Source organism: Notamacropus eugenii, chromosome 1, assembly GCF_028372415.1.
Source record: "Notamacropus eugenii isolate mMacEug1 chromosome 1, mMacEug1.pri_v2, whole genome shotgun sequence".
In the NCBI taxonomy this organism is placed as follows: Eukaryota; Metazoa; Chordata; class Mammalia; order Diprotodontia; family Macropodidae; genus Notamacropus; species Notamacropus eugenii.
The window spans coordinates 372,908,477-373,052,655 of NC_092872.1; the positions used below are offsets into that span (position 1 = coordinate 372,908,477).

Here is a 144,179-nt window from a genome sequence, read left to right on the forward strand (position 1 = left end):
ACTCTTTTTTTATTCTGTGTTTTCTTACAAAACATGACTATTACGGAAATGTCTAACCTATATCTGATTGCTTGCCTTCTCAATGGGGGCAAGGAGGAAGGAAGATGGGAGAAAATTTGGAATTTAAAGTTTTATAAACAAATATTAAAAATTCTTTTACATGTAACTGGGGAAAAATAAAATTCTAAATAATAAAAATTTATTAACATAAAAAAGAATGCCAGGAGTTATGGTTTTTTTAGGAGAAACCTAGATTTTTTTTTGAATACCAGAAGACAGGAGAAACTTGAGTAAAAGAAATGTAGTGTGGAGAGTTTATTAACAATGAAGGAGGATTTGAGATGGCATCGTGGAAAAAAAGGCAGAGAATTATAAGAAGTAAAGAAGGCTAAACAAATTCTATCACAGCATGGAGACATATGTAGGGATAAGGAATTTTGAAGGCAGGTATGTAAGAGAGCACAGAAAACACAATCCAGCCTTAAGTACAGTCATGGAGGAGAGGATGATCCTTCCCTTTCCCATCCTCCCTGACCTCTACTCTCACTGATTCTGTTCTTTTGCTTTCTCCTGGGCCTTTCTTCCCTCTGACCACCCTCCGGGATCTATATTAACAGATAACAGGAAGAGTTGGGATCTCAGGAGAATGTAATGTTTCACCTGGAAGATTTGGGGCCTTGGATGCCCAGATCTATTAATCTTTGCCTAGGAATAATATGTTTCCACAAATAAGTAATATGGCAATAATTACAATAAGTTAAATATACTGTCATGAAATTATAGATGCTCTTTTGATATTGGGAAGTTCTCTGCTTTAATGCAATAAAACAACTGTTTTTATTTGTTTATTCTTTATGCAGGACACATTTTTAGATATTTTTAATATCTCTTTCTATTCCTTAAGATCTCTTACAATCTGTTAATCCTTCCTTATTCAACCTTATTTTCCAATATCCCTAAGAACATCTTTGAATATCTTTATTGTCCCATTAACAAAGCCTACACCTTTCCACTTTCCATTTCTGTGTCTTTGTTAACATGGTTCTTAAAACCTGGAATATTCTTTTCATCTGCTGCTGTTTCTCCAACAACTATTCATCATTTAAGGCCCTAATTCAAGTCTTAACTCCTCTGAGAAGACTTAACTTGTTATTCTTTGCATTCTCTTATCTCCTCCTCTAAACTCCGTGTTGAAGCTCATAGTCTGTCCCATATAATTTAGAGGTTAATTCTCCTATCTTGTATTGTTAATAATTATTTCACAATTTGTTGCTGTTGCTCCTACCAACCAAATATTAAGTACTGTGATGGACCTAGCATAAATATTAGTATATAAGAAGGGCTTAATCTATTCTTGCTAAATTCCTACAAAGTTGTAGTCAAGAAGACCTGAGTTCAAATCTTCTCTCAGATATTTAATAGATGTGTGACTCTGAACAAGTGACTTAATATCTTGCTGTCCCAGTTTTCTTATATGTAAAATAAGAAGCTTGGATTCAATGTGCTCTAATGTTCATTATGACCCTAAGCTCTACATTCTTTGATTGATCTCATTGTTTTTGAGGGCCTGGTTCCTAAAGATTTTATTCATGACCCTTTATAGCATTTCACATCTCATAAATGTACTTTCTTTTATGTTCTCTGCCATTCCTATTTCTTGCAAACTTTGTCAACTTCTTTGTTTACTCTAAACCCCATGAACACATCCTAGAAAAGCTATACATGAGAACTCTTGATTATATATGGGACAGCACTTGTGGTATGATATCCGCATTATTAGTTCAAAAGTCATAGATGGATGAACCAATCAACTTTGAGAGTGACTGTTGTTTCTCTCAGCCATCACCTCCAGACTCCTATTAGTGAGGAAAGTTCCTAGGTGCCCTTATGATGGGAACGCTCACAAGCAATAAACAATTGAACACTGAGATTTACATTGGCCAGGCAGTTCCCTGTGCCAGGCTCTAATAATAACTCCATTTTTCCTCACCCCATGGCAAAGAACGCAGTCAGTTGTGCCCAATTATGCTGAGCACAGCAGCCTCAAACTTATTAAGGGTAGGAAAAGGGCTGTTTCAGAATGTGAAAAGCTCAACATAATGTGAAAATAATTTCTCAAGTGTATGGTTTAGCTGCTATTTTTTTCCAAACCAGAATTAAGTTTTGTTTCCCAATGTAGGGCACTGAGCGTGGTCTCTTAGTTAAAATGTAGAAAGTAGGAGTCCAAATTTAAAAGCTCTGTTCCTGGATCAGCTCCTGTACTGAATGACCTAGGGCAAATTACTTGCTCTGTTTGACATTCATGAAGTACATTTAATAGCAGCCAGGCCCCTAGTGTTGCAGGAATTTTGAGGAGTGAAGTCTAGAGTGGACCTAGAGACCAGCAACTTAAGGGTTAGTTAGAAGGAAAGCAAAATATTTTATAAGCCAATGAACACAAGCGTCTTTCCAGCTGTTGGAGCAAAGTGACAATTGGAAATAAACCATTAGAAAGACCTTCATGAATGACTTGAAGTCATCATTTCAGTGGGACAGATGGCACTGGAGCAATTCCCCCCAGTGCTTTGCCTCCAGGATCCCTGGAGAAGAATGGCTATTCTATCCCCAACATGTTCTGCCACTTAATGATTCTGATGATGTTTTTCAAATGTTTAAGTAGAAATTTTCCATACTGCAACATAGACCTGGTGTGACCTCTTCTCTCTCCTCCTACTAACAAGAATAATTGATCCCTTTGCTGGCCTTCTCCCAGGGAAGGCCAACAAGGGAGTATTCTCTCTCCTCACTGCTCTTTTAATTGAATAACTGAGCCTGTGCAACTAGATATTTCAGGCCATCTTCATAAAAATGCTGAGTTGGAGGATTATAATGCAACAACAACAACAAAAAAAGCCACAAAACTTTCTTCCCTAAGTCAATACAGCTATAGGCTGAATCTACCCAACTCTTTCCCCCGCCCAAGTCCTTTAGCTTTTCAAAGCTTGTTTATTTAGAGGATTATATAGATTCTGAAAGTGTATGTGGTCTAAGTTGTGTTTATTTTTAACTCTTTTTTAATAGATTAAGGGGTTTTTGTTTCAGAATGTACAATGCACTGGCTACATTTATATTAGTTGCTATGGTTTCCAGTACTCCAGAAATTGCCCAAGAAAGGAGCAGAATTGTTCTAACCATGCAAAGATGTTTTCCCCCCTACTAACTTGTTTGTGCCCACGTAATGTACCAGTTCTGAACGTCTGCTGCTCTCATCCCCATCTGTGCTGCTTCCAAGGAGTGGGAAATACCAGGTGGGACAGAACTAAGTACACAGTTTTTATCCTAGCAACTGACAGCCCAAGAATGTGTGTCTCCTCTGACCGTCCTGCACTTCAAGTGACTTCTCTCTAATTTACCAAGTTCAGTATAAGTGTGAGGATGGCTATTTCCCTCCACATCTGTAAAAGCATCTCTTCTCACAGTGTCTTGTTTAGTCAAAACACTTCTGCAGGAAAATGTATCAGCTACTGAGGAGGGAAAAACAGCACAGATGACTGATTCTTATGTGACAAAAACTTTGGGAATTAGGGGAAAAAAAGATTTTTGCAATAAGTTTCCTTATTTTTCAGTACCTCTACACTCAGTTTCACCCTGACCTGAAGCAATGAGCAGACTTTGACTTTGAGATAATTGCTGGTTTAAAAGGCTTTCCTCTAATTATCCATTGAACTTCTTAGGGTCATTTGCCTGAAAAATAGAGCAAATGCTTGGAAGCAATAAAAGGTAATAATGGTAATAGCTCCCATTTCTATAGCCCTTAAAAGTTTCCAAAGCCCTTTCCTCCTAACAAACTTGTGAGGTAGGTGCTGCAACTGTTATTATCATTATTATCTCTGCTGTGTAGGTGAAGTATAATCTATGTTGGATATCAATTCATAATACAGGATGTTAAATCCCAAGTCTTCTACTTACTACTTGAATGAACTTTCCAACTCACCTGACCTCTCTAGGCCCCAACTTCCTTCTCTATAAAAGGAGCGGTTTGGACCAGGTGGCCACTAAAGTCCCTTGGAATCTTTCATTTATAATATACGCAATTTCCCTAGTATACAAGTTAGAAAGCAAACTGCTTTATCTAATCCTTTGAAGGAAGTCTTCCCTTAGTTGTAAATGAAAGTGGGGATATGTATGTGTGTTTGTATGGGGAGAGAGAGACAGAGAGACAGAGACATAGAGAGAACATAAATATATTTTTTTCTTCTTGCTCAGTATTCTGCTTCTATAAATAAATTGATCACAGAAAAAGTGATCCTCCATTAATGACCCTAGTTTTTTTTTTTGCCACATTATGTAAAACTATGCATAGTATTTTCCCCCTAAGATACAGTACAAGTGTACTGTATCTTATTTATTTCTCCCTACAGTACAAGACAAACAACACAACCCCCTGTCCTGACCTCATGAAAATTAAAATCTAGCAAAGAAAAAGACATAAATGCATGTAATAATACAATAATGAATTAAAATGATATGATAAACATCAAAATGTTGTAGGACAAAGGTCCAAGAAAGTTCATCACCAATAGATTTTCAGTTGTTTTTCATTCATACCCTGTGAGGTAGGTGCCTTATTCTGTGACCCCATTTGGGGTTTTGTTGTTGAAGATACTGGAGTGGTTAGTCATTTCCTTCTCCAGCTCATTTTACAGATGAGGAAACTGAGGTAAACAGTGTTAAGGGACTTGCCCAGGGTCCCACAGCTCCCAAGTGGTCTAAGTACAGATTTGAACTAATAAAGAAGAGTCTTCTTGACTCCAAGCCCCATGTTCTACCTATTTGCACCATCTAACTGTCCCTTACAAGTAGAGGAATCAGGAATGATTTCATGGAAGAGAAAGAATCAGAGCTGGATTTTCAAAGAAGGCTAAGAATTTAGCAAAGGGGAGGAGGACCTCCTCTGTAGAGGGATTAGCATGAGCTAAGTAAGATAGGTGGGGGCAGGTAGGACATATTCAAGAGAAAGAGTGATCCAGCTTGGTTGGAGCATAGTATATGTAGAAGAGAATAATACAGGAAGATACTCAGAATATAGGATGGTACCAGTTTGTGGAAGGACATAATTGTGAAGGTCAAAGGGATTTTAGTTGTATTTGGTAGACAATTTGTAGCCAACGCAGGTTTTGGATCAAAGTGGAAACCTGGCAAAATTTATGAGAGAGAGAGAGAGACAGAGAGAGAGAGAAAGAGAGAGAGAGAGAGAGAGAGAGAGAGAGAGAGAGAGAGAGAGAGAGAGAGAGAGAGAGAGAATTAGAAAGAGAATTTTGAAAGTATTTAGAAGGTTGGTTTGAAGAGAGAGAGAGAAGGGAAGAAAGAAAATATTTTCATTTATTTTAGTAGTAGTCCATACCTTCAGCAACTAAAATTTCTGTGCAGTATGTTATTTTAAGCTTATTAAGGGACAAGAGCTTAGAAGGAGAGATATGTCTCTCAACCAGGTCTCATTTTTAGGCCATCAAGTTGTACTATATGACTGTTTTGGCTGCTGAGTTCCCAGTTAATACAGTCCGTGGCTAATATAGTGCCAAAGCAAATACCTTCTTGTATTTGTGAAAGTCAAGGCTCTGATGATATCACCTTGGAAGTCTGGCAAAGACAGAGAACAGGCAATCAGTTTTCAGTGCTTAGCAAAGTATGTAACAACGTGGGTGTTTCACAAATGCTGATTGATTTGTGCTGTGATCAGGTTGGTTGCCTAGACATACTGACCCTTTTAAATTTCAGCCCTAAACAGGATCCTTTGTAAAGCTGTCCAGATCAGAAGTGTTAAGCACAGGACCTGTAGACCATCTTGCAAACTCCCACGTGAAGCCTGGACCAGATTAAAATATAATTGGGAAATATTTAATGAAATAAATAAAAATATGACATAGTACTATCATCTCTATAGAGAAATACCAAAGGGTTTCATTGGTTAGGGAACGGTTAAACAAGTGGTGATACATGAATATATTGGAGTTTTACTGAGTTGTAAGAAGCAATGACTAAGATGAAGAAAGAGACATAAAGACTTATATGATCTAAAGAAAAGCAAAATAAGTAGAAATAAGAAAACTATTCATGATAATTATATTAAGGTAAATAAAAAAAGTACAACTGAAACTGAATGCAGGAAAAATCCAATGACTAAACTTGACCCCAAAGAAGAGATATGAGAAGGCACTTCCCACTTCTTTGTAGAGGTGGGGTACTATGTGTATGAAACATTGCATTTGTAATGCCAGACTTTTATATATTTGGTTACTGTTTCTGGACTATTTTTTTGTTTTCCTATTTTTCAAAAAGAATTGCTCTCTGGGAGAATAATAGATTGGAAGCCATAGATGATATAAAATAATAGCAATAAAATTTTACTTAGAAATTTAAAAATGGCTTAGGTCTGTGAGTGGCAAGGGGGTGTGTTGGATAGAGAGCTAGATTTGGAGTCAGGATGACTTTAGTTCAAATCCTGCTTACCCTGCGAAGTCATTTAAGTTTCCTAATCTGTAAAATGTGGATAATAAGAGCAACAGCTACGTCACAGGGCTGATGTAAGAATCAAATGAGATAATATATTAAAAGCTTTTTGCAAGCCTTAAGGTACTATATAGTATATAGTTCTATATAGATGTTAGCTATTATCATTGTCTTTTGACATTTACAGCTAACGGATCACCTTATCCAACTTATTTGCTTTAGAAATAATGAAACTGAGGGTCAGAGGGGTGAAAGAGTTAACAAATATAATTCAGATGTTCTGATTTCAAGTCTAGTCCTCTTTGCCCTATACCCAACTGTCTAGTTATGTCATGTCAGATGATGAAGTAAGAATTGTTAGGTCTAAAATTACCAAGGTGATTATTTCAGTTTTCCATGACATTCTCCTTGTGTGGACAACATAAACATCTGTTACCTAGATTATTTTCTTTGTTTTTCCCAGCTTTCTTTCCTGGAGCTTGCCACTTCTTTATATGAATTCAACATTTCTCTTAACTCTGGAGAGAAATAAAAACATCTTTATTTTTTTCCACTCAGAAAGGGTTGAAGAAATTTGAATCTTGGAGTATCCCTCCTAATTTCTAGGTTTGCTTCTGCCCTGAGCCCTGCATAAGCACTGCCCTTACCAAAGAGAACTTAGAATTTTCTGCAGTACCACCTGAAGTGCAGTGTGAATTGGCCATTTTATTTCTAATGTTTGGCCCAAGAATCTCACTGCTCTCTCCCTGGGAGAGCATTCAGGAAGACTTGCACATAAATGAAAAATCTTCACAGGAGGATGAATACCATAAGATTGTAAGACTGACCACGAGTAAGAACATTTTTGTACGAAAATGCAGAGAAATCATTGATTATTTGGCTATTTGCACCCCTGGTACCTGTTTTACAAAGCTATTCATCTGTGGCAACATTTTTGCGTGTTCATAGACGTAAGACGTTTTTTCTCTAAGAACTGGCTTTGAGGAAGACAGAACAGAAATCCTACAGTTCAACTTCATCTCTCTCTTCCATACTCCATAGTGTCCCTTTAACTCCCAAGTGACAACTATCTACTTTCTTTTTTTTTATAATTTTATTTATTTTTAGACTTTGACATCCATTTCCACAAAATTTTGAGTTTCAATTATTTTCTCCATCTCTCCCCTCCTCCTATCCATTAACACCCTGCATTCTGTTTACCCCTTACCTCAATATGCCCTCCCCTGTATCACACCCCACCCTTCCCTTATCCTCATCTTCTCTCTTTTCTTGAAGGGCAAGATAGATTACTATACCCCATTACCTGTATTTCTTATTTCCCAGTTATATGCAATAAAAGTTCTCAACATTCCTTTTTAATGCTTTGAATTCCAAATTCTCTCCCTCCTTCCTTCCCTCTCCAACCCCACTGAGAATGCAAGCAATTCAGTACAGGCTATATATGTGTCATTTGACAAAAGACTTCCATAATAGTCATGTTGTGTAAGACTACCTATATTTCCCTCCATCCTACTCTGTCCCCCATTTATTCTATTCTCTCATTTGACCTTGTCCCTTTCCCAAAGCATTTACTTCTAAAACTCCCTTCTCTCATTTGCTCTCCCTTCTATCATCCCCCTTACCTGACTTGTCTCCTTCTTCCCTACTTTCCTGTAGTGTAAGCTAGGTTTTCATACCAAATTGAGTGAGCATGTTATACCCTCTTTAAGCCATATGTGATGAGAGTAAGCTTCACTTTTCCTCTCTACCTCCTCCCTCTTCTCCTCCCTTGAAAGAGATTTTTCTTATCTCTTTTATGAGTGATAGTTTGCCCAATTCCATTTCTCCCTTTCCTCTTCCAATATATTCCTCTCTCATCCTTTAATTTTATCTTTTATAGATATCATTCCTTCTGATTCAACTCAACCTGTGTTCTCTCTCTCTCTGTGTGTGTGTGTGTGTGTGTGTATGTGTATGTGTAATCCCTCTACCTACCCAAATACTGAGAAAAGTCTCAAGAGTTACACATATTATGTTTCCATGTAGGAATATAAACAGTTCACCTTTAGAAAGTCCTTTATGATTTCTCTTTTCTGTTTACCTTTTCATGCTTCTCTTGATTCTTGTGTTTGAAAGTCAAATTTTCTATTCAGTTCTTGTCTTTTCATCATGAATGCTTGAAAGTCCTCTATATCACTGAGTGACCATTTGTTCCCTTGAAGTATCATACTCAGTTTTGCTGGGTAGGTGATTCTTGGTTTTAATCCCAGTTCCTTTGACTTCTGGATTATCCTATTCCAAACCCTATAATCCTTTAATGTAGAAGGTGCCAAATCCTGTGTTATCCTGATTGTATTTCCACAATACTTGAATTGTTTCTTTCTAGCTGTCTGCAATATTTTCTCCCTGACCTGGGAACTCTGGAATTTGGCCACAATATTCCTAGGAGTTTCTCTTTTTGGGTCTCTTTCAGGAGGTGATCAGTGATCAGTGTATACTTACAACATTTATTTTACCCTCTGGTTCTAGAATATCAGGGCACTTTTCCTTGATAATTTCATGAAAGATAACGTCTAGGATCTTATTTTGATCATGGCTTTCAGGTAGTCCCATAATTTTTAAATTGTCTCTCCTGGATCTATTTTCCAGGTCAGTTGTTTTTCCAATGAGATATTTCACATTATCTTCTATTTTTTCATTCCTTTGGTTTTCTTTTGCAACTTCTCTGTTCATCATACACTAATTAGCTTCCCTGAACTCCACTCTCATTTTTAAAAAACTATTTTCTTCAGTGAGCTTTTGAACCTCCTTTTCCATTAGGCTAATTCTGCTTTCTAAAGCCTCCTTCTCATTGGTTTTTTGACCTCTTTTTCCAGTTGAGATAGCCTATTTTTAAAGGTGTTATTTTCCTCAGCATTTTTTGGGGTCTCCTTTAGCAAGCTACTGACTTGCTTTTCAAGCTCTTCCATGGCCTGGGCCAATTGTATATTCATTTTGGAGGTACTGGATGCAGAAGCCTTGACTTCCTCTGACAGTATGCTTTGTTCTTCCTCATCTGAAAGGATGGAAGAATATACCTATGTACCAAGAAAGTAGCTTTCTATGGTCTTATTCCCCCCCCCCCCATTTTTGGGCATTTTCCCAGCCAGTTACTTGACTTTTGAATTCTTTGTTAAGTGGAGAGTCCTAGTGCTTCTGTTCACCCCAGAACTGTACTCAGGGCTGAGATTCAGATCAGAGGCTTTATGCTCAGTGCTCCAACAATGGAACAATGGACTCCGGCTGCTGCCTGCCTGCCTCCACAAGTCTCAGTTGTTCAACCTCTGCTGCTGCCTTGGGCCAGGGACAGGGGAGGACTCTGTGCCCTTCTTACTCAGGTTGAAAAAGTCTTCTCACTAACCTTTGGTGCCTGTGGGTTGAGGGATCTGCAAACCACTGCTGCTTCTGGGGATTTTGTCCCTGAAGCCTGTTCTGGTCCTGCTCCTCCCAGAGTCATGTGGCTGAGGCTGGGCTTGTTTATGCTTTGCATCCAGTGAGACAGACCTTTTCTGTCAGCCTTCCAGGTAACCTTGGGTTGGTAATCTTCATTCCATCTTTCTGTGGCTTCTGCTGCCCTAGAATTTGTTGAGAGTCTTTCTTTACAGGTATTTTATGGGCTGTGGGGGAGGAGCTAAAGTATGTATGTCTGCCACTTTGGCTCTGCCCCCTACTGTTTCCTTTTGCTGTTCAGAGAAATGCCAAGCCAACTGTGAGAGGTTTTTCCCCTCTACAGGCACAGAACTGATGACTGTTATGTTACCTTCATTTTAGGATAAACGGGGAATATAAGGAGAAAGATTTGCAAACCATTGAACATCACAGGAATAAAAGTTTATGCTCCAATCTCTGATGCTGAAAGGGCCAAAGTTGATCAGTCCTATGAAGACCTACACAATCTTCTAGAAGCAACACCAAAAAATTAAGAAATCAAAAGATAGTTAGAATAACAAGCAAGGTTGGCCTTGAAGAGCAAAATGAAGCAGGGTACAAACTAACAGAGTTTTGTCAAGATAACTCTTTGGTCATAACAAACACTCTTTTTCAATAGCCCAAATGGCACCTCTATACATGTATATCAACAGATGGTTAATATAGAAATCTGATTATATACTTTTCAGTCAAAGGTAGAGAAGCCCTATATAATCAGAAAGCAGCAACAAAAATATTCTAAAGTAAAAGAAGAGCAAGAAAGCAAAATAGCTGTCTGTTGAGGCTTTACAAGTAGCTGAGGAAAGAAGAAAAGGCAAAGGAAAAGGAGAAAAGGAAATATGTCCAAATGAATATAGAATTCTAGAGAACAGCAAGGAGAAATAAGAAAGTTTTCTTAAATGAGTAATGCAAATAAATAGATGAAAACAATAGAATGAGAAAGATAAGAGAACTCTTCAAGAAAATCAGAAATATCAGTGGGACATTTCATGTAAAAACAGGCATGAAAAAAAGATAAAAATGGTAGAGATTTAACAGAAGCAGAAGAGATTAAGAAGAGGTTGCAAAAATACACAAAAGAACTACACAAGTAATATTTTAACATCACGGATTACTAGATGACTGATAACCACCAAATGGTATGGTTACTAATCAAGTGAAGTGGGCCTTTGGAAGCATTGCTAACAATAAGGCTAGTGGATGTGATAGGATTTTAGTTGAGTATTTAAAACCCTAAAGGACAATGTTATTAAGGTGTTGCACTCAATATGCCAGCAAATTTGGAAAACAACAATGACCACCGAATTGGAAAAGATCAGTTTATGTTCCAGTCCCAAAGAAGGGAAATTATAAAGCATGTTCAAATTACTGAACACATGTTCATTTCTCACACCAGAAAAATCATGTTTGAAATTCTGCAAACTAGACTTCAGCTATAAGTGAACTAAGAATTACCAGAAAAGTAGGCTGATTTTCAAAGAGGCAGAGGAAGAGGAGACTAAATTGCCAACATTCATTGGATTACAGAGAGAGCAAGGGAGTTCCAGAAAAACAAGACAAAAAATGCTTCTGCTTCATTGAGTATACCAATGCCTTTAACTGTAGCCAGTCCTCAAAGAGATAGGAGTACTAGATCATCTTACTTGTCTCCTGTATGTGGACCAAGAAACAGTTAGAACTGAATATTGGAACAACTGACTGGTTTAAGATTGGAAAAGGAAATGACAATGTTGTATGTTGTCACCTTATTTAACTTATGTGAAGAGTATTTCATGTGAAATGCCAGCCTGGAGGAATCAAATGCCAGAATTAAGGTTGCCAGGAGAAATATCAGCAATCTCAGATATGCAGGTGATACCACCCTAATGGCAAAAAGCAATGAAGAAGTCTCTTGATGAGGATGAATGAGCAGACTGTAAAATCTGACTTGAGGCTTAGCATTATAAAAACTAAGATCTTGGCAACTTGTCTCATCACTTCCTGGCAAAGAGAAGGAACAGAATGAGAAGTGTAAGATTTTATATTCTTGAGCTCAAAGATCACTATAGATGGTGACTGCAGCCATAAAATTAAAAGACTCTTCTACCTTGGATGGAAAGCCTGTTGCTTCCTTGTTGCTTGTGTTTGTCGTTTGTTCTCAAAGAGGACCATGACACCAAGATGATGACATGACTTGCAGTTGACTTTGATTTGAGTGAGGGAGGGCTGTGCAAGGTCACCAACCTCACTTTCTTCTTCTGAGCCATCTGAGTCCAGTGGCCTGATATTCATCAGGACAAGTGGAGATGGCCCAGGATTCAATGTGAGACCCTGGCCCTTGAAGGCTAAGATCTTATCACATTATCACTTTGAATGACATACACCCATGCAATGAACAGACTTCTTTAAGTGTTGCTCAAGGGATGACCCCTTTAATTAAACAAAAAATCAAACTTGGATGGAAAGACCCTCAGTGTTCCTAGGTAAAAGAGACACAATTACAATTTAGTAATTACAGGCACACTGTGCTAGGTGGGTGGGAGCTTGTTGTCCAGTCCACTCCAGAGTAGAAGGAAAGCCATGGCAAATCTGGGCAGTATACTAGAAAGCAGAGACAACAACTTGCTGATAAAGTTCTATAAAGTTAGAACTATGCTTTTTTCCAGTAAATATGTATGACTGTGAGATTTGGACTATAAGAAAAACTGAGTGCCACAGAATGGATGTTTTCAAATTATGGTTCTAGAGAGGATTTTTGAGAGTGTCTTGGACAGCAAGGATGTCAAATCAGTCAATACTTAAAGAAATTAAGTTAGTCTATATCTATTCACTGGAAGGTCAAATACTGAAGTTACAATTTAAATACATTAGTAACATAAGGAAAAGACAGTACTGACTGAAAAAAGACCTTGATGCTGAAAAAGATTGAAGGCAAAAGAAAAAGGAGTTGGCAGAGGATGAGATGGATAGATAGTATTGTAAAAACAATAAATGTAATTTGGACATACTTTGTGAGATGATAAACGATAGAAGATTTGGTGTGCTATGGTTTAAAGATTCACAAAGGGTAGGGTTGCAACTGAATGACCAAGAACAACGCCTTTTAAAAATTATTCCCGAAACCTGACCTTTGTCACTGATTTTCTCCATTTTACACATGATGAACTGTAGTAGAAAGAAACTGGGGGCTTACATAAGGGGAAGCAACAAAAATAGTAATTTTGTACTCATTTTTAGGGTCAGAAATACCACAAGTACTATTTTGCAGAGTAGAAAAGTAATACAGCTTAGGGCCTGGAAGGAATTATAGAAATGTGTGGATCATCAGTCAGCATCACCGAGCACAGTCAGAGGCACAGAGCAGAACCTCAACCTTTAGTTGAGGATAGATTCTTAAGAGAAATTAGGGTTATTTGGAAAAATCATACTCGTAACATTTAATAACTACTTATTATGTGCCAGGTACTGTGCTAAGTGTTGGATAATGTCACAGAGGATAATTATGTCCTCCCAAAGTGTCCTGTGATGTTGCCACTGGAGGAAGAGTTTGGGGCTGTATAAGCTATGGGATTGATCAGGAATGGCACATCCTATGTTCTATTGTTTTTCCCAGAGTAAAACCATATTGCCTTTGTCAAGAGATAAGAGAGATTTCTCACATGCATAGACTTTGTTTTGTTTGGGGGAAAGTGAAGTGTTAAGGCTTATTAGGTTTAAACACACACACACACACACACACACACACACACACACACACACACACGATTCTGACTCTTATTCTTTCAAATTTCAGTTTTGAAATGACCTCCACACAGTCACAATTAGCCATGTGTGACTTGTCTGTTCTGTAAGTGCTGAGTCCCAGGTTGGCTTGATAATGCCTCTCTGCATGTAAGGCTGGCAGCTCCACCTACCCCCCACCATCAAGCACTGTGGTTGTTTGGAGAATGTAAACTCAGTTTTAAGATTGGACCAAGCAAAATGTATTTGTGAATTCAATATATATTTTCAGTTCATGCTGAAAAATACGACAGCCCGATGCATTCCAAAGCAAAATAGAAATTACTTTTATATGACTGTGGATTATTCACACCATTTTCAAACTGTTAGCACAGGTGATTAAGAGCTGACAATACAGGCAGTTCCCCAACTTATAAATGGGTTATGTTCCAAAAGTTTTCTTAAGTCAGAATGAATTTTTCCCATAGAAACAATGTTTTAAGTGTTGATTAATTTCCCGAGTTAGACCATAAAAGTCTAACACATAACACATATGAATTAATAGTAATAAAATAAGAAAATGTTAAAAAAAATGGTTTTTCCAGGCAAGGCTTGATTCAGGCTAACCTGGTGGTTTAGGTTCAGTACTGAAAAAAAATCAAACATGCATATAACAGAAGAAAAAATAGTTAACTTAGTCACTGCAAGGAAAGGATATTCAGTAAGAATACAGATCTGGTTCAAGTAGATACATCTTCCCATTAACTGTGTGATGTTCATATGAAAGCATGTCTGGTGAGCAGGATGTATTAGGTTAGATTGTGTAGTAAGTTACACTGGAGGCCTCACACTCTTACAGAGTTTCAGGCTGTTCATAAAAAGTCACCTGAACAACCTAGATGAACATGATTTTCAGTGCACCACTTGTATTTAACAGTAGGAGCCTCTTGAATGAATGGGGTTGGGGAAGCATGGTGAAGTTACTGTTTTGTGCCAGGCATTGTGATAAACTCTGACACTGAAAACAGAAAAATTGAGGCAGTCCTAGCTTTCATGTTCCTCACACTAACTGCGGAAGAGAATACATTAAAAAAAAATCTATCTGGGGGTAGAGTCACGATGGCAGAGTGGAAAGACTCACCTACTCTAGCTCTTTCCCCACAGCCCATAAAGTACCTGTAAAAAAGTCTCTAAACAAATTCTAGAGCAGCAGAAGCCACACAACAACAGAGTGAAAGAGATTTCCAGCCCAAGGCAGCCTGGAAGACTGACAGTAAAGATCTATTGCTCAGGGCATGAAATGGAGCACAGCCCAAGGAACCCAGCCCACTCTTGGCCTGGGTACCAGCAGGAACAGGACCAGAACAGAACTCAGGGGTGGAATCCCCCACAGCTGTGGTTTCCATATCCCTCAGCCCACAAATGCCAAAGAAAGCTTCAAAGGTCAGTTAGAAAGCTCTTTCAGCTGGGTGAGAAGGGAACAGGGTCCTTCCCTACCCCTGGCCTCAGGAGGTGGTGGCAGCAGCAGTGTCCATTTTTTGGAGCCCTAGGCCTAACGACTCTGGGGGAACTAAGCCACTGAATTAGGTCTCAGCCCTGAGTGGTGGCCCAGGGGTGAGAAAGAGTACTGGTATGGTAGAGTTGGTGGAGGCTCTGGAAAGGCAATTCTATTTGCAGATCCTGGGCAGAAAAACTTTGGTAACTCCTAGAGTAGAGCACAGGCCAGGAAAGGAGTAAACTCCTTTCCCTTGATTATGCCACCTTGGAGGAACTGAGAAATTATAGGTCCCTAGAGTATATGCTCCTCTTGACAAAGGACTCAAAAGGCTGGGAAAATGCCGAAAAAAAGGAAAAGAAATAAAACTATAGAAGGTTACATTGTTGGTGAACAGGTATTTTCTTCCATCCTTTCAGATAAAGAAGAACAATGCTCATCACCAGAGGAAGACATAAAAGTCAAGGCTTCTGCATCCAAAACTCCAAAATAAATGTGCATTGATCTCAGGCTATGGAAGAGCTCAAAAAGGATTTTGAAAATCATGTAAGAGAGGTGTAGAAAAAATTGGGAAGAGAAGCGAGAGTGATGCAAGAAAATCATGAAACAGCTTGCAGTTTCTACATTAAAGGATTGAAGGGCTTGGAATATGATATTCCAGAAATCAAAGGACCTAGGATTACAACCAAGAAAAACCTACCCACCAAAACTGAAATAGAGGACTTTCAAACATTCTTGATGAAAAGACCAGAGCTGAATAGAAAATTTGACTTAAAACACAAGAATCAAGAGGTGCATGAAAAGGTAAACAAGAAAGAGAAATCATAGGAGACTTATTAAAGTTGAACTGTTTATATTCCTACATGGAAAGATAATATTTGTAACTCTTGAAACTTTTCTCAGCATTTAGGTAGTTGGAGGGATTACACATACATACATACATGCATGCATACATACAGATAGATAGATAGATAGATAGATAGATAGATAGATAGATAGATAGATAGATGATATTTAAAAAAATAAAATTAAGATGTGAGAGGAATATGTTGGGAGGAGAAAGGGAGAAATAGAATGGGGCAAATTATCTCTCACAAAAGAGGCAATAAAAAGCTTTTTCAATGGAGGGAAAAGGGGGGAGGTGAGAGGGGAAAAATGAAGCTTACTCTCATCACATTTGGCTAAAGGAGAGAATAACATGCGCACTCAATTTGTTATGAAAATCTATCTTACACTTCAGGAAAGCAGGGGAGAAGGGAATAAGTAGGGTTGGGAGACAATAGAAGGAAGGGCCAATGGGAGGGAGGAGGGAATTATAAGAAGTAATCATTTTAGGAGAGGGACAAGGTCTAAAGAGAGAATAGACTAAATAAGGGTCAGGATAGGATGGAGGGAAATATAATTAGTCTTTCACAACATGACTATCATGGAAGTCTTTAGAAAAACTATACATATATAGCCTGTATTGAATTGCTTGCCTTCTCGGTGGGGATGGGTGGGGAGGGAGAATGGGAAAGAAGTTGGAACTCAAAGTTTAAGGTATGAATGTTGAGAATTGTTATTGCACACAACTGAGAAATAAGAAACACAGGTAATGGGGTAGAGAAATCTATCTTGCCCTACAAGAAAAGAGAGAAGATGCGGATAAGGGAAGGGGAGGGGTGTGATAGAAGGGAGGGCAGATTGAGGGAAGGGGTAATCAGAATGCATGATGTCTTTGGGTGGGGGTGAGAAGAGATGGGGAGAAAATTTGGAACTCAATATCTTGTGGAAATGATGTTGAAAACTAAAAATAAATAAATAAATTTTAAAAGGGTAGGAGCAAGGAGATTGTGGGATGGTTGAAAACTTTAAATTGTTAGTTCTTTCTGATATTCCTAAAATAAAATGCTTTGGGGGGGGGCAGAATCTGGGTACGGTGCCTTGCATGCGAATGGGGCATATACCAACTCTGAGGAGCACTCCCTCCTCATGCTATGGCCTGTTTATTAACTAGGAGACTTGAAAAATATGTTAGCAGCTTAAGCCTCAACCCCTTGGATGAATCAAGTCTGGGAGGTAGTTTCTCTTTCTTTCAGGGGGAAAAATATACCTTTGGATTCTTATTGCTCCTACAGCTGTGATCAAAGAAGTGTATGAATAAAAAAAAAATGGGGAATGACTGGTCACCTGGTTTGAGCTCCATTGGTATCTTGAGGTTGGAAAGGAAATCCAGCATATTGAATGATTCTCTCCAGTTAATTTAAAGTGTGTGTGTGTGTATGTGTGTGTATGCATATGTGAGTAAGGTACAATTGTGAAGATTCACACAGGGCATGGATGAGTTGTAATGTAGTTTATTGAAGGGATACATCCTCTGAAGAGATCACAGGTACATGTGGGTGTTTTAGAATAAGAGAATCATAGAAGATTAGAGATGGAAGGGTCTTAAAGGTGAATTTGTTCTATCTTCCTGTTTTTTGAATAAGAAAATTGAGACTCAGAGAAAATAAATAAATAAATTTTTCTAGGTCACTCAGCTATGACATAACCACCAATTAAAATGTTTTCTATAAGAAAATTCATTTAAGGTGCCAGTAATAAATATATATGTATGTATATATATATGTATGTATGCATACACACACATATATACATGTACATATATATATATACATATATACATACACACACACACACACACGAAACTTTGCTTTGATAGAAAGAAATGAGGACTCCCTTGCCTAGCACAGCAAAAGTACAAGGCAGTATCTCTGGTGGTAATGTCTCTTCCCATGACAGTTATTCTTAAGAAGTGTGGGTAGAAGTTGATGACTACTGATACTTTAACCACAGAAGGGCTGCTTTTCAGTATGATGAAAATTGTCTTGACTGGCTTTTCTAGTTCCCAGTCTTGGACCTTGCATTCCAACCAATGAGTTCTTGCATATATTATGATCTGGCCATTTGTGTTGGGGTGTGTGTGTGTGTGTGTGTGTGTGTGTGTGTGTGTGATGCTGCCATTCATGCATTCTTTCTCTTCCTATTCTTCTAACCTTTTCAACACAAGGCTGGGGAACAGTAAACAAATAAACACTACTATTCCAGGACAAGTCATTTAAGGGACAGTGCCAAGATGCCAGATTAGTGGCAGAAACCTAGCTGAACTCTCTCAACATCCCTCTTCAAACAACTTAACAACTGTCTCAAATGAAATTTTAAAATAGTAGGGTCAACAGGAGGTTAGAGTGAGATGTTTTTGAAGTCTAAGACAACTTAGCAGATCAGCACAAGAGATCCATGACACCAGATCGTGGACTTGCCCATAGTGTGGCAGAAGTACCAGCAGCAGTCTTTGGGGTAGGTAGAAGTAGCAACAACAGCAGCTTTGGGAGCTCTCAGCCCAGAGATAGTAAGGGGGTTGTACAACTGGTCAGAAAGAGATAATAAGTGACTCTTTGATGACAATGGGTGTTGCTAGTACTGAGTAGCAATTCTATTACCTGTGGAGATGTGTGCTTCTTGTTGGTCACAAGGAAGCAGGGGCCCTGGTCACAGTTCCAGGGCAGAGAGAAGTGCTATCATTTGCAGTTCGTGGGGTAGGGGAGCCAGTCATGGATCCAAGGCCAAGAGGAACACTAGTATTTTTGTCTTCAAAGGAACAAAGGTCATTCCTAGGTAAAGATCAGAGCATAGGCCAGGAAGGCAGTGACCAAACCTGGCTCAGGATTAACCACCTTGCAGATCCCCAGAACTGGCTGTGAAAATAGCAGTATGAAAAAGTCTAAAGTTTGGGACAATGCCTCTTCACTATCAGGTGAATAGTCCAACTTTAACATAAAGTTCAAAGTCAAGAAATAGTCTGGAAAAATGATAAAATGATAACAATAGGCTTGACCGTAAAAATCTACTATGATGGCAAGGAAGACTAAGATACAAACTCAGAATTGGTCTAATGGTAAAAAAGGCACAAAATTCACTGAAGAAAAGAATTCCCTAAAAAGGAGAATTAGCACATACAAAAATATTTATAGCACTTCTTTTCCATGTGGCAATGCCGTAGAAATTGAAGGGATATCCATCACTTTGGGAATAGCCCAACAACTTGTGACTTGGAATGAAATACTATTGTGATATAAGGAATGACTGGCAGGGGTTAGGGCGTAGGGTTTCAGAAAAAGAAAAATATGGGAAGACCTAAATGAACTGATACAAAGAGAAGTGAGAAGAACTGGGAGGTCATTTGGGCACAGTAATAGCAAAGTTGTAATGATGATGAACTGTGAAGTACTTGGCTACTCTGATCAATACAATGATCCAAGACAATCTGTAAGGACTCATGATGAAAAATACTATTGACCTCCAAAGAAAAAACTGAAATCTGAGTGAATATTGAAGTACAACTTTCTCACTTTATCTTTTTGGGTTTTTTTGTGATATGGCAAATATGGAAATATGTTTGGTATGATTTCAAAGTATAATTAATTGATATAATTTTACTTGTCTTCTCAGTAGGTAGGCGAGGTATGGGAGGAAGAGAACTCAAAATTTAAAAAGAAAAGAATGTTAAATATTTTTTTTTTAAAATGAATAATAGTTTTTTTTTTTTAAAGAAAGATCATTTAAATAAATTTTCTTATGTATCCACTCACCATCCCTAAGACTTCCCAGTCTAAAATACAACTTCCTGAACGACATTCCCTTATATGTGTTAACTTCCCTTATTGGAATATAAACTTCTTAAGGTCAAGAACTTTTTACAAGATTTGTACCTCCATGAACTGTGCTCAGAGACTCTCACATAGAAAGTACTTAATAAATGCTTTTTCATTCATTCATTCATTCGTATTCTGAAACAACAGATTCCATATGATGTACCTAAGAGTTTCCCTCTTTTCATTCAGGCATTCATTATAGCTGTATCAACATGCAACAGGGATGCAGGGTGTCCTAAATCTAGATAGCATCTAATTTCAGCCTTTACTAATTTATTAATCATCCGTACTGGAGCAGTATACATAACAAAAAATTCTAATACTCAAATGCAGTTTACTAATACATTTTCTCAAAGTTGTTATTTTTCTCCACTTGCCTATGTACCCTTTAAGTGATGTGAGACTCAAACCTCTCTTTCACTCATTAGTAGGAGGGTAATTTAGTATTTCCTCAATCAAAGGAAGCTGGGTATGGTAATGAAAAGAAATATTAAGAGAAGGGGGATTTTAAAAATGGCTAAACTGAGGTTTTTTTTTTTGAAGTTGATTTACTAATTCATCAATTATGTATCAAGCGCCTATTTATGTCAAAGGAAATAAAGGAAGGCCTCCAATGCATGGGATAAATTCTCTGTGGTGTGAAGGAGGAAAATGACAAGAGTTGCATAGAATTAGAGGGCACAGAGGGCACCAGTCTGAATCTTTGCAGAGAGTACCAACATTGATGAGATCATAGACTAATAAAAGTTGAAACCTGTGTGCAATACTGTACTAGGCAGAGCAAAACAAACACAGACAAAAAAAAAAAAAATACCGGTCCTCATGCAGATTATGTGATCTTAAGCAGCCTTATCCTAAGACAAGGGCTCTTAACATCAAGTCCACAGTTACTGCTGGTGGGATTGTGGTTAGGTTTCAGGACTGCTATGAAGTTTGATGCAAAAAAAATTTCCCTATTTTCATTAAGCTCTGACTGTAACCCAGACTTTCCTTCAGTTATGAATATAGGCAACAATTTTATATATACATATATATGTACACACATGTTTATAAATATATATAATGTTATGTGTATGTGCATGCACATGTGCATGTGTGTGTGTGTGTGTGTGTGTGTGTGTGTGTGTGTGTGTATGGAGAGAGAGAGAGAGAGAGAGAGAGAGAGAGAGAGAGAGAGAGAGAGAGAGAGAGAGAGAGAGTTTATAGGTTTTTTCAGACCACCAAAGGGTTCCACAACGCAGAAAAAAAAGTTGAGAACTCCTGACCTAAGCTGATCTAGAATTTTATTACTGTTACCACATGTTGTTCTGGACATTTTAGACAGATACTGACAAACCTTAGTGTGTTCTTAGGAGAAAGTGACAGGCCAGTAAAAGACTTGGAAACCATATCCTAAGAGAAATAGTTGAAGAAACTGGGCATATTTAGCCTGAAGAGAGAAGGCTAGAGGGTGACAAGAATGCTGTCTTGACAAATTTGAAGGGTTGTCATGTGGAAGAATTGCTGTGTTATGTGCCAGAGGGAAGGACAAGGACCCATGGGTGGAAGTTACAGGAAATCAGATTTTTGGCTTGGCAGGAGAAACAAATTTCTAACAACTAGAGCTCTCTAACAGTGAAATAGACATTATGAAGCTATGGCTGCCCTACATTGGCAGTGGAAACAAAGAGAGTAGATGATTGTCATCTGTCGGTGTGATTAGAAGGCAACTATACATTATTAGTATGAAGTTAGACTAGATGACCTCAAAGGTCACTTCTAATTCTAAGATTCTATAATTATCCTAACAGAGGAAAACTGGTGAAACAAACAAATACAACACATTATCTTGTAATACTAGTCATAAGACTCACAGTACAGCTGAATGAGAAGGGACTTTGTACTGAAATTATATCTCCTTATGGTTCCCTAGACCATTCCACCAGTTAGTATAGTAAGTAGGTATTTAAGTAGTCAGTATAAGGTAACAATAAATAGGAAATAGTATTTAAGATTTTAAAGGAGAACCTAAAAGCTACTTGCAAAATGTGCTTCCTAAATTAAGTAAGATCACATCAGTCCATATGCTAAAGACAGATAGTACCCATTATTGACCCCTTCGTCTGACAGTTATAAATATACCCCAGACTTGTGTGGTAAAATTAGAGAAATGTTATGTAAATTAAATAATCTTAAATTGGCACTGATAACTTTGAGATAATACTGATATGTTAATGAGTAAACCCCAAGGTAATACTGACAAGAGTTAGACCATTCTGTTCCTCCAGAACATTTAAAGAATGGGACTACAAAATGCCTAGAGCACACCTCTACCTCGCAGGGGGTCCCTCCTTCCTGGGATTCTCCACCTAAGATCCATAGTTATATAAATGATACTATGTGCCCCTTTTCCATATCTCTCTCTTCCCCATACTGTCTGTGTCACTCTCCCACCACAATTGCTACAGACACTGGGCTGTGTGCCCTATTATTGAAGTGTGATTGATTTATTATCATCCCCTTTCTGCCAGTATGATCTTTTCCAGTAAGTATCCAAAAATTGGACTTGTTTGGCCTGATCTAATCAGGGACTTTCTTTGTGTCTCCCTTTTTTAGGTATACATGAGAGCACTTCAGCTGGTACTACTTGATTGTAGTCACAACCTTGTAGTTCTAAGGACACTGGGTCCCCTAGGGACAATCACTTTTTTGTTTTTTTTTTAATTTTATTTATTTTGTCATTTTTTTTAATTTTGAGGTCCAAATTCTCTCTCAGTCTTGTACCTCCTCCATCCACTGACAATGCAAGCAAAATTTCAATTATACATATGAAATCATGCAAAATATATGTTTATGTTAGCCATATCTCACAAAAAAACCCAAGAAAAATTTTAAAGAGTTATACTTCAATTTATACGCAGGGTTTATCAGTTCTTTCTCTGGAGTTGGATAAAATTTTTCATCATGTGTTCTTTGGAGTTTTCTTAGAACATTTTATTGATCAAAGAAGTTAGGTGTTTCCAGGTATTTGTCATTACAATATTGCTATTACTGTGTACAGTAATCTCCTGGTTATGCTCACTTCACTTTATATCTGTTCATATAGGTATTCCTGTTTTCTGAAACCATCCCCCTCATTGGTTCTTATAGTTGAGTAGCATTCCATCACAATCATATGCCACAACTTGTTCAGCCATTCTCCAATTAATGGACATCCCTTCAAATTATAATTCTTTGCCACCTTAAAAAGACTTGTTATAAAAATTTGTGTGAATATACGTCCTTTTTCTTTTTGTTTGATCTCTTTAATGTAGAGATCTAATGGCATTGCAGGGTAAAGATTATAAACAGTTTTATAGCCCTTTAGGTATAGTTCCAAATTTTTCTCTACAATGGTTGTAGAGAACCCTCGACTCCTTATGGGCAATAGAGTTGCCAATCAGTATCAGCTGTACTCAGTGCCAGCAAAAGCTTCCCTGTCATTTCTTTCTGGCCAGCTGCCCAACTGCTTTCACAACTCCACCAATCGTTCATTAGTGCACCTCTTTTCTCTCATCTCTTCCAGCATCTGTCATTTCTGATAGGTGTGAGATGGTACCTCAGAATTGCTTCAGTTTGCATTTCTCCAATAAATAATGATTTAGAACATTTTTCATGTGGCTATAGAAAGCCTTGATTTCTTCTTTTGTAAATTGCCTGTTCGCATTCTTTAATCTTTTTATGAATTGCGGAAGGGCTCTTATTTTTATAAATTTGACCTCATTCTCTATACATTTGAGAAAAAAGGCCTTTATCATAGAAATTTACTGAAAATTTTTTTCAATTATTTCATTGCTCATTGTATGTTTCGTCAAAATGTCGTTTTCCCTGATTATCTCTTATAATTAGGTCTTTTTTTCTTTTGCTTTGTCTGAGATCAGGGTTGCTACCCTAGACTTTTTTCTTTTTTTTTATTTCTGCTGAAGCACTATAGATTCTGTTCCATCTCCTTATTTTTAACTGTGCGTGTCTTTCTGTTTCAAATGTGTCCCTTATAAACAAGATATTGAAATTTTGGTTTTAATCTATTCTGCTATTTACTTCTGCTTTATGGGTGAATTCATGACATTTACATTCACAGTCATGATTACTAACTTTGTATTTTCCTCCAGGGGTGGGGAGCCTGTAGCCTCAAGGTCACATGCGACTATCTAGGTCCTCAGGTGGGGCCCCTTGACTAAATTCAAACTTCACAGAACAAATCTCCCTAAAAGGATTTGTTCTATAAAACTTGGATTCAATCAAAAGACTGAAGCCTAAATATGCCTACTAGGTGTCAGGCTCCCTTAACATCAATGGGGGCCATGAGGGAGAGTAGATTATCTTGGATCAGGACAGAAATGTTACTGCCCTAAAGGGTCAATATATGCCCTAGGAATTTTATACACTGAGGGGTCTTGGATTTTGTAGGGAATGACTATCCAACTATAACTGGTCAGATGTCTGACTGTGAACATGAGGTGGGCCTGGACTGGGTCAGATGCAGTGTGTCTGATTATGATATCATCCATGTACTGCTATCTGCAGATTCCCTCAAGTACTGGGAGGTCATTCAAATCCTGGTGGTACAGTCTGTGGGCAATCACACAGAAATTCAAATAAAGCGAAAGTATATTGTGCCCCCTCAAAGGGGAAAGTAAAATGAGGTATTGGGAATACAAGGATATGGACATGGATTAGAATGAATTAGCCAGATCTAGCACTACAAACCAAAAGCAACCAGAGGATTGGATATCCTCTATCACTTCTATAATGCTGGTTTGTAAATTTGGTCTTTACTCAGGAAGTGCCTCTGCAACTGCAAGTTGCTCCTCTCCACCTTAAAATTATAACCCTGAACTCCTTATGGGCAATAGAGTTGCCAGTCAGTATCATCTGTACTCAGTGCCAGCAAAAGGTCCCCTGTCATTTGTTTATGACCAGTTGCCCAACTGCTTTACAATCTCTGAGATGAGCTTCTGAGGTTGCCGCTGCCGCTTTGCCACTGGTACTGTCTTTGGTGTGCTCTGGGCCAGCCCCTGCCCTGGAGTCACAAATCTCTTCTGCCAGCCTCCTATGTTGTCAACCTGGGAGAATGTCTCAACCTGACCTTTTGTTGGTTCTTCTGTTCCAAGAAATTGATTTGAGGAATTACTTTAAAGTTGAGGAATGATGAGAGAGTTTGACTGGCTTGTTGCCTCTAATCTACCATCTTGGCTTCCCCTCACTGACAATCATTTTTTGTGACACTGACAGTGCTATGGGGCCCTGGGAACTAGTATTGATGGAATGCCCTTCTCAGTACTGGATCTCAAATCCCAGGAACCTCAATGTAGACCAGGGGCCCCCTAAACCTCATACAAAGAATAGGTGGTGTTACTATCTGAGGCACATAGACCAATATGGATTTCATTGTAGGGACAATCAGGGTACTAAAGGCCCCAATAGTTACAGTTCCTAAGTACCCCATTCCCTTTCACCTAACTGGCATGGACATCTTAAGACATCAACTGCCCATTTGTATCAAATCAAAAGAGTGGGCACTGACCTTGGTAAGACTAAGTGAGGTCCAGTTTCATTTCTCCTTCCCATGTAAATTGTCAACACCCTGCAATATAAGCTTAGGCAAGGGACACATCCAATCATAGAAGATTTATTTGCTGAAGGTCTAATTATCCTCACAGTCTACCCATTCAATTCTCCATTCTGATCAGTCTAGAAAATAGACAAGAACGAAGGGAGAAAATTGTATCATAAGAAGTTGAATAAAGTTGTTTCCTCAATCAGAGCCCCACTTTGAACATTGTAGAAGTGATAGAGGATATCCAATCCTCTGGTTGCTCTTGGCTTGTAGTGCCATTAGATCTGGCTAATATGGTCTAATTCATGTCCATATCCTTGTCTTCCCAATACCTCATTTTACTTTCCCCTTTGAGGGGGCACAATATACTTTCACTTTATTTGAATTTCTGTGTGATTGCCCACAGACTGTACCACCAGGATTTGGATGACCTCCCAGTACTTGAGGGAATCTGCAGATGGCAGTACATGGATGATATCATAATCAGACACACTGCCTCTGACCCAGTCCAAGCCCACCTCATGTTCACAGTCAGACATCTGACCAGTTATAGTCAAACAGTCATTCCCTACAAAATCCAAGCCCCCTCAGTGTATAAAGTTCCTGGGATATTGACCCTTTAGGGCAGTAACATTTCTGTCCTGATCCAAGAAAATCTACTCTCCCTCATGGTCCCCCATTGATGGTAAGGGAGCCTAACACCTAGTAGGCATGTTTGTGTTTTGGAGACAACATATTTCCTATGTCATAGCCCTGCTTGGCCTCATCTCCATAGTCATGTGAAAGTCTTCTCCCCTTCAGCAGAGTCCAAAGCAACAGAAGAATCTGAGTGTAGTCAAGCTAGCAGTGGTCAGTCAACTGTCACCCTTAGTCCATTCAGGTGATGGCTTCCAGGTAGAGACCTTGGTCATATCCACCAAAGCTTCCTTTAACCTAAGGACCCACCATAATGGCAAAAGACTGCCAATGAGGTAGTAGAACAAGAAGCTCTCAAATATTTCTACCAGGTATTTATCCCTAGAGAGATAGGTACTATCTAACTTTGGACTCTGATGGTCATAGAACCCTGACAGACCTCATCACTTAAGGGACTAAATTACTTATCCTCCCCCAAATTAAGGAAAGCACCGTAAAAAGCTAAGGTAAGTCACCGATGCTCTGTGTTGAAATGGAAGTAGTATTTTCAGGTCAGGGACAGGCTGCAGTATTCCCAACCCTCCAGGGAATCAGAAATTGTTATGAGCAAGTAGCAAAATCTCCATTAATCTCTCTTGACCCAGGGGATATACCCAACCCCAATTGCTGGACACCCTAAGTGCGTCCAATACTGGGAACATCTTGCAAGCACTGATAGGGGTGAGGTTCATTTCACAGATATCAGTTCTTCTAGGACCAGAGGGAATTTCTGCTAGGTAGCTGCAACCTTTCACTCTGTACCTACCATTCTAATGAAGAATGAAGTGATTAAAACATAGTATTCAGTGGGCATAACTCAAAACCACTTATCTAGTCATGGGGGACTCTCTGAAACAAGGGAGGCACTTCCACTGGTTCTATATTTACTTCTGGACAGTAGCCAATGAACTTATTGTCTGGTCTGGCAGGTGGTATAACAATGACTGGCAAATCCAGGGACAAAATCTACAGGATTCTGAGCTTTGGAAAGCCTGCAGGGTATGCCAAATATACTCCATCTGTGTTACTTATCTTTCAGCCTACATGGGAAGGGCTATAAAGGAAATATAATCAAGTGGTTGACAACTTCACATGACCAGTGGCCCATGTCACTCTCCATTACTGCATAGAATATATGCTATATGAAATAAGATTGGTGACATAGGTAGATGAGTGCTCTAGACATTGAGGAACTGGAAACTTTACAAGCTGGTTATGGAGGCAAGGAGTGATAGTCTCTAAGCTCTCACTGACCAAGTCACCGGGGAATGTGAAATATGTGCTATCTAGACAGGGAAAATTTGGCTATTTTGTAAACTACTCCTGCTATATATGGACTGATCTTTCAGGAAAAAATTCTCTCATCATGTACTCTATGAGAGGCAGAGTGAAAACTTTTGTGTCCTCCCTAAATTTTCCCTTCACCAGGTTAAATATCACCAATTCTTCCAAATGTCATTCATATAACATTATCTTTTGGGGATACTGTAGCATTTGTCCACATCTGCCTTTAATTTTGGTACCTAGAGGTCAAAATTATACTCTGACCAGAACAAAATTCCCTTATTCTGGACACTATCCGTCTCTGAATGGAATCTAAAATCCCAATAGTTTTTATTCCTGACACTTCTTGCTCTTGACTTATTTCTCCTTGTTAGAACAGAAGTGACAAACTCATGGCCCATGGACCTCCTGGACCTCGCAACAATCCTAAGTGTGGCCCAAACCAGATTAAAATGTAGTTTCTATCTGACTTTAATGTGGTGATGTATTAATAACAGAATAAACATGTGTGGTTTTTCTAAGTCAAAATGAGTCCTGCAGGGATCCTAATGTATGATTTAGTGGACCCCATTTCAATTTGCGTCTCATACCACTGACATGCTGTTTGGCTAATGGTAGCTTTTATTTTAATTGAAGAAGTTTCTTCGTAAGTAAAACCATTTAAAAAGCAAACAAACAAACAAAAAACAGTGACTACTTGAAACCAGTTTCAAAAATGAAATGAGAACAGAACTAAGCTCCAAGTCACTTTAATATGATCTCCTTGGTCAGTCCCAGTAGGGACTCAGTCCCAGTAGAGAACTCAGGGTCTCTAAGCAGACCTAAGAGACAAGGACATTTCCCTTGGCTCTTTTTGCAGTGGAATAGGGGTAAGTAGTCCAATGCAATTAATTGGAAATTACACTATCAAACTGTGAGAGAGATGAGAGAAAAAAGTGGGATATTGGAGAAGAGGCTCATGGGAAAAATTTTGTGTGTGGAATTTTGTACCATTAGATCAAATGCTATTTTTTGGAGGAATGATAAATATTAATATAGCACCTGCTTCAATTATTTTCAACTAGCAGAAGCTGACAGAACACAGGGTTCACTGCAAGATCCTGAGAAAGCAGTTCCTGACAGACTTGCATGTTTTCTTCTACAGTCTTCAGTGAGTGGCTTCCTTAATTGGCTCTCTGAGGTGGTCACAGGACAAGTGAGGTTGTCTCTTTGAAACAGGGTCAGGTCTCCCACATTTTTCTTTCTTTCCCTGATGCTACCCACAGTGGTGACTAATTTGCTGAAAGAGCACAGAATACCCAGATTTTCCATTTAGTTTACTGAAAAATTGCTAGTAGAAGTAGTATTTTGATGTGAACTAGTCTCATTTACATTTATTATTTTCCCTGAGGTGATAATTTAGTTCCATTTGACTCCAGTTTCAAAAACTATGAAGATTCACCAATCCTTAGTAAGTGACCAAGAAATCACTGAGTAGATGGTATCTCAGCATAACTCTAAGTTAGTTCTGGGGGCACCAATGTCTGAAAACATTCAATAAGAACAGTCATAATTCAGACACATTGCATTATATGCATATGGCTCTGCCTATGAAGGCTTCTAGTCTTCTAAATTATTGAATAATTGATCAGTGTAACTAGATTTCTATTGGAAGTTTCAGCTAAATAGTTGGTAGGGAAAAAATGTCTCCCTCACATGGATAAGTACCAAAATTTAGTGTCTCAACAATTGAGTACCAGGTATACATACTTCAGAATATTTTCTCCTCAATTCCATAGTCACAAACTAACTTATGGCCCCGAAAAACAAATGTGGCATGGCAAAAACGCATCGTAGTTCTTTATGGCCTTTCTACATTATTTGATTATCTATAGCAAATCTATTTAAATTCCATGTGAAATTATGCTCTACAACTGTCTGGTTATTAGATTGTATGGACAAATGACTTAAAAGTATCTAGTTAATGTTGAATCTAAGCCAAAAATTCCATTGTACCCATATTATTTCATATGGTTCACTCTCCTGATCAAATTATCTGGCAACTGAAAAATTTTGTTTTACACAATGTGCTTCAAGAAATGTAGTACTTTCTAGTCTTTTAGACCTGGGTACTTTTTTTATGATGGGGAAGGAAATGGCAAACCATTGCAGGATCTTTGCCAAAAATGAAAACCCAAATTATGTCATGAATAATTAGACATGACTGAAACAACAGAACAACAACAACAAACCTTTCTTGTGTACCTGTCTTGTACAATATTTGTCTGGTACAATATTTGTGATTTTGTCATCTTTCTCTTAGACCTGAAGTCAGGGATCCTGGGTCTTTTATGACATATGAATTAATGAAAAAAATTATTAAAATTATTAAATACTTGCTTAGTGTAGAGCACCATGTTAAGAGCCGGGAATGCAAACAGAAAAGCAAGCACAGTCCCTCCTTATAAGGAGGTCACATTCTAATGATGGAGGCAACATAGGAAATATCAGCAGATAGAAAGGCCTCATGAACCTTAGGATGCAGGACAAACCAAATACTAATTCATCTTCTTTAACGTCATTTCCATGGATAATTTATATTTCTAACGAAACAAAGGACTTTGGTGGCAAAAACCTTTATTTCTGGGCTTGCAGCAAAAATGTCTGGTGAGGAAGAGAGGGGTTTGATACCTTCAGAGGCAGTTGGTAGGTTTCATTTCCATAAAGACTTCTACAATGGTCCTAAAGGTTGGTTTGGAAGCAAGGTATATATGGCCTGAGGGACTGGGAAAGAGGGGATGACCATTCTTAGGCCTTTGATCTCTTGATCCTCTCTTGTTTCCATCATGGTCTGAGGTCATAGCAGTGGTGTGGCTTGCCTGAAGCATGCTATTTCTTGTCTCTTCCTCAAGATGTCTCATTGCTTCTGCTAGTGAACTGAGTGTTAAATTTGGAGTGAGGAAGAAGTAGGCTTGAATCCCATTTCATATACTTGTTTTGTAAAATTAAGTTTTATTGATATCTTTTGTTTTTACACCACCCCAAATTTCCCTTACATCCTTCTTCCTCCCTTATCCCACAAAGCCATCTCATGTAATAAAGAAATTTTTTAAAAAAGAAAAATATAAAGGAAAGGAAAAATAAAACCAGCAAAACTGACCAATATACTCCCCAGTATCTAAAAACACATATTGCATTCCATACTTCTGGACTTGCCATCCCTGGCAAAAAGAGTGGTGGTGGTGGTGGAGTGTGTGTGTGTGTGTGTGTGTGTGTGAGTGTGAGTGCAAATTCTCATATTTCTTCTTCAGGGTTGTGTTTGTTCTTTGTAACTTTACGACATTCATTTTTGATTATTTTATGGCTGATATTCTTTCCATCTATAATGTGGTAGTCATTGCATGGATTGCTTTCTTGACTGCTTACTACATATTGTGTCATTTCACAAAATGTGATTTTTGTGATTCTGTGATTCTTTCTGTAATTCTCTATACTTGTCACATGCATAACTTTTTATAGGATAGTATTATTCCATTACATTCATGAACCACAATTTGTCTACTGATTTTCTCAATAGGAGAATAGTTATCACTTTCCAGTTCTTTGCTTCTACTACTAGTACTACTACCACTACTACTACTACTGCTACTATTGCTACCACCGGTACCACATCCACATACACCCATCCTTTCTTTTTTTTTATTTTTTATTTTTTTTAAATTATTTTTTAATGTTTAGCAATCACTGCCATACAATTGAGATTTTATCCCTCCCACACCTACCCCCCACTATCCCCCTCCCTCCCCATGACTGCATACAGTTCTGTATAGGTTCTACATATACTTTCCTATTGAGTACATTTTCACTATAGTCATGCTATGTAGTTGGACTAAAATAAATGGAAGAAATCATATAACAAATCAAAACATGATACACAAAAATATACACATACACAAACATGATCTGCTACATTCTGCGATTGATTCCATATTTCTTTCTCTGAGTGTGGAAGGCATTTTGCCTTAGAGAACCACCATTGGGATTTTATTATTTTTTTTTTAAAGAAGTTCTTGCGTTATTACAAAATTCCAAGTCTACCAGAAAAAACTCTTGCACACTGTGGTCGTTGCTGTGCACAAAGTTCTCCTGGTTCTGCTCCTTTCGCTCAGCATCAGATCATATAAGTCCTTCCAGGCCTCTCTGAAGTCTTCTTGTTCATCATTTCTTATGGCACAATAGTACTCCATTACATTCATACACCATAATTTATTCAGCCATTCCCCAATTGATGGACATCCCCTTGACTTCCAGTTTTTGGCAACTACAAAGAGTGCTGCTATAAATATTTTTGTACATGTGGGACCCTTTCCCATTTTTATGATCTCTTGGGGATACAGTCCTAGTAGCGATATTGCTGGGTCAAAGGGTATGCACATTTTTGTAGCCCTTTGGGCATAGTTCCAAATTGCTCTCCAGAATGGTTGGATGCGCTCGCAGCTCCACCAACAATGAATTAGTGTTCCAACTCTCCCACATCCTCTCCAGCATTTATCATTTTCTTGTTCTGTCATGTTTGCCAATCTTATAGGTGTGATGTGGTACCTCAGAGTTGTTTTGATTTGCATCTCTCTAATCAATAGTGATTTAGAGCATTTTTTCATATGATTATAGATATCTTTAATTTCTTCTTCGGAAAATTGCCTGTTCATATCCTTTGACCATTTATCAATTGGGGAATGACTTGTATTATTATACATTTGAGTGAGTTCTCTATATATTCTACAAATGAGGCCTTTCTCCCCGAGCTTAGCTGTAAAAATTCTTTCCCAATTTACCACATCCCTCCGGATTTTGGTTGCATTGGGTTTGGTTGTGCAAAAACTTCTCAGTTTAATGTAATCAAAATTATCCATTTTGCATTTCATAATGCTTTCTATCTCTTCTTTAGTAAAAAATTCTTCCCTTCTCCATAAATCTGATAAATACACTATTCCTTGCTTCTCCAGTTTATTCATGGTATCAATCTTTATACCTAAATCATGTACCCATTTGGACTTTATTCTTGTGTGCGGTGTCAGGTATCAATCCTTTCTTAAATATTTTAGTATACGTGCAGTCTTTTTTTATCAATGACTTCCTGCTAGAAATATAATTTCTGGGTCAAAGCATATAGACATTTAAGTCATTTTATTTTCCGAATTACAAATTGCCTTTCAAAATGGTTTCATTGATTCACAGTTCTACCTACAATATATTAGTGTGATTATCTTCTCACAAACCCTCCAACTTCTGTCATCTTTGTCAATTTTCTAGGTGTGATATGAAGCTGCAGCATTGTTTTGATTCATGTTTTTTCTTAATATTAGTAATTTGGAGCATTCTTTCTTATGATTGTGAAGAGTTTGTAATTCTTCTGTTATCTATTCCTTCATATCCTTTGACCACTTATCTATTGGAAAATGACTTTTGGTCTTCTATAACTCTGTTAGTTTCTTATGTATTTTTGTTCCAAATACATATCAGAAAAATATGATATGAAGATTCCCCTCCCCCCCATTCAGTCACTTCCTTTCTTATCTTATATGTGTAAATGAACTCAAAAATATTCGCATACTTTCTAGGTCACATACCCTCTCTCAAGTTCAGGTTTCTCTTCTACAAAATAAAGATAAAACATAACCTTTCCCATGAGATTGTTGCAAAAATGATTCTAGCATCATTCACTATACTACTGATGCTCTTTTATATTTAACATTCAAAAAAGATTATACAATTGGTTCTTTTTGCAATTAAATGAAAGTGTTAGGATTTAAGTTCACCTATTGACTCATAGAAAAAAAATCAGGAAAAAATTACAATAGTACACAGTAGGATAGGGATGAAATAGACTTCTCATTCCCATATAGTTTTAATTTAAATTTGTTTTGTTTCCTGATAAGACAGTTACTACTTTTGAGAGGATTTTCCTCCAAATAATTTGGCAGTTATGAATGCTTGATATGATTACATCTATTAAAATATTTTTTAAAGTTTTTTGGGTCAGTGTTATATCAGGATGATTGTGGAAAATTGTTTCATCTATAATAATGTTCTAATTCCTGTACAGTTGAATAAAAGAATCCTCAAAGATATTTGGAGATTTATATTAGTCATGTGGAGAGTTGTCATCTGTTATTTTAAAAAAGTTTCTAGTATATAATTCTAGTGATTAATTATGCCTTCTTAAGGATTTATTAGGTGCTAAATTATTAGAACTTGAAATGATCTTGTCAGTCTTTTCTGGGGTCATACAGGGCTGATGGTTATTAATTCATCTCAAACTTTCATCGTGATTATTATTTGTATATGCCTGGATATATGTATATGCACAGTGCCATATATAGGAAAAACCTAATAAATGTTCATTTTTGGAGTCACATAAGTGAGAAGTAGAAATCTAACTAGCCTCTGCCCTGTTTCAGTTCCCATGACTCAGCACCCATGCCCAATCACTATTAGAAATAATTCCCAGTCAGTTTGAAAAACCAAGCATTAAAATTTATTCCTCTGATGATTTAATAGCCATCAGCCTTGTATAACTCCAAGAAGGACTGACAAGACCAAGAATGAGGCATACTATATCCATGTCTCTGTTCTGTCTGGCCTAGAAAATTCAAGTTGTGTATATTGCCTTTAGTTACAGTCATTTCCCGCAGTCTTAAGCCTGAAGTTTGCAGTCAGAATAATATAGACCAAGGGATGGCAAATGTACACATGGTTTCATGCCTCAGTCACAGGGATAGATGAGGATTGTCTCAAGATCCACATAACTACAGGGACCCATCTCTATGGATTATAGAGAGGAACACACTGGCAAATTTTACTTTGCTATATTCTTTGCCAAGTCCAATTCATCCACAATCAATATTTTGTACAAAAGTTAATACTACCATTGGGAAAAAAGATTTGCTCATTTTTTTCCCCTTCACCTTGTTCCATGGGGTGGAAGTGCTTGTAGAGGGAACTTATTCAGGAGATAATAGCAAAACCCCAAGGGCCACATGAAAGAAGATTCTAAACTTTTACAGTCTATATTAGAAAAGTCAGAATATCTTTTGTCATTTCACTGAGCTACAGTTACCTTAAAATCAAAAGTCTTGTGGAAATTGGCCAATTTTTGAGCATGTTACAGTAAATAGGAATTGATTTACCCAACTGAAGTGTGTTCCATGTGGTCTTTTGTGTCTTATGCGATTGTTGTCACTCCTTTAACTCAGAACAAAGTGACACTTCCTCAGTAGAAAGTCCTCCATAGCATCTATGGTCTTTACCACCTAGTTGAATGCTTAATTGTATATCACCTTATTTTGTTATTTGGCCAGTTTATGTGTGTGTATCTTGAGTCTTCTAAATTAAATCAAAATCCATATTGTTTGAAAATCTGCTATGTGCAAGGGCCTTTGCTATGCACTGTAGAGGTTACCAGAAAGTATAAGTCATGATCTCTGGCCTCAAAGAAATAAAGTTGCATTGTGCCACAAGAGAAGGACTGTGTTTTATATGCATGACCATCTCTCCTGATCCTGAGTATCTAACATAGTTCCTACAAAATACTTGAATCAAAGTGAAGAATAAGAAAACATACATCTTTACACTATAAGGCAAGAACACTAATGAGTGTTCTGCCAAGAGAGCCCTGTAATCAAAAAGGACATTATTCATTGCCATATGATCCCATGGGAATGGTGGTCAGGGAATTACCACAGAGGATCTGTACATGGCAAAGTATTGGGCAATTCTTTTCCATCTGTCTACATACATAGAGAAGTTGGCTGTTTGCCTGTGTCATAAATCAAGCTGATCAGAATGGAAGTACAGGAATTAAGATGCATGTAGATAATACCTCCTGTGGTTATTAAAAGATTAAGATCTCCTTGGAGATTTTGGGTTGTGGCAGATGGACCTCCACGTAAAAGCATTGAAAAGATTAGAAAAGAAATTTGAGAAACTCACCTTAAGGAGCATAATCTGTTTGGTTTTTTTTTTTTTTTCTATAGAGAAGTCTGAAACCTGACCAATTAATAAAACAGGAATGGGAAAATTCTGGGGAGATGAGGTCTGAATTGGACAATCAGCTGTGGTATATTGGAAAGAGTCCTGTCCTAGAAAAGATTAAGGAGACCTATTCACTCCACTATTTACTACGTGTGACCCTGTGGAAGTCACTTTCTTTACTTAGATCTCATCTTTTTTTCATCTGAAAAATAGAGTTCTTGGACTAGATAGTCTCAAGATACATTCTAACGCTGATGCTATTATTTAGAAATGCTACTCCCTTATTTTGTAAACACATTGTGACCTTTGTTTTGACATTTATCCAAGACTTCCCCTTTTTATTTGTAGAATCACTAACTACACATAGGAATTTAAAAGGGTTCTGTTGAAAACTTAAGCACAAGTGGTGGGGGACAGGTCTATAGTCTTTGACTATAAAATAAGGGGTTAAATTGAGTGCCTTGAGATTCCTTAAACTTTAGATCTAGACACCTAAGACTTACAGAGAATTATTTTATGATGCTATTGACACACTCACTAACGTTGAGGAAGTCCTTAAAATAGTTTGAAAGCCCCCTGCCCAATAAGGCTATGGAAGTGTATCCAACTTCACTGAAGTGGGTCACAGAATGCAGACATGTTTTCTAGGATTTCAGTATTAACAAATTTTGACCAAGATAAAATGTCACCCCTTCTGCCAAGGAGAGACTTCTTCATGGGAAAGAAATAGCAACTTTCCAATCTGGGACAAATTGTGAATTTTCACAGGTTTTCACCAAGTTCAAAGGCAGGCCAGCTTTCCTTAAGAAATCTTTCTTTTTCCTTCCTTCCTTCCTTCCTTCCTTCCTTCCTTCCTTCCTTCCTTCCTTCCTTCCTTCCTTCCTTCCTTCTTTCCTTCCTTCCATCCATCTTTTTTCTTTTTTCACTTCTAACTCAAATACCTTTGATTTTGATTTTGGAGCAAGGAGAAGCAAAAGAGGTGGTGAGGTGAAATTACAAAATGTTGCAAGTTTCAACAAATATGTTTCCAAAACCAAAACTGAATAAAAGTATGTTATGGAAGGGTTTATTTTTCCTTTTTTTAAAAAAAGTTACTCATAAAGGCTCCTAGGAAACAAGGCTCCCACAATCTGCATCCTATTCAAAATGTAAGCTCTTTAAAAGCAGGATCTGTGCCTAGGGATGTCACAATCAGCAGCCAGCTGCTAAGATGTTGTGAGTAACTAATAAACATTAAATAAAGAATCTACTTCTATCCAGGACAAGTTTTCTAAACCACCAAACACACTTGTTCCAGAGGAGTAGCTTATACACTCTGAAAGTTTCTTTCAATTAAAACTCCCTCTATGCTTAGGACACTGCCACTAGCTATAGGTATACACAAGAAGCTCTGCAGGAAATAATAATTTATTTGGCTAAGATTTATGTCCCTATAATGAGCCATAGATTTAGTCAGTGGCCTGGGTACACATCTTAGGCCTCTCCATTGGTCCATTTATTCTATATCAGTGGGTGGGTCTCAGTGACCTCCTCTGTAAAAAAAAAATGAGAGAGTTGTACTACATCTAAATCTGAAGATCCTTCCTGTGTCTAAATTTGTGAGCCCTTGAATGAATTAGCAAGCAATACAATGACATGAGAGGCTGGCCTTTCTATTCATATCTTTCATCTGTCTGTCTTACTTTGGGTTGCCTTTGACTTTTCTATCATACCCCAAGAAGCTCATTATTGGAATAATCTCATCATCCTGGAAAATTTCATCAGCCTCATTACTCCACCTCATCACCACTTTCTGCCTTTCTGATTAGAGGATGGGAACATGAATTCCAGACCTACAGATAAGAAGAGAAGAAATCTCAACTCAGAAATCTCATTTCTCACCTAGCTGCACTACCTTGGGACTTCTCATCCCTGAGTTAGGGATCTCCTAGGTCCCACCTCTACCTCCATCCTTTTCCACTTCTTTTTTCTTCCTTCATTCTATTGTAAGCTCCTGAAATGCAGAGACTTTTTTCCTCATTTGTATTTCCAGTATTTCAGTACAATGCCTTGGCACATAGTTAGAACTTAATAAATGTTTATCAGTGGTTAACTAACAATCCAACCCAGCTCATGCAAAATACAAAATGGTCCCTGTGATCATAGGTAGAAACTCAAAGATCTCTACAGGAAAGAAGAAAGGGGAGAAGAAATGAAAAGCAAGAAAGGTACAGGTGAGATGATCCAAGAGGTAGACTGATAGGCAGGTGTAGTTCTCTCTGTCCTTGCATTTGGTACAATGGAAAGAGCAGTGGCTCCCAAGTTAGAGGACCCAGGTACAAGCACCATCTCTGACATGATATTTTTACAATTTGGCAAAATCCTTTACTATGTTGGGCTATAATTCTGTTCTAAAAATGAAGGTTTGGATTGCAGACTTTCAACATCCTTTCAGCTCTGAATCTATGAATTTATGATATTCCCTAAAATAACCTGAACATTTTCACTTTGGTTTGTTATTTTGCTTATAATTCCACCATTAGAGAGTTCCTCAGGTTGATAAGCATTCTTTTTTAAGCAAGTACTTCCAGAAGAATTGAATAAGTCAGCCTTCTACACATTAGCATGAATTAATTCAATAAGGTTGTTTTCCTCTAAAAACCATCTGAGATCAGTTCCAAGTAATGGGGTTCTGGTTGGAACTGGCAGAAGGAAATCCTTATTAGCACTTCATAGAATCCCTAGTTTCTTTCAAAACTTAATTTATTACAGCTTTCTACATGAAACTTGCCCTTGTCTTGCCCTTTAGAAACTACTTTTTACTATTTCATAGTGTATGTTATAGCCCTTCAATTGAATTGAAACTCTTTGAGGACTAGTCACCACATGAGCAGCTAGGTGGCATGATGGAGAAAACTGGGGGCCTAGAGTCAGAAAGAGCTGAGTTCAAATTCAGCTTCATAAATTTACTAACTGTGTGACCTGGAGCAAGTCAATTAATCTCTCTGTCTACCTCAGCTTCCTCAACTGTAAAATGAAGATAATAATAGTACCTGCCTCCCTGAGTTGTTGTAAGGATAACATTTACAAAGTACTTAGCACAGTACCAGCTACATAGTAGGTACTTAATAAATAAATGTTTATTTCCATTTGCTTTGTCTTTTTAACCCCCCAAACTTAGTATAATGCACACAGTACATGCCTAATAAATAATTGTTGATTCAAATAAAATGGAGAAGTTTAGGAAGTAGAGCAGGTATGGGTGGAGTACCACAGTAAGTATTAAGGCAGAAGGACATAAATGGGCAAAAAGGCATTAGAAGGTCGGAGAGTTACCAAGGGATGTCAGATGGCAAGCTTCACCTTTTTCAAAGTTCTGGAAGGAACTAGCCTCATGCCCAGGAAAAGGAGAGGACATTTTCTTCCTTCTCAGTATTGTGCCATGTGGTACCCTAACTCAAGGAGTCAGAGGTCAAGTTCTTACTTTAGGATTATAGCTCAGCTGGATTATGAGTTAAATTCTGTCAATTTCCTTGGGAAACAAGTCACCATGCAATAAAAGTAGCTGTATTTCTATAGCACCTCATGATCTACTTAGTGCCTTTTACATCAATTCAGTGAAGTTAGCCATATAAATATTATTATCCCCATTTTATGAAATAGAAGCCTGAGGCCCAAAAAGGTCATAGAGAAATAATATGTCAGAGCAGAGGTCTGAACCCAGGTATCCCTTGAGAGACTAGCACTCTTTCCACCGAATCCTAGTGTTTCTCTTACTTGTAGTTTTGTTTCTAAGGGGAAATGTGTTCTGTGCTATATCTGTCTTAAAAGTTTACTTCTTTAATATATTCCATTTATAAATTAGGACTGCTTAAGGTAGTATAGCCAAATGCCAAAATATATGTCACAAGTGCTCTGGGCCGTTGGCAGTACAGACTGATTTGTCCTAAGGAACTTTCCTTGATCATTTAGTCTAGCATTATCCAAATTTCAGCAGAGAGGAGAAAATGATTTTGACTCAGTGGTGAAAACATCAGCATTATTATTAACAGATAAGATAAAAGTAGAATTAAAGAGGTGGGAGAATGGATAACTAGGCATCTTCTGTGGCTACATCCCCTGTCTGTGATTCTGTGGCCCCATTTTTTTAATTTAATATTTAATTTTTCACAATTACATGTAAAAACAATTGAGGCTCAGTTCTTAATGATTAATTACTTATGAATAAATTGAGAGGAAGAAAAGTTTCTTGCGTTGCTTTCATTTTGGCCTATAGATTATACAGCTTCTCTTATAATAAAAGCTTCCCTCAAGAAGTCCCATAGGCTGTGTTGTACTCACCCTGTTAATTTCTGAAGTTACACTTAGATTTTTTGGGGGGTAAAAAGTCCATGCACTTATACACATGTCCAGTCCTTGGACTTGGAAAGCAATGAGGCATAGTAGAAAACATGCTGAGCTGAACATCAAGAAGACATGCGTTCAAAACCCACCTCTTCTACTTAGTTGCTAAATGACCATGGGCAACTCACTAAATGTTTGAATCTCAGTTTTCTCATCTGTAAAATGAGAAATAAGAAATTTTGAAATAGGAAAACATATATAAAATGATTTGCAGGCCATAAAACACTAAATAAATATGAGCTTTTATTAATGGTGTGTCTAATTGAAGTGACTGATGAAGAGGCATCTTCAGTGTAGTATAGCACGTCGAGCCAAGATTCAGGAAATCTAGATTGGAATTCCAATTCTTATGCTATTTACGTGAATCACTGAAATCCTTGGATCTTCAGTTTCCTCATCAATACTGGGATAAGGACTAGAACTGTGCTTTCATTGGAATAGAAAACTTTTAGTTCAGAGATCTTCCCTTGTCTTGCAAGCCTGAAATTTCCTTTCAATTTATTTTCACAGAGAGTTGCCTACAGATTAAGTTACACATAGAGGATCACAACTTCAGAGGAAGGATTTCAATATAAATGCTCATGCTTTCAAGGCCAGTTCTACCTAAAACTCCAATCTATCTCTCCTTTCCTCTTCAGTAAGATGGAACTAGTAATACTTGTGTTAGTGAGTGGAAAGTGCTGGGAAAATGTAAACAGTTAATGATAACAAAAATGGGAAAACAATAGTGAATGAGCTAATGGGCTTAGATATGTAGGAAGGGGAATAAAAACATTCAAGTTTTAAAATACTAGAATCATTGCCCTAGGGGAAAATGATCTGATTCATCATTTTAAATGCATATGCCACCCAGCACTTTGAAGGAGTGGCATAGGCTTTTGCCAGACCAAAGTCACAACAATAGACCTGAAACTTAAGAGAGATTAGGCAACACTGTCCCATGTGGTTATTTTTTCCTGAGGTAAAAGGAAGGATGTCTTCTATTATATGGAGGTTTGGCCTCACAGGGTGATGCAGTATGTTGAAATATAGATAGGTCTGTATCCCAAAGAGATGAAAAAAGAAAAAAAGGAAAAGGACCTATCTATCTATACAAACGTATTTATAGCATTTTTTTCTGGTGGCAAAGAATTGAAAATGGAGGGGATGACCATCAACTGGGGAATGACTGAACAAGTGGTGGTATGTAATTGTAACTGAATAATATTGTACTATAAGGAATAATGGGCAGGATGCTTTCAAAAAAACCAGGAAAGACTTACATAAACTGATGCAAAGTGAAGTGAGAGGAACTAGAACAACTGTGTACACAGTAACAACAATATTATACAATGGTCAACTGTGAGTGACTTAGCTATTCACAGTAATACAAAGATATAAACAGTTCCAAAAAAGTTATGATGAAAAATACTATCCACCTTCCAAGAAAGAACTGATAGAATCTGAGTACAGATTGAAGTATACTATTTTGTATTTTTTTCTTGGTCTTTTTTTTTTCTTTCTTTGTCTGTGTGTTCTTTCACAGCATGATTAATATTGAAACATATTTTGTATGACTATACATGTATAACCTATATCAGGTTGCTTTCCTTCTCAATCAGGAAGGCAGAGAATTTGAAACTAAAAATTAAAAAAAACCAAATGATAGAAGTTCTTTTTACATGTAATTGAAAACAAAATACAATGAAAATAAATAAAAAAGACAAACTAAAAAATAAATAGATTGAGAGCTGGTACTGATGTCACGAAGACCTGGATTCAATTCCAGTTTTTGATACATGTTGGTTTTGTCACCCTGAGCAATTCAGTTCAGTGTTAGTCATTTTTTAGTCATGTCTGACACCCCATGACTCTGTTTGGGGTTTTATTGGCAAAGATTATGAAATGATTTGCTATTTCCTTCTTTAGCTCATTTGACAAGTGAGGTAACTGAGACAAACAGTGTTAAGTAAATTACCCAGGGTCATACAGCTCTGTTGTTTGCAAGACAGAGTGACCTTGGCCAAGGCATGCAAACTCTATCCTGCATAGGATCAATGAAATAATTTGTGTGAAGCCCTTGAAGTATAGTATATTAAAAATTATTTGAGCCATTAGTGGCATAACTGAGATCAGTGAATGAGGGAAGAAGAGACCTCCAGCATAGTAAACATCCTTGAAAGTAGCTGGGAATGAGCACTGCTTGATAACAGGAAAATATCCTAGGATAACAGATGGGAGTTCAGTTTCCTGGGACATTCATACTGTTGTATGTAGAACACTGGAGGGTGCATGGCAGACAGTCACACTTGATTCCACTGGGAAAAGACCGAATTAACTATTCCACTCAACCTAGCTTCCAGTTCTATTTATCTCAATATCAAATATTCCAGCCCAGCTTCTGTTCAGCTCCCTAAGCTATGGATAGTTTATGATAGAAACAGGTTATAAACAAAAATAGCCATGATGCACCAAGCAGGTGGGGAGGGGATGCATTGCAAAGGGAGGTTGAGAGCAAGCGACTGCAATTAATTTACATGAATGCAGATTTACTTGTTAATACTTTTGCTTGGCACACACATACTCAGCAGTCTTGACAACAGGTGCATTTTAGAAATCAAAAACTAAACAGAAGGTGGAAGCTGTGCCTACATGATACAAACAGATCTATACAGACAGTTCTTTAGCCAAATCCAGCCCTTCCACATTCCATTCTGGCTGTCTGCATATCCTATAATGAGAGGAGTGAGAAAGTAGCTCACAAGTGTATAGTGCTTTAAGGTTTACAATGTTCTCTGTATATAAGAAGCCAGCTCTTATTAATGATGCACAATTTAGAAGGCATATGATAGTAGTTGTTAAAATTTTTATTGTTTAGAAAGCTTACAAAGTATGGTACAATAGGTTATTTCATCTGTTAAAAATGGTCTGGAGGCTTTAGTTCACTCTAAGTTCTATGTGAGTCAATATTGGGAAATTTTGCTTCTCCTCCCCAAAAAATATCTAGTATGAGCTTAAGCTTTATTGAGATAGGCTTAGTACCCAGGATGGGAATGTAATAGAGTCTTGCTATAGACAGACCTTGTCAGATGTCATCTTAAGGAATGTGTCCATTTCTGAGAGTCACCTTTTAGAAAGGACATAGATAAGAAGAACCTTGAAATGCAAAGGACAAAGATAGCAAAAGACCTTAAAATATGTGAATAACAACATGCTTAAGGAATTGAGATGCTGAACACTGGGAAGAGAAAACTCAGTGAGGACATAGTAGCTATCTACAAGTACATGATGCGTAGCCATATTGAAGAAAAAATTTTGCTGTACTTGACAAAAGTAAAAAGTTGGACCAATCTGGGGGGGAGGGGGGCATAGAGTAGAGGATTTTGACTTCATGTAAATTTTTAAAAAACTAGCTAAAAGTTCTGAAAATAGAATAAGCTGCCTCAGAAGTGATTGGATCATGCTTCATTAAAGTCTTTGGGTGTTCAGTGAATGCTGTAAAGGAGTTTCCTATGCAAATATAGGTTGGATTACATGATCTTTCAGGCATCTTCAAATCTGACTTGCTATATTTCTGTAATCTACAAAATACCATAATACACTTGAACTCAAAATTTCCTTGCTCTTTTAAAATCAAAAAATCTATGGTCCTACTGTTCATGTTGTCACGGATGTTCCATTGGATGGAACATTTGGAGAGGGATCACTTAGTGACTGTCACAGTCAATCTCCTTTAGCTTTTAAGACATACAAAATAACTGGATAATGAAGTAATTATCCCTAGTTACTTTCAGCTTTTCTTGTGAGAAAATAAGATCTGATGTACAGCAGTTCAATTAATTTCAGGGTACTTGATCATTATGTTACCAAAAGCAAAAAAAAAAAAAAATAATAGTCACATCTTGGTTGTGCCATGTTCACAAAGCCTTAGTCTGCCCACAGTAATGAAAATAGCTGTCATTTCCTTAGCTCTTAAAATTTTACAAAGGATTTTATATCTATCTATCTATCTATCTATCTATCTATCTATCTATATACATATATGTAAATAAACATATATACATTTATATATAATATCATTAAAGTCTTCTTCAGAAAGACACATTGTCTAGACTCTATCTTCTACACCTCACTGTATAGTGAATAAAATTTAGTGCCTCTCTCTGTTACCTTTAGAATGAAATAGAAATTCCTCTGTTTTGCATTTAAATCTCTCTACAAATTGGTCCTTCCCTACCTTTCCAGTCTCCTTATATGTTACTCTACTCAGACTCTCCAAATCTTGCTTATTGACTTTTGTACTTTTTCACATACTTGACAATCCCTCCGAGTTCTCCTAAGCCAGGAGCACTTTTCCCTCCTATCACCTGCATCTTGAATGGTCATCTTCTGTGTTCTGATATTTCTAGCTGTTCCTGCCTTCCTACATCTGCTTACCTTGTGTTTAATGTTTGTGTGTTTTGTATATAGCAATATGTATGTATGTATGTATTTATGTGTGTATATGTGTGTGTGTATATATATACACATACATATATATATATATTGTATACACATATATATGTATATATACATATACATATATATGCATCTACATCATATACTCTTTTCCCTGTTAGAATGTAAGTTTCTTGAGGGCAAGAACTGTTTCACTTTTGTTTTTCAGGGCATAGCACAATTCTTGGCACATAAAAGACACTTAATTAATGCTTATTAATTGATAAATTTGAACTAGCAGCATGAGTGAATAGGACAAAATAGGGACCTCTTGATAGCTGATCACTAAGCAGTCAGAAATATAGGCTTTATGGTTGGTAAAACTTGGTCATTAAATTGGTAAGCATAAGTAGGCCATCCATTTCACAGTCTAGTAAATGACCAAATTAGATGGGTGGAATGTTAGGACCCTATGGGTTGATGATTTTTAATGCATAAAATCAGTTAACTGGTCAGAGGCTAGAGCAATAAAGTAAGATTTAGAGCTGGAAGAAGGTGAGACTTAAAAAGACCTGGGAGATAGGCACTAGATATACTATTGTCCCATTTCGTGTACAGAAAAAATCTCAGATTTCTACCTCTAAGGAGGATGTTAGAAATAATATGGCCCAAATCTCTCATTTTGCAGGTGGGGAAACTGATACCCATAGTGAAAGGAATTAGTATAGCAAAGCTAAGATAAGAACCCAGGTTCTCTTTCTCCAGAGTTAGTGTATGTTCTACAATAATATATAGTTTCCCACTTAAGGGAATTATTTTTTCGTTGACCAGTTCTCAGAAAGGGGGTTATATAATGAGATATTAAACTGTAAAATGTTACACATACACATGCATATATGTATATAAAATGTGTGTGTTTATTATTTTTTACAATTTCAAATATCTCTTGGGGGACTATATGATGAAGATTGATAGCGCATGCCTCAGGGTCACTAATAAAAGCTCATTCACTCCTAAAAGTTTCTTCACTGAGTTGAGGAGACAGAAATGAATATGAATCTAGTTCCTGACTGGACAAGCAGAAGAAACATGGAGCTGGAGAAAAGGAAGTCTTAGGAAATCATGTGGATCTGAAAGAGCAAAATGTACTCAGAGGCAACCACAATCATGAAAGGGGTCAGGAGTTTGGGAGCAAGGCTGCTTAAGCCAAACACATGTCACTGTGTTAATGTTGGGACAGAAACTGTGTTGCTCAAACTCCTCTGATTGTTAACCTGCATGCCCTTTCCACATATTGAGCTCCTTCATGAGAGTCTAAAGTTTTTGTTCCCCCCCTGGGTACAGGAGGTGAGAAGTTTGCTTATCTTTTTGTGTTTTAAATATTCACTTAAAAAATGAACAGTGATAAACAATGACAATTACTAGTAGAGTTTGTACTTAGTGGGAAAATTGTTGGGAGGAAACAGCTATGCAGGAGAAACATTCCTAGAGAAGACACAGAGATAGATCTAACAGAGATATTTTGCCTGGAGAACTATTTCTGGCTGGGCACTCAAAGCTTACAAAAAGGTAAAGAGAGTGACAGATCCTTTGACACATTTCCAAGTATGCAGAGGTATCAGATAGACCAAAAGCCATCTTGGCAGGGAGACAGCAATGCCATAAAGGAAAAATAAGAGTAGTTGAACAGCTTTGATCACCAAACCATCCTCCTCAACACTGCTACATTAGCAAGGTGTCCTTACCATCCTTCATAAATGCAGAAAGGTTTCCATTATCCTAGGCAGAACTTGAGTGATTGCAAGCCATTTATGCTCAGCTCTGGAAGCAGCTACTTGGCAGTATTCCTGAGGGCTTTGAACATAGATCTTCACCAGATTGCTTTTGCCTTGATCTCAAGGTTCATATTGTTATGTGCTTAGCAGATGGTGATTAGATGGAAGTTTGGTTCTTGTTATTCTTTCTGCCCATCTTTTAAGTCAATCAACTTTTAGAAATAAAAACCAGGATGTGTTTTCCTTAATTCAAATGCATGAGGAGGTGGGATTTATCCTTTGTGGAGAACCATATGCAATCATACAGGATCAGGTGGTAAAGAAGAGAAATCTCAGAGTTCATTTAACATACTTGTGTTGGAAGCCATTACTAGCTTTCCAGCTGGTTTGTCATTTTCAGTATTATCAGCAGTGAGGAGAAGAGCTGAATATCTTAACATTTTTCATAAGAACCTTTTTAGGGGGCTTACCTTTAGAGAGAAAAAGCTCCTAAGCATATTAGCAAGGGGGAAATGGAAGCAAATTATGAAGATTTGTATATTACTTGCCATCAGATCTCTGTGTTCTTTATTGTTGTTGGTGCTTGTTTTAAGTGCATGTGCATATGTGTTTTTCCTTGGTAATAGATTTAATTTCATTATTTATAATCCTTAAGAACAACAACAACTGGGCTTCTCTGAGATGGAAATGTATTCTCTCTGTCCATATAGAAAAATTGGTTGTGGGTAACATAACAGTGGAAGCTTCCATTCACTAAGCCCTATGAGTTATTCTTTTAAATATGTATATGGATATATTTATATATATGCATATATGTGTGAATGTATGTGTGTATATATATGTGCATATGTGTGTATATATACATATATACACATACATATACATATACATATATATATGTGTATATATATATATTCTCCAGTTTGTCTTTTATCTTCTATTTCATTCCTACCACTACTATCCCAATTCAGGTTATTACAATCTCCTAACTGGTTGATTGTAACAACTTGCTAACTGCTTGAGTTCAAATATGACCTCAGACATTAAAAGCTGTGTGACGATGCACAAGTCACTTAAATTTGTTTGCCTCACTTTCCTTATCTGTAAAATGAACTGGAATAGGAAATGACAAACTGCTCTAGTGTTTTTGACAATAAAACCTCAAATGTGGTCATGAAGAGTCAGACATGACTGAAATTGTTTGAACAACAGACTTCATACTATCCATGACTAAATCTTCAACCACAGGATTATCAGGTACTCAATGCCAGATATCATCTCCCATATAGGATCATGGCATTCAGAGCTGAAAGGGAACTTAGATATCATGCTTCATTTTACAGTTTCATTAACTAAGACCCAGAGAAGCTCATTCAAGCTCACACAGTAAGCATGTGGCAGAGTGAAAATCAGAACTCAGGTATTCAGGCTCCAAATCTATTGAGGAGCACTGTGGTATAGAGAGAAGAGAATCATTGGACTTTAAAATCAAAGAGCCTAAGTTCAGACTCTGTCTCAGAGACTGATAACCTGTGTAAACTAGAGCATATCACTTAACTCTCATGAGCCTCAGTTGGGCTAGATGGCCTCTAAATATATGACCATATGTTCTTTCTATTACACTGTGCTCCTTGTAATACAGGTCTGAAATTTTAACAATACTTAATTAACTGAAAACACAATAGGTATTAAAACAAAAACAAAACAACCTGTTGAACTGGTTCCATTTTAGCCAAAATATCTTTCCCGTTGTCACAATAGAGGGAATGATGGAGCTTCCTCTATTGCCCAATCACTCCTTTTGGAGATACCAAGGGAAGAGGAGGTACTCTTACTTAAGAGGGACAATATGTATTCTACTATAGTGAGGCAAAACTTCCTAACCATTGGACCTGTGGACAAGTAGAAGAGACAACCTCCTAAGGTAGTGATTTCCCCATCATCAGAGCTCTTTAAATAGATGCTGGATGATAACTCTTTACAGATATTGTACAGGAAGGTTGTATTGGAGCCTGTCTAAGGCTCCTTCTAATTTTATGGTTCTTTATTCTGTGTTGTCTCAGAAATGTGACATCCAGAAGGATTACGTTTGCTTTGCTGAACACTGACCACTAGGGGGAGGTAGGCAGTCGGTGGTTCTTTTTATGTTTTCTCTTGTCTTCAGTATAGTAAAAGCACCCTCTCTCTCTACTGAAGGAGAGAAAAAGACACCTCTAAAAGATCTGGAAAATAGGAACCTAAAAATATTTGACATGTGTTAAGTATAGGAAAGAACTCAGAGGTCAATTCAAATATACTTTGCAAAAAACAAAAATGATAAAACCTTGACTATGGACAAAGCATCATGGCATAGAAGACGGAGACTTGGACCCAGAGTTAGAAGACTTGGTTCAAGTGTTTTCGAAATATACTGGTTTGTGACCTTCCCCTCCCAAAGTTCCCAGTTAACCCTCTAAGACTAATTGTTACTGATTTGAACTACTAGAGGGAGCTTCTTCACAACTTCACAAACCTATATCATAGGTTTGGAGAGAGAGAGAGAGAGAGAGAGAGAGAGAGAGAGAGAGAGAGAGAGAGAGAGAGAGAGCAGAAGAAAAAGAAGCAGAAGAATGAGGAGAAGGAAGAAGGCATAATGCACTGGGTGTTATAGTTTTCAGACATTGGAATATGACTTAGAGATACTTACTTTGAACTTGCTCATTTTACAGATGAGGAAAATGAGGCATAGAGAAATTAAATGTTCAAGTCACATAAATTATAATTAACAGCCTTAAGATGTGAAAGCAATCAAATGTTTCTTAATCCAGTGCTCTTTTCATGGCAGCAAATTATGTAATTATGGAAGACATGAATATTAACAACATGCTGTCCCTTCCTCTAATGAGTTTATATCTAATAGAAAAGTAAATGTTCATATGGAGGTATTATGGCAGGGGTGAGGAACCTGCAGCCTCAAAGCCACATGTGTCCCTCTAGGTCCTCAAGTGCAGCCTTTTGACTGAATCCATACTTCACAGAATAAATACCCTTAATAAACAGATTTGTTCTGTAAAACTTGGACTCAGTCAAAAGACTGCACCAGAAGACCTAGAAGGCCATGTGTGGGCTGGAGGCCACAGGTTCCCCACCCCTGGTAATGGATAGGGTGTAGACTTGGAATCAGGATGACTTGGGTTCAAATTCTACTTCAGACACTTGCTACCTTTGTGACCCTGAGCAAATCACTTAACTTATCTGTGCCTCAGTTTCCTCATCTGTAAAATGAGAGAGTTAACCTGGTTGTCCTTTAAGGTCCCTACTAGCTATGAATCTATAATTCTCATTGTCCTGTGAAGTAATATAAAATGGAAGACAGCATGTGATAAATACTATGAAAGTAATGGTTCAGAGTTCAGAGGAAAAATGAACACCTTCTGTCTGGGATGAAGTATCCATCTATCTTTCTATTTAATAGACATTTAAGTGTTGGCTGTGTCCAAGGAATTACACAACACTGGGGGAAGAGAGAGAGAGAGGTGGAGAAACAGAGAGAGAGAGAGAGATCCTGTCCTCAAACATGAATGGGAATTAGGGAAAATTTCAAGGCAGAGGTGACATTTCAGCTGGACTATTATACCTCAGAATGCAGCTGCTTAAAATACTTGCTTGATATGAGTGCCTCATTACTCTTGTAACATCTATGAGGAGTCAGATTGTCTTGCCCCTAGGTGGTAATGATTGTTAGAGAAAGCCTCAAGGCAATCTATTCACAAATCCTCTAAACCACAATATTAAGCCCACTTGCTGGGAACTAAACAAAGCACTGTCGTTAAAATATTAAAGCATTTTTTACACATGTACAATTAACTAATTAAACTACAAAATAAGCAATTATCCCATTGTAAGGAGGGGGGAGAATTAAGATCAGATGTAGTTTTCCTTACAAAGAGTAATTAAATTGTTACAGCTAGAGGAAATTGAATGATATGAAACTGAACAAAAAAGGGGGAGGGAAATTCATTTACACTAATACAGGAATGAAAAAGTGAAAGAACTAAGTTATCTCTGCTGGAAGGACTGAAAGAGAGACCAACACAGAGAAAGAAAAAGACTTGACAGTCTTGATTTGACAATACCTAGTCATATAATTGCACCCTCAAAGCAGGTGTATTCTGCTTCTTTGAGCTATAAAACAATTGAATAGGCTTTCTGTCACTGAGAGAAAAGCTCTGATTTGTACATTTAAAATGATAGGAGAAGATGCTGTGGGGGAATGTATCCATAGGCAAGCAATAGAGTATAATGTTAACTAGTTCTAGAGGACTTCCATCTGTTTACTTTCTGATTCTGTGCCAGAAAATGAGAGCACTGCTATAAGGTTCAGAGAATCAAAGAATCTCAGAGCTGGGAAGGAGTGGAGAGGGTTTCAGGTCTAATCTATGCTTGACCAAGAATCCTATTTATACCAGTCTCAAAGAATGGTCTGCTAGCCTCTTCTGGTAGACTTCTGATGAAGTGTAGTGAGTTTCTTCCAAAAGGTAGTAGTTCCTTTCATGACTAAGCGCTTAGGAATGAGTGCTGGGAGAATCCATCATTACTCTTGGTATCAAGAGTGAGCCTATAGGGTGAACTTGTAACAGAATTTATCTTCTACATCCTCAATCATCTCATTTTATAATTTGTTATTCTTTCCCCCCTCCCTTCAAATTCCCTTCTGTTCTCTCCAGTTCTGTTTGCCCTTTACTGCATTTATCTTCTCTAGGAATGTTACCTCAAACAGAATTGAATTGTATAACCTCTGACTTCCTGTCCAACTTTAATATTGCATTATTCTAAGTAGTAAATTTGCTTTATGTACTACACTCTAATTTAGTCCAAACTCATGTTACATTATATTCATGTTATAAGGTGATAGAATTAGAATATCAAATTTGGAAGGGACTTTGGAGGGTATTTGGTCCAACTATGATATAATAGTCAAGAATGCTGAATTTAGAGTTAGAATTGACTGTTTCCCAGGTCTAACATTTAATTGTGTACCTGTGGGCAAGTCACTTAACTTTTCCTCTTCAATTTTCCCCTTCAATGAAGGTAATCATGCTTCAAGTATGGATCTCACAGGTTTTTTATGATGATCAAATATGATAATATATGCAAAGCACTATGTACATGGAATCTATGATATCCTGAACATGAATTCCCTTTTACAACATCTCTGTCAGCTGGGAATCAGGGATCCACTTAAAGGACTCTGTGATGGGAAATCCGTTACCTCCTATTCCACTTCTGGACAACCCTTATTTTTAGAAATGTTTTTAATTTAAAAAAAATTACATTGAGCTAGTATTTGGCTCTCTGCAATGTTTTCCTCTGTTCCAGTGCCAAGCAAAGTAACCCCATTTCCTCTTCTTCAAATCAGCCCTTCAAATATTTGAAGATAACAATCTCATCCTCTCCTTGTCCCCTCAACAAGCCTTCTCTAGGTGAAACCTCTCCATTTGCTTCAGGTGATCTTCAAACTATGTGATGTGGACAAATCACATCTATGACAATTGAGCAAAAGTCTGTCTTGTCCAAAGCTTATATTCATTTCTAAGGCAGAAGGGACTAGTATTGGGACACACAGCAGTAATTTATAAAATTTATTTCCTTCCCACTAAGAAGCCATCAGTTTTTATCTATATACACCTGAAGTTAGTCAAGGTTATTTGATAGACTGTAAACATGTAATTTCAAGTCTTGTCTTTCAATTACTAGCCTTTCTATCAACCACAAAATGCTCACTAATTCAATTCAAACTAATGAGTATATATTAAATACCTACAATGTGCACAGAATTGCTTGAATGTCAGTTTGGTTCTTTTAGGAAAGACTGAGAAAGAATTTTCAAAATGTAGCAGAAAACTTAGCAGATGTCACTTTTCTTTGATCTCAGCTAATATTATAAAAACTGAATACAATTTACAGAGTTGGAAATGAAGAGTTGGAAAAAAAATCCCCCTCATGAAAATAGTATTTGATATCAAGGAAGAGGTGGTTAATGCAAATCCCAAAGCAACAAAGAAGAAACATAAGATGGGATATATGACTAGATAACACAATTTCCAAATCTAAATGTGGGTGAATAGCAGCAAATAACCTTCTCTGGGAAGGATTCTCCAAGTCCCTGAGTCCCTCATAGCATATAAGCTACTTAGTGTCTCCCCAAAATTAAATTAAAATCATGCCCAGCTGGCCTGCAAGAGTTCCAATTCCTTCCCAGGTGGGAGGACCATTAGTAGTTTCTTTATTCCTCTGATGATGTGCTAAGTAAATAGGGTGAATGGAGTATTCCTTTACTGAACCTTACTAATTATTGGTAGTTATCTCTTAAGCATTCTGTTACACTCAGACTTGTAATTTCTTCATTGTAGCAAAGTCATGGTTTAGTAACTACCTCTATCAATGCAGATTGACAACTCAACCAGAATTTATAATTGTAGATAATTCCCAGGGATCCCCAAGAGATTATATGATTTACTCTTGTTCACACAAGTAGTCTGTGGTAAAGAGAGACTGAAATTAGCTTATAGGTCCATATAACAAGAGCAGGAAGGAATATTAGAGGCCATTTAGTTCAACTTCCTTCTCTTGCAGATGGAAAAAAAATAGAGACTCCAAGAAGCCAAGTCATTTGCTCAAGGTCCCATAGGTTACAGTAAATATCAGGGGCAAGATTCAAGCTAAAATTCTTAGACTCCAAATCCAAAATCTTTTTTTTTTTTTGTTTCAAATTTCAGTAAGATGTTACCATTGACTCCAGGGTCAGCCCACTATGACACATTGCCTTTCCTTAGAAATGTATAATCTCCTCCTAATCCTTCGAATCTGTAATGGGAGTTAAAAATCTTCCTGCCTCAAGTGGAGCTATTAAAAGAAGTTTCATTATGGAAGGCTTGTTTTGTATGAAGACCCACACCTTTTGTTAATTGCTAATGAGGTATTGGCTAATGAGGGTTGTGGTTTCCAGTTCTGAAAATCATATGTATACTCTGAGGTGAGGTTTTACTTCGGAGGTCAAATCATTGGAACAGTGTTTGTGTGATTAAGCCAGAGGAGATTCTGGGTAGCCATTAAGGAGCCCCTGGCTTTGAAAACCCAGATATTGGTGCTTCTCTCTCTGGTAAAGATGTATGTATTGCCTAGGGTCAGGCAGTTGGAAGCCCTGTCTGTTGGTTTTTCAGTTTGTAATTTCTGCTTGTATTTTCTCTGAAGTTCAGGGTGCTGACTTTTTCCCCTGAACTAAGTGAATGATATGTGTGTTTGATTAAAGTAACATTGTTTACCTCTTTTAAGGTTGCTTTCCTTAGAAAAGCAGATCTAAGAACCCCTGTAGCAAGCCCTCCTGGGTATACCGGAGTCCTTGCTGTTACAACATCTCAGTGATGCAGATGTACCCTCCAAGGAAGCAGATTTTAACTCATCCATACCTGCCTTTCCTTTGTGACCCTTGTCCATAGCCTTGTCAAACAGTGAGCACTTATCCCAGAAGCTGGGGTCCTTGGGTTTATTGAATTGTAGATTGCTATAGTCATTGACTACTGTGTCTTGAGTACCTAGCCTATTCCACTTGTCTACCCTTTTGTTTCTTAGCCAATAACAAGCGGCTTTCATAATTACTGCTTTATAATACAATTTGAGATTTGGTAGAGTTAGGCCACCTTCCCGGCATTTCTTTTCATGAGTTTCCTTGCTATTCTGGACCTTTTGTTCTTCCAGGTGGATGTTGATATTATTTTTTTCCAGTTCTAGAAAACAATTACCAGATAGTTTGATTGGTATGGCACTAAATAAGTAAATTTATTTAGGTAGAATTGTCATTTTTATTATATTGGTTTGGCCTACCCATGAGCAGCAGATGTTTTTCCATTTAAATAGATCTGACTTTATTTGTGTGAAAAGTGTCTTTTAATTGTGTTCATATAGTCTCTGGATTTATTTTGGCAGGTAGACTCCCAAATATTTTGTACTGTCAACCCTAATTTAAATGAGATTTTTCTTTCTATCTCTTGCTGTTGGGCTTTGTTAGTAATATATAGAAACGCAGAAGATTTGTTTGGGTTTATTTTGTAACCTGCAACTTTGCCAAAGTTGTTTATTATTTCAAGGAGTTTTTTACTTGAATCTCTGGGATTCTCTAAGTATATCATCATATCATCTGCAAAGAGTGATAACTTAGTTTCTTCTTTGTTAATCCTAATTCCTTCAATTTCTTTATCTTCTCTAACTGCTACAGCTAACATTTCTAATACCATATTGAATAATAGTAGTGATAATGGACATCCTTGTTTCACCCCTGAACTCACTGGAAATGCATCTAGCTTATCTCCATTGCATATAAAGCTTGCTGAAGGTTTTAGGTAGATGCTGCTTATTATTCTATAGAAAGTTCCCTTTATTCTTATGCTCTCCAGTGTTTTTAGGAGGAAAGGCTATTGTATTTGTCAAAAGCTTTTTCTGCATCTATTGAGATAATCATGTGGTTTCTGTTAGGTTTGTTGCTGATAGGATCAATAATGCTAATAGTTTTCCTAATATTGAACCTGCCCTGCACTCCTGGTGTCAATCCTATCTGATCATAATGTATTATTGTCATGATAAGTTGCTGTATTCTTTTTGCTAAAATCTTATTTAAAATTTTTGCATCTATATTCTTTAGAGAAGTTGGTGTATAATTTTCTTTCTCTGTTTTGTCTCTCCCTGGTTTAGGTATCAAAATGATATTTGTATCATAAAAAGAATTTGAGAGGACTCCTTCCCCAATTTTGCCAAATAGTTTATATAGTATTAAATTAACTGTTCTTTAAATGTTTGATAGAATTCACTTGTAAATCCACCTGGTCCTGGAGATTTTTTCCTAGGGAATTCATTGATGACTTATTCAATTTCTTTTTCTGAGATGGGGTTGCTTAAGCATTCAACTTCCTGTTCTGTCAGTCTGGGCAATTTATATTTTTTAAAATAATCATCCATCTCATTTAGATTGTAGAATTAATTATTGTTTAAATTTCCTCCTCATTTGAAGTGAGTTCACCCCTTTCATTCTTGATATTGGTAATTTGGTTTCTTTCTTTTTCTCAATCAAATTGACCAAAGGTTTATCAATTTTATTTGTTTTCTCATAAAACAAATTCTTAGTTTTATTTATTAGTTCAATAGTTTTCTTAATTTTAATTTTATCAATCTCTCCTTTGGTTTTCAATATTTGTAATTTGTTGTTTACTTGGGGATTTTCAATTTGTTCTTTTTCAAGCTTTTTCATCTGCATGCCCAATTTACTGATCTCCTTTTTCTCTGCTTTATTCATGTAGGCATTCAATGGTATAAAACTTCCCCAAGAATTGCTTTTGCAGTATCCCAGAAGATTTGGTAGGTTGTCTCATTATTACTATTTTCTCGAATGAAGCTGTTGATTGTTGCCATGATTCTTTAGGATTAGATCATTAAGTTTCCAATTAATTTTTGGTTTATCTTTCAATGGCCTTTTATTACATACAATATTTATTGCATTATGATCAGAGAAGGACGCATTGATAATCGCCGTCTTTCTGCACTGGACTGTGAGGTTTTTTTGCCCTAGCACATGATCAAGTTTTGTATATGTGCCATGTACTGCTGAGAAAAAGGTATATTCCTTTTTATCTCCATTCATTTTTCTCCAGATATCTATTATATCTACCTTGCCCAGAGTTTTATTCACCTCCTTAACTTCTTTCTTGTTTATTTTTGAGGTTAGATTTATTAAGTTCAGAGAGGAGGAAGTTGAGGTCTCCCACTAGTATGGTTTTTCTTTCTATTCCTTCCTGTAACTCCATTAACTTTTCCTCTAAGAATTTGGATGCTATACCACTTGGAGCATATATGTTTAGTAATGATATTGTTTCATTTTCTATGGTGCCTTTTAGTACTATATAGTTTCCTTCCTTACCTCTTTTGATTAGATCTATTTCTGCTTTTGCTTTGGCTAAGATAAGATTGCTACTCCCTGGTTTTCTTACATCAGCTGAAGCACAATATATTCTGCTCCAACCTTTTACCTTTACCCTGTGTGTACCGCCCCCCTCCACTGCAAATGTGTTTCTTGTAAACAACATATTGTTGGATTATAGCTTTTAATCTATTCTTCTATCCATCTCCAATTCATGGGAGAATTCATCTCATTTACATTCACAGTCATGATTACAGTCTTTGTCTTTCCCTCCATCCTCTTTCTCACTGTTTGTGCTTTTAGTTCTCCCTTCTCCCTTCCCCTCTATAACAGTTTTAATTTTTGACCACCACCTCCTGCAGTCTTTCCTTCCTTCTTTCAGCCTCTCTCCCTTTTACTACCTTTTACTCTTACTACTTCTTCTCTCCCTTTTAGCCTCCTCTCCACTTTCTCTCCCCTTCCTCTCCCACTGCCTCTAGAGCTAGTGAGATTTATATATTTAAGTTCCCTCCACGAACCAAATTAAATGAGAGTACCTCTCAGACAATGCTCATCTCCCTCCCCTCTTTCCCTCTACTGTAATATAATTTTGTACTTCTTTCTACGATGTAATTTACCATTTTCTGCTTCCTTCTTTTCACATCTCCTGTTACAATCCCTTTGCAGGTTTAAATCACATTTTTATCATCACGTAATTTACTTTATATCTGTCCCCTCTATCTCTGCTTATCATCTTTTTATATATTTTATAATAGATATACAATTCTCAAGATTAATAAGTATTATCTTCCCTTATAGGAAGATAAACAATTTGCCCAAATTAAGTAACAAATTTTCTTTTCCCCTGTTTACCTTTTTATGTCTCTCTTGAGATCTGCATTTGAAGATCGAATTTTCTAGTGAGTTCTGTCTTTTTTATCAGGAAGGTCCGGAAATTCCTTATTTCATTGAATGTCCATCTCCTTGCCTGAAATGTTATGTTGAACTTTGTTGGGTAATTGATCCTTGGTTGTAGTCACAGCTACTTTGCCTTGAAGAATATCATATTGCAATTTCTTCTATCTTTTAATGTAGGAACTGCAAGGTCCTGTGTGATCCTGATGGTAGCTCCTCGATATTTGAATGGTTGTTTTCTAGCTGCCTGTAATATTTTTTCCTTCACTTGATAGTTCTGGGATTTGGCAATAATATTTCTTGACGTTTTTAGTTTGGGGTCCCTTTCAGTGACAATTTTGCTCTCTCTGGATCTAGCACTTCTGGGCAGTTTTCATGGATGATTTCCTGGAAGATATTGTCCAGACTATTTTTTTTCATCATAGCTTTCTGGTAGGACAATAATTCTTAAATTTTCTCTCCTGGATCTATTTTCCAGATCAGTTGTTTTTCCAATTATATATTTTACATTTTCTTTTATCTTTTCATTCTTTAGATTTAGTTTGACTGATTCTTGAAGTCTCATAGAGTCATTAGCTTCTACTTGTCTAATTCTAATTTTCATCAAATTGTTTTCTTCATTTAACTTTTGCATCTCCTTTTCCATCTGTCCAATTATTCCTTTTAAGGAATTGTTTTTTTCAGTTAGTTTTTGTACTTCCTTTTCCATTTGTCCAATTTTCCCAGTTAGGTTTTGTGCTCCCTTTTCCATTTGTTCAATTTTCCTTTTTAAAGAGCTCTTCTCTTCAGTGAAGTCTTTTTTCATACTTTTAAAATTATTGGCTGTTTTTTCTTCTATTTCCTTTCTCAGCTGTTCCAGAACTGCTCTTTGTGCATGTGAGTAGATCATAGTCCCTTCTGAAGTTTCAGGTGGAAGTACAGTCTCAATACTTACCTCTTTGGCATTCGTGTTTTGGTCCTTGTCCCCATAGAAAGATTCTGTGGTCTTTTCCTTCCTCCTTTGCTTCTTGCTCCTTATGGTGAGGCTTTTTTTTTTTTTTTTTTTTTTGCTGTCAAGTGTGGTTCTTTCAGCTACAAGCTAAAGAAACTGGTACTGAACTGGCTGGTGTGAGAAAGAAAAGGTAAATTCTGTTTGTGTTTCTGGATTAGCCCTGGAGCTAGCTTGTTAATTGTAGGGGAGGGGTGGTCTGGTCACAGGAGGTCTCCTCAGCTCAGCTGCAGCAAAGGCAAACTCAGGGCTTGGCAATCCCAGGCTACTCTAATGTTTTCTCCTTTCCCCTGGAGTGCTAGGGCACCTGGATCCTGGTGTTGGTGGTTGCAGGCTCCACCCCCCTGGGGCCCTGGTCCTCCCCCACAGCAAGAGGAATTTTCCTTAGTGATTTTCTTAGCCTCAGGTGCTATGAGACTATTAGTCCCTTCTACTGATTTTTCTGGGGAAACATTTTATGGTTCTTTCAAGGTCAACAAAGGGAGGAAGAGAGAGCATTTGCTAATCATTCAGCCATTTTGGCTCCCAGAAGTTCAAGTAGGTAACTTACAGACATTTAATCTGTGGACTGAAAGTCTTAGGTGCTGCTGCTGCAGATACCTGGCACTCCTTCCATGGCTCTCACTGGCTGGGCTCTGCTTGACTCTAGCCCTGAGCTGCCATCCAGCTGTGCTGCCGCTTCCTCACACTGCTCTGGGGCTTTTCTACTTGGCCCTGCCATGGCAGGGACACTGTGCTGTGCACTGTATGCTCCTCCACCTCCATGGAACAGATCCTTCCCTTTGACCTTCCAGTCTGTCCTGGCCTGTGAATCTGCCACAGTCTGTCTCCTTTTGGATTCTGTAAGGAAGTAAGAGAACAAGCATTATTAAGTGCCTACTCTCCTATGGGCTGCCTATATTGGGCTAATTTCTCCTTTTATCTGCAATGACACTTCCCAGAGTTATTCATTCATGTAATCACAGCTAATCACAGAACTCTTCCTGATGAGATTTTGCTAGTCACGGACACTCATCCTTGTTTTTAACTTGAACCCTAACCTGGCCTTGCCCACTAAAATAACAGGAGAATATTTCTTATCAGTGGTTTGGGTCAGAGGGCAAACAAGTCACATCGTGTCTGGAAAGTGGCAGGGTTGGGACATCAGTGAGGAAATAGTGGATGCCACCAAGTCAGGCCATAGCAGCTCACTTCCCACGACCAATGGTAACTAGCATTAATTTGCCCTCCAGAAGAACACAACAAAGCAAAGTGACTCAGGCAAGGGAAAACACTGGGATGACAGGCTCTCTGCAGCTGTCAGAAAGCAGAGTTAGCTCCAGAGAGGGGAGAGCGTGGAGGGCCAGATGAAGATGGAAGTGCCCAAGAAATTTAAAAGGCATGGAGTGGGGGAGGGTGGAGGTGAGATGATTCCTTGGGGCAGTGCCCATCTCTTCTTTCTGCTCCTTTCACTCTAGTGCCTACACTAAGCCAACCCTACACATTGGTTGGCTACATAGGACCATTTAGGAAAGGCTTGGGTAGACAAAGTGTGGGTATGACTTAAAGTTTCATTTCAAGTTTCATTTATTTCAATACATTTCAAGTATTGTTGTGTTTCCAGGTTCTATATTCCTCCTCCAGTGCTCCTTCTGTACCCACTTACCTTCATTGCTAAGTGTGGTGAGGCACACTCTGGGTCTGTATGCTCAAGTTTTTGGCCATGTAAAAAACAGGCAGATGTCCTGTGAGCTCCAGCTTTTTGGCCTCACAGGATTGTGGGCATGGCATATGATCTACATGATGAATTTATCCATGTCCATATCCATTTTATCCTCTCTGCCCTTTATCCCCTGCATCCTTTCCTTTTTTGCCCTCTGGTATCCCCAATGTCCCATTGTCTCTACCTCCAGGGACTTGGAGATCATGCAACAGAAGCAGAAAAAAGTCAAGGAGAAAAAAGAAGAGCCCAAGTAACTCTATGGCTCATGCTCATTGCTCTTGCCCATCAACCGTGTGCCTGGAGCCAGTCCTGTCATGCTCTCACCTCCTGCTGTGGCTCTCCCAAGTCCCAGAACTGATAGGATTCCCCTAATCCTCTGTCTGCAATGGGTTGCCTCGGTGCATTCTTGCCCCCAGGCAGGCTTTTTGAACTGCAGGGCATTCCTCACCCAGTGTTTTTTATTCCTATGAGGCTTACCACAAAAGTATGAAAAGTAGCTTTGTAATTAAATATGTATATGTGTGTATATATATATATATATATATATATATATATATATATATATATATATATATATATATATATATATATACATATATATATATCTATATTTGCTTCATGTCTTCTGAGTGGGATTACCCTGGCCTAGTCATTACATTATACATCTAGAAAGAGAAGGTAACTTAGAGGGCATCTACTCCTACTCCTTCATTCATTTTACAGATGAGGAAATTGAGATCCAGAGGTCAAGTGCCAAGGTTTGATAACTTCCCACCCAGTTATTCCTTCCACATTGCTGTGGATTAGGGGAACAGTGCCCTTGTGACTTGGAAAATCCATTGCCCCTCCCTTTGTGCAAGAGAAGTCTGACTTTTTTCTTTTGTGGGATGTGAACAGTACCTTTTTTTTGTAAAATTTGGGTTAAGAATTTAATCATAAGTTATATGTCATCTCCTACACTTCACATAGCATCTGTGGCTTCAACAAAACTCCCCCCAAATTTCCATTTAATTTGTTCTTCTGAACCTCAATATATTGAAACCACAATGGGGAGAGTTGCAATGTGGAAGGGATAACAATACTTTTCCCATGGTATTATACTGCAACAGTAGAATAAATGGTGTTGTGATATAGTTGAGAAGGTGCAGGTCATTTAATTTTTCTGTTCTTTAATTTCTTCACCTGTAAAATTAAGGGGTTGGACTTGATGGTCTCCTATAATTCTGCTACACATAGCTTACATACATCTGATCTGCATGGACCAGAAGAAGGTAAGCCTAGTCACTCTCCCTTTACCCTGATTTGTATAGTCATTATAAGGGCAGAGTGTTCTATCTATGCTTCATTAAGTTGTTTCTTCAAAATACTTTCACTTTATAATTAGCATATTTATACATATCTGTAAACCCTACACTGTAATATGTGTGTATGTGTGTGTGTGTATATATATATCTATCTCTATATATCTATATCTATATATCTATATCTCTCTATATAAATTTCTATTGTCCTCTTCACCTTTGAAAGTCTTTTCTTTTGGTAAAAACTACTCTTCACTAGAGGAAAAGTTTTTTAGATTGAACTCCTTGTGGAAAGCCTAATTCATTAGATTCTTAGAAACCAATGATCTTCCTAAACAATTCTGTCTCATCTACAAAAGTTCCTTCTCCACTCCTATGTCCTTCTGAATATTCCTGGGGAGAAACGCACAAACATGTTATTTGATTTAACTACAGATTTATATCATCTATTCCAATTGGGCCCTTACTGCTATAAGGTGATCCTCTTATTATTCCCTGATAGAAAATCAATCAAATTCTCCATGGTGATTTTTTCAAACCTCCCCTCCCTTCATAATTCATATACCACCTCATCTCTCCTCCCTCTCAGTAAAACACTTCACCTTCTTTATTGAGAAATTTGAGGCCATTCATTGTGTCTCTTTTTATTTCCTACTCTACATATTAAAATCTGTCTTCATTATTCTCATTCTCACTCTCAATCCCCATACCCCATTCTCAAACAAACAAACAAACAAACAAAAAAACCTGAATACTTTCATTGCCAAACTCAACTTGCCTCTTTTTGCTCTTAGTTCTGACATCTCCCATCTTTTCAAGGAGCTTCTTCTCTTGATTACATTTTAGAGAAAATAAAGAAAGATAAAGAAATCTCATCTTTAAAGTCCTCTTGAATAAGTAGATACAAATTCCTTGACAGACTCCAATAAACACTCATTAATTTTATCTATCAAAAAACAAAACTCTTGACTTGATCCTGTCATTCCATCAAGCATTTGCCCAGTATCTCTTCTGTCTTTCTCAGTCAAACTGCTTCAAAGGATTGTATGTATTTGCTGCTTTCATTTTCACATTTCCACTTCAATTCTCAACATCATGTGATCCAACTTCTGACCCTACCACTTGACTAAAATTGCCTTTTTTCCAAGGTGGTTAATAAACTTTAACCTTGTAAATCCTAAGAAGTACTCTTTTCTATTTTTTTTTCAATTACATATAAAGATAGTTCTCAGCACTCATTTTTGTAAGATTTTTAATTCCAAATTTTTCTCCCTCCCTTCCCTCCCCTTTTCCCAAAATAGCAAGCAATCTGATATAGCTTATAAATGTATAACCATGTTAAACATATTTCCACATTACTCATATTGTGAAAAAAGAATCAGAACAAAAGGGAAAAATCATGAGAAAAAAAATTGAAAATAGTTTGCTCTGATCTGCATTCAAATTTCATAGTTCTTTCTCTGGATGTGGTTAGCATTTTCCATCATGAGTATTTTGGAATTGCCTTGGATCATTGTGTTGCTGAAAAGAGCTGAGTAGATCATAGTTAATCATCACACAATGTTGCTGTGTTTCATATCTATCTATAGATAGATGATAGATAGATAGATAGATAGATAGATAGATAGATAGATAGATAGATAGATAGATAGATAGATAGATATAGATAATATAATATCCTGGCTTTACTCATTTCACTCTGTATTAATTAATGTAAATCTTTCCAGGTTTTTCTGAAATCTGCCTGCTTATCATTTCTTATAGCAGAGTAGTATTACATTTTATTCATATACCACAGCTTGTTTAGCCACTCCCCAACTGATGGATACCCCCTCAATTTCCAATTCTTGGTAGTTTCATCCATGTGAGTTTTTTCCCTCTTTTTATGACCTCTTTGGGATATAGACATAGTAATGAGTGATATTATTGAATCAAAGGGTATGCAGTTTTATAGCCCTTTGAACGTAGTTCCACATTGCTCTCCAGAATGGTTGGATCAGTTCACAATTCTACCAACAATGCATTAATGTTCCAATTTCCTCACATATTCTCCAACATTTATGATTTTCCTTTTCTGTCATATTAGTGAATCTGATAGGTGGGAGGTAGCATGTCAGAAATGTTTAAATTTTCATTTCTCTAATCAATAGTGATTTAGAGCATTTTTTTTCTAAATGATTGTAGATAGCTTTAATTTCTTCATCTGAAAAGTGCCTGTCCATTTTCTTTGACCATTTATTAATTAGGGAATGACTTATAGTCTTATACTGTGACTCAGTTCTCTATATATTTTAGAAATGAGACCTTTATCAGACACATTGGCTGTAAAAATTGTTTCCTAGCTTTCTGTTTCCCGTTGAATATTGGTGACATTAGCTTTGTTTGTGCAAAACCCTTTTTAATTTAATGTAATCAGCATTATCAATTTTGCATTTTATAATGTTCACAGTCTCTTGTTTGGTCATAAATTCTTCCCTTCTTCATAGATCTGAGAGGTAAAAATATTTCTTTCTCTCCTAATTTGTTTGTGCTATCACCCTCTATATCTAAATCATGTACCTATTTTGACCTTATGTTGGTGAGAGGTGTAAGATGTTGGTCTATGCTTAGCTTTTGCCATATTTTTTTCCAGTTTTCCCAGTAGATTTTGTCAAATAGTGAGTTCTTATCCCAGAAGCTGGAGTTTTGGGGTTTATCAAATAGTAGATTACTATAAACATTTACTACCATGTCTTGTGTACCTAACCTATTCCACTTAACTACCACTCTACTTCTTAGCCAGTACCAAATAGTTTTGATGATTGCTGTTTTATAACATAGTTTTAGACCTGGTATAGCTAGGCTATTTTCCTTTGCATTTTTTCCCATTACTTCCCTTGATAATCTGGATCTTTTGTTCATCCAGATGAATTTTGTTATTATTTTTCTAGGCCTATAAATAACTGTTGTTAGTTTGATTGGTATGGCACTGAATAAGTAAATTAATTTATGTAGAATTGCTCAGCCTACCCATGAGTAATTGATGCTTTCTAATTGTTTCAATCTTTATTTGTGTGAAAAGCATTTTGTAATTGTGTTCAAATTCAATGAATTTTTTCTCAGTTCTCTGTGTAACTTTTCTCCATGTGAACCATTCATTGCTTCCAAACACTCTCCTATCTTGTCTTCCAGGTGACTGCTCTTTCTTGGTTCTTCTTCTACTTATCTACCATTCTTCCTAAAAATCTTTTATTGAATCATTTCTCTTCTTTCACTCACTGTATGGGCACTCCCTAAGTTTCTGTTTTGATCCCTCTTTTTCCTCTCTTTACACTGTCTATCTTGACATCTCATCAGGCCCCACTTATTAAATTATCTCTATACAAATGATTCCCAAATCAACATATCAATCCCTCTTTCTTTCCCTTGAGCTCTAATCCCACATTACCAACTGACTATTAGATATCTCCATGAGTATCTTCCAAAGAGGTCTAAAATTCAATGTTTAAACACGATTCATTAAATTTTCTTCTCTAAGTTCCTCCCTCCTTCATACTTCTCAATGTCTATTCCCCCCAAACTCATCCCTTCTTCATACTTTCCCTGTTTAGTTGTCTAGTCAGCTCATCACCATCCTTCCAATAACATAGGTTCGCAAAATTTTGACTCTTCCTTCTTCCTAAAGGTTCCCTCCTTCCATTCAGTTGTCATGTTTTCTTGATTCTGCCTCTATAATATGTCTTCTATTTTTTCTTTCCATTTCCCTAGTCATAATTCTAGCTCAGGCACTAATCAGTTCCCTCCTGTACTATTTCAGTAGATCCCAAATTGGTTTTCCTATTTTTAGTTCCTTCTTCAATTAATTTCCCATATAGTTACCAAATTAATAATCCTAAAGCACAGATCTAATCTTGTCACCAAGCACCCTACTCACAAACTCAAAAATCTTCAATGACTTCCTATTGTTTTAAAAACAAAAGTCAAACTCCTCAGTCTGGCATTTCAAGTCCCCTGTGATGGGGCTCACACTCACCTTTTCAGTTTCACTTCATATCACTCCTTTTTATACACAGCATTGCATCATTCTGGTTTACTAACTTGTTCCTCACCTAAAATATTCCATTTCCCAGTCCCTTGCCTTTCCCAGTAGTCTGAACTCCATCCTTATCTCTACTTCATACTTATTTTCATTCAGAACACAGCTTAGGTGATGCCTCTAATAGGAGGTCTTTCTCAGTTCTTACATCCAATAGCATTCTTTTGTTCCTGAAATTGCTTTGTACTATTTGTCACGTATTTTATATGTCCTTAATCATTCACAAGCTACACTTTCCTAGTTGATTTTCAGCTGCTCCAGGGTAGGGCGTGTTTCATTTTTGTCTATTTCTTCCCTGCATTGAATATAGTTGGCATGCAGAAGGTGCATAGGAAATATTGTTGTTATTCAATCATTTCAGTCATATTCAACTCTTCATAATTCTATTTGGAGTTTTCTTGGCAGAGATACTGTAATAGTTTGCCATTTTCCTCTCCAGCTAATCTTACAGATGAGGAAACTGAGGCAAATAAGGTTGTGACTTATCCAGAGTCACACAGCTTGTAAATATCTGAAGTTGGATTTGAACTCAGATATTTCTGACACAGTACTGACAATCTATTCACTGCAACACCTAGCTGAAGAAATATTAATGCAATTGAATTTATTTTCAAAGTAGTTAAGCAGTCTTTGAATTAACACCTTCAATGAAGACGATCCCATCACCTAAATCATTCTAAACTAGTTCTTCTGAATCAAAGTTCAGTGTTCTTTCTACTATACTGTACTTCCTTTTGTGCTTTATTTCTCTCTCTCCTCAACCCACTGGGAATTTTATAGTATCAGAGTGGAATTTTTTTACTGTGATGATGCTATGGCAACATGATGAAAATTCAGTAAAGAAATGAGTGCTGAGATGAATTAATGTGGTTACTGTCCAGAGACTTCCATGAGATAGCATCATGCTGAATAAGAAATGTTACTAATCAGCAGAATGGTTTTCTATTGATTTTAGCTCAATATGATTGCTTCTGTTCTTGTCACATTATGTTAGCAATTAATTTTCACTGGGCATGTCCTATGATGGTCTTCGCTTGAAGAGTGGAGCAAATGTTGCTTCATGTTCTATGTATCTCATAAATCAAATGCACTGCCTAGAATTTTCAAGTAAGGATGACAATTATGTATAAGAAGATTGCATTTTGTGTGAAGTGATTCCAAGTACTTTACCCATTATTCTTTGCCCCTTGTTGTGAGAAGTCTGGACTGTAGTTTATAGATTCAGAGATCAAAACCTACAAGGGACTTCAATGATGTTGTAGTCCAACCCTGTCATTTTACAGATGAGGAAACTGAGACTCAGAAATGTTAGTTACTTGGCTGAGATCCCATAATGAGTAAAACAGCATTTGAATCCAGGTTTACCTGATTCCAAATCTAGCACATTACTATACCATCATCCATCCTTTTGTATTAGTAGAAGTTTTTCAGTAAACCAGAATCTTGTAGTTTGGAATAAGTTAAGGACAATCTATTATAAAATTTGAAAAAAAGAAATATTCTCTAATTTCTTGCCATATGCACATATTTAGGATAAGTAGAGTATCTTGGGGTCCTAGGAGGTACCCATACTCATACTTTCAAGCTAATGTTTATGGACCTTTAAAGGCAAAAAGAGGGTGCAACCAAAACAGTGGAGAAAAGGCAGGGACTTGCCTGAACTCTCAGATTTCCCTCCAACTTCTAATTAATTCTTGAGCAACAGAATCTGAAAAAAGACAGGGTGAAACAATTTTCCAGCTCAGGTCAACTTAGGACTACAGTAAAGATCTGTCTCATTCGTTTGGGTAAAAGGCAATCATAGAGCAGTGGAGGTAGTATCCAGACAAGGGAACTGGAGGTTTCAAGCCAGATCCTACAGCCTTGGTGCAGCAGATGAGCAGCACAAGAGACCAGCTGTAAGGCCTTTAGGCCTCAGTACTATAGACAAGCTTCCAGGCCCAGAGGCCCTGAGGCAGCAGGTAAACCGCAATGCAGTAGGCCCCTGATCCACTTCATGCAAGAAACTTGAGACTGTGCTCCCTGTATCCCAGGAGAAGATCTCATCCTCAAAAGTCATTAAATAAGCTGAAAAATGAGCAAAAACAGTTCAAAAACAACAAAAATAAAAACAAAAAACAAAAAGACCCTGAGCATAGAAAGCTATGATGGCAAAAGGGAAGATGAAAACATAAACTCAGAAGAGGACAACAATGTCAAAATACACTACATGAAAAATCTTAAGGAGAAATATGAATAATTCTCACCTTCAAAAAGAACTCTTGGAAGAGCTCAAACAGCATTTTTAAAAAAATCAAGTAAGAGGGGTAGAAGAAAAATTGGGAAAATGAATGAAAGCTATGCAAGAAAATTATGGAAAAATGGGCCAATCACTTGGTAAAAGAAGTATAAAAAATGGAAAAAAGATGTACAAAAATTCATTAAAGAAAACAATTACTTAAAGAGTAGAATTGGCCCAATGGAAAAGAAGGAACAAGAGCTCACTAAGTAAAATCATTCCTTAAAAATTTGAATTGGGTAAATGGAGGCTAATAACTCCATGAGGTATCAAGAATCAATAAAACAAAATCAAAAGAATAAAAAAAAGAAGAAAATATGAAATATTTCATTGAAGACCAACTGATCTGGAAAATAGATCCAGAAGAGATAATTTAAGAATTATTGGCCTACCTGAAAACCATGATAAAAAAAAAAATGCTTAGATATCATCTTTCAAGAAACTATTAAAGAAAACTGCCATGATATCCTAGAACCAAACTGAAAGAATCCATTTATCACTTCTTGAAAAAATCTCCACATGAAAACTCCCAGGAACTTTGTAGCCAAATTTCAAAACTCTCTGGTCATGGAGAAAATACTGTAAGCAGCCAGAAAGAAACAATTCAAAATATCAAGGAGCCATAGTCAAGATTACATAGGATTTAGAAGCTTCTACTTTGAGGGGTCAGAGGGCTTGGAATGTGATATTCTGGAAGGAAAAGGAGCTTGGATTACAAGCAAAAAATCAAGTGTATATCAAAATCAGGCATAATTCTTCAGGACAAGAGGATGTTCAATAAAATGGAGAATTTTAATGCATTTCTGACAAGAAGACCAGAGCTAAGCAGAAAATTTGATTTTTCAAATACAAGACTCAAGAGAAGTATAAAAAGTTAAAGAGAAAAGAGAAAACATAAGGGATTCAATACAGTCAAACTGTTTTCATCCCTATACAGGAAGATGATTTTGTAACTGGTAAGAACTACTAGGACAGTGAGAAAGAGCATCGACAGACAGGAGGTATGTCTAGAGGTTGACTTTGATGGGATGATATAAAAAAAATTAAGGGTTAAGAAATAAGTTTACACTGAGAGAAGAGGGATGGAAAGGTAGAATGGGTTAAATTATCTCACAGGAAGAGATGTAAAAAAAAAAAAACTTATGGTGGAGAGAAAGAAAAGGAGTGTGAGCATTATTTGAACCTCACTCTGATTGGATTTGTCTCAAAGAGGGAATAACATAACACTCAACTGGGTATAGAAATCTATCCTACCCTACAGGGATGTAGAAGAGGAAGGGGATCAAAAGTGTGGGGAGTGATAGAAGGCAAAGCAGATTGGGGGAGTAAGGAGCAAAATGCTGGTGAAGATGGATGGCATGAAAGGAGAGAAATACAAAGTTAGTAATCATAACAGTGAATGTGAATGGGATAAACTAACTCATAAAATAGAAGCAGATAACAGAGAAGATTAAAAACTAGAATCTGACAATATATAAAAAGCACATTCAAAGCAGACAGAGACATATAGAATAAAGGGAAAAGACTGGAGCAGATTCTATTGTGCTTCAACTGAAATTAAAAAAAAAAAAAAACAGGAGCAGCAATCATGATCTCAGACAAAGCAAAAGCAAAAATAGTTCTAATTAAAAGAGAAAAGAAAGGAAACTACATCTTGCTAAAAGGTACCATAGACAATGAAGTAATAGTAATACTAAACACAAGTGCACCAAGTTAAATGAGTTATAGGAGTGAAGATAGCACAGTTATACTAGTAGGACATCTCAAAGTTCTCCTTTCAGAATTAAATAAATATAACCACAAAATAAGAAAGAATATAAGGAAGAGAACAGAATTTTTAAAAAGTTAGATATGATAAACTGCAGGGAAATTGACACTTGTGAGTGAAAGCAGGAAATGTGTAATTAGTTTTTAGTAAAGAATTGGGTATAATATTTAAATATTGTGTTTCCTTCTGAACTTTAATCTGTATTAAAATGTAAATGCATACATGTGTGTATATGTGTACCTATAAACATAAATAGATATATAAACACATATATAGTAATAAATGCTTATTGAAGGAAAAAAAATTACTAGCAAGGAGATTACAGTAATATATCATCAGGATCATATACCATAACCAGGTGGGATTTATAGCAGGGATGAAGGCTGCTGCAATATTAGAAAAACTATCCGCATAATTGACCAAATCAATAACAAAACCAACAGAAATAATATGATTATCTCAATTGATGTGAAGACAAAAAAAGCCTTTGACAAAATACAACCTTCATGGAGGATAGAGTAGGAGAGAGGGCAATATAATTAGTATTACACAACACAATTATTATGGAAGCCTTTTGCAAAATGACACATATTTAGTCTGTATTGAATTGCTTGCCTTCTCAGTGGGGTTAGGGAGGAAGTGGGGGAGGGAAAGAAGTTGGAATTCAAAGTATTAGCAACGAATGTTGAGAGTTTTCATTGCATATAATCAGGAAATAAGAAATACAGGGAATGGAGTATAAAAATTTATCTTGCCCTACAAGAAAAGAGAGAAGATGGGAATAAGGGAAGGGTGGGGTGTGATAGAAGGGAGGGTACATTGAGGGTAGGAGTAATCAAAATGCAAGGTATTAGGAAGCAGGGGGAGGGGAGTGATGGGAAGAAAAATTGAACATGTTACAAAGTGAGATAAAAACAATTAGTATTAAAACAATTGACTGAATTAATTACTGATAATAAATCAATGACATCTTTAGTTTGGGGAAAAGAATTTTAGTTTAAATTTCCTAGAGGAAGGTAACCTTGGGTAAAATTTGGCATTGATGGAAAAGTTAAGGTTTTAATGGTAAATTTAATTTTATGATTCCTATTTAATCAGGAACTAGAACATGTATAGAAAGGCATGTAAGCCATTTAAGACTTGCATCAAAAGATGTTCCTTAGCCAAAGTGAAATTATAATCATATTTGAAACCTGGTTATTGGAACTTGCCATTTTTAGATTCTATGGGACTATTAAGTGGCCATTCTTCTGAGTCTAACTCCAGGTATGGATAGCAAGAAAGGCAGTCTGAACCTCCAAACCATGATGCCAGTAAGCCTGTGAGATGCTGGTATGAACTGCAAAAGGTGATCTCATGGAAAGGGTGGGAGAGTGGCTGTTCAGTCTGGGCTGAGGTAGGATTCTCCTGATTCATTTTCCCCACTGACACCTGGCAGACTTTAAGCCTGACTGAATGCAAGTGGACAGTCTAATCCTGCCTGGAACTGACATGAAATTGGGGAGATATTGTATTCCTGCAATGTCCCTACTCTTGATGGCAATTTCCTATAGTCAAAAGATTTGTAAGCTTAATACCAGATCTATTAAATTATAGATTATTGGTAAAGGAACATCCGAGGTTAAGTCTAAAATTAAGCTATTAGGCATAGGACTTTAGGCCAACAACAATAAGTTAGGGTCCTTCAATTCTTAATAATACTGTGGAGACAATTAGGTCAAGAGCTTGTGAAGTTAGTAACATAAATATTATTTGTGTCTCACTTGGTTAATATTTAAAAAAAAATTATTTTGTGGCCCATATTGTAAATGCTCTAAAAAGAAGTATCACCTGACCAAAAGTTTGAATTGTTTTATCAGTTATAAACTGCTTTAAAAAATGAAAAAAAAAAATACAACCCTCATTCCTATTAAAGAACACTAGAGAGCATAGGAATAAATGGAGTTTTCTTTAAAATGATAAGCAATATCTACTTTAAAACTATCAGCCAGAGGTGAGGAGGCCACAGGCCTACACATCACACAGGCCAGCCCAAGGCTAGTGGGACAGGTCTGGAGATTGGGGTGGAATATGACAAAGGCCGAAATGGATGGGAGAGGAGGAGAAGAGAAAGCTTTGTAACTAAGAAATGTGTGACACACCAACTTACTGTGACCTAGAAAAGACTACCAAAATTGTCTTCAACAAAGGATATGTGTTTGGTGTGATTAAAATAGATCTTAGAACCAAGTCTTACAGTTGAATGGAATTTTCTGCATCTGGTCATTCATACACTGATACCGATAAAGCTTCAGGTAATTTGGAAACAAGTAAAAGATCTGTGACTATGGACTGACTTTCATTCAAAAATGGAACACAGACAATACTCTGGGAACAAAAATCAGCCTGGAAGACAAATTGACAGAAGGTTTGAATATGTCTTTTAACATCATATTTGTACCAAACACAGGAAAGAAGAGTGGGAAATTAAAGACTTCCAATAAGTGTGATTATTTCAGTCTTAGTGGAAATGTTAACACTGATTTCTCTGCACCACCCATCTATGGCTGGACTGTGTTGGCTTATGAAGAATGGCTTGCTGGCTATCAGATGAGTTTTGACATGGCCAAATCCAAACTGTTAGAATAATTTTGCCCTGGGTTATAAAGCTGTTGACTTTCAGCTACACACACGCATGTGAATGATGGAACTGAAATTGGAGGGTCGATCTACCAAAAGGTTAATGAGAAGACTGAAATGTCAATAAATCTTGCTTAGATGGCTGGCAATAACAACACCCATTTTGGCACTGCTGCTACAAGCTGGATCACAAAACTTCTTTATTTGGGAAAGTGAATAATGCCAGACTTATTGGACTTGGTTATACCCAGACACTCCAAGCAGGTGTAAAATAGACACTTTCAGCTTTAATTGCTGGAAAAAATCTTCAGCGCAAGAGGTTACAAAGTTGGGTTGGGATTTGAATTAGAAGTTTAATATAGTTTTTAAGTAAAGCATCAGGGTCTGTCTCTGGAAATGAAGAGAGATGAACTCACTCTGTTTTGGCCTTAATATTCTTCTATAGAATTTCAACTATGTCAACTTTTTATTCTTCCAGAGAAATGCTGAAGCCTAGAAGTTTTTGAGTCTATTATAAAAGAGAGATACTTGAAGGCATGCATGGAAGCTGTAGTGTTTGTGCCACATTTCAATACAGTTTCTCAGTGTTATTGTAAATTTGTTCTTCAACAACAGTGTAGTGTCATGTTATAACAGAAATGACCTGATCCTCCAGTTTGTATGTCATGTCCTGCATGTCTTACACTACTTTTTCATGACCTTTTATCAGATTCGTCTCTCTGCAATAGTGAAAACTTTAGTTTTGCACTAGAGTAAAATAAATTCATCATATTTGGAACATAAAAAATATAAAAACTATCTGCAAACATTCCCTGTAACAAGGATGAAACTCAAATCCTTCCCAATAAGATCAGGGGTAAAGCAAGGATGTCAATATCACCACTATTGTCCAATATTTTACTAGAAATGTTAACTATACTAATAAGAGAAGAAAAAGAAATGGATGGAATTAGAATACACAGTGTGGAACCAAAGTTATCACTCTTTTCAGATGATGATATACATAGAGAATCTTAAAAAATCAGCTAAAAGGCTAATCGAAATAATAAACATTTTTATAAAAGTTTCAGGATATAAATTAAATAAATATAAATCATTAACATTTCTATATATTACCAACAAAACTCAGCAGCAAGAGATAGAGAAATTTCTTGTAAATAACTATAGACAAATAAAATACTTGGGAGTCTACCTGCCAGGACAAACCCAGGAAGTGTATGAACACAACTTACAAAACACTTTTCACACAAATAAGTCAGATTTAGATAACTGGAAAAATATTAATTGCCCATGCTAATATAATAAAAATGACATTCTACCTAAATTGATTTACTTATTCAGTAACTTACATTCAAACTAGAAAAATAGTAACAACATTCATCTGGAAGAACAAAAGGTTAATATTAAAGGAATCAATGAAAAAAAATGTGAAGAAAGGTGGCCTATCTGGACCAGATCTCAAACTGTATTATAGAGTTAAAATATCATCAAAACTACCTGGTGTTGGCTAAGAAATAGAGTGGCTGATCAATGGGATACACTAGGTACACAAGACACAGTATTAAATGACCATAGTAGTCTGATGTTTGATGAACCCAAAGACCTCAATATGACAGAAAAGGAAAATAACAAATGTTGGAGAGGACGTAGGGAAATTGGGGCATTAATGCCCTGTTGGTGGAGTTTTGAATGGATCCCGCCATTCTGGAGAACAATTTGAAACTATGCCCAAAGTACTATAAAGCTGTCCATACCCTTTGATCCAGTAATACCATTAATAGGTCTGTATCCCAAAGAGGGATAAGTACAAAAAGGGAAAAGTACCTATATTTATAAAAATATTTACAGTAGCTTTTTTTTGGTGGCAAAGAATTGGAAATTGAAGGTGGATGCAGCAAGGCTTGGGAATGGCTTTGTCACTTGCAGTGCTAATATGTATTAATTTCTTGGTGACTATGATGGATTTTACTATATGGTGTCTGAAAAAATTTTTTCTTTTTCTTTCTACATGGAGAGTCTGTTATCCTTTGTGATTGAGAACTATGCCAACATATTCATAGTCACCACCAGGGCTGTGAATATTGCCTTGGCAATACATTTAGCCTCACGAACAGCATTACAGGGTAGAAAATCTCCTTTTGGAGACAGAAAGAATTTAGAGGACGAAATGGATATCCCATGATAGGAGAATTTACGGTATTCCTCCCTGGCAAGAGAATAGACTAAAAGGACTGGACTCTGTGAAAGCTTGGAAGCAAGGTTTACAAGAAACACTAATAAGACCAGGGAAAGAGCTTGCAGGCATGTGTAGGACAGGCTGGATTTTATTAACAGGGTACTGTATTACATATAAAAGCAGAGATGAGCTGCTGAAGGAAAAAAATCAGATGGGAGGAGTTAGCTAGTTTGCATGGGAATTCTCAGTGTTCAGGTTCTCCTTTAAAACAGCAGGCTGGGAGGTCTCTGGTTGAAGAAAACTCTCTTCATTTAGTTAAGAAGTAGTGGAAGGATGGCCAAAAAAATGTACATATGATCTTTGTACAGACCCAGTCTAGTTGCCATGATGATGACTACCAAAAGAGTGCTTGGGCAGAAAATGTAACCAAGTCAGAGTTGGAATATGAAACAATGTTGTAGAGGGAGACTTCTAATGCTTAAGCTCACCCCATACTAAGGCAAAAACAAGAAAACCAAGCATAGAACACAGTGTTTAGGGAGATAATTGAGGATTTTACTGAGCTAGAGGTCACATATATTTTGAGTTAATTCACCCAAAGGATGGGAGAATTGTTAAGAGTTTGGATGGTGAGAGTCAGTGATGAAGGAGCTGGAGGAGTGTAAACTGATGGCATGGATTACTTGAAATTTATAGGTTATCAGTCAGAATTCTTTTATACAAGAAGCCTTTAGAGACTACAATATGCGAGGGGATACCAATATCACTAATCTGTTAGTTTTGGCTGCAGAAGGCTGCAGTAGGCAGTATCTTACTGACTATGTGGCCTAGTGGAGATAGAGCCTGATATTCACTTGAGAATTGTATAAGAAATTTAAAGGAGGAGGTAATGAAGACTTCCATAATGATCTGAAATGCACATGCATACTATGATACTCCCTTAGCAGTTTACCATAGGAATATAATAAGTGAAGATGGCTCCTCATGCTTACATGCACCTAGTTTTGACTTTGATAATTGGGGAAATAGGGAACCCTCTTTCAGATGTGCTGGAAAAGATTTCATAGTTAAGTGATTTAGGGGATTGGGAAAAAGATACATTTCCTTGAGAGAGAAGAGTAAATAGCATGCAGATTCAAAGTCAGAATAGATTGAGAAGGAAAGAATTATTTACTGCTCGATTCAGAGAAGGGGTAGATTTTAGAAGCATAGATGGTATTCCAACTAATGAACTACACAGAAAGTACTGAGAAAAGGGGCTTGATAATAGATGGACTAGAGAAGTAAGAACTGTCCCTAATGATCCTCCTGAAACATTATATCCAAGTTTTTCACCTTCAGGGAGAATACGAAATTGACCAAGCCACAGGTCAGATTAAAGAAATACACAGATGGCATTACAGACCCCATATCAATTTGACTATATATTGGAAAAAATGGATCAAATACTGTAACTGAGGCACAAATAGACATTGGGGTGGAGACCTCCCTTATATATGGAAACCCTGATAAGTTTAAACATGGAACTCCTATCACCATCACAGGTCTAGAAGGGGCTGAAATATCAACCAGTCAATTCAAACAATGGTGAAAATTGGACAATTACCTAGGAAAGAATATACCACAGTAGTTTTACCCATTCCTGAATACATCATTAGAATATATATATTGAGAAGTATGACTCTAAATTTACTTGAGGGGAGATACCAATTTGCAGTAAGGAAGATAGGAATTAATACACTTTTCATAGGTAAAATAAAAATGGACCCAATCACTTCACCTGAATCTTCTAAAGTAATTACTTTAAAGCAGTATCATGTGCCAGGTGAGCAAGATGAAATTACCAGTACTATAAAGGAATATGTAGATGCATGAATATTAGTCCCTACAACCACCTGACAGAATTATCCTATCTGGAGAGTACAAAAATCAAATGAGACATGGAGGATGACAGTAAATTATAGACAATTGAATAAGGTGACTCCTTCCTTGTACACTGCTGTTCCAGGTACCATTTCCTTAATAGAAAAAATTCAGAAATGGGACTTGGTACACAGTTATTGATTTAGCCAATGCTTTCTTTACTGTCCCAATAGATTCTAAACAATAGGGACAATTTGCTTTCACTTTGCAGGGCTGACAATATATTTTTACATGCTTGCCACAAGGATATCTGCATAACCCCACTATTTGTCATAGGATTGTGGCTAAACATTTAGATGAATTAGAGCAACCTGGTATATAGCTTACCCACTGCATAGATGGTATTATGATACAGAGAAAAAATGTAAAAGAAGTGGTATAAAGTTTGACACTTTTCAATGAGCATATGAAAAGTGAAGGGTGGGAAATTAACCCTACAAAGATTCAAGGGCCGGCCTAAACTGTAAAATTTTGGGGTATACAACAGAATAAGGGGCTGTGATTCTCTCGCAAGTCTGACAAAAGATTCAGAACATTCCTATCCCCACCAATAAGAAAAAGGCCCAAAAGTTATAGGATTATTTTGATACTGGTGATATCACATACCACATCTAGGACAAAGTTGGAAACCTTTATATAAAATTAATAGAAAAAATTATTTTGATTGGGGATTTGAGCAAAGTAAAACCTTTGAAGAAATAAAGGATGCCACACACTTGGCCCTGGATTTGTGGCCTATGCAAAGTGACCCAGTGGAATTACAAGTGACTGTACAGGATGAATATGCAACCTGGAGTTTATGGGAAAAACAACAAAGCCAAAATATACCTTTAGGATTTTAGTCTAGGAAATTCTCTTCATCTGGAATTCAACACACCCCTTTTGAAAAGTGGTTGTTAGTGGCATATTGGGCTTTGGTAGAAACTGAATAACTAATTTTGGACCATGAGGTAATATTAAGGCCTGGAATCCTGATTATGACCTGGATAGTGAGTACCCCAGCTTCTTACAAATTTGGACATGCTCAAGAGGCTAGCATAATTAAATGGAAATGGTATATTCAAAATATATCTAAAGCAGGCAAATTGGAGTTTCTGCTCCACATGAATCTATAGCAAACATAGATACTAAGAGAAATTACATACCCCCCTGAATCAAAGCAACAGTTGGTACAGTCCTCGGTAAAATGAAATGAGGGATATGATGGATTAACTGAAGAACAAAAGAGACATGTATGATTTGCTGATGGGACAACAAAATATTTAGGCCACAAAAGATATTGGAAAGCAATAACCTATAACCCATGTACTAGGTAGACTTTGGAAAGTACTGGGATAGGTGGAAATAGTCAATATGCGTAACTTATGGCAGTATATCAAGCTATCCAAAGAGAACAAGGAGGACAGTATCATATATTCACTGATTCATGGGTAAGTAGCTAATGGGTTAGCTACCTGAATGCTCATGTGGAAAAATCAAAATTGAGAAATTCATGGCAAAGAAGTCTGGGACAAATAATTATGGGAAGATATATGGGACATGTCTTTGGTTCCTAATTTGTCAGTTTTTCATATAGATGTTCATGTGGCCTTCACTATGCCAGAATGTGAGCACAATGTACATGCTGGTTTACTAGCAAAGACAGCTACTCAATATTTTGTCCCTACTCTGAAACCAACTGATGAACCATTACTAGCAATAAGGGTTCATCAAATGACCAGTCATTTAGGGGTCCAGACCACACACCAGGGGGCACAAGACTGAGTTAGTATCTCTCATTTATTGTTAAAACAAGTAGCCAAGAAATATTATATATGTCAGTTGGAAAAGGAATAGACTGTTCCTCAGGTAGTAACTGGAGAAATAGCAAGAGGAAAAGTACCAGCCCATATTTGGCAAATAGATTATATTGTACCTCTACCCCGAGATAAAGGATGCAAATATATATATACTTGTGTTGACATCTACTCAGGTGTACTAGTGGCTTGTTCCCATAAGAGTGTGAACCAGAAAAACACCTGTAAAACTCTAGATACCATAAGTCTACGTTATGGAATTCCAATGTAGTTCCAAAGTGACATTGGGTCACATTTCCAATGTAATGAAGTGAAGAGATATTGTGTATTAAACAATATATTGTGTATTAAACAACATAGAATATCATATTCCATATTATTCAAAAGCGTCTGGGTTAATTGAAAGAATGAATGGATTGTTGAAAGAACAGATAAGGAACTTAAGTTCTAATAATTCTTTTTTTTAAATTAATTTATTTAACTTTTAACATTCATTTTCACAAAATTTTGGGTTGGAAATTTTCTCCCCATTTCTCCCCTCCACCCTCCCCAAAACACCAAGCATTCTAATTGCCCCAATCACCGATCTGCCCTCTCTTCTAACATCCCTCCCTTCCTTTGTCCCCATCTTCTCTTTTGTCCTGTAGGGCCAGATAACTTTCTATACCCCATTACCTGTATTTCTTATTTCCTAGTAGTAAGAACAATACTTGACAGTTGTTCTTAAAACTTTGACTTCCAACTTCTCTTCATCTGTCCCTCCCCACCCATTCCTTTTGGGAAGCAAGCAATTCAATATAGGCCATATGTCTGTAGTTTTGCAAATAACTTCCATAGTAGTCGTGTTGAGTAAGAGTAACTATATTTCTCTCCATCCTATCCTGCCCCCCATTGCTTCTGTTCTCTCTTTGGATCCTGTCCCTCCCCAACAGTGTTGACCTCAAATTGCTCACTCCTCCCACTGCCCTCCCCTCCATCATCCCCCCCACACCTCCTATCCCCTCTCCCCCACTTTCCTGTATTGTAAAATAGGTTTTCATACCAAAATGTTTGTGCATTTTATTCCTTCCTTTAGTCTAATGTGATGAGAGTAAGCTTCATGTTTTTCTCTCTCCTCCCCTCTTTTTCCCTGCACTGAAAAGTCTTTTGATTGCCTCTTTTATGAGAGATAATTTGCCCCATTCCATTTCTCCCCTTCTCTTCCCAATATATTTCTCTCTCACTGCTTAATTTCATTTTTTAAAGATATGATCCCATCTTATTGAGCTCACTCTGTGCTGTGTGTGTGTGTGTGTGTGTGTGTGTGTGTGTGTGTAATCCCACCAGCTACCCTGATCCAGAAAAGTTTCAAGAGTTACAAATATTGTCTTTCCATGTAGGAATGTAAACAGTTCAACTTTAGTAAGTCCCTTGTGACTTCTCTTTGCTGTTCACCTTTTCATGCTTCTCATCATTCTTGTGTTTGAAGGTCAAATTTTCTTTTCAGCTCTGGTCTTTTCATCAAGAATGCTTGAAAGTCCTCTATTTCATTGGAAAACCATTTTTTCCCCTGAAGTATTATACTCAGTTTTGCTGGGTAGGTGATTCTTGGTTTTAGTCCTAGTTCCTTTGATTTCTGGAATATCATATTCCACGCCCTTCCATCCCTTAGTGTAGAAGCTGCTAGATCTTGTGTTATGCTGATTGTATTTCCACAATACTTGAATTGTTTCTTTCTATCTGCTTGCACTATTTTCTCTTGACAAGGGAATTCTGGAATTTGGCCACAATGTTCCTAAGAGTTTCTCTTTTTGGATCTCTTTCTGGTGGTGATTGGTGGATTCTTTCAATATTTATTTTGCCCTCTGGTTCTAGAATATCAGGGAAGTTTTTCTTGATAATTTCATGAAAGATGATATCTAAGCTCTTTTTTTGATCATGGCTTTCAGGTAGTCCCATAATTTTTAAATTGTCTCTCCTGGATCTATTTTCCAGGTCAGTTGTTTTTCCAATGAGATATTTCACATAATCTTCCATTTTTTCATTCTTTTGGTTTTGTTCTGTGATTTCTTGGTTTCTCATAAAGTCATTAGCCTCCATCTGCTCCATTCTAATTTTGAAAGAATTATTTTCTTCAGTGAGCTTTTGGACCTCCTTTTCCATTTGTCTAATTCTGCTTTTGAAAGCATTCTTCTCCTCATTGGCTTTTTGGACCTCTTTTGCCAATTGAGTTAGCCTATTTTTCAAGGTGTTATTTTCTTCAGCATTTTTTTGGGTCTCCTTTAGCAAGGTGTTGACCTGCTTTTCATGCTTTTCTTGCATCTTTCTCATTTCTCTTCCCAGTTTTTCCTCCACCTCTCTAACTTGATTTTCAAAATCCTTTTTTGAACTCTTCCATGGCCTGAGCCCACTGAATATTTATTTTGGGTGTTTGGGATACAGAAGCCTTGACGTTTATGTCTTTCCCTGATGGTAAGCATTGTTCTTCCTCATCAGAAAGGATGGGAGGAGATATCTGTTCACCGAAAAAGTAGCCTTCTATGGTCTTACTTTTTTTCCCTTTTTTGGGCATTTTCCCAACCAGTTACTTGACTTTTGGGTCCTTTGTCAAGAGTAGGGTATACTCTGGGAATCTGTGAGATCTCAGTTCCTCAAAGGTGGCACAATCAAGCATGTACTGGTCTGGATGCAGAGAGGGATTTTTGTGCCCAGAATCTTAGCAGTTAGTTACCTCTCCACAGCCACCTGGCCTCCAGTTCCCAAGTAAGCACTGGGGGCTGATTTTCAGATAAGCTAGATGGGCAGGGCCACCATTCAATGTGAGACAAAGACCAGCTCATCCAGGGCCTCCACACAGGGCTGAAGCAAGAATCAGCTTTTCAATGCCCCCAGGGGTTTTTACGCTCCAACAATGGATCTTCCCATACTGGCTGCTGTGTACCCTCTGTGGCTGCTGCCTGTTGCCAGAGCTATGGGAAAACCCTTCTCCCTTCCTGGCCTGCTGATTAAACCCCGTCTCTGACCTTTGATGCCTATGGGCCAAGGGATCTGAGGACCTGCTGCTAGGACTGGAGATTCCACCCCCGAGGTGTCCTCCTCCCAGAGTGGCACCGCGCAGCTGCTTGGCCAAGGCTGGGCTGGGCTCCACGCTCTGTTCCGTGTCTGGTGCAACCGACGTTTCTGTGGGCCTTTCAGGTCACCGTCGGCTGGAGATCCTCCTCCACTCTGTTGTTCTCCACTTCTGCTGCTCCAGAATTTGTTGAGATTCACTCTCCACAGATATTTTATGGGCTGTGGGGAGGACTCTGTGTAAGTGTGTCTTTCTAATCCGCCATCTTGGCTCCGCTCCCCCTAATAATTCTTAACAACATTGGAAAGATAATTTGTTCACTGCTGTACGTAATTTAAATAATAAACCATTAGGAAGAGGTAGGCCTCTATCCAGAAAAATGACCCCAAATCTTCAAATTAGAAAGCACATATAAATTAGGATTAGTAGCTTGAGGAATCCATGTATTCATTCATATGCATGTATTGGCTGGAGTGATAGATTCTAACTATCCAGGAGTAATTATTGTGATATTCCAAAATTTAGGTGAAGAACCCAGACAGTTCTATAAAAATGATAGAATAGTCCAAGTGATTATTATTCCTCATGAAATAATACCCCTTGTGAAAACTGACCCCCCCCCTCTGAAATAACTAGGAGAGGAAGTGAAGGGTTTGGTTCTATCAATAGAATCAAATTGGGACCTAAAATATGGGTAAAACCAAAGCCGGATGATGTTCCAAAGGCTGCAGAAATTATAGTACACAGGAAAGATAATACCGTAACTGTTGTTTATTCAGGAGAAGATGATGTCCAAATTGTTCCCTTAACTCATATATTACTGTGGATGAGGCCATGATACTGGGTTCATGGACTCCAGAGGTGTGCAGACCGTATATCTACCTGGTTTCTAGTTATTGTCTCCTTGTTTCTTTTTGACTTTTTGTCTGCTAAATTTGTTTACTAGATTTGTTTTCTACAGGCTTAGTACCTTCCACCTGCAGATGCCTGATTGCTTAAACCAAATGTTACCTCTGGTTCATGACTGTGATGTATCATCTCTGTACCTGGAGTTGACCAAACTTTAGATGCCAGCTAAAGAAGTGACCCCCTTGAATGGGATCTCAGAGCAGGGACAGCTCTATGTCCAATCTCAGCAGGAAGTAGTTATGGAAAAAGAGACCTTCACCCCATACCCCAATATTTTGTATCCCCTTTGCTCAATGGGGGAATGATGGGGTGTTTGTGTTGAAGTCCCCCCATAAGATATTGCTTTATGTGCTTATTTTGTATGATCCCTGTTATATTGTTGTAAAGTTCTGTTGACAGCAGTTGCCTATGATACTGTTTTATATTCTTATTTTCTGTCATCCCAGTTAAAGTTCTCTTGATACCAGTTACCCCCTGACTTAAGTAATGAATATGAAAGATCTTGGGGCTGAATGTAATAATAATTTAAATGAGAAGATCTTTCCCATTTATTAATAGGCCCATGTGAACTGCTTAAATCATATAGAAACCTAAGTCATATGTCATGGGAGGAGCTTGCTGAATGGGTGGGAAAGGAAGGGTGGAGCAGAACCAGGAGGAAGTAAGTGAGAGCAATTAGGGTGGGGAAGAAGAGGACACAGGTAAATAGACAGCTAGGCTCATGAGTGTTTGTTTGTGGGAAGGCCCCAGTGGGGTATAGGGGGGCATGGAGGCTTGGGAATGGTTTAGTCCCCTGTAGTGCTAATGTGTATTGACTTCTTTGCCACTCTGATGGATTTGGCTTTCTGGTTTGTGGATTTGGCTTTCTTGTGTCTGAATATTATACTTGGAGATTGAGAACTATATTCATAGTGAACACCAGTGCTGTGAATATTGTCTTGGCAAGAGAGGTAACCCTTCCCTTAAATAGTGTCATATGTTATTTAACTGTTGTACAGGATTGTAGGTAGCAACACGTTACAAATAAACACAATGACTGGTACACAGTAAGTGCAAAATCAGTGCTTGCTGAATTGAACTAAATTGAATTGAAGAAGTAGTATGAAGGACATTATTATAGATATATGTGATTCAAAAAGAAGATTGACAAGTCATGAGGGGAGAGCAATGGGCAATAGACAAGATGTCCTCATGATGTCAGGAGAATGTGTGCAAGGCCTCTAGTGAATTTAGAGGGGCATATGAATAACATTTTTTGCAGGATAAATGGGCAATGGTGGACAAGGGCAGGCTGCTGTTAGTATTGAATGGAATACATATATTGATGTGGTCACATACTCATTTGAGTATTAAAAAATCCAGAAACTTTTGATTAAAATCTACCAGTATGCTTTTGTTATATGAGAGTGGTCCTGAATTTGCAGAGGCCATGATGACAGAGCATATACTTTATTTGACAGCCTCAATATAGAGGCTTTTAAGAGTGTGTACCACTAGGAGTTCTATACTTGTTAGAAAGCTAGCCTAGTAAATAAGAAATAGTTAACAATGCACTTGATCACCAAATAATTATCTATCAATTTGCTTTCTTACTTATTTGCATATAACAACTCACACAGACCATCTATTCAGGTATTGTATAATTCACTCTATATCTATGCAAGGAGTGAAATTCTAGATCCTTGAATTCTTAAAAAAGTTATGAAGGATAATATGAAAAACTGCTTCTCAGATCCTTTCATCATCAGTCCTACAGAACTGTCTTGGATCACCATATTGCTTAGAATATCTAAGTTATTCATAGTATATCATCATACTGTGTTGCTGTTACAATTGTACTGTGTATAGTGTCCTCCTGGTTCTGCTCATTCCACTTTGCATCACTTCATGTAAGTCGATTTTCATGTTTGTTTTTTTTTTGACAGCCCATCATTTCTTCTTTTTTCTTTTTTATTTAATTAATTTGTTTTCGGTTTTTAACAATCACTTTCATAAGTTTTAAATTTTCTCTCCCTCCCTCCCCATTCCTACCCAAGACAGCATGCAATCTTATATGGGTTCTACACATATATGGGTTCCTCCCATTCTTATTAAACACATTTTCACATTAGTCATGCTGCATCTAATTAAAACAAATGGGAGAAAGCTTGAGAAAACAAAACAAAACATAACCCAAGAGAAAATAGTCTGCATTATTTTGTGTTCTGATTCCACATTTCTTTCTCTGGATGTGGATGTCATTTTTCATTAAGAGTCCTTTGGGAATGTTTTAGGTCCTTGCATTGCTGTGAAGGGCTAAGTTTCTCAAAAATAATTCTCCCACACTGTAGCTGTTACTATGTATGATATTCTCCTGGTTCTGCTCATTTCATTCAGCATCAGTACATTTAAGTCTTTCCAGGTTTTTCTGAAGTCTGCCTGTTCTTCATTTCTTATACCACAATAGTATTTTATTACATTCATATACCAGAACTTGTTCAGCCATCCCCCCATCAATGAGCATCCCCTCTATTTCCAGTTCTTGGTCACCACAAAAAGGGATGCAATATTTTTGTGCATGTGGTACCTTATCACATTTTTATGATCTCTTTGGGATACAGCCCTAGAAGTAATATTGCTGGGTAAAAAATGCTGAAGAAAATATGTCCTTTGGGCATACTTTCAAATTGCTCTCCAGAATGGTTGGATCATCTCACAGCTCCACGAACAATGAATTAGTGTTCCAAGTCTCTCATATCTCCTCTAACATTTCTCATCTTCCCGTTTTGTCATGTTAGCCAAACTGATAGGTGTGATGTGGTATCTCAGAGTTGGTTTGATTTGCATTTCTCTCATCAATAGTGATTTAGAGCATTTTTATTTGGCTATAGATAATTTTGATTACTTTATCTGAGAACTATCTGTTCACATCTTTTGACCATTTATCAATCAAGAAATGGCTTTTATTTCTATAAATTTGTCTCAGTTTTCTATATGTTTCTATATGATTCTCTTTTTCAGAGAAACTTACTGTAATTTTTTTCATAGTAATGATTACCAATTACTTATTTCCATCCATCCTGTTTTCCCTCCGCTTATCCTATTCTCTCTCTCCTTTTATCCTGTCCATTCTCAAAAGTATTTTGCTTCTGACTTTTATCTCCCTTGAACTACCTGCCCTTCTATCAGCTCCCTGTTGCCTCTTATCACTTTCCCTTCCTCATTTCCTGTATAGTAAGTTACATTTCTACATCCAACTGAGTGTGTATATTCTTCCCTCTTTGAGCCAATTCTGATGAAAGTAAAGTTCATGTGTTCCTCTCCCAACTTCCACCATTTTCCCTGACACTGTAAAATCTCTTATAGACATCTTTTATGTCAGATAATTTATCTCATTCTACCTCTCCCTTTCTACTGTTCCCAGTTCATCCTTCTTTCTCATCCCTTAATTTTATTTTTTTAGATAATTATGCCTTCACATTCAACTCACACTTCTGCTTTCTGTCTATGTACACTACTTCTAACAGCTCTACTAATGAGAAAGTACTTAGGAGTTACAAGTATCATCTTCCCATGCAGGAATATAAACACTTTAACCTTATTGAATCCCTTTTGATTTCTCTTTCCTGTTTACCTTTTTATCTTTCTCTTGAGTTTTTCATTTGAAAGTTGGATTTTCTATTCATCTCTGGTTTTTTCATCAGGAATTCTTGAAAGCCTTCTATTTCATTGAATGTCCATTTTCCCCACTGAACTATAATAGTCAGTTTTGTTGGGTATATTATTTGTGGTTGTAATCCTAGCTCTTTTGCCCTCTGAAATACCATATTCCACATACTATGGTAGTTTAATGTAAAAGCTGCTAAATCTCTTGTTATCCTGACTGTGGTTCCATGATATTTGAATTGCTTCTTTTTGGCCGCTAGCAGTATTTTCTCTTTGATCTTCAAGTTCTGAATGTAACTATAATATTCCTGAGAGTTTTCATTTTGGGATCTCCTTTATGATGTGATCCAATTTCTATTTTAATCTTTGTTTCTAGAATATCAGGGTAGGTTTCCTTGAAAAATGATGTATAAACTATTTTTATCATGGCTTTCAGGTAAAATAACTTAAATTTTCTCTCTTGGATCTATTTCTAGGTCAGATTTTTTTTCCCCAATGAGATATTTCACATTTTCTTCTGTTTTTTATTCTTTTGTTTTTCTTGACTGTTTCTTGTTGTCTCATGAAGTCATTGGCTTCCATTTGCTCAATTCTAATTTTTAAGGAATTATTTTCTTTGCTTAGCTTTTTTACCTCCTTTTCCATTTGGTCAATTCTATATTTTAAGGAGTTCTTTTTGGTGAATTTTTGTAAAGCTTTTTCCATTTGGCCAGTTCTACTTTTAAAGGTATTTTATTCCTTGGATTTCTGTGCCTCTTTTACCATTTGGCCTATTCTGTTTTTTAAGGTGTTATTTGCATCAGTATTTGTGTATGTGTGTATGTGTGTGTGTGTGTGTGTGTGTGTGTGTGTGTGTTTTACTGAACTGTTTACTCTTTTCCCCCCAACGATTTTATTGCATAACTCTCATTTTTCTTTCCAATATTTCCTCAGCCTCTCTTACTTGATTTTTAAACTTTTTTGAGTCCCTCCATGGCCTGAAAACAATTCAGATTTTTTTTTTGAGGCTTTGGATGCAGGACAACTTTGTTGTTTTCTTCTGAGTGTGCAGTTTGATCTTTCTTATCATCAGAGTAATTTTCTATGGTCACAATTATTTTTTGTTGTTTGCTCATTTTCCAGCCTTTTTCTTGACTTTTAACATTACTCTAAAATGGAGCTCTGCTTCCCAAGTGTAGGCACTGTTCCAAGCTTCAGATTTTTTTGTGCCATTGTTTTCAGAGGTAATTTTGGAGGCTTGTGAGTTTTTGGCTCTTACAAGACAGTATAATCTAGGGAGAAGTATGTTTACTAGTCTCCTATCCTGTGCACTGGTTTATGAATGACTACAAGCACTCTTTTAAACCATGGAACTGAGACTAGGGTCTCAGTCATTGCCCAGTCATTACCTAGATCTAATTATAGGCAATGCAACAGAGCCTTGCCCCTGGTGCCAGCAAAGTGACCCCTATAAATATCCTTGTGACCTATAGTCTGAACCCCTTATTGTCTGTGGGATGAGAGGTCTGGAAACTGCCACTGCTGCCACTGATTTATTTGCCCTGAGGCATGCTCCTATTTTGCTTGGGCCTGATCTGTACTGGCATGGCCTGCATTGGACTGCACTCCTCTCTTACTTTGGTGCAATAGACCTTTCCTACCAACCTTCTAGGTTGCTTTGGGCTGGAAAAATCTCTCATTTTGTCTTTTTGTAGGTTTTCCCACTCTAGAATTTGTTTAGTGTCATTATTTAAAGGGATTTGGAGAGTTTGGGGGAGAACGCAGGGAAATCCTTGCCTTTACTTGCTATCTTGGCTCCACCTTCAATTGCTATTGTTAATGAAATTAAGTGGAGAACTTTGTTTCTGAATATTATGTTTGGTCTGATATCAAGGAATTCTTTCCTTGTACCATGTCTTAATTCCTAACACATTGAAATTATATTGCATCAGCTAATGAAGTGGATAATATAGCTGATGGGCCTGGCATTTTCTGACAGACAATGACCAGTGGAAAGAATTAACCCTACTGATAATAAACTGCTAGGAAATTGGTGACCTTTAAATCATTAACAGCCTTATGAAGCATAAAAATGTAAAGGAAAAATGATTTGTGCCTGGAGAATTAAATGATGGACTCACTCATTTCCACAAACAGTTTTCAGAAACTTTTTTTCCTTGCAGCAAAGAATGTACAAATGGTTACCAAGGTGGGAAAAACAAACCACAAAACAGAACAAAAATGTGGTGTTTGAAATATTTTTCAATGTGTTTTTCACCACTCCTCAATTTGTCATTGTGGGTGCAAAGTGTGAGGATCAGATAGGGCTGAAAGGTCACTTTCACTGAAGGGTAACTTAACACTGCTAGAAAAGGCCTCCTGTAAGAAACATTGATTGCCAGGGGAGAGGAAAGAGGTTTTAGTGGTCATTAATATCTTCCCCCTCCCCTAAGGATTCAGATTCTAAATTGAGCTTTTTGATGCTTTCTGAATCCTGGTAATAGACAGAGATCTGGAACCATTCAGTTAACATGAGCCTAAAGTTAGTTTAGGTATTAAAGTCACTGTTGAACCTTTAATGAAGCACTTGACAGGAGCAGGAATAAGCTATTTTGAGCCTAGTTTTCTGATACTTCAGTTCTGAAAAAGGCCTGGATGAATTGGTCTACCTGCTGCAATTATATATATATATATATATATATATATATATATATATATATATATATATATATATATATATATATATATATATACACACATATATATATATATATATATATGTGTGTATGTATATATATATATATATATATATATATATATATATATATATATATACACACACACATATATATATATATATATATATGTGTGTATATATATATATATATATATATATATAAGTGTATCCTGGGAGAATTTGGAAGGATAGAAAATATGGCCAAAATCTCTCTGCTGATATACACAGACAGGCTATCAGACTCTACTGGTGATTGTTCTCCCAGTCTAAAAAGTTTACAGGGAATCATTGAGGTCTCTTTAAGGATGGTGGGAGGAAGACTGGAAGACTTTTCTCTTTCAACTACAAAGAGGCATATACTATCAAGTTCAGCTGTGCCGGAGATTCAGTGGGCCTGTGGAGGCAATGAGTCATTTTTTAGGGGATCTAGACAGACCTGCTTTCCACTGTTGCTGCCACCTCAGAACATCACTCATCAGTCATTGCTACACAATCTTCCAGGAAATTGTCAAAAGGAAACTCCTGTGTTGGCTCTAGGTCAACCTCTGGTTCAATTCTGAAATACAGAAACACTTATTGAAACACAGGAAATTTTCTGTTTTTTTTTAAATAGGTAAGTTTGGCTAAATTGAGGTAGGGATGGGGTGGAGTGAGGAGATGATCCTTTTGGCAAAAAGTATTTTCAATATGAAGTAAAGTCCCCTCTTCTGTTGGTTTAAGGGAAACTGCCAGGAAATTGATATCTGCTTTAATGCAGCTAGGGGGTACAGTATATAGAATGCTACACCTGGAATCAGGAAAACCTGAGTGCAAATCTTGCCTCAAATAGTTTCAAGCTGTGTGATTCTGGGGCCAGTCACTGAACTAGGTTCCTCATCTGTAAAATGAAGTGGTTGAATTTAATGACTTCCAATTTCCCTTCTAGTTCTAAATCTATGATCCTATGAACTCATTTATCATGAAAGGTAAGGTACATCTCTACAGAGAAGTAAGAATTTACCCACCACAATCTAGCTTCAATTTATAAATAATAGGGAAGGAAAATGAATGCTTTATCTTTTCAAGGTCACAGAGGTGGGAATCAAAGAAGAGACATTTTCAGTTGCCCAACTTGAAGAGGGGGTACAATTCTGAGGTAATCTCTTATGAATAGTTTTCCAGCTTAAACTTTTTTATGCCATGTTTAGCATATTATTAGGGATAACTTACATAGCCTAAAAATAAACTGAAAATCAGCCTGAAATTCAGAAATTTGTTATTTTTTTATATGGGAAGTTTACATGAATATCCTTTTGGCCAGCAGGCTGAGGTGTGAGTATAATAGACTCTGGAAACCTTAGCCTAAGAAAATTGGACATGGTATAATAATACCACAAAAGCTATAGTAGCCAGGAAAACCTTTGAGAATTCAGTGGGAGCTGGTTGATAATTCAATCAAATGCATGACACTAAAACTAATTAAATGAACCAGTAAATAATTGTGGTGAAAAGTTAATTACAGAGCCTTGTTGAATATTTAGGCCTCACAGCTTCTAACTATGCCAACAATCTTGTATAACTCTGCTACTCTTTTTGTTTGTTGGGTTTTTTATTGTTATTTATTTATTTTTAGCATATTTTTCTTTTTAAATTTTAAATTCCAAAGTATCTCCTTCCCATTCCTCCCTGACCCATTGAGAAGGCAAGTGATATGATGTCAATGATACTTGTAATACCATGCAAAACACATTTCTACATTAGTCATACTTTTTTTAAAAAGCAAGAAAAATAAAGTGAGAAAATTATACCTCAATTTGCACTCAGAATTCATTAGTTCTTCTCACTTTACTTTGCATCAATTTAACTAGGTCTTGACATTTTTTTCTGAAACGACCCCCTTCATCATTTCTGACAGAATAATAATACTCCACTGAAGTCATATACTACAACTTCTTCAGTCATTCCCCAGTTGATGAGTATCCCCTTGCCTTACAATTCTTTGCTACCACAAGAAAGTTGCTAAAATATTTTTGTACATATAGGTCCTTTTCCTTTCTCTTTGATATTTGTTGAGATATACACCTCTTAGTGGTACAAGTTTATTGCCCATTAGGCCTAGCTCCAAATTGTTCTCTAGAATGGTTGGATCAGTTCGCTAACAGTTCATTAGTGTACCTATTTTTTTCCTCACCCCCTTCAGCATTTGTCATTTCTGATAGGTGTGATGTAGTTACCTCAGAGTTGTTTTAATTTGCCTTTATCTAATCAATAGTGATTTGGAGTATTTTTATATGACTATAAATTGCTTTGATTTCTTCTGAAAACTATGTATTTATATCCTTTGGCCATTTATCACTTGGAAAATGACTCTTATTTTTATAAATTTGACATAGTTCTACACTCTGCTTATATTTGAGAAATGAGGTCTTTGTTAAGAGAAACATGCTGTAATGTCTTTATATTAATTTTGTCTATGATGCCTGCTAGCAAAGTGTTGTTTCTTTGCTTATCCCTTTTAATTAGGTAAATTTTTTTTTCTTTTGCTTTGCATGAGATCATGATTCATATCCTTTCCTTTGTTTAGTTCAACTGAAACACATAAAATTCTTCTCCAGCCCTTCATTTTTACTCTCTGTGTGTCTTTCGGTTTCAGATGCCTCACTGGTACACAGAATATTGTTAGATACTGGTTTGTAATCCATTATGCTATCTACTTGTATTTCATGGGTGAGCTCATTCCATTTACATTCACAGTTATGATTACTGTGTATTTCCCTCCATCCCATTTTCTTGTTTCTTCCTCTCTTTTTTTGTTGTTTCTCCTCAAAAGACTAGTTTGCTTTTGACCATTGTCTCCATTAATCTGCCCTCACTTTTCTCGTCCTCTACGTTATCCCCTTTCTCTTATCCCCAACCCCCTCCTATTTCCCTATTAGGTTAGTTACATTTCTATACACATCTCTCTGTGTGTGTATACAAAGATATTAATATATGTATGTGTATATCTATATGTGAATATCTATATATAATATCCATACACACAGATACATATATTCTTTCTTCTTTCAACTAGTTTTGCAAAAGGTTTTCTGCCACCTTAAACACTTTCCTCTCCATTTTAAAAACTCTTCCTTGTGTATCTCTTTTATGTGAGAAAACTTTCCTCCTTCTACCTCTCCCTCCTTCTTGCAGTGTCTCCCTATTTCTCACCACTTCATTTTTTTGGGGGCACCTCATTCAAACATGATCACCTCACATCCATGCCCTTTTGACTATGTAGACTCGTTTTAACTGCTGAAATAATGATAAAGTTCTTAACAGTTACATGTATCATTTTCTCATGTAGGCATGTAAGCAGTTTTAACTTTATTAAATTTCTTATGATTACTCTTTCATTTTTACTTTATCAGTGAGTGTCTCTTGAGTCTTATGTTTTAATGTCAAATTTTATATATAAAATATATAAATATATCTATATTTATATATTACATACATACATACAGACATACATATATATATATATATATTTTCTCCCTGAAGGATTATCCTCAGGTTTGCTAGCTAGGTCATTCTTGGTTGTAATCCTAATTCCTTTACCTTCCAGAATATTGTATGCTAACCCCTCTGCTCCTTTAATCTGGAAGCCACTAAATTTTATGTGATTCTCACCATGGCTCCATGATACTTGAATTATGTCTTCCTAGCTACTTGAAATATTTTCTCTTTGACTTGAGAGCTCTGGAATTTGACTATAAGATTCCCAGGAGTTTTTATTTGGGGATATCTTTAAGTAGGTAATTGGATGGATTCTTTAAATTTGTATTTGACCCTCTGGATCTAAGATATTATGACAATTTTTTCAAGTATTTCTTTAAATATGAATGTCTTGCTCTTTCTTTGATCAGGGCTTTTAGGTAGTTGAATAATTCTTGAGTTATTATCTCTTTTTGATCAATTTTGTTAGGTCAATTGTTTTTTGTTGTAGTCTTTTTTGATGAAATATTTCACAATTTCTTCTATTTTAGTCTTTTTTTACTTTATTTTGTTGTTTCCTGATGTCTCATGGAGTCATTAGCTTTCACTTTCCAATTCTACTTTTTAAGTAATTATTTTCTTCATTGAGATTTTTATACCTCATTTTCCATTTGACCATTTTTAAGGAGTTCTTTTATTTAGTCAGTTTTTGTATCTCCTTTTCCATTTGGCCTGTTCTGCTTTTAAAGGAGTTAATTTCATCAGTGAATTTTTGTACCTCTTTTACCATTAAGTCAATTTTGTTTTCTAAGGTTTTATTTTATTCAACATTTTTTGTGTGGCTCTTTTACCAAATTATTAATTCTTTTTTTTTTCATAAATTTCTTCCCTCCCTCTCATTTCTTTTCCCAATTTTTCCTCTACCACTCATTTATTTCTTTAACTCTTCCAGGAATTCTTGTTGGGCTTCAGTCAAATAAAATTTTAGTGTGAGGCCTTGTTTTCACATTGTTGTCTTTTTCTGAGTTGATGTCTTGGTCTTCCTTGCCCCATTTACCAGCTTTTTATGACCAAATTTTTTTTTGTTTTTTTGTTCATTTCCCCAGTCTATTTTGTGACTTTGAATTTTATATTAAAGTGGACTCAGTGAGATGCTGGTATGAACTGCAAAAGGTGATCTCATGGGAAGGGTGGGAGAGTGACTGTTCAACCTGGGCTGAGGTAGGATTCTCCTGATTCAATTTCCCCCTTGACACCTGGCAGACTTTAAGCCCTACTGAGTGCAAGTGGACAATCTAATCCTGCCTGGAACTGACATGAAGTTGGAGAGATATTGTATCCCCGCAATGTCCCTACTCTTGATGGCAATTTCCTATAGTCAAAAGGTTTGTAAGCTTAATACCAGATCTAGTAAATTAAAGATTATTGGTAGGGGAACATCCAAGGTTAAGTCTAAAATTAAGCTATTAGACTTAGGACTTTAGGCCAACAACAATAAGTTAGGGTCCTTTAATTCTTAGTAATACTGTGGAGACAATTAGGTCAAGAGCTTGTGAAGTTAGCAACATAAATATTATTTGTGTCTCAGTTGGTTAATGTTTTAAAAAAAAATCTTTTGTGGTCCAAATTGTAAATGCTCTAAAGAGAAGTATCGCCTGACCAAAAGTTTGAAGTGTTTTATATGTTATAAACTGTGTTAAAAATGAAAAAGAAATTTTTAAAAAAAGGAAAAAAATGATAGAATAGTTCAAGTGATTATTATTCCTTGTAAAAAAATATCCCTTGTGAAAACTGACCCTCCTTCTGAAATAACTACCAGAGAAACTAAAGGGTAGAGTTCAACTAATAGAATGAAATTGGGAGCTTAAAGTATTGGTAAAATAGAAGCCAAATGATGTTCCAAAGGTGGCAGAAATTACACCACATCGGAAACATATTACCATAATTGTTGTTTATTCAGGAGAAGATGATTACCAAATTGTACCCTTAAGTCATTTTTCAACCCTGAATGAGACTGTAATAGTGGGTTCATGAACTCCAAAAGCACAGCTGACACAACCTACCCTGGTTCTATTTGTTTTCTCCTTGTTTCTTTTAGACTTTTTACATGTTAAACTTGTTTCTTAGTTTGTTTCCTGCAGGCTTAGTACCCTCCATCAGCAGATGTCTGATTGCTTAAGCCAGATGTCACTCCCTGTCCACAGCTGTGATGTGTCACTCCTAGACCTGGCATCAACCAAGCTCTGGATGCCAGCTAAAGAACTGGCTTCTTTAATGGGACATCTTGGAGTAGGGACAACTCTATGGCCAATTTCAACTGGAAGTAGCTATAGAAGAAGAGACCTTTACCCCTTACCCCAAGATTTTAGACCCCATTCGATTGAGGGGGGAATGATCGGGTGCTTGTGCTCAAGCCCCACCCAAATATATTGTTTTTATGCTTATTTTGTGTGATCCTTGTTATATTGTTGTAAAGTTCTGTTGACACCAGTTGTATAAGATATTATCTTATATGCTTATTTTCTGTTATCCCTGTAACAGTTCTGTTGATGTAAGTTGCCCAACCAACCTACGTAATGAATACTAAAGATCTTGGGGTTGAATGCAATGGTAGTTTAAACTGGGAGATCTTTCCTGTTCATTAATAGGGCCATGTGACCTGCTTAAATCACATGGAAGCCTAAGTCACATGTGGTGGGATGAGCATGATGAATTGGTGGAACAGGAAAGTGGAGCAGAACTGGGAGGAAGCTGGTGAGAGCAGTTAGAGAGGAAGGAGGATAGGACAAGGAGACAGTTAGGATTTTGAGTGCTGGTATATGGAAAGGTCCCAGCAAAGAGGCGAGGGTGAAGCATGGAAATGGCTTTGTCCCCTACAGTGTTATTGTGTATTGACTTCTTGGTTACTGTGATGGATTTGGCTTTCTGATGTTTGAGTAAATGTATTTTTTTTTTCTACCTTCTAAAAAAAAAAAAAAAGACAATGATCCAAAAAAAAGTAGTTAACTATCATAATCCACCCTCACCCACTTGGCAGATAACAAAAGTAAAATGTTTTGTACCTAAATGTTTAATAAATGTTTGCTGAATGACTGAAAAAAAATTTTAAAGTGGGCTCTGCTCAAACTGGGTATAGGGAGGCACTGTCCCAAGCTTCAGATTTTTTGTGCTCCTGTTTCCAGAACTACTTCTTGGGGTCTGCAAATTTGTGATGCTTCAAATGTGATGCTATTCTGGGAGAATGATGGTCACTACTTTCTTGGCATGCACTCTAGTTTTTACCCATGAAGGGCCCCTGGCCCTCTGCAGCCATGAAAGAAGTAGACCTACCTTTGCTTTAGAACTGTGATCAGGTCTCCTATTCCCTTGTGATCCATCACTGCACTTCTATCCAACTTGGAACTGTGTGTGGATAGTAGACTTGTTAGTTAGTCAGAGCCAGCTGCACACAGGGATGGCAAAGGGTCCCCTGTAATCTCTTTCTGCTTAGCTATCAGAGACCCTTACTGTCTCTGGGTTGAGAGCTCTTTAATTTGCTACTATATCCTCTATTTCTGCCATTCTCTGTATGGGCTTTATGTAGGTTCCTACCCCTATCACAAAACATCACAAACCTTTACTTCCAACCTCCTAGGTTTTCTTAGGGTGGAAAAATGCCTTCCCCTGAGCTTTTGTTTGCTCTGCCCCTCTAAACCTTGACTTGAGACCTTCTTATAAAGATGTTTGGAGGGGAATGCTGATAGAGTTCAGTTGGTTTGCCTCTAATCTTTCATCTTGGCTCCTGAGAGCTGACTCTGTAGTTCTGAATGTTCATGTAGTAATCTCCCTGCAGGAAAGAATCATGGATTGTTAATAGGACATTATAATATTTTATGTTTTGGGTTCATTGTGATAGTTGTTGTGATATGTTCTTCTATAATTCCTCCTACCTTATGCTACCTACAACTTCTCCTTGCCATGAAATCTACCCTGTTCTATTGGGTCAACTCTTTAGGTAAGACATATGCTCAAAGAGTTTAACTAGAAATCAAGTATTGATTTGGTATATATGCAAATCTTTTCAACCACATGTCATGGAAAGACTGGCCTATGAGGGCACACTCCTTAGAGTATATCAATTTACCCTTCCTGGAGAGTTGTACAGAACAGGAGAAATTCTCTGTCTACCGCCAACCTAACACATGGAACTTAGGAAGTCAGTGTAAAGTACCCATGAATGCAGAATTATGGAGCAAAAGCTCTATTTACATGCAAATTATCAACATGTTCCTCCCTTTTCCTGAACCTCTCCCTCCTAGTGCTAAGGGATGTGCAAATTGTTATAAGCTGGGCATAAGAGAAGGGAGGGAAAAGGCCGTGGCCATTTTCCCTTCCTTTCCTTCCCCTCAACAGACACCATGTGTCCATGATTGAGTAGTGCCTGTTCATTTGTTTTCTTTTTTCGTTAATCTTAGATGAATGAGTATTTTAAGATGGGAATATCTATGCAACCAATGAGTCAAGGAGATCCATCAAATCCGTACAAGGATTCACCAACAACTGAACTCCTGCAGCAATTAACATCAGGAATTGAGTCCATTGAGGTGCCAGTATACTGACCACACAACCTTCTTTACTCAGTCCAGCAGTGGAGTGATCTATCAGCTGAAGCATCTGTTCTGGAAGAAGTCAGCTTAACTGATTAAGGAGGAGGCTCATCCATTACAGTGTAAACTCTGAAGTAAACCTGATGAAAATTTTACAAAAAGAGAAAAGGCCTCTTGGGACCAAGAGTTGAAGGGTACCCTCTTGGTCCCACCTACTTTTATATGTTGGCCTCATTATCTTTCTACTTAATAGTTGCTCCCATTCTCCACAGGGACTGAGTTTTTCAGTGGATCAGTGTATACCTGGTTTAGGGAGCTGTTTTTATAACACCTGTTCTTACTACATTTTATTGGTAAAATATCCTTTTGTAAAAGCTAATTGATATCAACTAGTTGATTGATCATGGGGCAACAGATAGGATGGAGAACCATGAACAGGTTTGTCTGATATTAGAACTCTGATGAGAAAAGTTGCCTGCCTTCTAGAGACCTAGTCTACCTCTGTTAAGTTGAGGAGTTAGGAAAACAACCTAAGGGAGATAATCTGTCCTTTAGGAAAAGAATATACAATTATTCCTTCCACATCAGAGGGGTGGGGTATGTTACAGGCATGGAACCTCTGGGGTCTGGCAAATCCACCTAAATTTTTTTGACCCTCCATTCATATCAGACAAGAAGTTTGAATTATTATGGCATTAAAAGATAAAATAAGTTGATATTATAGAATACTATAAATATATTTTAGGCATTTCTAATTTTCTAAACATTTTCTGTGTTTTTTTGCTAGCCTTTCTGTGTCTTTCTAATGCCTACCTGCAATATACTGAAACCATGGTGAGGAAATTTGTGATGTAGAAAGGATAACTGTACTGGAGAAATAAGTAAAGGCAGTTCTACTATAACAAGACATATGGATTCCCCAAAAGCACCATAGCTATGCAAAATCTTGCAATAAAAACCACAGAGCTTCTGGGAAAAATGGGATTAGGGGCACAACACTCAAAAACTTCATCAGTGACACATAAAAAGTAAGATAGGAACCTAATAAAAATGATAGCACAGTTTTATGCTTGTTTAAATGGTTAAGAAATATGTAAATGCTACAATAAACAGTGTCTATGGCCTCAGCCTACTTCTCAGCTTGCTCCTCATAATGTAGAAGCAATTTTTGGTAGTCTGTAATTCTGGGTCTCAGGTCTGGAGACCATGGCAAAAGAAGATGGAGGTGGTATGGACCTGGCCTTCTCCACTCACAACTCCTACTGAACCAGAAGACATATAATACTTTGCATAAAGTTTGCTTAGAGAGATAGGCATCAGAATAATTTCAGCCTGTGAGTTATTGTGAAATGACATAGTTTGCTGCATCCTCACTATTCTTGAGGAAGAAATCAAGTAGGAAGGAATCTCATAAAAGCAAATGCAAAATTTGCATTATGCTCAAATGGTCCTCTATCAATTAATTGTATTAGGATAAATTTGCATTTTTGGAACACTTTGCATAGCTGACTGTGGTTGGATTCACTCAAATATTTAAAAAAAAAATGTGTCTTCATTTATTTGAAAGTTCCCTCCACATATACATATTATAGCACATCTATATATACCTATAATATTCAGTTCCTATACATAACCTCCCATAAATTCGCCCCAATGAATATTATCAATGTTCTGCAGTCCTTTCTCAACTTCTTCTAACATTGGAAGCATACTAGCAAAGCATTCTTATCGTCTACAAGTCACCCTTTGTCCTTGCTATATGCAACCAACTTTATTTCACTTCTTATAATATGATTTATTTTTGATGACATCCATTACTATTGTTTTTCCAAGTTCCCCAGTGCATATATGAAGTAGCCTCTTCATACCCAGCATACACCTCTCCATCATCCCTGATGGGATTTTTTTTCTTCAGAGACTCTTGTATTCTGTGTCATATTGCTTTGAAACAAAGTAGTTGTTCTACCTAAATTAAAATCCCTAACAAAAGTCCCCTTCTTTCGAGTGGCATTTATTTTCTTACTTTGAGGGCTAACGTTTGGTGAGTCTTGGCATTAGGATATAAATTGGACCAGGGCAAGAGACAACCCATTAGCCATGTATCCTGCACTACTGATGATGCAAGGCCTGCAATATATAATACTATCCCCTCTTGTCATCCTCATCTCTGAGGTCTGATGTGGTTGAGAAGTTCCAGCCTTGAAGAATAAGGTGAAAAGAGCAAATTATGGGCCCCATGGTTTTCATTTTCCCTGTAGTATTTCTTGTTCTGATCTCCCTCTTGTGTTTTTGATTGCCTACAGGCTTCATTAAGTGTAAACATAACAAAACTTGCCTTCTGGAACATGTAGCTGGCGAGTCAAACACAACTAACTCCCTGGGTATGTGAAAAGCTTCACTAAAACAAGTCTTTGTTTCTATATACCCATTCATACACAAGGGAAGGTCCAGAGATCTAGTGAATTTGATTAGAACTCTTTGAAATCCTAAGCAGAAAATCTCAGTAAAAATAAGGACTCAAAATGAAGTAGAATGGCATTCCAGACCTATCAGGGAGCTTTTTAATTTCATTCCAGTCAGGAAGGGGCAAAAAGACCTTTGATGAATTCACTATTCTTTCCATTCTTTTTCTTCTTCCTCTTCTTCTCTCCTCTTGGGCTAACATATGGAACATTGTACCTCAATAGGACTGAGGACAGGCCAGTTTACTCCCTAAGCATTGACCATAAGTATAATTATCAATCTTTGGGGCTTCAGAACTCTCCTATGCTGATGGGCTCAGCTCTACATCTGCTTCACAGATGTCCTGCTTTGCCACCAGGGGAGGAGTTGGGTACATAAATGAGCATGAACTAGAGTTTGGGAAACAAAGTGAATCTAGTCTGTAAGTCTGCAGTAATTACGTGAGAAACTATGCTAAAGACAAAACAAAACAAAATCCTGTAGAAGAAAAAAAATAAAAACTTGTTGAGGAGTAGTATTCTAATTCATGCAGACTGGTTATGTCATCAGAGTCAAGTGGCAACTGAAGAAATTAATAGATTTATTCACAGTTGATAGTCAACCAGTTAAATTCTACCTTTACTAAAATACTTTAAGTGCCTATGTCAAGATACACTTTCCCTTCACTAATTCAAATTATAGTCTTTCTGTGATTTAGCAGAAAATGATCTTCATGAATTGCTGTGGCCATGATTATCATGTGACCAACTCTGATTTTGTATGCCTCATAAGCCACCATACCTAATACTTGGGAGAACCAAGGCACAATGAAAAGAGTATTAGATTTGGAATCAGAGGAAGCACAAACCCTGGTTACTTGAATAACACTGGGTAAGTTACAACCTCTCTGGGCCCCAACTTCATTATCTATGAAATGAGAGGATTGGAGTAGATGGCTTCTTTGGTCCTTTCTGACTCCAAATCTTTGATTCTATAATCTTTTAAACAGAACCTTCAGGAAACCAGCATCATCTCCCCCATCATGCCAATGATCCTTAAGGAGTGACATAATATTTCAGTGAAAGATACTTCAGGTACCATCATTCCTAAAATTATTCATGTGTCTCCTTTTGACTATGGAGACTATGTCTGTTCCATTATATAAAGCAGGAATTGGATATTTTCCAAATTAATTGGGTGAGTAATTTAGGTAATCTTTATGGACAGCTAGGTGATACTGTGGGTAGAGCACTGGACTTAGGAGTTAGTATGACCAGAATTTAAATTATTCCTCTAAGTAAACATATGACTCCTGGCAAGTCATTTATGCTCTCCCTCAACATCAGTTTCTCCATTTGTAAAATGGACATTGTAAAAAAAAGAGACTGAAAAGCCTCTCTGAGCAAAGAAACCAACCTTTACTAAGAGAAACAAAAGGTGGGGTCTACAGTCCACCAAGTACAGACTGAGACCTCGAGAGACAGTAGTTACAGTTATTTATACATCTCTCAATTAATATATGGAGCAACAAAGTCCTCTAGATGCTGATTCATACAAGATTGCATTTTGTAGGTCACTATATCCCAACTTTGTGCTTCCCATGATATCTCAATCAGCCCTTTACAGGACTTTCTTACATTATCATGCTAATATAAAGATTAATATATAGGTATGGTTATTATGGTCACAAACTTAAGATACACACTTTGTCATAATTTTGTTACTCTTTTAACATTAAATAATACAGGAATTTCCTTGTAACCACATCACAGTTTGGTTACACACAGGTTTGTTTGTTTTTTACCTAGGACTATGTTATTACTATAAATCACACAATTATTTTTTACCCTAATGGTTGTAGCTGATAAAAGATTAGCAAAATGATACCAAGCAAAACACTCAAGGCACTGATTATTGATATTTTTACTTTCAGCATAATAATAGTGTGTACCTCACAGGGCCATGGTGAGGATTAAATGACATAACATGTGTAATTCACTTTACAAATCTTAAAGTACTGTATGCATGCTGGCTATTTTTAGTGCACCTGTAATATGTCTTGACATTGGATAGGCAAACTTCAAGTCAATAAGTATTATTGAGTACTTACTGTGTGCAAGCACAGTAGTAATGGCTGGAGACACATAGAAAGTAAAAAACAAAACAAAAAAAAACAAAGTGAGCAGTCCTTGCTATCAAGGAGCTCATAGTCTAATGGGGAGGAAAAATGCAAACAACTGTGTACAAAAAAAGGTATATATACACACATGCAGAGATATAAAGACACATAATGTAAATATAGATATGATTAATTGGTGTTTATCTTTATTTTGAAGATAGTTGTACATTTTTTCAAAGACCAGACCCATACTTTCTGTGGTGTGTGTGTGTGTATGTGTATATGTGTACATGCACATGGGCATGTATGGAATATATAGGATAGTAGTGCTCTGCCTTTAGTTGATCACCTGGCACATAGTAGATGCTTAATAACTTTCTTGACTTGATGACTTGCCTCAGCAACTTAAATTCATCTCTGCCTTGTCCCTTACTCAGACCCGTTGTGAGACAACATGAGTGCTCAGAAATTCTGCCTTAACCCAAAGTGACATTGTTATTCAGTCATTTCAGTAGCAACTGCTTTTTTGCGAACCCATTTAGAGTTTTCTTGGCAAAGATGCTTGAGGGATTTACCATTTCCTTCTCCATATAGGGATGCTACTACATCTGATATCACCTACCCATCACAATTTCATCCCAGGAACCTCTCAGATTCCATGGAAATCATAGAAATAATCGAGGATATAAGAATGTGTCTGCCATGTCAGGCAGAGAAATATCAAGCCCTTAAAAATGGTAAAGATGAAAGGTTAGTTTTCCATTTATATATGCTATTTTTGTCCCACTCCAACCCCCCCCAAAACACATACACAAATAATCTTTAATCTGATCCAGGAAAGTGAAGACAACTAAGATTTAACTTACATGCAATGATAACTTTTTTTTTTTAAAAGATATTTCTATAAAGGTTCTCTACAGGAATGTTTAGGATTCACATATTCTAGGAACAGGAAGATTCAAAATATTTCCTCTGAAACACAGATTTTCACAAGGCACCACTGAGAAAGGGAAACATCTTTGGATTCAGTATCTGAAGAACTGACATCAAGTCTCAATCCTGCCTGTCATTAGCTATGTCACTGGAGGCAAAGCAATTCACCTCTCTGAGACTTGGATTTCCTCATCTGTATCTTTGAAAACATAATAATTCCATTACTTACCTAACAGGATGAGGAAAATGCCTCATAAACAACAGCTGTCTGTGGCAGAGCAAAGGTGATGGAAAAAAGGCAGCTACTTGCCTGACCTTTTCCAAAAAGCTTTCTGAATATATTTTTAAAATGCCATAAAACAATTTCTGGAGTGGCAGAACCCACAGAAGGATGGGGTGAAATAATTTTCCAGACAAATAAAACTTAGAATGTCAGCAGGAAAGGTCTGTTGCATGAATGAGAGTGGAGCACAGTCCAGTACAGGCCATGCTAGTGCAGAGTAGGACCCAGCAAACAAGGAGCAGGTCTTGAAAGTCAAAGAATTAACATTGGCGATAGCTGTTTCTGGGACTCATAGATGGTAAGGGGTGATGGTGGTCAAACAACTGATCAGAAGGAGATTACAGGGGTTTCTTTACTGGCAGTAGCATGCTGTTGCAGTGGAGTAGGGACCCTCCTCACAGTTCCAGGGCAGAAAAGAGTGCTTATGGTCATTCCAGACCAGAGAAAAGTCCAGGAGAGGAGTAAATACTTCCTAAGATCATACCACCTTGGAAGAACTGAAAGTTTACAGGACTTTGGGAATATCTCTGAAAATAGCTGCACAAAATACCTGAAGCTTGGAATTGTATGCCCTCCACACTAGAAGCACAGTCCTACCTTAACAAAAAGTTAAAGAGCCAAATAATTGGCTAGGGAAATGAGCAAGCAATGGAGAAAAAAGCACAAAAAGTCTCAGACTATAGAAACTTACTTTGGTGACAATGAAGATCAAAGCATACACTCAGAAGAAGACAAAAAAGTTCAAAGCCTCCAAGAAAAATGTGAATTGGTCTCAGGCCGTGGAAGAGCTCAAAAAGGATTGTGAAAATCAAGTAAGAGAAGTAGAGAAAAACTGAGAAGAGAAATGAGGGTGATCTAAGATAATTATGAAAAATGGGTCAACAGTTTGGTAAAGAAGACCACTTCAAAATACTGAAGAAAATAACACTTTAAAATAGACTAGACTAAATGGCAAAAGAGGTCCAAAAAGTCAATAAGGAGAAGAATGCCTTCAAAAGCAGAACTGGCCAAATGGCAAAGGAGGTCCAAAAACTCACAGAAGAAAATCATTCCTTAAAAATTATAATGGAGCACAAGGAAGCTAATGATTTTGTGAGAAACCAAGAAGCAATAAAACAAAACTAAAAGATTGAAAAAATAGAAGACTGAAATATCTCACTGAAAAAAAAAGTTGACCTGGAAAATAGATCCAGGAGATATAATTTAAAAATCAATGGACTACCGGAAGGCTATGCTCAAAAAAAGAGCCTAGATACCATCTTTTAAGAAATTATCCAGGAAAACTGCCTGATATTCTAGAACAAGAGGGTAAAATAGAAATTGGAAGAATCCACCGATTACCTCCTGAAAGACATCCAAAAAGATAAACTCCTAGGAATATTGTAACCAAATTCCTGAGTTCCCAGGTCAAGGAGAAAATATTGCAAGCAGTCATAAAGAAATAATTTAAATATTGTGGAACCACAATCAGGATAACACAAGATTTAGCAGCTTCTACATTAAGAGATTGAAGAGCTTAGAATATGATATTCTGGAGAGCAAAAGACTAAGATTGCAAGAGATCAAAATTCACCTAACCAGCAAAACTGAGTGTAATCATCCTTGGAAAAAAAATAGACATTCTATGAGATATAGGACTTTCAAGTATTCTTGATGAAAATACCAGAACTGAATAGAAAATTTGACTTTCAAATACAAGACTCAAGAAATGCATAAAAAGGAAAGGGACATCATAACGTTCTTAATAAGGGTTAAACTGTTTACATTCCTACATGAGAAGATGATACTTCTAACTCATAAGAATTTTTTTCATTATTAGGGCAGTTAGGAGTATATATAGTCTGAGGTCACAGATGGGAGTTGAATATAAAGGGATGATACTAAAAATAAAACAAAATGAAGGGTGTATAAATGATATCAAACTGTCCACCATTTTCAAAAGATGGCAGGGAAGGGAAATGAAGAGGAGGAGAGGGAAGGATATGGAACTCAATTTGGAATTATGGCCAAAGAGCTATAAAATCATGCATATCCTAAATGGAGAATCTAGCAATACCACTAATAGGTCTATATATAAAAAGACATAAAAACAAAAAAAGGGGAAAAGAACCTATATATACAAGATATTTTTAGCAGCTCTTTTCTGGTTTCAAGGAATTGGGAATTGAGGGTATGCCCATCATGGGAAAAGGCTGAACAAATTGTGCTGTGTGATTTTGATAGAACACTATTGTGTGTAAGAAATGATGAGCAGGATGCTCTCAGAAACACCTGGAAAGACTTACATGAGCTGATGCAAAGAGAAATGTATTGTGTGCAAAGTGACAGCAATGTTATAAGTTGACTAACTGTGAATGACTTTATTAGCAATACAGTGATCTAAGACAACTCAGAAGGACTTATGATGAAAAATGCTATCTATCCTCAGAGAAAGGACTGATAGTGTCTGAATAAAGATTGAAGTATGTGTTTTTGAACTCTGTTTTTCTTGAGTTTTTTTTATCTATGTTTTCTTTTACAACATGACTATTATGGAAATGATTTGCATGACTACATATATACATAACCTATATCGAATTGCTTGCCTTCTCAATGAAGGAGGTGGGGAGAGAGAAAGGAAGAAAATTTGGAACTCAAAATTTTAAAAATGAATGTTAAAAATTGTTTTACATGTAATTGGGAAAAATAAAATACTAAGCAATTTTTTAAAAAACCTGCTGTCTAAATGTGAATTACTGTTGTTATTATCATACTAATTCCCCTGCAAAATGATTTTAGAAAGTGATCTCCCCCAATTGGAAAATCAGCATCCCCCTGTTTATTCAAAGCCTGCATCGTTAAGTACAATATTCATAATTATCCATGCAGTTCAGATGCTTTTTACTCAAACATTTAGTGGATGACAGCCCGACTGGTGCTATATTATGATGAAAATTAAATTGTTTCATGATGAGGTTCTGTATTCCAGCACTGCAAGAAACATTTGGTTGATGAGATGGCTGTCTATCTTGAAACTAATCGTGAATTTATTTTACAATATTGTTTTATCTTTTTACTCAGAAGTCAAAACATTGGATTTTCAATTAAAAGGCAAGAGGTTTCTGTCTGCAATAAAATTATTCAATCAGTAAAAATCTATTAAGCACCTTCTGTATGTTAAGTCATATCTCAGCAGAACTGGGCAGAGCAAAAGGTCTCAGGCATTCTACATTCTGGTTTTGCTTTGATTTCTATGATTATGAGAGTGAAGGAAGATTGGTACTGCTGGAAAAAAAGTGCCCTGTAACACAGTAAAATTCAAGTATGCAGGAGGTTTTATCAACATGAGTTCAGATTTTATCTAGTTTTATTGCTGAAATGAGCAAGATACCTGTAAGATATGGGCAGATGAGGTGACTTGTCAGAGGTAATACACAGGGTTTATCTTCCTGCTTGAATCCCAAATCCTTCAGTCCCTCTAGCCTTTAGCAGAAGCCTGTGGAACATGTTGATGATAAATTTCATGGAAAACTTAAAAATAATTTAAATTGCTTCTTAAGTTGGATGGTCATGGTGGAATTCTGACTTCTTGGGAAAAAGTGGATGCATTTAAAGAATTTTTTCCCTTCTTAGCATTCACAAAGGAGATAAACTTAGTCTTTGTTGTGGGCAACTGGTCATTTGGAATGTACATTGCATGTTGTGAAAATCCTCATCAAAATTATGGGACAAAATCCCAGACTTCATTATGCAATCATAAAACAAGCTACATTATATGTGTATATGTATGTGTATATAGGTGTGTCTGTATACATGTATATGTGGTTATGTATAAGCATATATACACACATACACATATACACACATGTGTACATATATACATATTTTATTATATAATGAAAAAGACTAGTCTGACAAGATATTTTTACTTGTTGATTACCCTTTTCAGTACTAAAGTCATTTCTAAGTGAGGAGTGATTTCAGTTCTCTTTTTTTCTTTCTGGTGCTTTTCAAAACTAAGGCTAGTTGATAAATTTTCTTATATTGTGAGAGGAAGAAAAATAAATATTTCTTTCAGCATATGGCCATTTAATCTGCCTCAGGTAACACTAAAGTGAGGCTTATAACTAATATCATCATCATCACCATTATCATTCTTTTTATATTTTTTATTTAAAATTTTCAAGATTAATTTCCCCAAAATTTTGAGTTCCAAATTTTCTCCCCATCTCTCTCCTCCCACCACCCCAAAAAGTCTTGCATTCTAATTACCCCTTCCACCAATCTGCCCTTCCTTCTAACATCCCTCCCTTCCCTTATCCCCATCTTCTCTCTTGTCCTGTAGGGCAACATAAATTTCTTTACACCATTACTTGTATTTCTTATTTCTCAGTTGTACGCAAATACAATTTTCAACATTTGTTCCTAAAACTTTGAGTTCCAACTTCTCTTTCTTCCTCCCTCCCCACCCAACCCCACTGAGAAGGCAACCAATTCAATATAAGCTATATCTGTATAGTTTTGCAAATTACTTCTGTAATAGTTACATTGTGTAAGACTAACTATATTTCTCTCCATCCTATCCTGCCCCCCATTTCTTCTATTGTCTCTTTTGACCTTGTCCCTCCCCAAGAACGTTTACTTCTAATTGCTCCCTTCTCCCATTTGCCCTCCTTTCTACCATTCGCCCCACCCTTCTTATCCACTTCTCCCCTACTTTCCTGTAGTATAAGATAGGTTTTCATACGAAATTGAGTGTGCATGTTATTCCTTTCTTGAGCCAAATGTGACAAGACTAACCTTGACTTTTTCCTTCACCTCCCACCTTTTCCCCTCCAAAGCTTTTTCTTGCCTGTTTTATGAGATAATTTGCCCCATTTCATCTCTCCCTTTCTCCTCTCAATATATTGCTCTCTCACCCCTTAATTTTATTTTTTTTAGCTAAGATCCCTTCCTATTCAGCTCACACTGTGCTCTCTGTCTCTCTGTCTCTGTGTGTGTGTGTGTGTGTGTGTGTCTATAATCCCTCTAACGACCCAGATACTGAGAAAATTTCAAGAGTTACAAATATTATCTTTCCATGTAGGAATATAAACAGTTAAATTTTAGTATATCCCTTGTGATTTCTCTTTCTGTTTAACTTTTCATGCTTCTCCTGATTCTTGTGTTTGAAAGTCAAATTTTCTTTTCAGCTCTGGTCTTTTCATCAAGAATGCTTAAAAGTCTTCTATTTCATTAAATGACTATTTTTCCCCTGAAGTATTTTACTAAATCTTGTTGGGTAGGTTATTCTTGGTTTTAATCCTTTGACTTCTGACGTATCATATTCCACACCCTTCAATCCCTTAATGCAGAAGATGCTAGATCTTGTGTTACGCTGATTGATTCCACAATACTTGAATTGTTTCTTTCTAGTTGCTTGCAATATTTTCTCCTTGACTTGGGAACTCAGGAATTTGGCTACAATATTCCTAGGAGTTTCTCTTTTTGGATCTCTTTCAGGAGGGGATCGGTGGATTCTTTCAATATTTATTTTGCTCTCTGGTTGCAGAATATCAGGGTGGTTTTCTTTGATAATTTCATGAAAGATGATGTCTAGGCTCTTTTTTTGACCATGGCTTTCAGGTAGTCCCACAATTTTTAAATTGTCTCTTCTGAACCTATTTTCCCAGATCAGTTGTTTTTCCAATGAGATATTTCACATTATCTTCCATTTTTTCATTCCTTTGTTTTTGTTTTGTAATTTCTTGATTCTCATAAAGTCATTAGCTTCCATCTATTCCATTCTAATTTTTAAAGAATGTTTTTCTTCAGTGAGCTTTTGGACCTCCTTTTCAATTTAGCTAATTCTGCTTTTTAAAGCATTCTTCTCCTCATTGGCTTTGGACCTCTTTTGCCAATTGACTTAACCTATTTTTAAGAGTGTTATTTTGTTCATCATTTTTTGGGTCTCCTTTAGCAAACTGTTGACTCATTTTTCATGATTTTCTTGCATTGTTCTCATTTCTCTTCCCAATTTTTCCTCCACCTCTCTCACTTGATTTTTAAAATCCTATTTGGGCTCTTCCATGCCCCGTTGCATATTTATTTTGGATGTTTGGGAAGCAGAATCCTTGCCTTTTATGTCTTCCCCTGATGGTAAGCATTGTTCTTCCTCATCTGAAATGATGCGAGAAAATACTGATTCACCAAGAAAGTAACTTTCTATAGACTCATTTTTTTCCCTTTTTGGGGCATTTTTCCAACCAGTTATTTGACTTTTGGGTCCTTTGTCAAGAGTAGGGTATACTTTGGGAACCTGTAAGTTCTCAGTTCCTCCAAGGTGGCACAATCAAGGGAAAGGAGTTTACTCCTCTCCTGGCCTGCACACTAGCCTGGGTGCAATCAAAAACATTTCTGCCCAGAATCTGTGAGTAGAGTTCTCTTTCCACAACTGCCTCCAGCTGTACCACACCAGGGCTCCTCCTCACCCAGGGACTTTAGGCAGGGGCAGGGCTATCATTCAGGTTTGAGGTTCAGACCAACTGCTCAGTTCCCCAGGGGCTTTAAGCTGAGTGCTCCAACAATGGAGACTGACACTTGCCTGTTGTGGTTAGGGCAGCTGCCTCTTCCTGCTATTGCTGTTGCTGTTGCCACCATTGCCTGGGGCCAGGGCTAGGGAAGGAGCCTGCTCCTATGTCACCGAGGTGTCTTTGAACCTTTGAATTGTCTTTGTTGCCTGTGGGTGGAGGCATCTAAGAACCTTTGCTGATGCCAGGGATTCCACCTCCAAGGCCTGCTCTGATCCTGCTCCTCCTGGTGCAGGGAGGCCCAGGCTGAGCTGATCTCTACTCAGACCTTTCCCATCAGCCTTTCAGGTCACCCTGGGCTGGAAATCTCCACTCCATCATTCTGTGGCTTCTGCTGCTCTAGAATTTGTTGAGAGTCATTCTTTACAGGTATTTTATGGGCTGTGGGGAAAAACTAGCATATGTGCATCTTTCTACACTGCCATCTTGGCTCCACCCGCCATCCTTTTTACTTTTAAAAAATATGTTTGGGGGCTGAGCTAAGAAGGCAAAGTAAAAGCAGAGACTTCCCTGAGCCCTCCCCCAAAGCCCTTTAAATACCTGTAAAAGTGACTCTAAACAAATTCTAGAGCTACAGAACCCACAAAATGACAGGATTAAACAAATCCTCAGCCCCAGACAACATGGAAAGTTGACAGAAAGGGTCTACCACACAAGGCAGGGAGGGGAATACAGTCTGGCATGGGCCACATTGGCAGAGAAGAACTTGAGTAGGCTTCAGGGGACTATATTTGGCATATTTGGCCAGTTGTGGCAGTTTCCAGACTTCTCACCCCACAAATGCCAAAAAAAGTCAAGGTGAAAATTCTGTGGGACTGAGGTAAAAGAGGAACCCACAGTCTGGCTAGATCTGGCCCCAGGCCCAGGGTGGGGGTGGTAGCAGTAGCAGTAGTAGTGGTGGTGACAGTTGCAGCAGCAGCAGCAGCAGAGGCTGCTTCTGGAGCTCTGGGCTCACAGATGGTGGGGAATCAAGCAGCTGATACAAAATCCCTGAAGCCACCCCCCAACCCCCACCCCCACTGGAATCAGAGTCTTACTTTGAAAAACAGTTACAAAATGAAGTGTTTGGTTGCAAAGATGAGTAAACACTATAACAGGACTCAGACTATAGAATCTTGCTTTGGTGACAAGGAAGATCAGGGCATACAACATGAGGAGGACAGTAGAGTCAAAGTTCCTACATCAAAAGCCTGCATGAGGAATATGAATTGGTCTCCAGACATGGAAGAGCTCAAAAAGGATTCTTAAAATAAAGTAAGTGAAGTAGGGAAAAAATTGGGAAGAGAAATGAGAGTGATACAAAAAAAATCATGAAAATAGAATCAACAGCTTGCTAAAGTTCACCCTTGCAAAAAAAAAATACCAAGGAAAATAACACCTTTCAAATAGACTAACCCAATTAGCAAAAGAGATCCAAAAAGCCAATGAGAAAAATGCTTTAAAAAGCAGAATTAGCCAAATGGAAAAGGAGGTCCAAAAGCTCACTGAAGAAAATAATACCTTAAAAATTAGAATGGAGCAAATGGAAGTTAATAACTTTATGAGAAATCAAGAAATTATAGAACAGAACCAAAAGAATGAAAAAATAGAAGACAATGTGAAGTATCTCATTGGAAAAACCACTCACCTGGAAAATAGATCCCGGAGAGATAATTTAAAAATTATTGCACTACCTGAAAGCCATGATGAAGAAAAAAGAGCCTAGACATCATCTTTCAAGAAATTATCAAGGGAAACTGCCCTGATATTCTAGAACCAGAGGATAAAATAGAAATTGAAACAATCCACCAATGCCTCTGGAAAGAGATCCTAAAAGGAAAACTCCTAGGAATATTGTAGCCAAATTCCTGAGTTCCCAGATCAAGAAGAAAGTATTGCAAGCAGCCAGAAAGAAACAATTCAACTATTGTGGAAACACAATCAGGGCAACACAAGATCTAGGAGCTTCTACATTAAGTGATTGAAAGGCTTAGAATATGATATTCCAGAGGTCAGAGGAGTTAGGATTACAACCAAGAATCACCTACCCAGTGAAATTGCATATAATCTGTCTGGGGAAAAATGTATATTCAATGCAATAAGAGACTTTCAAGCATTCCTGATGAAAATACTGGACCTGAGTAGAAAATTTGACTTTCAAATATAAGAATCAAGGGAAGTATGAAAAGGTAAACAGGAAAGAGAAATCAAAAGAGACTATTAAAGTTGAACTCTTTACATTCCTACATGGAAAGATGATATTTGTAACGCATGAGACTTTTCGTATTAGGAGAGTTGGAGGAGATAGATAGATAGAGAGACAATAGATAGATAGACAGACAGACAGATAGATAGACAGATAGATAGATGGATGGATGGATGGATGGATGGATAGATGGATAGATGGCACAGGGTGAGTGGAATATGGAGGGATGATATAAAAAATAAAATGAAGGCATGAGAGAGTAATATATTGAGAGAAGAAGAAAGGGAGAGATAGAATAGGGTAAATTGTGTCACCTAAAAGAGGCAAGAAAAAGGTTTCACAATGGAGGGAAAGAAAGGGGAGATGAGAAGGAATGAGTGAATCTTACTCTCATTGGATTTGGCTCAAGGAGGGAATAACATACACACTCAATTGGGTGTCTTACCCTTCAGTAAAGTAGGGGGAAAGGGGATAAGAGTGGAGGTTGATAGAAGGGAGGGCAGAATGGGGGAGGGAGTAGTCAGAAGCAAACACTTTAGAAAAGGGACCAGGTCAAAGGAGAAAATAGAATAATTGGGGGGAGGCAAGATAGGATGGAGGGAAATATAGTTGGTCTTTTGCAACATGACTATTATGTAGGTATTTTACATAGCTACACATGTATAACCTATATTGAATTACTTACCTTCTCAATGGGGGTGGATGGGGAGAGAAGAAGGGAGAGAATTTGGAACTTAAAGTTTTAAAAACAAATGTCAAACAATTGTTTTTACATGCAAATGCAAAATAAGATATACAAGCAATGGGGTGTAGAAATCCATCTTGCCCTTCAAAAAAGTAAAAGGGAATAGTATAAGAGGTGAGAATGATAAAAAGAGGGTTAGCATTGGGGAAGGAGTAATCAGAATGCATGCCATCTTGGGGTGGGGGGAGGAGAAAGATGTACAGAAAATTTGGAACTCAAAATCTCATGTAAATAAATGCTGAAAACTAAGAGTAAATAAACAAATTTTTAAAAAATTGTGCTTCTTGAGGTTATATTAGGCTGTGTTGTAAGGGTCCGAGAACTGGCCTCAGTGTCCACTGATACATGAGTTTTGTGACCCTGAAGAAATCACTTAATTCCTTAGTGTCACCAGGCAACTATCTAAGACCATAAAAGTTCAGGGAAAGTGCTGTTTGACTTCGGAAAAAGTTGCTCGCCTGAAGATCCATGAAGCTGATGAAGTCATAGATCTCATCCAAAAAGGAAAAAAAAGGGGGAGGGAGGGGTATAGAGTTATTAACAGCCCAGAGTGAATGGATGAAAGGGTAAGAGGAGATGAGGATCATGTCCTGAGGACCAACATTTGAAATCTCCATTTAAGGAGTGGGCTATGCTGCTACCCCCCACCGTCCAGTCTAGAGGTTGATGTGTCCCGTGCCTTATATATCTTCCCTAGACATGACTTCATACATGATCAAACTATTTCTGAGCTACTACTTTTATCCTCATCCCTACCCCACTCCTCTCTTTTTGACCTAGGTGAAAAAGCACATAATTGTGGCTCAGAATATGCTATTGTCAGGGTCACTTGCTACAACTGGAGGGATTTTGAAGAATTTGATGTCAGGCAAAGGCTTTTGATTTGGCATGTTTAAGAGAAAGTTATATGGAAATAACCATGGTTCAGTGGATAGAGGTGGCCTTTAGGCAGGAAAACCATGGTTCAAGACCTCTGATTTCCTTCTCTGACACAACTGGCTTGCAACCCTGGACAACAATTTCCTTAATCTGTTAATGCCCCAGGTGACTCCAGTTGCCTGTCTGCACCTGTGAACCCTGTGTACCTGATTCAGATCAGGTACATGATCAGTTCTTTAGGAATTTTATAAGGAGAGGAGGAAAGGGCTCTGTTAAGGTAATCCTTAGTGATTTCCCACCCCTGTGGTCACAAACAAGGAAACACCAATCAGCTAAGAACCTGAAAGTTTCTATTGTGGAACAGAAGATTCTCAATATGGGAAGAAGAGGTTTGAAATGGGAATAGGATGCCAAAAAAGGGACAGGGCAGAAAGGAGAGGATGGGAAGAGGGGGCATACCCAGGGAAAAAATAACCTGTTGGAGAGGGAAAGATATTAAAAATAAGCACAAATGCCTCCTTATTCTCTAGAGTTAAATACATATTTCTTTAGCCTATTTTTCTAGGGTTATTAAAAATTATACCCCTCCACATACTCTACCATCAAATCAAATATGTCTTCTTGCTTTTCCTTACACATGACTTTCCATTTAATTCTCTCTGTCTTTGCTCAGGCTGTGTCTCCAGACCTACTTCCTTTCTGACTCCACCTCTTCAAAGGTCAAATTAAGGACCAACCCCTATATAAGTCCTTTCCTGGACAGATATTAATTGCCTCCCCAGCATACTCAAAATAATCTTGTATCTACAGAATCAGTACAACCAAGGTCTGTTTCATAGAAGGTAGCTTGTTGATCGAGTATGACATCTTTCTACCATTTATTTTTCCATTCCAAGAAGTAAAATTTCAGTAGAACCAGTTTAGTAAAATCCACTTCATAGGATGCCAGTTTGGAGCAAGTACCTATATTGTAAGTCCCTTGAAGGTAAGGACCATATCTTGTTTATTTTTCTATTAACAACAGATTCTGTCAAAGTACCTTATACAATAAAATAGTACCTAACTTTTTTTTTTTAACAGTACGTATATTATTGAAATATTCACCAAAGAAAAGAAGCTAGTGCAGATAGAGACATAGACCCAAAAAGGAATAAAAGATTTGATGGATGGATCTGAGTCATTATTGACTATGAAAATGGCATTAAGCCTGGTAGGGACTAATACGATTCCATCGCACCTATTTTGGGAACTGTGTAAAATTGGCCAAAGTTAATCAGACACTGGAAATTCCCTTTATTCTGGTGTTAGATGGTTAACAAATAAATTCCAATGAAGATTCAAATATGATTAAGACCTAGCACAGGGGGAAAATATAATTGTCCAATTTTCTCTTAGGACGAATAGCTCACTTCATTTCTCTAATTCCTGAAAACATGAGGTATTGCCAAAGTTTTTTTGTACTTTTAATGTGCCAGAGTGTCCTAGTTTATTCACACTTTAATAGCTTAAAACCACAGTAAGACTTTTGACACACTCTGTATAAAAGGGCTGTTATTTTTTTGTCCTTCATTTTCAAAGAGGACCAATGACAAACTGGGTGGTGATGCTTGGCTCATGAGTGAACTGGATTTAAGTGAGACAGTTTCACAAAGTCATTAGCCTCACTCTTCCTTCCAGAGTTATCAAAGTCTAGTGTCAAAACAAAAGTCAAGAAGACCAGCAATGGCCTAGGATGGAGTGGATGGATTACCTTGGCATCTTTGATGTCTGACCAAGCTTTAAGGACTCCACAGTGCCTGCTTCATTCACCTTCACGGATGTTGGAACAAATTGTTCTCATTTACTCATTCCACAGAGGAAGTTTTAATATGTTTAGCATAGCCAACCCCCTAATTCACTGATGGGTTTGTGGTCAGTTGGTTACCCTTACCTGTTTATCCCATCTGCTGAGACAGTTTACCAGGGTGGGGCCACTGTGCATGCTACTGCTTCTTGAAGCCACGGGTGAGAATTGAGTGTTAGGCAGAAAACAAAAGTGGATGAGAAAGGGTGAAAAGGGCTCAGTAAGCCTTCACACCAGACATGCTTGTCCTCCTTGAATGCCTCACATACCTCATGGTGCAGAAAAATCAGCTAAGGAGAAACAGCATAGTAAGTGCTTAATAAATGACTTTTCATTCAAATGATTTCATCCATAGTATTTAGACCTGGAAATGATGTAGAAATCATTTAGCTTAAGCCCTTTCTTTTACAGATGAATACATACAGATTCAAACATGCTCAAAGTCACAGAAGTAGTAAGCCAGATAACCCATATTTGAACCCAGGTCTCTTCTTCTGATTCCAAGCTTGGCTCCATTCATCAAAATTTTAAAGGTTGTCCATTTCAATTGTTTTGGAATTGTGTGGGGCTAAGAGGTCTGGATGTTGAAGTGACAATGATTTATGATTTAGGAATGCATATATGGTACATATGCCATTCTCTTGCAGGAAGGCTGAAACAATCAACTAACTATATCTCGAGTGAAAAGATATGATATAGAAACCATCATAGTGTTGGAAAAGGAGGTGAACCACCAAGTAATGAGAATGAGATAACAAATTGACTGAATGCTCAACTGGTACTTGAGTTCTTAAAAGATCTAGATAAGAATCTCTATCATACTGGCTAGCACATCTATGAAAGATTTGTAGCTGCATATAGATGAGAAAGCACACCATATGAGAAATCCTGAAACAGTTGGGATCTTTGCCAGTGTAAAGAGTACCCATAACTGCGAATTCCCGAATCCATCAAAATACAGTGTCCTCAAAGTCTTAGTGTAGTTTAGTTTGTGCAAGTTAATAGCACTAAAGCTTTGGGGACACTGTATATATTCAGATAACATTTTACAGCTAACAAAACACTCTCTTTATCATAGCCCTGTAGAGGTAAGATCAGATTCAGAGTTGGAAGGTCATCTAATCTCATGTCTTCAGTGTACAGATCATAGAGCTGAAGTTCAGGGAGTAGAGGAAACAGCTGAGATTTGTGCCCAGGTTTTCTGATTCTAAATATAAGATTCTGTCCTTTACACCAGACTGCTTTCCTAATTAGTTACTAAAATTATTAATATTCTCACTTTGCAGATGAAAAGACTAAGTCTTAAAGCAAAACAAGCACATACATAACAAGGGGACTCAAGCCCAGGTCTTTTGACTTCAGGGTTTACACCCTTTCTCCCATTCCACATTAATTCCCGAAGGAATCCTAAAGTAAAGAGACAAACAGCGATTATAGGGGAAGCCTCTTGGGATTTAAGAATCACACCTAAAAAGGGAATGCCATTTAGGTTAAGTAGTATCTTTAGAGGCAGCTAGATGTCCACTTGGAGTCAAAAAGACCTGAGTTTAAATCTAGCCTCACTTACTACCTATATGACCCTGGGCACATCATTTAACTTCCACTTGTCCTAATCCACTGGAGAAGGAAACGGTAAACCACTCCATCATCTTTGCCAAGAAAACACCATGGACAGTATTGGTGTGCTATGGTCCAAGAACGTAGAGAGTCAGATATGACTGAGAGACTGAACGAGTGTCTTAACAGTTTGGAACTTAAGTTTGGGTAGGCAAGAGATTGGAGATCCAGATCACTTGAGGACAGAAACAAGAGATTTGGACAATTCTGTTCCCAAAGTGCATGCAGGGACTTATATTATTTGCAAACCGAAAAGGAGTCTGTTTGTAAAAAAAGAATACTGTAACTATTTCTAGCAAACATAAGAATTATAGTTTCACAAAAGAAAACACTATCAATTCAATTTTGGACTTTGAGAAAAAGTTAAGTCTTCTACTCATTCTCATTTTGCCCAAACCCTTTATGGAATGATAATAAGGAGCATTTATAGAGTGCTTTAAGATTTGCCAAGATTTTACAACTCTTATCTCATTTGATACTCACAACAATCCTGAGAGATTGGTGCTATCATTATCCTCAATTTTACAGATGAAAACTCAGGCACAGAAAGATTAGGAAATTTGTCCAATCATATAACTTAAGTGTCTGAGGTCAAATTTGCACTCAGGTCTTCCTGACTCCATGTTGAGTGCTCTTGGGAGTGCTATGAATCACACAGTTGACAACTTATTCTATACCACAGAATGTCCAACATTATTGCCTTTTCTTTATACTTGAGGGAACTCAGACTAAGAGACTTTAACTGACTTTCTCTGGGTCACACAACTATTAAGTATAAGAACCAGGATTGCCTTGTCCACCATACCACATAGTTCATGTTTATTAAAAATGTCTTTCTTCTCCAACAACAAAAAAAAAACCTAATGTTTTCTCCTTGTTTGTTTTTCCCCTCTGAGATGACTTTGATATTGACTTGTGATTTCATTCTCATTAAGTTGGTGACTCTGTGGGTTCTGTCTCTGTATGCCCTTGGGATAAACATCAAAGAGCAAATGCTTGATTTCCACATGCCAGGGTGGAGAAAATCAATTTTGATCCCCAAGGGACCGAACTACTGGTGTAGAAAGTCACCCTGTGCTCTGAGAACCTAACTGCTTTGGCACTGAAATCCTGTGGAGGAGACAATCTGGGAGTGGCACTAACTGGTTAGGCTCAGGGTACTGCTCTCTGGGGCTATTTAGTGATCTGATTATCTCCAAGGAGATAACAGTAAATGAGTAAATGACTTTTATTTTTTATAACTGATAGAAGAGATACTGTTAAATTGCTTATGCTATTTTGCCCAATGCTAATGTAAGAGTGGAGGTTTCTGCTTCCACTCAGATTCATGTAATGAAAGAAGGTTTAGGCATCTGCATTGAATTAATCAATTAAAAATAAACTAGGTGTGAATAAGTCCTAAACTAATTCAAAATGTGCATAGGGGCTCTGGATCATTGGATCAAAGAAGATGATACATAGAGGAAAAAATATCTTGGGATTGCTGGAAGAATTAGAGCTAACTCTGGGCTTATAAACTTATAAGTAGCCACTTATAAGTATAGTGGCTACCCTGGCACTCACTGCCTGAAGGCTAGATATGTTACATTTCAACCCTCCTCCAAGATTCTCCAATGCCTTTAAGAGGGTTGAGGGGTATCTCTGCCATTGACTCCATCTCCCATCATTGTGTTTTCCCATATAAAAGGTCCTCTGCACCCCTGGTTCTTTTAACCATTTAGCAATCTGAGTAACTTAAAAATTTGTACTAAAAAAGTATAACAAGAACAGATATACAAACACCTCTCCAACTACTTCTTTCTCTGGGGAGAGGAGGGTGTTTAGGTTCACAACTTAATTCTGTTCCATAGCACGATCCCATTATATTCCAAGTCTCTTTGCTTCTCAGCACCCTGATTTCTCAGGGATTACTTTACAGTACTGACAGCAACATCTGGCCTGGAATCCTGACTCCAAATGTGCCTTTACTGGAGTTCCCAGTTCCAGGGACTCCACCACCTAAATCTAAAACTGAAAAGGATTAAGCCAGTCAGGCCTTAGGATTCAAACATTAGGAGAGGGAGAATAGAGCCTTTCCCTCCAGTCTCAGTTTAGTTCATGATGCCTATGCCATCTGTGAACCTATGCCATCTCCTCTCATACTCACATCTCATGCTGTCAGAAACTGTAGCAGTCTAGTAGTTCTAAAGACATCACGTATTCTAACTATGTAATCAATGGATATTACTTCCAGCCACATGGTAAGATAATGCAGTGTCTCCTCCCTGAAGCAAATTCCTATAGACATCCACATAAGTGTCTCCATTGGGGGCAGAGCCAAGATGGCAGAGTAGAAAGACACACATATGCAGGGTCTCCCCCCACAGCCCATAAAATTACTGTAGAGAGGGACTCTCAACAAATTTTGGAGCAGTAGAAGTGGAGAACAACAGAGTGGTGGAGATTTTCAGCCCAGGGTGACCTGAAAGGCCCACGGGAAATGTGGGTTGAACCAGATGTGGAGCACAGCCCAGCACAGCCTTGGCCGCTGGGCACACGGCTTGCGAACAGCTCTTGGGGGAAGAATCTCCAGTCACGGAATCCCCAGTCCCAGCAGCAGCGAGTTTGAAGATCCCTCAACCCACAGGCACCAAAGGTCGGTAACAGGATTTTTCCAGCTGGCCAGGAAAGGAGAAGGGCCTTCCTATAGCTCCGGCAGCAGGCAGTGGTCACAGAGGCTACATCGCAGGCTCAGCAGCCACATATGCATTTGGAGTGTAAAAACCCTGGGGGCATTGAAGAGCTGATTCTTGCTTCAGCCCTGTGTGGAGGCCCTGGATGAGCTGGTCTGTGTCTCACATTGAATGGTGGCCCTGCCCATCTAGCTTATCTGAAAATCAGCCCCCAGTGCTTACTTGGGAACTGGAGGCCAGGTGGCTGTGGAGAGGTAACTAACTGCCAAGATTCTGGGCACAAAAATCCCTCTCTGCATCCAGACCAGTACACGCTTGATCATACCACATTGGAGGAACTGAGATCTCACAGATTCCCAGAGTATACCCTACTCTTGACAAAAGACCCAAAAGTCAAGTAACTGGTTGGGGAAAATGCCCAAAAAAGGGGAAAAAAATAAGACTATAGAAGGTTACTTTCTTGGTGAACAGATATTTTCTCCCATCCTTTTGGATGAGGAAGAACAATGTTTACCATCAGGGAAAGACATAAAAGTCAAGCCTTCTATATCCCAAACATCCAAAATAAATATTCAACGGTCTCAGGCCATGGAAGATCTCAAAAAGGATTTTGAAAATCAAGTAAGAGAGATGGAGGAAAAATTGGGAAGAGAAATGAGAGAGATGCAAGAAAAGCATGAAAAGCAGGTCAACACCTTGCTAAAGGAGACCCAAAGAAATGCTGAAGAAAATAATACCTTTAAAAATAGGTTAACTTAATTGGCAAAAGAGGTTCAAAAAGCCAATGAGGAGAAGAATGCTTTAAAAAGTAGAATTAGCCAAATGGAAAAGGAGGTTCAAAAGCTCATTGAAGAAAATAGTTCTTTAAAAATTAGAATGGAAAGATGGAGGCTAATGACTTTATGAGAAACCAAGAAATCACAAAACAAAACCAAAAGAATGAAAAAAATGGAAGATAATGTGAAATATCTCATTGGAAGAACAGCTGACCTGGGAAATAGATCTAGGAGAGACAATTTAAAAATTATAGGACTACCTGAAAGCCATGATCAAGAAAAGAGCCTAGACATCATCTTTCATGAAATTATCAAGGAAAACTGCCCTGATATTCTAGAAGCAGAGGGCAAAATAAATATTGAAAGAATCCACCGATCCCCTCCTGAAAGAGGTCCTAAAAGAAAAACTCCTAGGAACATTGTGGCCAAATTCCAGAATTCCCAGGTCAAGGAGAAAATATTGCAAGCAGCTAGAAAGAAACAATTCAAGTACTGTGGAAATACAATCAGGATAATACAAGATCTAGAAGCTTCTACATTAAGGGACTGAAGGGTGTGGAATATGATATTCCAGAAGTCAAAGGAACTAGGATTAAGACCAAGAATCACCTACCTAGCAAAACTGAGTATAATACTTCAGGGGGAAAATGGTCTTTCAATGAAATAGAGGACTTTCAAGCATTCTTGATGAAAAGACCAGAGCTGAAAAGAAAATTTGACTTTCAAACACAAGAATGAAGAGAAGCATGAAAAGGTAAACAGTAAAGAGAAGTCACAAGGGACTTACTAGAGTTGAATTGTTTACATTCCTACATGGAAAGACAATATTTGTAACTCTTGAAACTTTTTTCAGTATCTGGGTAGTTGGTGGGATTACACACACACACACACACACACACACACACACACACACACACAGAGACAGAGAGCACAGGGTGAATTGAATAGGATGGGATCATATCTTTAACAAAATGAAATTAAGCAGTGAGAGAGAAATATATTGGGAGGAGAAAGGGAGAAATGGAATGGGGCAAATTACCTCTCATAAAAGAGGCAAGTATAAGACTTTTCAGTGAAGGGAAAAAGGAGGGAGGTGAGAGAAAAAAACATGAAGCTTACTCTCATCACATTTGACTAAAGGAAGGAATAAAATGCACACTCATGTTGGTATGAAAACCTATCTTACAATACAGGAAAGTTGGGGAGAAGGGGATAAGCAGGGTGGGGGGGATGATGGAAGGGAGAGCAGTGGGAGGAGGAAGCAATCTTGGGGATGGATAGGATCAAAAGAGAGAATAGAAGAAATGGGGGGCAGGATAGGATGGAAGGAAATATAGTTAGTCTTACACAACATGACTATTATGGAAGTCATTTGCAAAACTACACAGATATGGCCTATATTGAATTGCTTGCCTTCCCAAAGGGAATAGGTGGGGAAAGAGGGATGAAAAGAAGCTGGAACTATTTTAGGAATAACTGTTGAATATTGTTCTTGCAACTAGGAAATAAGAAATACAGGTAATGGGGTATAGAAATTCATCTTGCTCTTCAGGACAAAAGAGAAGATGGGGATAAGGGAAGGGAGAGATGTTAGAAGGGAGGACAGACTGGTAATACGGGTAATTAGAATGCTCTGTGTTTTAGGGTGGGGGAGGGGAGAAATGGGGAGAAAATTTGGAACCCAAAATTTTGTGGAAATGAATGTTGAAAACTTAAATAAATAAATTTAAATACAAAAAAAAAAAATGTGTCTCCATGTTAAGTGATCTGATCATATGGAAATCCCCCTTTAAGGTACAAAACAATAAGTCAGTGCTGGTAAAATCCTAAGATGAAGGATTCCCAAGAAGGAATTTCCACGGGCATGGGGAAGAGTGGGGGGAGAAGAAAATTGTTTTTTCTCCTCTCCTTTTCTGAATCCCTCCCTTCTTTCCTTTACCTGATCATACTTTGTCCAAAGGAAGGTAAATTTTGATGGCTAAAACCTACCTAGTTATCTTGGGGTTTACCATCTAGATTTCTTTTTTCAAAGATCATTTCTAAAATCCAATTCCCTGTGGATCTCATTAATTGGAAAACAATAGGTCCCTGCCCAAGCACCTCTTAATGGTTTCTTTTGTGGTCTCCTGCCTCAGAATGAATATAAACATTGTTTTTCTTTTGTCCAGCAAGCTTAAGGGATTCCTTTTAGTTTGATGTGTTTTTTTTTTTCCTCTAAAGGGGCAACAGGCCTATTCACTGAATTGGCATTGCCTCACTCAAAGTGAGAACTTGGAAAGACCTTAGCTTAAAAATGCTATAGTCTCCCACAACATCCTGGGCCATCTCCAGTCATCCTGATCTATATCTGGTCACTGAACCTAGATGACTGTAGGGGAGAAAATGAGGTTGTTGACTTTGTATAGCCCTCCTTCACATACATCCAATTCAATGCAAGTCATGTCATTATCTCCCTGATGTCATGGTCCTCTTCCAGAATGGAGGACAAACCACATACGATCTCCTACTGGGGCCATTTCACTGACTATCCCCTGTACTTGGAATTTTTTCCGTCTTCACCTTCATTTCCTACCCTCCCTGACTTCTTTCAAATTTAGCTATAAAGCTTCCTATAAGAAGTCTTTCCCTATTTCCCTAAATGTTTGTACCTTCCTTTTGCTGATTATCTCCTACTTATCCCATATACACCTCATTCATCCATAGTTGTCTGCACATTGTCTCCCCAAGTAGACTGTGAGTGCCTTAAAAGCAGCATCTTTCTTTTTTTCCTTTCTTTGTATCCACAGAACTTAGAACAGGAGCTGGCATGTGGCACAACTTTCTTAAATGCTTTTTGATCTACTTACTGACCCCACTCCCACTGATGGAGTGATAATCATTTACCAGAGTCGATAACAATGTCCCCACAGCTTCAGTAGCTGATGGGACCTTCTGAATCATGAGCTAAGGGATATACTAAAGACAAATTGGGCACATTGAGGAAAGGCAGCTCGAGGATTCTATAAGGGCACTGTAACCTTGGAGCACAACAGAGCACAACATAGGGAGAATTTTGTGAGGATCCAGAAATGGTGAGTTGATCCTTTGGCCAATGTGCCATCTATGTTTGAGACCATGTTTCCCCCTTGAGACCTTAAGTGTACAAAGGGAAAAAGTGCCCCTGGTTTGGAGAGAGTTTTTCCGTAACAATTGTTCTTTCTACTCCTACTTAGTCAATGTCTTTTCTAAAAGCTAATTAACTCTGGCTGATGGGGAGCACATCAATGAGGACTTATGAGTGACAATACAGGAAACCTTTAGCTCCTTAGTGTTGCCCTTAGAATGCTGAAGAAAATTATTAGTAATTATCCTCTGGGAACTCTTCAAAGAGAGTGTGAATTGAAGGAGTGGGCCCAGAAAGCCTGCTACAACAAAAACAAAAAGTTAAAAAGTTAAAACAACCGGGCCACTCTGAGTTCATATATGTCATCATGATAGTGCATATAAGGAGTTTTTAGAGTTCTGTTTCTCAGAATCCATGGCCATGGCAATGTCTAGTTTCTAGGTATCCAGAATAGCTCCAAGGATTCTAGATAGTAATCCCTAGAATCATAGTGATAGACAGTTCTACTCAGACTGCACAGTGAGATATAAGGAAATGTCTGTGTGTCTTGACTAGGCCCCATCAAGACTTGAGGGGAACCCATAGGGGAAACCATGGGGAATCCATAGGGGAACCTATAGGGGAGTCCACATAGAGTAATGCATGTACCTACCTCAACCAGCCCCCATTGAGGCTTGAGGGGATACAGGGGAGTGCACAAGCTGTGCCTGTCTTGACTGACCCCATTGATATGTAGGGGAGTTGCCCCCCTTCACAGTAGACACTTCCAGAAGGGTGATTAGGGAATGTATAGCAGTTGGTGCTCCCATTATCAGCAACTTCTTTTGAGAAGACTAGGCTAGTATAAGGTAAGATGATTAATGCCTCCAAATCCGTCTTCCTGTCTGACCAGATCAAGAATAAACCTATTAGAGGCTGGAGTTTGAAAACTCCAGTGCCTCCCATGTGTTATCTGTGAAACAGGTAGTAACTGCTTTGTTCTGCTGGTTAGAAAAATAGCCTAGGTCAGGGTTGGGGAACCTGCAGCCTCAAGGACACATGTGGCCCTCTAGGTTGTTGAGTACAGCTCTTTGACCTAATCCAAACTTCATAGAACATGCCTTAGATACTGAAGTGATGAATTCAAACCCTTATGAATGATTTTAGTTCACAAGATCAGAGGTATGGTGCTATAAAAGGACCTTGGAAGTCATCTAGTCTGAACCTAAATTTATAAATGATGAAAATGAGGCTCAGAGAAAATGTCATTTACCTGTAATCACATAGGCAATAAGTAACAGAGTAAGTCTAAACCCAGTTTCTGCCACTCTTTGGAGTCCTTTGTACCATGCAGACTCTAATTACCTGGCTACAGATGACATTTCAAATGTCACAAGGGAAATCAAATCCCCAAGGAATGCATTTTCAAACTCATGGCCACTCCTTGGCAGCAGAACTGGGGCTGGGGGGAGGGGGATGCAGCACTTAGAGGATTTGATCTTCTTTGTATTGGTCAATAGCAGCATCATAAAAGATAAGCTGTTTTAGTCTAAGATGTTCTGTATTGATTATCTGTCCCTTTTTTTCAGGGGAAAAGAGGTTCCAAACTGAATAAAATAAAGTCATGAAATATTAAAAGTTGGGATGGACTTTATAAGCAACTTCCTCTCTGCCTACACATGTATCCTATACTTATTGTGACCAAAGTGCTCTGTAAACCTTACAGGCCCTCCATAAAAGTAATCTGTTATTACTTTGATTCTGACTCATGATTTCATCTACATAGGGAACTCCAATTCCCTTTTCTAGACATACAAGCAGATGAACAACTATTATGCAATTTATAGTCAGCTGTTTAGGAACAAAGGGAATTTAAGAGATTTACCACTCAGTCCAGGTCTGAGTGACTACACTAGATTTTGGTCTCTTTGAAAGAAGGGACTGGGTATTTGCCTCTCTTTGCATCACAAACACTCAGCACATTGACACATAGTAGTCAATTAATAAATCTTGATTGATTTACTGAATCCGACTTTCTTTACTTAGAAGTTAGCCCCTAATCTATTCCAGGTGCTGGCTCAATGAGTCATAGCATCACAGAGTTAGAGATGGAAGGGAATGTAGAGTCTAGTGAGTGAAATCCCTTCATTTTTAAAGATAAGGATAGTTAGGCACTGAGAGATTAAAGTGACGTGCCAAAGGGCAAAGGTTACACAATTAGTAAGTATCTGAGGCAAAATTTGAACTCAGATCTTCATATTTCCTATCTCTGTACAATTTGAGCTATTTTATCATAGGCCTAAATGCTCCTATTTCAAGATGGGAGAAACCAGACATAAGAGAAAGGAAATTATTCAAAGTTAGAGCCAACTTGTTGTAAAACGGAGACTAGCCCTGTACACTCCTGGAATGGATGAAGCAAGCATTTATTAGGCACCTACTATATGCCAGACTCTATGCTCAGTGTTTTACAAATATTATCTCCTTCAAATCCCCAAAACTTTGGGAGGTAGGACCTATTATGACTACCCTCATTTCATAATTGAGGAAACTGAGGTTGTGGCACTTGCCAGAGTCACATAGCTGGTGAGCTTATGGAAACAGATTTTAATTCAGACCTATCTTTAGCTCCACACCTGCTCTATCTACTGGGCCAGTTAGCTGTCTTCTGGCTCTAAAGCTCTCCTTGAAGGCCTTTGGTGACACTTTTCTGTTAAACATTTAAAATAAAATAGACTCATGAAGCTGGAGCAAGATATCCTTTGAATATGACCCATGTAATCAGAAGAGGAATATTTTCTTGGAGAAAGTTCCTTTTAACAGCCCTGCTGGGTGCTCATTTGTAGTCAAACAATGCAGTTTTCCACTGTTGTTTATGACCCGTTTGGCTCTTTCCAGTCACAAAGAGGGGTTTGTTTGGGGAATACAGCTCCCAGGCTGTGAAGCTTGCTGGGCGTGATTTGCCCCGGGGATTCCTTTGATATGTAGGCTTCAATTGCTCTAATGTCCCTATTAGTCTTAATTGTCTCTGCTGGGGGTGGTAGGGATCCTTTAGCCTTAGGGGGAAATTTTTTCCTTGGTTTCTTTCCAGTTGCCCTCCCCACATATTTTGTTTTCAAAATTTTATTCTAGGATATTGATTTCCCTTACTTTCCATCCAGATAGTTCCAGTTCTTCCGTTGGTGCTCCTAGGGTGTGGGAGGAAGGAGGGATTAGGGATATGTTTTCATAATACAGCAGGATAGTCTTTTACGTGTATATTTTGCTGATCATCCTTCAGCTTTTATTGGGCATGAAGAAAGTAGCGCTCTCTTTTTTCATCCATGACATTGCTTTCGTTCCCTTCAGGGCAATGCTGAGTTTAATAAAAAGAATGGTGCTCACAAGCACAAGTAAACAAATATGTGCTCAGATCAGGTCTCCCAGCCCCACCCACACCCTGCCTTCTTCCCAAAAAAGAATCAAATGCCCAGGAGGTTTAGAATGGTGGAGGAGGAGAGGAAAGGAGAGTGGGGAGGAGAATAGAGAAAGAGAATTAATCACTAATTGGAGGAAAGTGCAGCACATAGAAATGCCTGGGTCCCATCCAGAAAGTCACAGCAGCTTTCTCCAACCCAGAGGTCTAAAATGAGCTGAAAAATTACGGAAAGAATGGTAGGATTGATTGGAGTGTTAGTGTGTGCTCTTTATGTCTTAGGAGACTCCCTCTGAAAGGGGATGCATTTCTTTGGAGTGGACCTTACCATGAGAAAGGCAGCCTGAGATGGCTGAAGCAGGATTACTGGACAATTATCTCCTTTCCTGTCCTCCTTAAGGGTTGTTTGGCCATAGCATCAAGGTAGCTATTGTTTAACAAAGTTGCTGGGAGTACTTTAAGGAAGGAGATGGCAAAGATTTGGTTCAGGGATAAAAATCTGTTATTCAGAATCTGAATATTTAGAAGCAAGGGTAATTGGATAGGAACCAGAGGAAGTTAAACTTTGTATTGGCTTTGAAGCATTTGATAAACTAATAAATAGCCTACACAAGCTTGTGGAAAGATGTGTAACCTGTTTGGGAGGAAAATTATTTACAAGTCATTCAGAAGTATCTATTTGCATTCAAATGGTCAGGCTCATTGTCTTTTTAATTCATTAAACTAGGTCCTTCTGAATATATATGTGCTTAAAAGTAATAATAATAACAGTGAGAAAAATAATTTAAGAATAATAACATGGTCCTGTTTTGTACAGTCATCCCCTTTAATCCTTTTAAAAATTATTTCACATAGGCTATATAAGTATGATTATCTTCCTTTTCAGGGTAAGAAACTAAAATTTGATAGGATTCCTTAGAAATATTGTGTAATTTAAAAATATGAATTCAGTTTGGCCTTTTGTCCATTTACTCTTTAGTTTTTCTGTTTTTTTCAGTTGTTAATTGTCTGTTTTATGTCAATCTGTGGCAGTTATTCAGTGCTAATTCTGGGCAGGACGTTGTATTAGACAAGAAAGATGATGTGAATGGCGTAAAAACCAGGGCATTATTATTCTTAGACTGATCAAGGAACTTAGCAGCATCATTTATGTCAGGATGTACGTAATACTGATACAACTTTTTTTTCTGAATTTACCTTATTTTTTATGATTATGATTCAATTAAATTAACAGTTGAATTGATTGGGGCAGATCTTTATTTTATGAGTTTCTTTGTCTATGCAGTGAAACTGCACTATGTCCAGTTATTTAAATCAACAAAGTCAAATAAAAAAAATATTAATTAGGCACTTACTATGTGTTGGATAGTGTGCTAAGTGCTAGGGAGACAAATACAAAAAGAAAGACTATTCCTGTCCTCAAGGAGCCTATCTTCTAATGGGAGAAGATAACATCTGTGAAACAGTTCACATGTAATATAATCTGATACTTTGAATGATTTCCTATGCATAATTCCTCATTCCCCCTTATACCCTTCCCATGATAAACAACTTTTATGAGTTACTTTGACCAAAAAATGTTCCTCACATGCTAGCCAACCTTCATCTAATGAAGACTCTATACTTCATTACTATATATACAATTCTTTTGATTTAATAAAATGCAGCCAAGGATTTGGATGCAATAATAACCCGATATGTATGTCAAAGGGAAAAAAAAACACATATTAAGACTATTATGCCTTGGGCATGAGTTTGCTTGAAACACTTTTTAAATCAATTTGTTTATTCTAAATCCAAGCATTGAGAGAGGGCGAGAAAGAGACAGAGAGACACACACGTGTGTGCCCCCCCCCCCCCCCGCCCCACAGAATTCATTTTGGTAGAATCTTCCTTAGACATCAAACACAAGACATTTTGAAATTATAAGAATCCTGAAAAATTAAAAAAAAGGAAAATGTCACAGTAAGATAAATGCCAGGTTGGGGTTGATATTCTATTTTATCTAAAAGAATGATATCACTAAATTTTTTTGGGAACACCCGTGGATGTTTGTCCTCCTAAAAGCCAGTTGCCTATGCCCCTCAAGGACTGTTTCCCAGCTTGCTCTGTCACTGGTGACCTGAAGTAATCAAAGGAGCTTCTTTTCCTTTCAGGTGATGGGCAAGGCAAAGATCTTAATTAAACCTGAAATCTTTCAGCTTAAGTTTACCCTTAATTTGTTTTATAGGATCTTCACCTTTTTGTTACCTTTTCTAGGGGGAAGGTCTAAAAGAAAGGGAGAAAAGCCTACAAAGGGCTCTAGAGAAATCATTATTATTATTTTCAGTTGAATGAAAATGAGGTTTTTAATGCATTTTGACATGAATATCAGGCTATAGCCTGAAAGGTAGTGTCCAGAATGAGTTGTTTTAAAGATGGCAGATGGTGATGAAGGGATTGAAGAAAGGTTCCATGTTAAATAATTTCTCATAGAAGCACATGTTTCTTTTTACCTTTTTACAGAGAAGTAGAGATGCACAATCAGCTTGACCAGAGGGTAGAAATTAGAAATAATGGACAGAAATTTCAGTGAAGAATATTTTTGGTTTCATATATGAAAAGCTAAAATAACAATCGGCAATTAAGGCCATCTAAAATTGGAATGGACTGACTTGGGAAATAACAAGGTCATGAGTTACATATGACATATAGGTCCTATTAATCTGTGGATTCCTTGAGGACAGGGACTATTTTTGTGATTCTTTGTGTTCCGAGAACAATGACTGGCACACAGTAGGTGTTCAAAAACATTTATTAACTGATTGTCTTTCAATTGAGATTGGATGGATACTCTTCTGTGATATTTTAGAGGATTTCTATCCTGATACAGTACAATTATGATTTTTTTAAAAATTTATAGATGAAAAATGAAAAGATAACCTTGGGCTGATCATCCAACTGTCTCCTCCACATTGTAACAACAAGTCCCACTGGTGAGTAGAACTGGTTTTAAGGAATCCCGATTCTGCACTGGCATCAGTAAGCCTCATGGCATACTGTTTATAGAGTGCTAGGCCTGGAGTAAGAAAGACCTGAGTTAAAATCTGCACAACAACATTAACTAGTGGTGTGACCCTGGACAAGTTACTTAACCTCTGCAAGTCTCAGTTTCCTTAACTGTAAAATGGAGATAATAATAGCACCTACCTCACAGGGTTGTTATAAGGATCAAATACTGTATTTGTAAAGCACTTTTCACAGTTCCTGGCACATGGTAGCTGCTTAATAAAATGCTATTTCTTTCCTTTGTGGGTGATCTTGATCCCAAAAGAGATTCATTCTCAGTGCTTTTGGTTCTTTACATCCCCAACTCCGAAACCCCAGGAAAAATACAATATTTAATGTGTAATGTAGATGAAATATAGGACAGCAATTCATTTTCTCCATACTAAAGAAATGCTTAAAATACAAGATTCATAAATGAGAATTGGTAAAGACTTAAAATATGGTACACTAACCTATAACTCTTGTTATATTTTCCTAGGCGGGTGATTCTTAAAACCCAAGACATTTTTGTCAGACTGCTAAACAACTATTTCACCTTCAGCTTTCACCATCTGAATATATCAGTCATAGTTTGTATTTTCTGGCAGGCCAGGGAAGGGCTTAGGCTCATCATGCCAAAGAGAAGCAAAAGAGGCAGCAAAGGCCCCAAGGTCCAGACTAGAGCTCACTTAGGCAGTAAATTTGTTCATGCTCAAGCAGGTGCCATAGCTTCTGGGGATAGGGAGATGGAACAAAACCCTGACTTATTTTCACAGGAAGTCCAAGGAAGAGTTCTTAGAGTCCCAATATGCTCAAAGAGAGGAACAGTGCTAAAGAGGGAAGTAACTACTTTTAAGGAGGGCTATTCTTCATTGACATTAAATCAACATCTCATTTAATACTCTACAATGGGGAGAGAGGGACGAGAGAAACCAAGGGACAACAAGGGCATTGCTTTGTCATCATAAAGCCCAAGCTAATTGTGTTGAGAATAAGGCTCCCCAGAAATGGTCAGGGGAGCATGCAATTTCATGAATGCTTCATGGGATGACCCCAGTGGGCCCATAGCCACATATACTCTATGAGGTAAGATGCACACACACAAGTATCTGGCTATTTGGAAACTTCTGAATGTTGGAGGCAGGGGGTGCAGAACTAAAGTAAAAAAGATTATGTATTGGATGGAGACCTGAAAACCCTTTAAGATTCTTTTTTTTTTTTTAGTTATCTATATCCTGCTTTGCAGGCAGCAAGGTGACATAGTAGATAGTGTATTGGGACTCTGAGGGAGGCCTGAGTTCAAATCTTGTTTCCACTTCTTCGTGCTCTGTGGAACTCTGAGGAAATCACTTAACCTGTGTTAGCCTTAGTTTATTCATCTTAAAAATTGAGATAATTACAATATACACCTCCCACAGTTCCTGGAATCATCATCATCATCATCATCATCATCATCACCAATCTCGTTTGGGCCCCATAATAAATCTTTAAAGCATATAGAAAAGTAATATGGAGTAGAGGGTGGCAAAATGAATACAGTCTTGGACTGGAGTTGAGAAGACTTATCTTCCTGACTTCAAATCTGGCTTCAGACAGTTACAGCTGTGTGACCCTGGGCAAGTCACATAACTGTTTGCTTCATTTTCTTCATCTGTAAAATGAGTTGGAGAAGGAAACGGCAGACCGCACTAATATCTTCGCCAAGGAAACACTAAATAGGGTCATGAAGAATCAGACATGACTAAAAACAACTGAACCACAACAGTTATAAGGAAGTAAGAAGAGTCAGATCATTCTGTTCACAAGGCTTGGTTCACCATGTTACTAGCAAAACATCATTCCCTTCCATACCCTTGTAGCTCCAATTTCTCTGAACTCCAGGAAGTCTGTCACTCCCCTGGGGACTTCAGTCTCCACTTCTAGAAACACTGGCATAATAGCCATGCTTAGCCCCTTCTCCTGCAAAGATCTGTTCTTTCATACCCTAACCATTTTAAAGAAAGAAAGTGTTGCAAGCACCCTCATATTTGGGGCTAAGAGGTTGAGAGGAAGGTGAAGAATCACAGGGAGGTTTCTCTCCCCTCTGAGGTACATTGAAAGCTCCAGCCTGACTCAGAGCACTGCACAACAAAGAGTGGGGACATAAGCCCTTAAAGTGTTCTTCTACCGAAAAAGAAACAGTGGAAAAGCTATACTAGTAAAGCAAATTCTTTAGTTAGTCCCATGTTCAGGCTATTCATGACCACAATAGCTGCCAAGTGGTTTGCATAAATTTGGCATGGGTAAGCAACTCTACATCTTCACACACCTGGATTAGATTCCAGCAATGGCTACAAAGCTATTTTAAAACATGAATGGCTGTACTCTTGAGGTCTAAGCTACCCTAGCACCGCCAGCTGTCTTCTGGCTTCTGGATTTCTTGGCTGATACTCACACATGCTCTCCTCACATTCTTAATTCTTGCCCATCTGACTTGGTGGCCCAATGCCCACAAAGAAATTGGTCAGCCCCTTTGTCAGGAGACAGGTGCCAAATCTCTGTATGTAGATGGATGTGATTCAGAATAGCTTTCCTGGATGACTTCAACACAAAGTCATGTGGTTCTGGAACCTTTAGGTTATACCTGAAGGACCAGGCAAGTAGTGAATTAAAGACCTGGAGTATCAGTTCCCCAATATTTCTTCAAGGATGTCTTACACTACCAATTTTAGAGGTGAATTCCTTTCCTTTTGTTTGTCTTGATCACTGAAGAGTATTATTTGGAGGAATGTGTGTATGTTTGTGTGCATAGATGTGTGTGCATGCAATTGAAGGGGGAATTCCAGCTGGGGCCTTGAAATTGAATGCTATGCTCATCAAAACAGCTGTGAAGTTACTCCAGTACTGTGCAGCTGCTACATTGAAAACAGCCCCAAGCACAGCTAAGCATGTGGTAAATACAGAGTTATTATCTCTTGAGATCAATTTATCATTAATAAGTGATTAAAATATACCCAACAGAGGCCCAGAAAGAATGTGAGAGTACAAGAAGCACTCAAAGATACTTTTTTCCCTTCATCCTTCCAAAAGCCAGGTACCTTTTCTTTATGTGACACAGAGTCTCAGGAAAGGACTCATAGCTAAGAATTATGTCTGCTGTTCAAGGCTTAGAATGCATTTCCAAGAATATTTTCTTTACCTCTGAGTTAAGCCAAGGCTGTGGTTCAACTCATATAACACTTTCATGATCAGAATATATATGAAGGCAATCACTAATGTATTTTTCATTTAAAGGAGGGATTTAATATAATGATCTTTTAAGTTGGCAAGCTATTATAAAACACTGTGTATCATCATAATGGGAAATGATGATTAGGAGAATATTCTATAAATTAGAATGGAAATGGAGACTGTATTCTTCATCTCAAAACAGAGGGATGAAATAAGAGAAGAGCTAGAACTAATATTTCAATTTTGGATTTTGGTTGAGGAGAATACCATTTGGAATCATCCCAGAAACAATCAATCTCAAAGTTGGAAGGAGCCAAATAGTTTATTGTGTATGACTTATTCTTAAATAGAGATCTCCTTAACAGCATCCCTAATGTAACCAGAACCCCAAAGCCCATTGATATAGGACTTTCTCTTCATTGGTGGAGATCAGTGCTCTTCCCATGCATAAGGGATAGGGCAGAATTGGCAAGAGAAAGAAAGAAAAGAGAAAGAAAGGAGACCTCTATTCAGTTTCTTAGGGTATTCTGACTAACTCTGGCCTTGCCCCTCATGCAGGAATGGGGCATCAATTTCCACCAATGAGGAGAGAATCTCACACCAGTGGGCTTTGGGGCTCAGCCTACCTTAACAAGAGATCATCCAGTCAACTTGAAGATTTCTTGTGAAGGTTTTCTCAGTCTTCACCATTCCATTTTGAACAGTCATCATTTTAGGAAACTTTCCTTTGCTTGCTTTGAATGAAAACCTGCCTTTTTGTAATTTCCACTCATTACATATACTTCAGTCTCTTGGGCCAAGTTAAAAAAAAAAAAAAGAATCAAATGCTTGGTGGTATTGCAGATAGAGTGCCAAGACCTGGAATCAGAAAGACCTGAATTCAAATCTGGTCATAGATACTGTGTGACCTTAGGTAAGTCATTTAGCCTTTTTCTACTTCAGTTTCCTCATCTGTAAAATGGGGATAATAATGACACCTCCCTCCCAGGACTGCTGTGAGGACCAAATGAGATAATATGTATAAATGCTTTGTAGACATTAAAACTGTATGTAAATGCTAACTATTACTATTATGATTATCACCACATGATAATACCTCAAACACTTCAAAGCAGGCTATATAACCACAGTTACTTCTAAGTCTTTTTTTTCTTCTTCTGGGTTTAGAAATCCCAGTTTCTTAAATCAGTTTACATGTAGCATGGTTTTTAGTCCCCATGATATCCTAGTCAATAATATTTGGAATGGTAGTTCTATCTACCCTTCCAAAAATGTGGTACCCCAATATAAACATGTGTGATCATGGAGAGATGATTAGATTTGGAATCAGACTCTCTAGGTTTAAATTCCAGATCCACTATTTACTATTTGAATTTAGGCATCACTTAATTAAATTCCACAATAATTCATATTAAATTTATATTGAGTTATAAACAATGAGGTAGGGATATAGATAACAATTAAATAGTCACTGTCCTCAAGGAGCTTGTGTGTATGTTCGTCCTTCATTGCCAAAGAAGACCATGCCATCAGAGAAGTGATGGCATGACTTGCCCTTGATGTTGTTTTGAGTGAGGGAGGGCTGTGCAGGTCACCAGCCTCACTTCTCCTCACTTCAGAGCCATCTGAATCCAGTGACCAGATATTCCTCAGGATGACTGGAGATGACCCAAGATAAGGGAAATTAGGGTTAAGTGACTTGCCCAACGTCACACAGCTAGTGAGAGTCAAGTATCTGAGGTGAGATTTGAACTCAGGTCCTCCTGACTACCCGCACTGGTACTCTATCCACTGTACCACCTAGCTTCAAAGAATCTACATTTCACTAGAATGACTACATCATCTCTAGATCTCAGCTTTATCATCTGTAAAATAATATAGCCAAACTAACATACTTAAGCTCTAAAATCTAGTTAGAGATATCCTACCCCAATAATCCAAGTGATCTCTTACCTTGTCATTACAGACAGAGATAATAAGTTTCCTCTTGTTTTCTTTCAGACTTTGGATTCCTTCCATTAACCATAGGAACTGGACCTATGATTTCATTGGGTAACCCCCATGTAAGGAGATTGCCTCTATCAGTGTAATTGGGCATCTTCTCATGTTTAAGATCTCCTTAGAGCTATATCAATTCCAATGCCTTGCCCAGGGTCACAGAATGTCAGAAGTGGACCTTAAACCCAGATCTTCCTGACTTCAAGGTTCTATGCTTCATATTTATTTCTTCCATTCGGATGATAAATAATCTATGTTGCAGGTAAAGGAGAATATTTTTCAAAAATGATTTTTCTGTGAAAACTGGCCATGACTTGAATCTGAAGATGGGTTGTCAAAAAGATTACTTTGATTTAAAGCATGACCATCTATCACCTTATATTGTATGGTCAGTTTCCCCACAGAGAACCCAGCTGAATGTTTTGGTATAAACTGAACACATCCTAAGTATATCATAGCATGCTGATGTTGTTCACTTTTCTTTGTCCTTTTTAAAGGTAATGTCAGACTTGGTGGAGTAAAGAGAATGCACTGCAGGATTGTGTGAATAAGGAGGTTGAAGGTAGGAGGTGCACACCAAATGCCTGAGTTATTACATTATGAACTCTTTGAGGGCAGACTTTTATTTTGCCTTTTCTGGTATTCCCAGCATTTAGCACAATGGCTGGCATATAGCTGGTGCTTAATAAATGTTTATGGACAGGTAGACTGAACCAGTGGATATGGGTGAAATTAGTTTCTACACATAAAGTGTATAAAATCCACAGTATGTTAATGGTCCTAAAAAGGTTATAAATAATAACATGCTGGTAACCATGTCTTTGGGAGTAAATATTTGATCCTTTTCAGGCATTTCAATTTCTTTGTGACCGTATTTGGAGTTTTCTGGGCAATTGCCATTTCCTTCTCCAGCTTATTTTTCAGATGAAGAAACCAAGGCAAACAGGACTGCTCAGGATCGTACAGCTAGTAAGTGTCTGAGGCCAGACTTGAACTCACAAAGATGAGTCTTCCTGCCTCCAGGCGTGGCACTCTATTCACTACACCACCTAGTTGCCTGACACAATTGGTAAACCTCTAGACAGGCATAATTATGGCCATATCATTGTAATCCTCAGAGGCTTTGGATACGATTTAGATCACCTGTGTACCCATCTATTTCATGGACTTATCTTAATTGTTATTTAGCTGTTGGTCAGTTATGTCTGAATCTCCATGACTCCTTCTGGGGTTTTCTTGGCAAAGATACTGGAATGGTTTGCCATTTCCTTCTTCAGCTCATTTTACAGGTAAGGAAACCTAGGTAAACAGAATAAAGTGATTTGCCCAGGATCACAAAGCTAGTAAGTGTCTGAGGTCAGATTTGAATTGAGGTTCTCCTGACTGCAGGCCTGGCACTTTATCCATTTTGCCGGTTAGCTGTCCCCTGATTTAATACAGTGGACCTTGTTGTAAGAATATCAGATAGGCTTGTTTAGCCTGATTAAAGAAGAGTTGAAGAATGGTAATAATGTGTAATAAGTCTGGCAAGATAAGCAGAAGGTAATGAAGGTTTTGCTGTTGTTTATCAGAGTAGAAATTGCCAAGCCTGGAGGCCTGTATTGGGCTACCCGAGTCTTTCTTACCTCACCTCCCGAGGTCTTCGGCTGGCCACGCCGGATGCACGTATGAGAGAAAGGACGTTCCAGAGTCAAACAGGGGTTGAGCTTTATTACAGGGTTTCGGTTACAAGTGCAGGGGGATCTTCTTTCTTAGGAGGAAGAGGGGGAGATTTCCTAAGGAGGCTAAGCTTAAGGGATTGGAAGTAGAAGTACAAGCGGGGAGAGAGGGGGAGGGGAGAGAGAAAAGAAAAGAAGCGGAGCCCTACTTTTCTCTTAGGCTCCACACGTGCTAAGAGAGCTTTTAGGCTTCCTCAATCCTACTTAGTCTTCAGCCACACAGTTTGCATCTCAATACCATGCTGTTAGGTAACTAGGTGTGCTCCAATCCGGGACGACCTCGAGGGCAGGGAGACTCCACCCATCAGGTATCTCCGGGGGAGAGGCAGAAATACCCGAGCTAGCCGAGCTAGCTCGGTCTGACCTTCTCGAACCCCCGCTGTTCATGGAGGGCCTCGTAAGACTCTAAGATTTAGAAGTCCCACTTTTACCTGCCCGAGACTGTCCACACGGAATTGAGCTTCCAGTCCCAACAAGAAATAATGTCCCTGGATGTTTTTTTTAATTTAAAATTTTAATTTTTTTATGGGAGGGAGTGACACCTTTAGACTTGCTTCAAAAAAATCAGTTTGGCAGCTGTTTTAGCTGGACTGGAGAAGGAAAAGACCTGACACAAAGAGATCAATTAGGGGCCTTTTGTAATAGTCTAATAATTTTATAGAGTAGGGTTAGTTTGGTCAAAATATAGAGTGGGTTTGAGTGGATTAATATCAAGTGAACATAAGATGTTGTGATTAGCTCACCTGAACTGCTAGCAAATAGATACACAAATAAAATCCATATTAATCTTGTCATTGGTTGATTTGAAGCTAGTACTATCCAAATGTGATCTAAAAACAATTGTAAAATGATGTATAATTTTAGGAAAGGTGATTGCCTCTCTGTGCTTAGAGGACCTTTTAACTAAATAATGGCTAATCTGTATCTAAGTGTACATGATTACTATTTTAGTAAAATATTTTTTTTCTTAAAATTCTTAAAATTTTTTTTATGGTTAAACTATACTTGAACTATTCTTAAAATCTTTAAGACTATAAAATTATTTTTAAAATTCAGATTGAGAGGAAGGGAGGAAGAAGCATATTTTAAATCCCTACTATTTACCAGGCGTTATGCTAAGTACTTTACAAACATTATCACATTTGAGTCTCACAAGAACTCTCTTAGGTAGGTGGTATTATAAGAACCTCCCATTTTGCAGCTGAGGAAATTGAGGCAGAAAGAGGTTAAGTTATGTGTCCCTACACAAGGTCACAGAGTTAGTGTCTGAGTCTGGATGTGTACTCTATCCACTTTCCCTCCTAGATTTTTGAACAGCTAATTCTACTGAAGTCTTACTCAGTTTCCTCTCTGTGGTATGGAGGTTAGCCTGGGTTCTCAAAGGCTAGGTTAGAGGATCTAAAACCCCAACAGTTTCTGTTCAACAGGTGAAGGGATTTTGGTTATCTCCCCTGTAGTATACTTGCTTTCAGTTCTGGAACCCAAAACTGAGGCCCACGATGTCCTGAGTTGTAGGCATAACACATGGTTCACTACATTTAGTGACTCCAGATCTACTTTAGAGTCTATCCTACCCATTTTTAGCTAGGACAACTAGGTGATTCAGTGGATAGAGCACTGGACCTGGAGTCAGGAAGACCTGATTTCAAATTTGAACTTAGACACTGTGTGATCCTGGGCAAGTTATTGTACCCTATTTGCTTCAGTTTTCCCATCTGTAAAAGGAGCTGGAAAAGAAAATGGCAAACCATTCCAATATATTTGCTAAGAAAACCGCAAATGGATCATGAAAAGTCAGAGATGACTGAAAAACATCTTGATAGCTACTCCTTGCTGTAATGTGTGCCAACCACCTCCCTTACCTATTCTTTGCTGCTTGGGGATGTAATCAAATCAATATTTCCACAGTTACTGGAAAAGGTGTCCTAATCATCTCTTATGTGGTTTAATATACCTGCAGCTTCCACTCTCTGATCCCTATTTCTCCAAAGGTTGTGTTATCTTTTACAATTAGATTATAAAGTATTATCTCACTTTCGCATATGCAGCTCCTAGTGCTTAATACAATGCTTGGCAAATAGTAAGCACTTAATGAATTTTTCCTTCCTTCCTTCCTTCCTTCCTTCCTTCCTTCCTTCCTTCCTTCCTTCCTTCCTTCCTTCCTTCCTTCCTTCCTTCCTTCCTTCCTTCCTTCCTTCCTTCTTTCCTTTGTATTTCCTTTGCCAGGGCCAAATGATTACAATATAAATTTCCAAGGGCGATCACTTCAGTAGATCATTATGGGTTTCAGTGTTCATGCTGCTCCAGTTCCACTGCTGTTTCCCTCAGCTTCCTTCTGAATCATTTCTGTTAGTCATTTCTGTCCTACCACCTTGTACAGGTTGGAGAAAAAGCTAAATGTTAAGGAGTTTGTTTGTTTGGTTATCTCTTCCCTAGAGTTTGCTTTGGATTATGATTAATTGAACTTCCTGGGCTAATTTGTTGTCTAATATTCTTATGCAAAACTGTAAATGCCATATTAAACTTAACTAGGAGAGGCAGGGGGTTATCTTCCCACAAGCCCAAAGATATATGAACTATGCAAATGAGCACTGGTGTTAATAGTGCCATGTTTGTCTTCCCAGCATCCTAGCCACTGTTTTCCCTGCAGGATAACTTGAGCTAATCTAGTAATTAGTAGTAGGAAGCTTGCAAATCCGCAAGCTAATTTACAAATAAGAAAACTATGTTTAAAATGACATTAGCAGCTCACAGCTCAATGCTAGGGCTGCACACAGCAGCTAAACTCCCCTAGCTAAATTCCCCTGTGATGTTTAGAAAATCAGAAGGGCATTAGGGTCTGCATTAGAACAAGAAACATGAAGGGTTAGAAAGATAAAGCTGAAAGCATTATCCTTACCATGTCCCAAGACTAAATAAGCTAGAATTGCAGAGATAGTAGATGGTATCTATAATCTGATGCCAAAAACACTGGAGCCTTGAATAATGCTTTTCACCAGAGAATTTTATATTAGATTTGCTTCTGTAGGTTATAAATTATAGCTCCTTATTATATGTATTTATGGAACCACAGAATTCCAAAGCTGGAAGAGAATCAGAGCTCATCTAAACCAATCATTACATAAAGAATGAATCTTAGCCAGGATGCACCTGATGAAGGGTCATCTAGCCATCGCTTGAAAACTTCTAATAGAGAAATCTCAGTCTCCTGAGGAAATTCATTCTATTTTTTAGGTAGACTCTAGGTGGTGCAGTGGATAGAGTACTGGGCCTGGAGTCAGGAAGACAGTGAGTTCAAATCTGGCCTCTCAGATGCTTGCTACATGTGTGACCCAGGGCAAGACACTTAACCTTGTTAGTCTCAGTTTTCTTATCTGTAAAATGAGAGGAGAAGGAAATGGAAAACCATCCTAGTATCTCTGCCAAGACCCAGAGGTCCTAAAGAATCAGATGTGACTGAACAACAACAAAAAAACATTCTTTGGAAGTTTGTTTTTTCTTCCCCCTAACACCGAATTTAAAAACGCCTCCTACCAATTCCTTCTACCTCCAGGAACAACAAACAACAATAAATATTTGTCCTTCAGACAACCAACATTATAATGTTCCCCCAAGTCTTTTGCTTTTCATGTTAGACCTTGCCAGTTCCTTTGTCTGATCCTAGTATGGCACATTTTTAAGTTCCTTCACTACGTTGGTCATGCTCCTGTGAACAGATTACAACTTTTGCTCTTAAAAGGAGGTACTTGGACTTGGGCCCATTATGCCATGATTAGACTGAATGGTCTTTCCTGGGAAAATGTATAGTACAAGAATTCCCTCAAAAGCAATTGACCTCTCAGTTCATACAGGAAAATCCAAGTGGGTGAAGAATGCCTAGTGCCCAGATAATCACAAGGGGTTAGATGAGCAGCCCATTGAACTAGTCCATGTTACTACATACTTCTTTGTTAGGTACTATAAATAGATAATGATCTTGGTCAAAAATTTAATAAGAGAAGCAAAGTAGGCTGGATTACATTTGAGAAACTGTACTATACATTCAATGATTCCAAACTTCTCCATGACAAGAATCTCTCTCTCTCTCTCTCTCTCTCTCTCTCTCTCTCTCTCTCTCTCTCTCTCTCTGTCTCTCTCTCTCTCTCTGTCTCTCTGTCTCTGTCTCTCTGTCTCTCTGTCTCTCTCTCTTTGTCTCTCTCTCTCTCTCTGTCTCTTTTCTCTCCTCACCAGTATGTTTTTATTGATGCTTTCTGGCTACAAATTACAGAACACAGTGATCTCTGAAGAATTAAAATTGTGGAGACCCAAAGGATATTGGGGAGATGCATTATAGGTGTAAATAGGTTGTAGCACATTTTGAAAGATGACTTGCCCCAACAAGTTGTATAAATGATTTTATAAAGGAAATGTATGGCTGGAATAAGAGCTGGGACAGTCTTAATAAGAGCAGTGGGACAGTAGATGGTTGGCTAAAATGCTATATGGCTATCTAAAAGAATGTTAAAAGACTTATAAGAAGACCTTTGGATGTGTTGAATGGATATTCTCTGGGTGATCAACAGAAAAAAATGAGGAAAAATTTCACAGGATGAGAAGACTTGATTAAGTTATTCTTTATACCATTGGAGGAACACATATCAATCAGATCATAGTTCTGTTAAAGTATCAGATTAGTGATTTAATAATAATGGAAAATGAAGCTAGTCAGGCAGAACTTATTATAACAGCACTATGGGACAGTGGTTAGAATTTTGGAATTGGGCACAGGAAGACTAGAGCTCAAATCTAGCTTCAGACACTTACTATGTGTCCCTCTGCAAGTTAACTTATTTGCCCCCGTTTTCTCATCTATAAAATGGGAATGAAAATAGCACATACCCCTCACGGTTATTGTGAAGATACTATTTGCCAAGTATTTTGCAAACCTTAAAGTACTCCATAATAATAACTGTAATATTAATAATAATTATATCCATACTGATACACTATGATCACTCCATCCCTTTCTGATTCAAATATCATATCTACTGACCAATATAATGAGGCCCCACAAAGTTTTATGCTTCATGAAAATATGAGCCCTGTTTAGTAGGAAGTGAAAAAAAAAATTTGAAGATCCAAGTCTGGAATTGTAATAGCTTGATGTTTAATAATAGGCCCAGAAATTAAAGCATTAAAAGTTTCCCAAAGTATTTAAAGGATTTAACATCCACGCCCAATTCATCACTCTTGTTCAAAAAAATCTACCTTACTAACTTTTCTATGAATCCATTTGCCATCTCTCATGACCAAGTCTTCCCACTCCTCACTCTCCAATTTAGAATGCTTTCTTTTTTTCTTTGGCAACTCATGTCTCTCTCTTCAGTCAAAACTCTGTTCAATTCTTACCTTCATGAATTAAAAAAACAAATAAACAAACAAAAAGACCTGTTTTTTTTTTTTTAATCATACTGTTCAACTTTTGCTATGGACTGCAGTTCCCCCTTGGTAGAGCTCTTTATACATGCAAAATATTTGTTGAAATAATCTATGCTTCCCTATCAACTACAGTAGTTCCTGTCAGAAGACTTCTTGTTACAACTCTTTTGCTGCTTTTACACGCAAGTCAAGCCCACTAACCTTGGGGGTCTCCCAAGGATTTGTTATAGGGCATCTTCTCTTCTCCTTCTATACTATTTTTCTTGATGGTTTCATCAATTCATCAATTATCTTCTCTATGCAGATGATTCTCAGATCTATCTGTTCAGCTCTAACCCTTCTGCTGACTTTATGTCTCTTCCTTCCAAATGCCAGTTGAATATCTTGAATTGGATGTCTTATAGACATCTTAAAGTTAGCATGCTGTGATGGAAAGCAAAATAAGATCTTTTGCTGTTTTTGTTCATGTATAATCAAGTGCCTCTGAAATCTTGTCTTTATCAATCAAGAGTCTTTACTAAGAGTAAAGTACAGAGACAAGAATTTCTTTAACTAGAAATGTATATGTATTTGTATTGTTAATCATTTTAATGTGATTAAAGATCTTCCCCACCCATGAATGGGCCTGCCTATTAAAAGGAGTTTGATTAGGGAAGATTTGTGGGAAGGTCTTTTGTTAATGAGGCATTGATTCTCAAGGGTTGTGATCCCCTCTGGCTCTAAAAAAGGTATAAATACACTGAAGATGTGGTTTTACTTTGGGGCTTACTGAATGGGAGTGTTTGATTAGCCAGATGAAGGAGTCTTCAGGCTTTGAAAACCCAGATGTTGGTGCTTCCCTCTCTGGAAACTAGGGTCAGACATATGGACCTATCTGTTGAATTCAGGCAGAGGAAGCCATGTCTGTTTCTCTGTATTTTCTTTGAAGTTCAGGAAGCTGGGATTAGCTCCAATTTATCCTATACATAGTTGTTTGCAAGTTGTCTCCCACATATTATATTGTGAACGAGTATTATTTTTCTTTTTGCTTTCTTTTTGACTTTTTCATATCTCCATGACTTAACACAGTGCCTGCCACATGGTAAGTATTTTTTTAATGTTTGTTTATTTATTTTTAGTTTTCAACATTCATTTCCACAAGATTTTGAGTTCCAAATTTTCTCCTCATCTCTCCCCTCCCCCTACCCTAAGATACCATGCATTCTGATTACTCCTTCCCCCAATCTGCTCTCCCTTCTATCACACCTCCCCCTTCCCTTATCCCCATCTTCTCTCTTTTATTGTAGGGCAAGATAGATTTCTATATTCCATTACCTGTATTTCTTATTTGCTAGTTGCATGCAATAGCAATTCTCAACATTTGTTTCTGAAATCTTGAGTTCCAGCTTCTCTATCTTCTTCCCTCCCCAACCATCCCCACTGAGAAGGCAAGCAATTCAATATAGGCTATATATGTGTAGCTTTACAAAAGACTTCCATAATAGTCATGTTGTGTAAGACTAACTATATGTCCCTCTATCTTATCCTGCCCCTCAACAATTCTATTCTCTCTTTTGACCTTGTCCCTCCCCAAAAGTGTTTGCCTCTAATTACTCCCTTCCTCCCAATTGGCCTCTCTTCTGTCATCCCCCCCACACCCCACTTGTCTCCTTATTCCCTACTTTCCTGTATTGTAAGGTAGATTTTCATACTAAATTGGGTATGCATGTTATTCCCTTCTTAAGCCAAATGTGATGAGAGTAAGCTTCACTTTTTCTGTCTCATCTCCTCCCTTTACCCCTCCATTGAAAAAGCTTTCTCTTGACTCTTTTATGAGAGACAGTTTGCCCCATTCCATTTTTCCCTTGGTCTTCCCAATATATTCCTCTCTCACCCCTTAATTTTATCATTTTAGATGTCATCCCTTCCTATTCAACTTACCCTGTGCCCTTTGTCTATACATACATACATACATACATATATGTGTGTGTGTGTGAGTGTGTGTGAGTGTGTGCGTGTGTGTGTGTGTGTGTGTATAATCCCTCCAACTACCCAAATACTGAGAAAATCTTCAAGAGTTACAATTATGATCTTTCCATGTAGAATTGTGAACCATTCAACTTTAGCAAGTCCCTTAGGATTTCTCTTTCCTGTTTACCTTTTCATACTTCTCTTGACTCTTGTGTTTGAAAGTCAAATTTTCTATTCAGCTCTGGTCTTTTCATCAAGAATGCTTGAAAGACCTCTATTTCATTGAATGACCATTTTTTCCCCTGAAGTATTATATTCAGTTTTGCTGGGTAGGTGATTCTTGGTTTTAATCCTAATTCCTTTGATTTCTGGAATATTATATTCCAAGCCTTGTGATCCCTTAATGTAGAAGCTGTTAGATCTGGTGTTATCCTGATTGTATTTCCACAATACTTTAATTATTCTTTCTAGCTGCTTGCAATATTTTCTCCTTGACCTGACAACTCTGGAATTTGGCTACAATATTCCCAGGAGCTTTTCTTTTCAGATCTCTTTGAGGAGGATTCTTTCAATATCTATTTTGACCTCTGGTTTTAGAATATCAGGGCAATTTTCCTTGATAATTTCATGAAAGATGATGTCTAGGCTCTTTTTTTGATCGTGGCTTTCAGGTATTCCCATAATTTTTAAATTGTCTCTCTTGGATCTGTTCTCCAGGTCAGTTGTTTTTCCAATGAAATATTTCACATTGTCTTTTATTTTTTCATTATTTTTGTTTTGGTTTGCAATTTCTTGGTTTCTCATAAAATCATTAGCTTCCACCTGTTCAATTCTAATTTTAAAAGAACTATTTTCTTCAGTGAGCTTTTGAATCTCATTTTCCATTTGATTAATTCTGCTTTTTAAAGCATTCTTCTCCTCACTGACTTTTTGGACCTCTTTTGCCATTTGATTTAGTTTATTTTTATGGGTGTTATTTTTTTCAACACTTTTTGGTCTCCTTTAGCAAGGTGTTGACTCCCTTTTCATAATTTTCTTGCATCACTCTCATCTCTCTCCCCAATTTTTCCTCCACTTCTCTTATTTGATTTTCAAAATTCTTTTTGAGCTCTTCCATGGCCTGAGCCCATTGCATATTTATTTTGGAGGTTTTGGATGCAGAAGCCTTGACTTTTATGTCTTCCTCTAATAGTATGCATTGTTCTTCCTCATCTGAAAGGGTAGAAGAAAATACCTGTTCTCCAAGAAAGTAACCTTCTATAGTCCTATTTTTTCCCTTTTTTGGGCATTTTCCCAGCCAGTTACTTCACTTTTGATTCCTTTGCACTCTAGGAGCCTGTAAATTCTCAGTTCCTCCAAGGTGGCACAATCAAGGGAAAGAAATTTACTCCTCTTCTGGCCTGTGCTCTGATCTGGGAGCTACCTCAAGCTTTTCTGCCCAGGATCTGCAAATAGAATTCCTGTCCAGAGCTTTCACCAGCTCCACCATGTCAACCAGTGCTCCTCTCTCCAGGACTGCCACTCAGGGCTGAGATCCAGATCAGTGG

The 144,179-nt window shown here is 37.5% G+C and overlaps 1 long non-coding RNA gene and 1 pseudogene across 1 annotated transcript; both read left to right on the forward strand.

Annotated features, from left to right (window-relative positions):
- The first annotated feature begins 25,988 nt into the window (after positions 1-25,988).
- Positions 25,989-96,107, forward strand: LOC140525971 (uncharacterized). Its single transcript, XR_011974176.1, has 4 exons — positions 25,989-26,544; positions 28,429-28,511; positions 55,278-55,335; positions 95,641-96,107. It is a non-coding gene; the product is annotated as an uncharacterized lncRNA (long non-coding RNA).
- On the forward strand, positions 71,029-71,794 carry LOC140525965 (non-selective voltage-gated ion channel VDAC3 pseudogene; annotated as a pseudogene).
- Positions 96,108-144,179: the final 48,072 nt, after the last annotated feature.